At 37.1% G+C, this 121,896-nt stretch overlaps 10 protein-coding genes, 1 long non-coding RNA gene and 1 pseudogene across 18 annotated transcripts; 10 read left to right on the plus strand and 2 right to left on the minus strand.

Moving 5' to 3' along the window:
* Positions 1-132: 132 nt before the first annotated feature.
* On the minus strand, positions 133-2,394 carry LOC141658662 (uncharacterized). The gene is made up of 3 exons (XR_012549339.1): positions 2,230-2,394; positions 2,046-2,118; positions 133-317 (listed from the first exon to the last, which is right to left on the minus strand). It is a non-coding gene; the product is annotated as an uncharacterized LOC141658662 (long non-coding RNA).
* A 17,684-nt stretch (positions 2,395-20,078) lies between these two features.
* On the plus strand, positions 20,079-21,251 carry LOC141587818 (putative F-box protein At3g51171). The gene has a single exon (XM_074409286.1). The coding sequence runs from the start codon at positions 20,079-20,081 to the stop codon at positions 21,249-21,251; it is 1,173 nt and encodes a 390-aa protein (XP_074265387.1).
* Positions 21,252-27,565: 6,314 nt separating this feature from the next.
* On the minus strand, positions 27,566-28,808 carry LOC141586544 (putative carboxylesterase 18). The gene has a single exon (XM_074407803.1). The coding sequence runs from the start codon at positions 28,592-28,594 to the stop codon at positions 27,584-27,586; it is 1,011 nt and encodes a 336-aa protein (XP_074263904.1). The 5' UTR covers positions 28,595-28,808; the 3' UTR covers positions 27,566-27,583.
* Positions 28,809-47,663: 18,855 nt separating this feature from the next.
* Positions 47,664-48,881, plus strand: LOC141587819 (F-box/kelch-repeat protein At3g23880-like). Its single transcript, XM_074409287.1, has one exon. The coding sequence runs from the start codon at positions 47,664-47,666 to the stop codon at positions 48,879-48,881; it is 1,218 nt and encodes a 405-aa protein (XP_074265388.1).
* A 4,874-nt stretch (positions 48,882-53,755) lies between these two features.
* On the plus strand, positions 53,756-54,991 carry LOC141587820 (putative F-box protein At4g09190). Its single transcript, XM_074409288.1, has one exon. The coding sequence runs from the start codon at positions 53,756-53,758 to the stop codon at positions 54,989-54,991; it is 1,236 nt and encodes a 411-aa protein (XP_074265389.1).
* An 11,284-nt stretch (positions 54,992-66,275) lies between these two features.
* Positions 66,276-72,252, plus strand: LOC141586545 (F-box/kelch-repeat protein At3g23880-like). Of its 2 annotated transcripts, none has more exons than XM_074407805.1 (2): positions 66,276-67,771; positions 70,378-72,252. In XM_074407805.1, the coding sequence occupies exon 1, from the start codon at positions 66,454-66,456 to the stop codon at positions 67,684-67,686; it is 1,233 nt and encodes a 410-aa protein (XP_074263906.1). In that variant the 5' UTR covers positions 66,276-66,453; the 3' UTR covers positions 67,687-67,771; positions 70,378-72,252. The 2 variants fall into 2 exon arrangements, with proteins under 2 accessions (XP_074263906.1, XP_074263905.1); XM_074407804.1 differs by having other exon boundaries at positions 70,385-72,252.
* Positions 72,253-86,396: 14,144 nt separating this feature from the next.
* Positions 86,397-87,626, plus strand: LOC141587821 (F-box/kelch-repeat protein At3g06240-like). The gene has a single exon (XM_074409289.1). It carries the CDS (start codon positions 86,397-86,399, stop codon positions 87,624-87,626), a length of 1,230 nt encoding a protein of 409 aa, XP_074265390.1.
* A 3,846-nt stretch (positions 87,627-91,472) lies between these two features.
* LOC141587822 (protein FAR1-RELATED SEQUENCE 11-like) lies at positions 91,473-92,663 on the plus strand (annotated as a pseudogene).
* A 1,351-nt stretch (positions 92,664-94,014) lies between these two features.
* On the plus strand, positions 94,015-95,277 carry LOC141587823 (F-box/kelch-repeat protein At3g23880-like). The gene has a single exon (XM_074409290.1). The coding sequence runs from the start codon at positions 94,015-94,017 to the stop codon at positions 95,275-95,277; it is 1,263 nt and encodes a 420-aa protein (XP_074265391.1).
* A 3,722-nt stretch (positions 95,278-98,999) lies between these two features.
* On the plus strand, positions 99,000-108,012 carry LOC141586546 (putative F-box protein At5g50220). Of its 7 annotated transcripts, XM_074407812.1 has the most exons (4): positions 99,000-100,987; positions 103,291-103,518; positions 104,432-104,490; positions 107,182-108,012. In XM_074407812.1, the coding sequence occupies exon 1, from the start codon at positions 99,108-99,110 to the stop codon at positions 100,356-100,358; it is 1,251 nt and encodes a 416-aa protein (XP_074263913.1). In that variant the 5' UTR covers positions 99,000-99,107; the 3' UTR covers positions 100,359-100,987; positions 103,291-103,518; positions 104,432-104,490; positions 107,182-108,012. The 7 variants fall into 7 exon arrangements, with proteins under 7 accessions (XP_074263913.1, XP_074263909.1, XP_074263912.1 ...); XM_074407808.1 differs by having other exon boundaries at positions 99,000-103,518; positions 104,432-107,308; positions 107,348-108,012; XM_074407811.1 differs by having other exon boundaries at positions 99,000-103,518; positions 107,132-108,012.
* On the plus strand, positions 103,728-107,720 carry LOC141587824 (F-box/kelch-repeat protein At3g06240-like). Its single transcript, XM_074409291.1, has 3 exons — positions 103,728-104,118; positions 106,966-107,044; positions 107,132-107,720. Exons 1-3 carry the CDS (start codon positions 103,728-103,730, stop codon positions 107,718-107,720), a joined length of 1,059 nt encoding a protein of 352 aa, XP_074265392.1.
* An 11,196-nt stretch (positions 108,013-119,208) lies between the features above and the next one.
* On the plus strand, positions 119,209-119,958 carry LOC141587825 (uncharacterized). The gene has a single exon (XM_074409292.1). It carries the CDS (start codon positions 119,209-119,211, stop codon positions 119,956-119,958), a length of 750 nt encoding a protein of 249 aa, XP_074265393.1.
* Positions 119,959-121,896: the final 1,938 nt, after the last annotated feature.

Below are 121,896 nucleotides of genomic sequence, written 5' to 3' on the forward strand. Positions count from 1 at the left end.
TGTGTGCGTCGGGAGCAACACATGCTCTGATACCAACTGTGACACCCCTCGATAGGGCATCAAAATAAAAGCGGAAAATACGAGGTTTTTAAAACCTTTTTAAAAGCTTAAAGTGCGAAATCCACCATAAGCGATCAAACAAAAATGAAAAGAAAGATAATTAAGTTTTACAATTTAAAACAAGTGCGTTGGGGAAAAGATATCCCACGAATAAACACAAGTCTAACGATAGGTGAGTCTAAACAACCTATAACTAAGGTCCAAGGGTCAACGTTCTCGCTAGCTCACACGTCTTCCCCATAATCTGCATCACAAACCTGTCATTCATGTAAACATGAACGCCACAATCAGTGGGGAGTAACTCAGGGTTCTCCCAGCCACAATATGTCAAAATGCACATAAGCAAGAACTTAATTACACATATTGATCATGCATTATACTTGAATAATATGGACAAGGGAATGTAACGATAATCATAACGAGATAGGCATATTGCATTCTTAATGAGATAGGCATGGTACATTATATTAAACATGCATTCAAGGTAACCAAAACATGGATATGAGATTAGGCATCGAATCATATGAAGAAGGTAAACAACGGATCATTTGAATAGAAAATACATGGATGGAAACCAATAGCCATTCCTTTGAAAACCTCTTAACAACCATAGCACGGGACGTGGCTACTAATGTCACATTCATACTTATGGCTTACATCTCACCATAAGAACGGATGGGAACATCAATCCCGGCAATCATATCGCAACTAGGGGCTTGCATCTCACCACTAGTATCCGATAGGACCAAGACTCTCACAAACAATCATAGAAGACGTGCACTCTCGTATATAAGAACACACCAATGACCGTAACAAGCAAGACATTTACAAAGGATTGACTCAAAACAAGACAAACCCCTAGACTCCAACCTCCTGGTAGGACGACGATCATAATACGGTCCTAGTCTAAATCGCGAGACTCTCGGGATGGACGACACCCGGTCGACATACAATACCAAATCGTATCCAAGACTCGATCCATGACACCTAGCCGTGCCCCAAGGTCGAGTAACCCCAAATCGGAACCATGGTACCTATCCGTACCCCAAGGTCCGAAGAGGCGGAAGGAAGACAGCCCAACTCGGAAACAATGGCACATAATCGTGACCCAATGGCCGAGGGCAAATAAATAAGGAATGTCGAGTAGTCACACAATGTAAACCGTCACACTCCGGTCACAAATACGAGTAGCAATAGTTGCATGAACATCATGTCAATAAGCATAACCCAAATCCGAAAACATGGCACGCACTCGTACCAAAGGTCCGAAAGGGGTAAATAAGAGATGTCAACAAGCCTTAAATTAACCAATTACCAATAAGGAAGAAGATACATGCATAAATCAATGATTAATATAAGCTATAAAGCGAGGAAAGACACTCGAGGGTCTCGGTCCGGGGGCGGCGGTCCACCGGTGGGACTCTAACAAACATTAGAACTTACGGGGGTTCCCGGTCGGGGGGCCGGCGTCGCAGTCAACCGGCTGAGACCCATAGTTCATCTTTGAACAATTGTAAAAAGCCAAAAGTTACAGAGGGTTCCCAGCCGGTCAGGGGACCGGCGGCCGGTCAACCGGCTGAGACCCACGACACACTTAAAAAGCGAAACAACTTACAGAGGGTTCCCCCCGGTGGGGACCGGCGGCAGTCCACCGGTGAGACCCACTGTACGCGTGAATCGCCAAAATCGTCTCTCAAATCATTTGCAAACAACCACAAATCGTTCCACAACAATTATTTACCTGTCCTAACATGATTCTTAACCAAGAAAACAACATATTTGAGAAGGAACTCCAACAATTACGGATTTAAAGCAATAAAGAATGAAACTTTCAATCAAACATGTGAGGAATTCATATGGGGATACCAACTAACCAAAATTCAAGTAGAACACAACAAAAATCAGATTTCAACATTTGAAAGGTTAAATTAACCAACAAAGCACACAAACTTTAACATAAAAGTCGAGTAACCCAACATCGTTACCTTTTTGCACTTAAATCCACAAAAGACTCGTCTATCATTCAAGAATCCACTTCCGGGTCAACTAACCTTTCTCCTAAACATAAGAAAACACAAAATAAGACTAAAAATCGAAACTAGAAAAAGGGTACCATGGGAAATTGGCTCGACAGCCCCATATAAGGAGGAAAGTCGGATCTTTTCTTACCTAGAAAGAAGGAGGGCGATGAGAGGAAGAGATAGACGCGAAAATCACTTAGTTTGGATAAGAATTGAGCAAGATATGGAGTTTTTAGGGTTGAGAGTAAAGGGTTAACAATGGTGGAGAGGTTGTTGGGGGAAATTTCAGAAATTAGAATGAGGGAGATGAAGTTGTGAGGTGTTAGGTGAGGGTTTTATGAAAATAAGAGAGAAGGAGAAAAGGCCCATAAGTTATAACAAGCCCAACAACTCAAATTGAGTCGGTTTCTACTAGAAATGACGTCTCAAGCCCACTACAACTCAAGACGGGAAATATTATTATTATTATCATTATCATCCGACCAAAATATTTATTTCACATAACTTAAGCTTTAAAAATATAATATTTATAAAAATTATGTTTAATAATGAAATTAATCAAATTAAATAATTTAAAAATATAAATAAGACAATAGAACGGTTAATTAAATTATAATTGTCAAAATGGAAAATTCGCGGGTGTTACATTAGAGGTTGGGTTGGAACTTCGGGGACGAAGTTCTTTTTAAGAGGGGAAGACTGTAATACTACGGATTTTATAGGCTGGTACTCGACCTAGTATGGCCTACTCGGTCGAGTAAAGTGTGTTGGGTATTACGTTTGGCTCTCGCCGGGAATACTCGGCCGAGTATGGGTAATACTCGACCGAGTAGAGGATACTCGGCCGAGTATACTCTATACTCGACCGAGTATCCGGTCTGACGGGTAATATTTTCTGCGGTTGATTTAGAAAAGATTAGAGTTATATTGAGACGCATTTTACAGTTTCTAAACATTTTACAAAACCTAAACTATACAACGTAACTCTAATCCTCTCCAAATCTCCCTCTCATTTGCGTGGATTGTTCGTGAGTCTAATGAATCTTGCCTTGCGTTGATTATGTCGGTAAGTCTCTGATTTCATGAGTCTCATTAAGTTATCTTTTAGGGTTTTGCCCTAATTATTTTTTTGGGTTAGTTTGGGGGTTTAGGGTTTGGTCATTATATGTGTGTTGATTGTTGATTATAATTGTTGTAGGTGAGGATGTGGTAATTGCTATGCATATTGTATGATTGATTAGAGCATATCGGATTGCGAAAAGGTAGGGTTTCCCTACTCAGTTACTGTTAATTGATTTAAGACTGTGCTTGTGTTGTAATTGTTGTTATCTGTTGATCATCGGAGTATGGGTGTTGTGATGACGGTGGTGATGTGGTTGTGTTGTGACAGCTGTGATGTTGTGGTGTTGTGTGATTGTGGTGGAGTCACTTGCGCGAGTGGTTTCACACCCTAGTTCGCCCTCCGTGGAACCCGTCACGGGAGGAGATGTGCACATTAAGGGACAGGGATTGTTAGTCGCTCGTTGATGAGCTGGACTTGGTGGGGATGGGCTGCGGTCACCCACTGGCGGAGTGGATTACCTGTTGCGATGGGTAATCTGGCAGGGCTACACACTTTGGTGTGTAGTCGGTTACTATGGAGGATGATCAGTCGGTTACATTGTTTGTTTGTCTTACATTGATTGAATGGTACTGACCCCGTTGTTGTTGTTTTGTAAAACCTGCGGTGATCCATTCGGGGATGGTGAGCAGACTTGACAGGTATTGCATTTGGTGAGCTTGGGCGGTCATGAGGAAGTCGTCATCACCAGTTGTAGTGTCACAGTCACGAGTCTTAGCTATGATTTTGTAGCTGTCCTCAGTTGTATTCACTTTACTGGTTTTGGTTTGGATTTGGATTGTTGTAAACATTAATACTTTACAGTACTTCTAATAAATGTGTTTAGGACGGACGCTTTTGATATATACTAACCTCGGGCAACCGAGATGGTAACAGCCTTTCATGCTTGGGTAGTCCTGGTAAGGTACCTTGGTATGAGGGGGTGTTACAGAGTAAACCGGTTCAGCGAGTTAGACGGTTTATTTTATGTTTTGACCAAAGGGTTTTTGTTTGTAACAGTTAAGCCTTTTCTAAAATCATTTTAACATCTCTAAAACTATTTCTAAACCTAGAGAGAGGGATAGGAAGAGGAATTATCGAGCCTTTTTATTTGATTGAAGATTTCTCACCGATTTCAACCTAATTCGATTTCCCTGTTTGTAAGTCGATCTCATTCAATTGGTTAAACTGTTTTAACGTCGTCTTCTTCGAAAAGTTTGAGAAGAGAGTCCTGTTTATTTGAAGTCTGGTTTATGCATATCAAATCTCGTAGTCAAATTCCTTATGGTTTGTCCTAGGTGATTTATTTATGAACATGTCGCTGAAAGTATGCGAATCTATTTTAGTTGTGGAAAATGCTTTGAAACCCTAATTTATATGTCGATTCAGTTTTGGGGCTTTTTCATACATCATCTTTGTAGAGTCTAGATGACAATAGGATTTCGAATTTCTGAAAAATAATGATTTAAACTCGTTTTATGAATCAATACTTTTTATGCGATGGATTCTGTCAGCTTTTGGAAATCAGTCTCAAAACCCTTGATAAATTTGGAATTTGAGAAAACTTCGTTAGATATAATTTGTAGCTAAGACTCATGGGGTTCCAATACAATTGGCCTTGCATCAATTAGATTTTTCTGGAATTAGTTATGCATTTTATACCGAGTCTGTCATGTGCTGGAAAATCAGGAAAAGTCGTGTGCTTGGATATATGAAGGATCATGATTGATTGCTTGTGTGTGCTTGGATTGCAAAAAGGTAGGGTTTCTCCTACTCAGTACTGTTAATTGATTGAGATTGCTTATGTTTCATAATTGTTGTTATCTGCTGATCATCGGAGGATGGGTGTTGTGGTGACGGTGTTGGTGTGGTTGTGTTGTGACGGTTGTGGTGTTTGTGGACAAATTTGTGATCTTTGTGTGTGATTGTCTTTGGAGTCACTTGCGGGAGTGGCTTCACACCCTAATTCGCCCTCCGTGGAACCCGTCACGGGAGGGGATAGGCACATTAAGGAACAGGGATTGTTAGTCGCTCGTTGATGAGTTGGACTAGGTGGGGATGGGCTGCGGTCACCCATCTTTGGCGCGAGGATTACTGTTGCGATGGGTAATCTGGCAGGGCTACACATTTCGGTGTGTAGTCGGTTACTGTGTGAGATCGGGAGACCGGGGATGGAGGATGATCAGCCGGTTACATTGTTTGTTTGTCTTACATTGATTGAATGGTACTGACCCCGTTGTTGTTTTGTAAAACCTGCGGTGATCCATTCGGGGATGGTGAGCAGATTGTGACAGGTAATGCAGATGTTTAGCTATGAGACAGTCATGGGGAGTCATCACTCGAGTTTAGCTTTCCGTCGTCAAGAGACTTAGCTTGCATTCTTTGTAGTTGTTAGACCTTTCATAGTTATACTTTGGTTTGGTTTTGGGAACATGTAATCACTATCTCTTTATAGTTTAATAAAGGTTGTTTGGAATTGGTAACTTTGATATACTAACCTCGGGAAACCGAGATGATAACAGTCTTTCATACTAGAGTAGTCCTTCGTAAGGTACCTTGGTATAAGGGGGTGTTACACGCAAGACTTATTTGGGTTAAATGAAAGGGGTATAATAGGAAGAACCTACGAAATGGACAAGCTACCACGCATAAGAAATCGACTTATACTGAAAAAATGGATAAGCTACCACATATAAGACCGAAAATTAAAAAAAGGTATATCGAATAGAACCTCTGTGAAATCAACGGTCTAAATTTTGATGACTTTACAAAAGTACTTTTATAAGTACAATACTAGAACCTTTTCTAAGACATATACCTATATTAAATAGGACCAAATATTTTGGTGTGGTGCATTGGTGAAATGCAAGTCATCTTTTAACATACACAAATTTTAGTTTAAGACAAGTATATTTAACTAAAAACGGATCTAAATAGATAGCACCTCTGTCTGGCCAACTCCTTAAGGATTTTAAGACTTTACCTCAATTATTATTAGGATTTTTCTAATGTGTGCCCTTAGGACACACATTAATAAATCAAATAACGTGTGCCCTTAAGCGAACAAGTGGAAGTATTTAGATTCGTTTACGGTAAATGGAACGTTCATTGGTTAACATAAAGATAGAATTTGATCTTCACTTATACAATTATTAAGATGAATAAGATTACTCATTGGTATCTAATTAGAGATCGCCCAAAACAAAATATTCTGCATTATTATAGAAATAGAAAGGAAAAAAAAAAGTTAAAAAGTCGGATTAGTTTGTTGCCTAAAAATTAGGTTGTAAACTTGTGAATGATATAAAAAAAAGGTATATTAAAGGCATTTGGGACTTCAAAACCTCTTTATAATTTCTACCATTGAAATTGCGATAGCTTTACGAAAGGAAATGGCCCACCTTAAGGCAAACTATTTCCATCTGAAATTATAAAAGGGGTTTTGAGATAATTTATAGCCAAATGTAACCACTTAAAAAAAAAAAAAAAAAAAAAATAAAGTAGTCCAATACGCCGTAATACTAGTTATGGTTAGTTGGGTACATTTGACCTGATGATCACAAATCCTTGTCTTATTTATCTTATTGTTTCAGATGAAAATAACCCGTGCGAAACAAGATTATCAAATTTGTTGATGTGGCATTGTAGTTTTTCATCTAGAGTTGATGTGGCGGTTAAATAAAACACCACTAAATAAGGAAAAAACAAAGACTAATTAAACCTGTCTTTAATAAAAAAAATTAATTATTACTAAATATTATATTCAATGATCTTTAGTGCGTTATAAATGTCTCATTTTATGATATATTAAAATCTATTTTGAAATACAGTTTAGCTGAATTTATAAGTCTTATAAATTACGACTACAATTACAATTAAAAGAGGATTAACATGTGATTTTTAAAATATCTTTTACGAATTATTATTTTCTTTTTTCGAAAATTAGCCAAAATTATTTTGAAAAATAATAAGTAGTTTTTTTTTTTAATAGACGAAATTTTAGCTAGACGTAGCCTAATTCGAAAAAAATTCAACTACATTAAAATGTTACAGTATAAGATATAATTAATTTATGATCCCTATACCATTACTCAAAGTATATTATTGGACACAAATAAACGAAAAACTGTAACGCATATAAATTACATCTGACGAAACGCTTTATATTAAAAGAAACATAAATACCTTATTGGGTTCTTATATATTTGTGACAAATAAAGTTAATATAATAGAATATTTATAAATAAATCTTTAATGCAATAGCCAAATGTGTTGTTGTGGCATCATAGTTTTTCATCTAGAGTTGATGTGGCGGTTAAATAAAGCACAACTAAATAAGGAAAAAACAAAGACTAATTGAAACCCGGCTTTAATAAAAAATAATTACTAAATATTATATTCAATGATCTTTAATGCGTTATAAATGTCTCATTTTATGATATATTAAAATATATTTTGAAATACATTTTAGCTGAATTTATAAGTCTTATAAATTACGACTACAATTATTTATTTATTTTTTGAAAAATCCTATGGTAGGATTATAATCTCAATGATAAATCGGTTTTAGCAACTTCAACGATGTGACGAGGAATAGACGCACCATCGAGGAAATTACTTTCACCCACAGTACAAGAATGAGCTAGCATATGAGCTACTCGGTTAGATGTTCTACGAATAAAGACCAAGCAACAGAATTAAAACCTACACACAAATTTAAAATATTACTAATAACCATATGAAAATCACTACGCCCAGAATGACGACACTGAGGGGCTTCAATAACAGTTCTGCAATCACTCTCCACACGGACGCTTATATGCTTCATCCTTTGAGCTTGTCGGAGCGCATTTAGAACTGCCTCTGCTTCCGCCACTCTTACCTCATACTCTTCTCTACGGCGTCCCTCCCATCTCCATAACAAATTCCCATTCTCATCTCAACATATCGCACCCAAACTCATTCCTTCACCCTCCTTAACACCCGCATCCACACTAATAATAACCTCCCCTGGCACCACCCTTTCATCCCGCGCTCCAACCTCCCTTCCCCTGAACCTCTCTGGTTCCCCCATATCCCGCTGCTCCCCTCCCTTCTCCACGCTTTTCAGTTCATCTATAAGCCCCTTCACCCTCAACACCACGTCCTCCACCCGTGCCACCCTATTCTTGAATACAACCTTAATTGCGCATCTCCCAAATCGCCCATACACCCGTAATAAACACCTCAACTTCCTCCCCATCGAGCTCCCCCCAACACGTCCTCCACCTACCCCTTCACTCTCTCATATCCCAATATCGGTCTCAAGTCCACTCCTAACCCCTCCCAAACCCATAGTTAAAAGAGGATTAACATGTGATTTTTAAAATATCTTTTACGGATGATTATTTTCTTTTTCGAAAATTAGCCAAAATTATTTTGCAATACTAAGTAATTTTTTTTAAATAGACGAAATTTTAGCTAGACTAGCCTATTTCGAAAAGATTTCAACTATATTAAAATATTACAATATAAGATATAATTATTTTATGATCCCTATACCATTACTCAAAGTATAGTATTGGACACAGATAAAGGAAAAACTTTAACGCATATAAATTACATGCGACGAAGCACTTTATATTAAAAAAAACGTAAATATCTTATTGGGTTCTTATATATTTGAGACAGATAAAGTTAATATAATAGAATATTTATACATAGATAAAGTAAACAATCGGTAAGTTGGGATAAAAGAAATAAATTGGTGAATTTTGTAAGCATTCACAATAAAAGAAAAATTCTTAGGTGTACCCGGGATATGAAATTATCATGCACTTAAACCAATAAGAATATTATAATTATAAACATCCATTGTCTTAATAAATGAGCGGTCTCATTGTTTAGGGCGTACAAAAACATATTAGACTTCTACACATAAGAAACTTTGTGAGTAAAAAATCGAGAATATACATAATTGACAAACTTTCTTGATGCCATGATCACTTCACTTATACCAGTTAATCTATAAATATTATTAAAAGGTTAGACATTAAACGCCACGTAGACAAATGTGACATGGCAACAATTAATTGTGATGTGGCAAAATATAGTTACTCTCATAATTAATGGTAAAAAACTAAATTTAGATAATTTTAATTTTATAGGATAATTTTTAAATCACTCTCATGCAAAATGGATTTAATAATAATAATAATAATCTATAAATATAATTAAAAAGTAAGCTAAACTATCAACCATCAATTATATGTCTTATTTTAATTTCATAAGATAATTTTTAAACCACTCTCATGCAAACCTTTTATATTACATTTCTCCTTGCTCCATATTTATGTATGTAAAATCAATAACTCTATAATCTAAATACAAAATCTATATATCTAACTTAAAGGCATGCTAAATTACCTATCATAATCTACATGTCATATCTATACAATAATATAAATAGGCTACCTTGAGCATATGTATAAGACATGCAGCAGTGTAGAATCACTAAGAAAATTTCATTTGATAATGTGTGACTAATTAATAATATTCATTCATAGAATTAAGATAGAATACTTATTATCACGTTTATGACCCCTTATTCATTTCTAACTCTTCATTTTCTCTTTAGCTCTTCCTTTTCCTTTTTGATGATTCATTTCTCCCCCTAAAATTTAACTCCTTATTTGATGCTAAGTTAATATAAGTAAAGTCTTTAAAATAAGCACTTTTATTTTTTACCCACTTTTTCTAACCTTTTGGCATATTCATATGTTATTGAAACTTTCCATTGCATATAATTTTTATTAATCATTTGCATTTGTGAAAAAAATAAAGTTATATCATACATAAGATTTGTGTTTTATTTGGTATTGTTTAAATAACTTTTATTGATGTCAATTTGTATTTCTCACCTTGATTTATTTTAGCAGATGGAATGGTACAATTTTCTTAGGGTTTTTCTATATAGTACCCTCCAATTTATACAAATTCTATATGGCACCCTTCGATTTTTAAAGTTCTACATGATACCCCCTAAATTCAACATGCAAATCCAACCGTGACCTTGAACTTTGAAAACCGTTAAGTTATTTGTTAAATTTTCTAATTAGGTAGATGAATGACTCTTATACCCTTATTTAACGTTTAATCCACCTTCTTCCTCAATCACCTCACCATAACTAATATTCTTAATCCTTCTTCTACCTCCCACCATTTTCACCATTAACACCATTAAATCAATAATACCCATATTTATTCTTTACGTAATCAAAATAACCACACACTGATATGCTCGTTTTTTTGCACCAATACCACTACCTTCAATTCTCTTCTAAACTACCAAAAATATTGTTAAAATAAGAAAATAAAAGTTGCAGAAAAGTGAGTAGCAAAAGGAGAAAGAAAATCATGAGCAGATGATGGGATGGTGGTGAAAAAGATAGTGGGTGAAGAGAAAACGGATCATTAATTAGGCTAATAAATATGTGTATTGATGAACATAGCGCTAATTGTGGATTAAGCAAACAAGTTTGACGGCAAAATGACTAATTGACAGAAAAGTTAACGGAAATTATGATTAAGGGCACCATGTGGAATTTTAAATAACACGGGGGTACCTTATAGATTTTGAAAAAATAGACGGTACTATGTAGAAACTAAAATAATACGAGGGTACCGTACAGAAAATCCCATTTTCTTATTATTGTAAAACTGGATTGTGCAGTTAATTACGTTATAGATAAGGTATGTTCTACGAGTTTTGTTTGTGTAATTTATATAAGCTTATTGTAAAATGCACAGTTTTTTGTAATTTATTCCACTAATATCGCTTTGTGGTAGATTTATTTTATACTATCTTTATGTAAACCCTCTTACAAGATTAATTGAATTATCGTTAAATGTATTCTTGTTTCTTATTCCATTTTTGTAGGTGATGCTTCCTTTGTCTTCTCATAATATTAACATAGTGTGTTAAAAAAAAACTACATGGGAAATGTGTAGGTAACAGAAGGATTTAGTTGAACAAAAACTTGATATCCGTTCTTAAACCATGTTCTAATGATATTAAAACTTATTTGGTACATAATTGTCTCACTTGATATAAAAACCAAACATTTTTAGTTTTTAATTCGAATTTAGAGGATCTTAGTAAATTGTTTTTTTTATAACTCTGTTTTTGTAAAAAAAAAAAAATACAATATATTTAAAAGGCTACTTAAAACATCCAATTTTAATTCACATGTCATTTTTATAGTATTGGTTAATATTAAGGCTACATCAGACTCATTTATTAAAATTCTTCATAAAATTTACTAATATTTTTTGATGGAAATCATAATACCGATCATGATTTAAATTATAAAAATGAATTAACAATTTACTCCCATCATTTAAATCGTACAATTTATCCATCTAACTCTTCATTAACCATAGAGATAGTAGTTAAAAGGTCTTATATGTAGTAAATAAAAAGTCTAATAATTTGGATTATAAAGTTACTAATAATATTTTTTAGTGGAAACCATAAGATCATGTACTAAATTACAAAAATAAATTAAGAATTTACTCTCATTATTAAATTTAAATCGTAAAATTTATCCATATAATCTATAAATATTATTAAAAGGTTAGCTTAAAAATGTCACGTAGACAATGACACATGGAATGAAAAAAAGCCACATACAACAATGTGACTTGGCAAATGAATATGATATGGATTATTAATTTATTATTATATTACATTAATTTAATTCACTTATTTCCTTTAAAAATTCATCCATATTCCATTAGCTTTAAACTTAATTAACTAAAAAAAGCTACAATAAAAAAATACGCATTAACTATAAGTTAATAATTTTAAGATATCTATATAATAACGTAAAATCCTAGATTGAGTAGTTAGTAAAATGACACGTGGCACGCAACATTTACATGTTAGATCAATTTTTTATTTTTTATATAAAAAAAAAGTAAAAATATAAAATGAAAAGGCAAAGTAGTAATCAATAGACTAATTATTCATCTTATTTAAACACTTTCATTTACCATGCATTATTCCACTTAATAATCATAATTTAGTTTTAATCTTTTTATATTCTACCGTTATGAAAACATTTCACCTGTAAAAGAAAATAAATTGATAAAAATTCTAGCACATTCCTAGCAAAAACAAATTAATGAAAAAGTTTGTTTATTTTCACCAAATTGTTTTATTTGATTTATTTTTTCAACAATTCTCATATCTTTACTTTGTGGTGTGTGGGAATCAAATGGACAAGAAATGAAGAGATAAAAGGGAAGTAGAAGAAAAGTGGAGAATTCGACAAGCATTGATATTATATAGTTTGTTTTAGGCATTGTCGATTGTATATAAAGACACTTGATATCGTCGACGATTGGATATAATCATCAGCGAATGGTGGTCAAACTTTGGTGAAGGAAATCATCAGCGAATTACTGACGGAAAAAGGCTGTTACTGATGGATTTTGCCCGCCAGTAACCCGCATTTTCGTAGTAATATAACTTGACTAAATTGTAACTTTAGTTTTTTTTAATCTCTTTTCAATAGTGATAGATTGTTTTGCGGATGTTTTTAATATATTCATCATTGTTAATGTGTAATAAATTTATTAAAATTGATATTAACAACAAATTACAAATATGACTAGGGCAAGTTGGTGTAAATATAGTATTCTCTATATATTTCAGGTAATTAAGTTGGTTAGATGGGCAAATCTATATTTTTCTTACGATTTCAATACTAATAAGATGAGATAGGATACATACATTTGATTTTGTTGTCTTATTGTTGCTTTGATGATAAGATGTCAAAAGTACATCGTATGTATCAATTTGCGATAATCTGTTTATATTAATTTTCTTAGTATAATTACTTACATTTTATCGCAAAACAACATAATACTAATGAGTAGAATATCTTTTTCACTTATAATTTTCAATGTGAAAATGAATGTTTTATCTATTTACCCACCTTATTTAAATTATTTTTATTTGATTAAACGTTACAATAGTTAAGAGAAAATGAGTGAAGAATATTTTAAGTCTTAAATATCATCATTATTTCCAAACTAAAAAAAGAGTTATATAAATTATGTTTAATACTACTTATTATTTTTTTAATTAATACGGAGTATCATCATTTAAATAAAGTTGACTAACAAAAATATCAAATTTGACGTTGAACAAAAATGATATCATTTGGTTACAAAAGTAATGAGAATGAGAATAACAAAATAATAGGTTACTGTAAAAAAATACTAAAGAATGACGTAAAATCGTAAACAACTGAATATCAAGCTACTACAAAAAGTAGAAAAAAAATTTACGCCATCAAATTAATGAAAAGTTAGAGGTTAACTCTTACACTTTAACAATAGATTATCTCCTATTGAATAAACCACACCCCATCCTTTCAATTTCCCTATCATAATATTGCAATAGTTAGAACCTTACACAAATGTTTTGTGTGTCTTTTCATCTTTTCTAACTTTTAATTCTTTCATTAATTTCCCATAAATTCAAATTCATCATCCTCTTTAAAAGCCCAATTTTTTACGTTTAAAAAATATGAGTATATTAGTATGAGATATCGTGGAGGGTTTCATGTGTGAACTTTATTTTTGCTATCTATTCATAGAAACGACTCATTTTCTAACTCAGTAAAACATACCTAAAATATGAACGGCTAAAATAATTATAGAGATAGACCACGAATGAAAAATGGGAAAAATGCATGAACGATCCTTAAACCGAACCCGTGAATTTTACGGGTCACAAAACTAGTTCCTCATTAGTAATAAAGATAGTAGCTAAAAGGTCTTATATGTGGTAAACGAAAAATCCAATATATCTTGGATTATAAAGCTTCACAATTTCTCATATTGTTACTTTTGATTTATTTCAAAACCATCTTAAATATTGTAATTAGCACACTTACGAAAAAAGTGAAAAATAAGGTGTATATGTGCATGTGATTCAAACGTTCATAGTCTTCTTAAAAGTACTCCATATTTCTATCTTTTAAGATTTTAAAATTTTAAACGTTAAATAAGTTGTATAGTTAGTTTTGTAATTAAGATGATGCTTATTTAATTTTAATTTTAATTTTAATTTTAATTTTAATTTTAATTTTAATTTTAACTATCTCAATTTGCAGATTACATGTTTGGATCTAAATGTGAAAAACGAAAACATATTTTTTACTCTTTTAGTTGGCTTACAAAGTATCACCATTCATCATCGGCGAGATTCTCTATTTTACATGTATATTTTTGATAAAAAGTATAGATTTTGAGGAAAAGTTAAATTAATAGTATCCATTTAACTTTCTTAAAAAAAACTTATCAGATATATAACCGCGATCTTGGAGTGCTTTGTTTATCGACCTAACGACGCAGCCGTTTTTACCTTAATTATTTATGACATACATCATAAATATATAAAAATAACAAATTTATAAAAAATTCAAACAAACATTTATAGTTATAAAATTAGCTACATTAAATTGTTGACTACAAAATATTCATGAATAATATTAACATGTATTAAAATATAGGCGAATTTAACAAAAATAACCCAACCTTTGATAAGTCTTCCAAAAATAACCCGACCTTTTAACGTAAACAATAATAATCCAACCTTTGTATTTTTGTCACATAAATATCCCGAAATCTTAACTAAACAAATTTCTACCAAATATTGATAAATGATATTTGTAAAATAGTTTCATAAATTTTTAAAGTCTATTTTGTGATATCATATATAAAAAAAACTCATAACCAAAAAACTTGAAAAATTATAATTTCTTTAGTTTGTCAATGGAAAATTAATTATAAAACAAATATATAATTTTTTTTGAAAAGAAATAACAAATAAGAAAGATTTTAAATTTGTGGAAATAGTTATGAGAGAAATACTTTTGATTTTTTAAACCGTGGATTTGAGAAAACAAACAATTTTTTAACATATCACTTATGCATTTTGGGATTTTGAACGGCAGTATAATATTTTTTCAATTTTTTCCATGCTTCAAATTGTTCTTAAATAATTTTTTCGTAATTTTATATAATTACTTATGCAAATATATGGTCAATAAGTTAATGGATTGATTAATATATGATTAAATTATTATTTTTCGAAATATAAGTAAAATGCTGGGACATTTCTGTAACACAAAAGCAAACGTTGGATTATTCTTGTTAAAATCAAAAGGTTGGGTTATTTTCGGAATACTTAATAAACGTTGGGTTATTTTTGTTAAATTTGTCTATGGAAATAAAATTCAAATTAAAACTTCTATCTATATTACTATGATCATGAAAAATAATGTAAAAGATAAATATTTACAAATGTTTGGTTTATAGCTTATTCGCGATTAAAAAAATATTTTATATTTTAGTTAGAGATGGACGTCAACAAAAGAAAATAAATGGAACAAATAGAACAAGTCCGCGATTTTCGCGGATACAAAACTAGTATAATATAAAAAGGCAAGCCTAAATATTAGCTTTCAACATTCATCTTTAAGACTATTAGAGCATGACACATCGTCATTATTATTTAAAAAAAATTGAAAAAATCATAATATTAAACACTAATTAAATCACAATAAATATTAGTATTTGTTTTTTATTTGTTAAGAAAAAATAAAGTTAAAATTAAAGACAATATATCTCATATTAAACACAAATATAATTCTCACCATAATCTTTCAAAATAATGCTAACCATTCAATCTACCTTGAATTATTGTTCACAAATAAAAATATAAAAAAATCTATTTTGAATTTTTTTTAGGTTGAATTAATTACATAGCTAAACAAAATTGAAGACAATAACAATAATCATGAGAAAACACTAATAAACGTAACAATATTCGTGGCAAAATATTAATAATCCACGGCAAACGTTTAGTAATTGTAGAAAATATATATTGATAATATATTGACAATATATTATGGTAGTATAAGTATAGATTGATAAAAAAAATTCTTACGAGTACTTTTTGTAAATAGGGCTCAGTGCGACCGCAAATCCGGGATTGTATAACACCACCAACGTGACAATACAGCTAACCCCGTGAATTTATCACGGGTAATAGAACTAGTTTTTTGTTTATATGTCAATAAGAGCAAATAAGGAATCATAATAAATGTGTATAAGGTGGTCGAGTACATTAAAACAATAAAAAAATATTTGAAGCCTGACATATTGTGAGGATCACGAACACACTGAAAAAATAATTTCAATCTCAAAATATTAGTTTTTATGAATATTAATAATGTAATAACAATCTTTTATATTAAATATTTTAAAGCATGCCCGTAAATTTTCACGGGTTTAAACCTATGTGTTATGAAAGTGATTCATAGAATCATTGGTAGATGAATCATTGCTGAACGGAACCTAATGGTCTGGTTATAAATAAAAGTTAGTTGCGTAAAAATCAGGTTATCCCTAATGGTCTGGTTATAAATAAAACTTCTGATCATATACCTTCAATCGAAAGTCGAATCCCTCATTTCTCGAAAAATCAAGCTATTAATAATGACGAACCCCCAAATTTCATCAAGTAGTAACAATCAATTCACCCAAATTTCAGAATTCAAGTTCTTGCCACCCGAAATTTGGTTTCAGATTCTCGCAAAATTGCCAGCAAAAACCCTATTAATATTAAGGTGCGTATATAAATCTTGGTGCTCTATTATCGATAACCCTGATTTTATTCACATTCATCTTCAAATTTCCCAAACTAATTTTGAGTTTAACAATAGATCGTTAGTAGCCCTGGACAGTTTGGGTCACCGTTTAAATGGTGAGATAGGGTATTCGTTGACACTTCATCATCTCGAAACGCTCCGAGAAACCGATCTGATTTTCAGAATATCTGATTCGTATAGATATCATATTATAGGTAGTTGTAATGGGTTGATTCTTGTGAGTAGAAATCAGGATCCTCCTTTTCACAAGAACAAGGAATTGAGATTGTGGAACCCTTGTATTCGTAAATCATTGGTAATTCCCGCTTGCCCATTTCACCGGTCTTTGCTCTTTGTATGTGTTTTTTTCTGTTTGGGTACGCTGCTGTTAGTAAGGATTATAAAATTGTTGCGATTGCATCGGAAAAGAGTGTGGGTGAAGAGCTTAGAAAAATGTATGTTGCAGTTTATACACTCCGTGATCAACAATGGACTGTTAGAAATGATGGGTTGAATATCAGTTTTCCGAATACTATTTGTATGCTTCGGCCATTTCGTTATTTACAGGCTTCTGTTTTCTTAAAAGGGGTGGCATATTGGCTTGGGAATATTGATGAAAATCGGAACCATATATTTCATCTTTGTTCGTTTGACTTTGATAAGGAAGAAATCGCCTTTTTGGAACTGCCATCTAGTTGGGACGAAAGTGACTCAGTGAGGCATCTGTTTCTTCTTGGGGATTCACTTGCGATTTTCAGAATTTCTGAAGTAGCTTCCAGCATATGGGTCCTAGATCAGGAGAACAAAGAGGGGTCATGGACTCGAAGGTTCTTGGGGAAATCAAGTCGGAATGGTTATGAAATATTCAGATTGTTTTTATTTAACCAACAGATTTTCTTTTGTGAAAGTGATGGTGGCTTTTTTATTTGTATGAATAAGCATTCTCAAATTTATTAGTAAAAATAATTGTTTCGAATAAAAACACTCAAGTAAGCGTTCCTCGAATCCGGGTCGGGTCAACGCGCTCCTCTCAGACGATGGCACCTCGAACCTATGTTTGCTCTCTCCGCAAAGATTTTTCATGCGTAACAAATAGGGTCTCGGAGGGTTCGCAATAGCTCCTTCTCTGATGCCTTATGGTCAATGTTGTCAAGATCGGGATTCTACTTTGAATCGATGGGGAGGGTAGGATCTAATCGGTAGGATCGGATCGTAGAATCGTAAGATTCTACAAATTCACTAAATATAGTTATTTATTTGGTAAAAATATATAATTGAAGATCAAAACACTTATTTATACCCAAAATATTAATAAGTACTGAGTTTAGTATCATTTCATGAACATGTTTCTATAAATGACATGAAATTTGGATTTTACGATGTCGTTATATAAAAATTTATTTTAATATGTTTACTATGGAGTCGGATCGTAGGATCGTAAGATCGTAGAATCGTATTATGATTGTACCTCTAGAAAATTTCAAATAAATAGGATCGTAAGATTCTACAAACTTGATAGAATCGTAGGATCCGGGATCGGACAAGCATTTTTGGATCGTAAAATCGTAGAATCATAGGATCGAATCGGCATTCTGACAACAATGCTTACGGTACTGATGGATAGTTGGGACCTTGCTTGAAGCTAAGGTGTCTGTGCCCTCTCATAATAGCTCGAGTAGTCTTACTTCTAGAGAGAGGAAGTTGTTGGTGAGAAGTATTTTACCATTGATTGGTGAATAATGAGATATTTATAGGTTTCTATGTGCATCTCAAATGATGGCTTGGCAAGCATGGTTACCATATTCGCTATGAATACGCCTTACCAATTCGCGATTCGCTTATAGAAAATGTGTTATATGTAGTTTCAGTAATCAATTTGATAGAATTCGCTTTTAACGATTCGTGATTCGTAGGGTACCAAGCGAATCCGTAACCATGTTGGCAAGCGTGTTGACTTGTATGACCCCGTATTTGCTAGTGGGTCAAGTCGGTTGGGCGTGCCCGTTCAATAATATTAATAATAAATGTTATTAATTTTAATAATCATACCAATAATAATTATAACGACGACGACAACAACAACAACAACAACAACAACAACAACAACAACAACAACAACAACAACAACAACAACAACAACAACAACAACAACAATAATAATAATAATAATAACAACATTAATAACATTATTATTGATTTTAACAACACCAACAACAACAACAACAACAACAACAATAATATTATTCATTTTAATAATAATATTCATAATAATAGTAATAGTAATTATAATAAATAAATTATTATTAAATTATTATTAACAATATAATAATAATAATAATAATAATAATAATAAAGAATAATAATATTAAAAAATAGTATTATTATAACAAAATTAATAATAACTATTAAATTTAAGAATTTAATGAAGCTGAAATGAGCTGAACTTAATTGGTGATTGGAAAAATGAATGAATCGAATGAAGTTTAAATTTGAAGTGAATCGAATCAACGAATAAGTAGAATCGAATCGAATGAATGGATGAAATCGAATCGAGTGAAATTTGAATAGAATAAGTGAAATTTGAATTAAAGTGGGTTGAAAATAAGCCAGAAAGAACAGGGCCTTAGATTATTTTTAAAAAAGAAAATTGTCAGCTATTAGCGGGTTGGATCGAGTTTGACCCGTATTAAAATAGGTTGGGGTGGAGTTATAGTTCGGTTCAGGTCAGGTTGAGTTTATGTTGTATAGACTTTTGGTCGGTTAAGGTCAAGTCACAAGTCGACTCGGGTTCTATCGGTTTATCGGTTAACCTTCAGGTTGGTTGAGGTCGGTTTTCGGGTTCCATCAGGTCGATTTTCAGATAAGTGGGTTGATTTTTCGGGTCCACTTGTAACTAATAAAACTGTATTTTGATGTGTATAACATTAATATGATTTTGTACTCGTTGTTCCGGGTCACTTTGGATCACTTTAAGTCATTTTGGTTCGGGTCAATTATGGGCCACTTTAAGTCATTTTGAATCCGGACGGGTCAATTTGAATTTCAGATTAAATTCGGGTAGTTCGGATCTTCTCTGTATCTCGGGTCAACCTTATGGTATTCCCGATTTCAAATCCATAGTCGGAAACACACCGAATCAATTGAAGAAACCCCCTTTCCAGTCCGAAAAAAACGAAGAACAGAAGATAGAAGATGAAATCATCCAATTACTTACCACCTGAAGTTTGGACTCAGATTTTGATAACATTGCCTGCTAAAACCCTAGTAAGATTCAGGTGCGTTTGTAAATCTTGGTGCTCCATTATCGATAATCCTGATTTCATTCATACACATTTTCAACTTTGTAAAATCAATTCTGGGAATAACAATAAATTATTGGTAGCTCTTGAGTTCTTGGGACGTAATGGAGATGAAGATTATGAGTATTTGTTGACAGTGCGTCAGGCTGAAACTCTTCGAAATCTCGGTCGCATTTTTAGTAAATCTGATTCCTACAGCTATAAAATTATGGGTAGCTGTAACGGGTTGCTTTTAGTAGCACGATATGGTCCTCGTGGTTACCGCGAAGAATTGAGATTGTGGAACCCTTGTATTCGCAAGTCATTGGTAATTCCCACTTATTCGCTTCCCCCTTTTTTGTGCGACCCTGAAATGTATGTGTTTGGGTTTGCCCCTGATTCCCGCGATTATAAAGTGGTTAAGCTTGCATTTGGCTCTAGTCAAGATGAAGAGTCTGGAGATATGTATTTTGCAGTTTATACACTCAGTAATCAACAATGGACTGTCAGAAATGATCCCGTCAATGTCAGTATTCTAAACATTTATAATAGGCGTGAGCTATTTAATTTTGTATCAACAGCTGTTTTCTTTCAAGGGTCCGCATACTGGCTTGGAGAAAAAGATAATAACATGAGTGGATTATTTACTCATCTTGGTTGCTTTGACTTCGATAGGGAAAGTATAACCTTTTTAGAACTGCCAATTAGTCTAGAGAAATCATACTGTTTGAGTTTTCTGTTTCTTCTTGGGGGGTCGCTAGCTGTTTTTAGGATGTCTTCTGCAACTTCCAGCATATGGGTGCTAGATCAGAACAACCAAAAGGATCCGTGGACTCTATGGTTTTCGGGAAAATCAAGTTTTGAAGGTTTTCTATTGTTAAAGCGCCATGGTTCTAGGAAAAAGATTTTTTATTGTGAAAAGGATGGTGGCTATTTTGTTTATGGGAAGAAGACTTATAATATAGTCAGTTGCCAAGTGGATGAGTTGAATAATTCTATGAGCTCCTATTTGGATTTGGAAATGTATTCGGAGACCTTGATGTTGTCCACAGGATATGGAGCCCGCGATTTGAGGTTTTTCCCATGAATTAGGAGAATACTACACTGTTTGTCTTGGCAATGATGTGGGGAAGAGCCTCCGGCTGTTATTCAACCAACCATGGCAATTGCTACTCTTTCCTTTTGACTTTTGCTTGGCATGAATTCGTAATATTCCTAGCATATTGCCATAGTTTTTTTTTCCTTGGCAGTCCTTGCCGTTGTAGTTTGTGTGCCTAGACTTCTGAAAATATGAGTTTAAGTTATTTGGTACAACTATTATAACATGCTGCACCTCTGCAATAAATTTGATAATCTAATATGAATGAGTGGGCTGCCATGGCACGCTGAGTAGTATAATATTGGTACGAGGGATCTGACTACACATTTTGACACGTTAGCAGGAAACTCATTGAGAATCCATTAATATGTGATTGTTGTTTTTGAATTTGAGCTGCTGGTCTGTTGTTTGTAGCTTATGGTTAAGTTTAATCAAATCTTTACACATTTACACCTTTGAGCCGATTTGAGAATATGAAACCCTAGTATTAGAAAATCATGGCTGCTTCTCCCTTGCCCATTTCCGTTCCCTTTGAGTCGCGACCCTGTATGTGTCTGGGTTTGGCCCTCATAGTAGGACTATAAAGTCCTTACGATCACACCTGAAACAAATGAGGATCTAGACTCTAGAAGCTACCCATAGTAGTGTTGCAGGTTATACACTCAGTGATCGACTATTGAGTGTCTGATATAATGGCCTCAGTTTCAACAGTGCTACTTTAAATGTATGCTCAAGTCTTGGGGTTTTCAGAAATCTGGTTATTACTTTCAAGGGGCAGCACACTGTTTGGATATGATGCATGTGTGGTTGGTAATTATAGGGAAAAAACTACTACATTTGTTTACTTGACTTTAGTTTAGAGAAATTCATCTATTTGGAACTGCCATATACTTCGGGTAATAGAGAAACTTCCCTGTTTACAATTGGAAACGTATTCTGAGACCTTGGTGCAGTTCAAAGGATACGGAGGCCGTGATTTGAGGGATTTCCCATGAATAAGAGAATACAACTCTGTTTGTATGTCTTTCCAATGGTTACTCATCCCTCTTGTTGTTTGATTAGTGAGGTTAAATATTATTCAAAGCATTTAGTCCGGACGAATCATACTCCTGGAGGTTTCTGTTTCGTCTTTAGGGGTCGCTACTCGCTAGCTTATAATTTAGTTAGTTGCCCAGTGCAAGAGTTGAATAAATCTATGAGCTCTTATTTACAATTAGTTTTAAACCCGTGCATTTTTATTTACAACTAGTTTTAAACCCGTGCAAAAAATGCACGGGTCGTAATAATAGATATCACGACAATATAAATAAGTTTATAATTAGAGTTTCGACATACATATATACATTGATACATATCATTAAAGTGTTAATAACACCAAATTTCCAGATCTACTACATTGGTTATGTTCACTCTAACTGATTTTTTTTGTATTAACAATAGAAAGAAAGATTCTACTCGAATTTTAGGCAATTCTTAACCATCTCATTAAGTGACTTTTGTATAAATAATTTTGTATAAAATACAAAAAATGACCCAATTAAATTACTTGAGGTAATTAGTTAATTGACTCAAATTAAGAAAAAATAAGTCCATTGGAGTAGTTCTTACTCCACAAATACGCCTACTAAAATTTACAAACCATATCAACGGGTCCATATGGCCATATCCAACAATATGAGCTCATAAGTAGACTTATTTCATCAATCTAGCACCAATAAACTCTAACAACTAGTCTTGATATAGACGGATATATTCGTTTATAACTAAAGACGCGTCAAATAGCTTGAAAGTGGTGACATTTTTGGCCCCCACCACCCACTTGTTGCTTATCCTATTAGGAATGTGGTATTGTATTTGACCCGTGTTTAGTTATAGACGGATATGTGCCGTCTATAATGAGATTTTGTGAAACTCTAAACATCCCAGGTTTTCTCAAACTACTATCACCTGTCGCAAAAAAAATTCCCTGTAATCTCTATTCTCAACTCACCCTTACTAAACTTAATTAACTCATCTCGCCTCACTCATTTTTACTCTTGCGCCTCTCATGTTCACCCTCTCATCCTCATTCCACTATAAATTTTCCCTCGTATCCAAAAATTAATCCGTCATCTACAAATTTATACTGCATGCAAATTTAATGGATTGACTTCAATATTGAAGTTATTTAAAGAAAATAAATAATTATAAGAACTTCATGTAAGCTAAGTTTAATTCAGTTTATGTTTGGGGTCTTTTATTTGCTTGGATTTATTTTAAAGTTGTTTTTTTTTTCAAATTTAAATTATCTCATAGCAATTTTTTTGATATTTTTTCGATTTTAAATAATCTCATATCAATTTTTTTTCCCGGAAATTTTCAGATCTATTACATTGGTTACATTACTCTCATCAAACTGTTTTTTTTATAAACTACAAAAATTACAAATAATACTCGTTTTTCGATTTAAAATTATCTCATATAAATTGTTATCCAAAAAATATAAATCTTTTTTTGAGAAAAATGATGTTTTAACCCGAAAAAAGAATCTTTTGAATAAACTGATGTTACCCGGGAAAAAAATCTTCAGCCAAGGTATAAGTCAAGAGGATGATTTTTTGAAGTTTTTGTTAATTTCTTGTAATTGTAATTTTTTAATCTATATATATATATAAAAGAGAGTTTTTTCGAGCGATTTGAGAGCGTCCACATCATCAAAAATCAATTTAGGAAAGTATAATTTTTTATGTAAAAAATAAAATGGAAAATCTTTTAATTATTATAATATGTATATTTCCTAAATTATATTCAAGTGATATTTCCAATTTTTATATCAAACTTTTACATTTCATTTGGCAAAAAAATATCGTTAAAAAAATTATGAAAATAATATAATTAGCTTTGTGTTAAAAAATGCTATCATTAGAGTATAAATTTCATATTATTTGCACATGTTAAAGATGGTGTACTTCTTAATACGTAAAATAGTATAATTTTTAGAATGTTTTGTCCCACATTGGAAAATAAGTAGGTGTGGTGAATATACTACATATAAATAGTAGAATTGTCCCACATCGAAAGATTAGTATAAGGTGATGTGATCCTATGATTATAAATAGGATGCATATTTGGAACTTATGTATCCACCAAAATTTGTTGAGTCTCATAAATATTGTTTTAAAGAGCTCTTAAGATTTTCTATCGTTATCTACGATATGATATAAAAATAAAGTGGAAGTCGTTGGGAATTACTCGGGAAAGAGTTAAGAATATAAAGTTTTTATATCAAAATAATCAAAAAATAACTAAAGGTTGAACAAGAAAATCAAAAAATAAAAGATTTTACTAATGGTAGTCTCCTGACACAATACAAAACTAAAGATTTTACTAATGGTTGTCTTCTGAATGCAGTAATAGAGCTTTAATGAGTCGTTATATGTACGATGTAGAGATCCATATCTAATGATCGAGACTAAGTGGTTTTTACCTTCAAAGAAAAATAATATGTATACAATAGTGGTTTTTTAAGAAGAGACATGTATTTCTTGGTATGTTATATCTTTCACATTGAAAAATAATGTAGGCATTATGAACATACTACGTCTAAATAATTAAATTATGTATCTCACATTGAAATAATAGTATACTATAGGGTGATTCTATAAATATAAATAGGAGACATCCTTGAAACTTAGGTATTAATCCAAAAAAAATTTGATATAAAAGATATAGACTTTTTTAGTATGTTATATGTCTCACATTGAAAAATAATGTAGGTGTTGTGAATATATTATGTATAAATAATAGAAATGTCCCATATATATACATTTTCTATATTATATTGTGATGTTTATTATTTTGATATAAAAACTTTATATTTCATTTGAAAAAAAATATCGTATGAAAATTATATAATTAGATTGTGACAAAAAAAATGCTATCATTAGAGTGTATATTGTATTGTATTGTATTTTCTCATTATTAAATCGGGTTGATCTCGAAGTAGGTACAAAAAAAATGGTGTACTTAGTAGTTAGTATGTTATTTGTCCTACATTGAAAAGTAACGTAAGTGTGGTGAATATACTATGATTTCTAACCTAAGTTAATGTTTGGAAAATCTTTTAGTTATTATAATATATACTATGTATTTCTTATTTTATATTCAAGTGATGTTTCTAATTTTCATATAAAAACTTTTAAATTTCATTTGACAAAATAATGTCGGTAAAAAAATTATGAAAATAATATTATTAGATTCATGGTAAGAAATGCTATCAGTAGAGTATATATAGATTTCATATAATTTGCACATATTAAAGATAGTGTATTTCATAGTATGTTATATCTCCCACATTGAAAAATAATATAGGTGTGATAAATATACTACATATAAAAAATAGAATTTTCCCACATCAAAATATAGCATAAGGTGGGTGATTCTATGAGCATCCTTGGAACTTAGGCATCAACCCAAAATCTTTTGAGTCGCTTAAGTATTGTCTTGGAGAGCTCTTAAAAGTTTATATCATTATATTTTCTACCTATAGAATTTATATGTCCCATATTGAAAAATAGAAAACAAACGTCAATGGTAGCATGTGTAATCTATCAAAGTTCAAGGTTACCATGAGAAATTTCCAATATTATAATGATATAGTTAATTAAATTTGCATTTAAAAGAGAGATATCCGTACCAATAAAACAATAAAGGGGGTATTATTTTTTAATTGTTATTTTATTGCCACGCCATCAAACTTAACGTCCATTTAACAGCCTTTACATTAGAGGGTACCATGGGCAAAAAAAAGGAACCTCAAGGGTACCATGGGCAGATTTTTAAAAGTAGGGGTAACATGGAAAATCTAACAAAACTAAGGGGTACTACGGGAAATTTCCGTATCTCAATTATTTTAATTTTTTTTTTTTTGAAGAAAAACAACGTACAAATATTAATGGAGAGTTCTTGATCATATTATTAAATTTAAATATAACTATTAGATATAATGAGTAGCAATTGTCTGTATTCGGTATTCGAGATCTGGTTGGATGTCGAACTAAGTGCAAAAAAGATGGTGTAATTCTGAGTATGTTATTTGTCCCACATTGAAAAATAATGCAGGTTTGATAAATATATATTACGTATAAATATTAGAATTGTCCCACATCAGAAAAAAAATCCAATTTTTGTGAATATGTTACTTATAAATAGTAGAATTATCCCACATCAAAAGATTAATATAAGGTAGGGTGATTATATAATTATAAATAAGAGTTAACCCACGTATATATTAATCTTTTTTTTTTTAAAGAGATATTTTAATAATATGTAAACAAATCATTAGACATATAATGTAAACATTTAACGCTTATAACATTTTTTTTTGCATTATAAATAAGTTAATTACCCCGTTGCAACGCACGGGCAATCAAACTAGTTTATAATATTGTATAATGTATAATTTGTAGTTGTATAATGTATATTTTGGTGTGAATGTGATAAGAGATGCAAGTAAATTGGAGGAAATAGGAGAGAGGGAAATTAATTAGCTCAAATAATGGTGGGGCTAAATTTTTTTCTCATTCCCTAAATTTAAGGAACCAATCAGGAGAGTCTAAAAAACTCAACTTTTATACTATTTAGATGCCTAACATCCTTAATATTGAGTGTATCATGACAAACTAATTCCATCAATTCATCAATTATTGCTACTATTATTACTCATCTGTTCCAAATCTAGTGAATAGTTTACACTTGCATTATTTTGTGAGGAAGAAATAAAACAATATAAAATTAACATTAACAATCAGAAGTCAAGTACAACTGTCCATTATTTCTCTAAGTGGCTGTCTACATTTAAATTAGTTAAAAACTCGGTAATCACAATTTTTTTATAAAACTATATCCTCTTGGCTTAAGTGATTATCCTAATCAACACTCCACCAGTCCCCCCTCATAATAATGAAAAAGGTTGCTCCAATTATCGGTATCACACCCAAAAAAAGGGTAGCCATAAATCCACGGATGGAATGTATTGCCCCACTGGATTTATAAGCATTCTGTCTAAAATATCTTTTTTTTCTATGCAATAAGTTCAGTTGGTGGGCCATATGTAAGGACAAACCATGGAAATGCATTTATAAATCCCGTGCTTCAGTACTTTTCACCCGCGAATACATAGCTACCCCAAAAAAATAACGAGGGAAAAAGCCAGGGCATGCTCGACATTTACTAAAGCATCATCAAAAGTCAAAACCATGATTAATGATAATGATAATGATACGAATAATTAGATCTACAAATGCACACATAAACAAGATTATGATCAAGTAGTAATAAAATTACAATTTAGAAAGTCGGTTGTGAATAAAGTGTTGAACCTCAGCAAACAACAAGGTAGCTTGAGGCAACTCAGGGAAAACATAAAAAGCATGAATAGCCGTAGTATACTCAACTAACTTAACCACCTTCCCACTCTTCCTCAACCATTCATAATACCTCATTTGCCAATCCTTCAACGGATCAAATCCGCCTATAAACAACAGCGTCTCCGGAAAATCCAACCCTGTTATATCCACCGCATTCGGTCCACTTACATTTACGGCCCAATGATCCGTGTCTAGCCCATCTGGCAAGAACGCGTTCCACATCCACCTTGTCCGGGCAACAGATACAATGGGGGCCCCCTCCAGCTCTGTTTCGGACGCAACCCTATCCCTCCCTCCGAAAAACGGCTGTATGTTAATCAACCCGATGACTCTGAGTTCCGAGAATTGCGTAGTACATGCTGTGACAGTGACATTATGTGAGATATTCCCTCCCGCGCTGTCTCCTGCGATAAAACAGCGCGACACGGAGGCGTTTTGGGGCCACAAGGGGATTTCGTGGCGGCGGGTGTCGAGGAATTGGAGGACGGAAATGCCGTCTTCGTACTGACAAGGGAACTTGTTCTCCGGAGCAAGACGATACTCGACGGAGCAGACGACGGCGTTGAGTCTCCGTGCAAGGCGGCGACAGACAGCGTCGTAAGCAAAGGAGGAAGCGGAGAGGAAAGAGAAGCCGCCGCCGTGGAAGAAAACAATGACGGGGATGGGTGACGTGGTGGTTGGGTGGTGTGGGAGGAAGAGGCGGAAGGAGAGGTTGGTGGTGGGGTCAACGGTGATGTCGTGAGTGGAGACGGAGTTGATAGGGGTGGGGTTGGCGGAAACGCGGCGATCAAGGAGGTTGAAGACGCGGCGATTGACGGTACCGTTGTCGCGGCGGACGGTGTCGGTGACGAGGTTGAGGAATTTGAGGAGGATGCGGGTTTTCAAGGGTAAAGAGAGGGATTGTAGGTTATTTGATGCTGCCATTGATTGAAAGTTTTGTTGAGAGATTTGACAGAATGTTTGGTTTGTGTAGTGATACTGTGATAGTGTGAAATACTGAAATGTGTGATAGTGCTTGATACTATTGTCTGTTTGATTGGGTTGGATTTTGGAGCGTTGAGTAGTTAGTAATCCGTATTTATTATACAAAAAATCATGTGATCCTTCGAGACTTACTCCGTACTAGTTTTATGTCCGTACAAAAAATATACGGTATATTTTACAATATTTTGTTATTCATAAATATGTTTGACTAATTAATGCAAATATAATTCAACATAAAAATTAAATGTGAAATATATCATTGTACTCCCTCCGCTTTTTTATATATGACGTTTTGCATTTATGAGGTAAGTCTTTGACTTTAATATTTACAAAAATATATTTGTTCAAAAAATATAAAAATGGTACCATTAAATTTCTTACGAAAAACTCTTTCATATGAGTATACATAACATAATATTTAGTCTTATATTTTAAGAGATATTGAAGAGAGAAGAGAGTGTTACGAAATGTGAGAAAGTCATATATAAAAAAATAGAGGGAGTATGTTTTACAAACTATTTTTGATTTTTTGTTATTTAACTTTGTAGATCTATGGTTCGTAATTACTAACTTATACATCAATTATTTTACGACAAATTTTTTTTCTCTTTGAGTAATTACTAAACTTATACATCAGTATTTTTTATTTTTATGTATTATGTTTTTTTTATTATTATTATTTGACTCGTTAATTTTACTGACAATTATATTTTTTTTCCAAAATATTCACCGAATATAGTTTTCGGTATTCGTTTTTCAAATTTATGTTTAAAAATTTTTAATGGTCTCTCTATTATTCACAAATCCTTTATCTATAAAAGCTGAAGCCAATAAAGCTTTCCAATTGGTCCATGGTTTTAAGGATTAAAAAGCAAAAAAAATTAAGGTAGGACCTCCCATGTTCATCCTACACATTTAATTACCCTCTCTCCTATATTTTAATTTTAGTTTACGATATTTTAATTTTAGTTTTAACTTTTTTTATAATTACATATTATACATATATATTTTCCTAAAATGTTAGGAATACATCTGAATGAAAACAATTAAAAAAAATTACAAAATGAATAAAATTACAAATTATTTGTACTGGTTTTCTTATTGATAGGTACCCAAATAACATTCCTATACAAAAAAAATGCAAGTCTCGATAAGAATTAAAACACATTCATATAATTATAATTCATAATGTTAAGAAATATACAAAATTTAGCAAAATTTGAAAAAGATTCATATAATTATAATGTTAAAAAAAATACATATGGTAAAGATTTTAATGATTATAAAAAAGTACCAGCACTAATTTTCTTTATCTTAAAAAAAAACCAGAAGTCTTACAAAGCATTATTATGAGACAAAAACATTTATTTAGTAATCAGGCATCAACAATATCATATTTACAACCCAAGATGTGTGAGTCTAGTGGAATTCCAGGGTAACCTCAAAGCCTCCTAAGGAGGAATTGCGAGGTCCTGGGTTCGATTCCCTAGATGAACACTTTCTGGGACTGACGCCGGAGAGGAATAATCCCCCCGGGAAAGAACTCACATGGTACAGGCGCCTAGCAGGGTGGGGTCCTGTATCCGGGGAGGATCCAACCTCCTCGTCATCAAAAAAAAAAAAAAAAAAATATCATATTTACAATTTCAATACCGTCATTTGAATTTAACATTTGAATAAAGAAGCTTAATTCATTATATGTGGTTACAATAATAAATAAGAGGCCCGATTAAATTCAATACAGTCTCTATGGACAATTTATATTATTACAATATTGAACGATTAACATCTGTTGTTACGACTCATGCATTTTTTTTGCACGGGTGTAAAACTAGTTATGGTAGTAAATAAATGTATATTATACTCCCCCCATTATTTTATATATGACGTTTTCGTTTTACGAGGTAAGCCTTTGACTTTGATTTTTATGAAAAAATATTCTAGAAAAAATTATAAAAATCATATCGTTAGATTTGTCATGAAATTTGCTTTCATAAGAGTATACATTTCATATTATTAGCTCATATATTTTGAGAGATATTGAAGAGGGAAGTGACTGTCTCGAAATCTGAGAATGACATATACTTCCTCCATTCAACTCCACTCTACCACTTTGCTTTTTCACGTTTGTCAACGCATATTTTACGCGCTAAATATCGTTAGCTATGTATTTGCAAAAATTATAAAAATTAGATATTTTTAATATACTCGTAAAGACGAATCAAACAAAACCCCACATGAATATATTTTCACTTATGTATTGAGAGAAAATTGAAATTGAATGCTTACATGTGAATAGTGTGCAAAAATAAAAGTGGTAGAATGGAGTTGAATGAAGGAAGTATAAAATAATGGAGGGAGTATGGTTTAGCATATTTGTTTTATTGGAATCATCGAAATTATAAGGAAATTAAATATCATCAAAGAACATTGTGGTTCCTACACAAACAATATGTTTTTTAATCCCTAAAAAATGGGAACAAAAAAAAAGCATGAATAAGAGATTACGACTATGTTTGTCTTACCAATGGTGGAAAAACATCCGGCTGTTATTCAATCAACCATAGATATGGCAATGGCTACTCAGAAAAATTCTTGTGTACTCCAGGAGTACGGTACTCCTTACACTCAAGCTATTAAAATATTCTATTTTGTGAATTGCTTTTGAGTGGAAGGAGTACCATCCTCCCGGAGTACACAAGTATTTTCCGGCTACTCATCCATCTTCTTGTTTGATCCGTGGGGATATGTATTATCCGTACTAACTAGTTAAACCCCCATATTATTCTACCCCAGTCGTATTTATAGCTTGCGCAATCCCTCTTTAGTTTTCTCATTTTTTTTAGATTTCTCATGTTAATAAGACTCTGTTCTTTTGGACTTCTATTTGCTGAACTGAACTTATAAGAGCTGAACTTATAGGAACTGAACTGAACTTATATGAGCTGAACTTATAGAAGTCGAGCTGAACTTATAAAAATTTTATGCTTTATATATACTCCCTCCTATTCACTATATTCTTCCCCTTTCCTTTTTGCACAAGAAATAAGCAAGTGAATTTGGACCACACAAAACACACTACCCACATGCAATTGAATTTGGACCACACAAATCAACCCAAAAAAGGAAATAGGGAAGAAAACCCAAATAATCCGAATAAGGAAATAGGGAAGAATATAGTGAATAGGAGGGAGTATATTTTTTTTACAACTACTACAATACATTACAATAAAAAATAAATTACATATTACATTTTTTTTTTCTAACCATTTATTCCATATTATCATCATACTCGTCACTTTCATCTTCATTTTCATTGACATCATCAAATCCATCTATTTTTTTTTCTAACCATCTATTTCTTTTTAAGAATAATGTATATAGGATAATTTTAATATTGGATTTTTTTTGCATTGATTTTAATGAAAATGGTATTATTTTTTTCAATTCGTCAAAATTAAAAAAAGGGTATGAATTTATAGTTAAGGCCCTGTTCTTTTAGATTTAGTTTCAGTTCAGTTTAGTTCAGCTCTGTTAAGTTCAGTTCAGTTCATTTCAGCTCCATTCAGTTCAGTTCAGTTAAGATCAGTTCATTTCAGTTTAACAGTAATAATACTATTCTTATTTTATATTCTTACTGTTATCATTATCATTATTATTATTATAATAATTTATTTAATATTTTTATTATTATATTAATATATATTTGTTATATTACTATTGTTTTTATTATTGTTTTTATTATTTTATTTAATATATTTATTTATTATATTATTATTATGATTAATGACAATATTAGTAGTATAAAGTATTAATATTTATTATTATTATAGTATTATTATTATTTTTACTTTTGATGGGGCATATTCTGCACCGCTGACCAAGTCAACATATTGAACGAGGTCAAAGATATCCACAGCAAGCCAATGACTTAGACATCCCAGCCGATGCAGCCTTTCGGCCTGTCAGCCTGGGTCTCGGCATGGCAACCTACCAGCCGGGGCCCATACCCGCGTACTCATATCCAAGAACCCTCGGCATGGAGTCAACCAGGCTCGCCGGCCTGCTATAGGTCCCTCGGCCGAGGGTAGATCAGTCTTTCCACCTGCTATGCCACTTGGCCCACTTGGCCACTACATGACAAAAGGTGAAAGTCTATAAATACTCCTCAATCCTCATTGAGGAAGGGATCCAGAATCTAACCTAAAGACCACTTAAATTGGTATCATCTCTCTCATCTCTCTACAATACACGTCCGCGAGCTACATACTACTTAATCACAATAAGTTCACTGACTTGAGCGTCGGAGTGAGTACGCTTGGCACAAAGCCAAGCCCTCAGTTTGCTCGTTGTTGCAGGAGAGGCCGAGGAGAGCAGTCAAGGCTAGACGAGGCATTATTCGACAAAGCTAGCGTGGTAAACAAACCTGCTTCGGAATTCATACCCGGAACAATTGGCGCCGTCTGTGGGGAAAAAACAGATACTAGAAGCTAGTCATTCCCAAACAAAAAAAAAAAAAAAAAAAAAAAAAACCCACCCAAAAAGCTAAGAAGATGTCAAAAGAACAAGAGGTGTTCGTAACCGAAGAGCCCCTTCACCCAGGTGATACCGTCCACATTGAGTTGTGCGGCCCTCCACCAAATGGATAATTCAACCGGAGTTCGGGATGCCAATAATGCCAGATACGCCGCTGCCCGCCGACCAGGTCACCATCATGGGACGTGTGGTTGATGCAGCAAAACTGAAACAGCTCCTGGACCTGATTGTCAGCGCGCCGGCTCACACTGTCACACCGGCAAGAGCGGCGGGACCCGTCCAGGAAGCTAGGGCCCAAAAGATGACTCCGAGAAACCTGAACGAAGCACTAAGAGAGGCTGAGACTACCAAGACGCCGGGGGAGCCCAGGGTGTCAGTGGTAGAACTAAGCCCTTCCCGCACTCGCGGAAGGACGATGTCGCCGCGACACCCACGAGGCATGCCCCAGACGAGCGAAAGGAGTTCGACTCACCGTAGTCGGAGAAGGAGTCCGACTCACCAGAGTCAAAGAAGGAGTCCGACTCACCAGAGTCGGAGAAGAAGCCCTTCCCGCCACGGGGAGAGGGGTCGGACTAGGGATGCGAGGAGCCGATCGCCGCGTGTCATTAGACACGTGGTCAGACAGCCCCTCAGTGCCTACGTCCTAGAGACCCCGGTGCCGCCAAAGCTAAAGCTACCGTCTATATCATACAAAGGAGAGGGCGACCCAACCGACCATGCCGAGGCTTTCGAGTCTCACATGTCGGTGTGGGAGCAACCTGACGAGGTCTGGTGCCGAGTTTTCCCAACGACCTTGGTTGGAATGGCGCAAAGCTGGTACAAGGGGCTACCCGATGGGTCGGTATACTCCTATTCCGACCTAAGAGACGCGTTTTTGGCCCAGTACTCTACCAATAAAAGGAGAGCCGTCGAGACGTCGGATCTCCTGACCATCAGGCAGGAGGGAGGCGAGTCACTTCGAAGCTATGTGAAAAGGTTCGATGCCAGGGTTCAGCAGATTAGGGAGCTGAACAGCGAACTAGCGGCCTTCGCACTGATGAAAGGCCTCCCCAGAGGGGACTTGAAAAACGAGCTCATCAAGTGCGGTGGCCTGAGCCTTGAGTCCGCCAGGAAATTGGCCGACCAGGCCATTAAGGTCGAAGACTATCACAAAATATGGGTAGGCCACGGCGAAGCCGGGCACTCAGAAAGAAAGAGCCACCGGGAGGACAAGCCGGATGAAGGGCGCCGTGACAATAATAGGTCGCGGACCGACAGGCCCGCCAGGAAGCAGAACCTAGCGGACGCCGGGGGGAGTTCAGGTCCGTACTACCATAAGAAGTACAAAGATCACACCCCCCTGGTCGTATCGGCCGCCGAGGTCTTCTCCCGAGCGAAACGAGGGGCGAAGTGGGAAAGGCCCCCAAACCTAGGGGGGACGGTGACACGAGCCTGCATCTTGTGAGTACCACGGCCACACCGGTCACTTAACCAACGACTGCCGGCATTTGAAGAATGCCATTGAAGAACTGATCCGAAAAGGGAGCCTCGGCAAATATGTTGCCGGAGGCCAAAAGAATAGCACCGGCGGCTCAGATAAAAAATCCGTCTTTCAACGAATAGGAACAATTCATGTTGTCATCGGGGGAAACGAGAACGGCGGATCCGCTCACGGGCACAAGCGACACCTGAACGAACTGTATCAGGCCGTCAACTTCGTGCCCACTACAGCGGCCCGCCCTTCCAACATCCCGAACATAACCATTGGGAAGAAGGACTACGAAGGAATCATCGCCCCACATAGCGACCCACTCGTAGTCCACTTAGACATAGCCAACCACCTGGTCATGAGATGCCTGATTGACACGGGTGCTTACACGAACATCATGTTCGGGGAGTGCTTTACGGGGCTCGGCACTGAAAATTGCGGACCTTAGCCCATGCACCAACCCATTGTACGGCTTCTCGGGGCAGGCTTGGTCCCCCCGGGGTCTATCAAGTTACCGGTGATGTTCGGCCGGTCCGACGCGGCCAAGAATGTGATGTCCGAGTTCGTGGTCATCGACGGCTCATCCGCATACAATGTTCTCATCGGTCGTGTCACCCTGAGTGAGGTCGATCTTTGTGATGTCCATCGGGCCCGACACGATGTATGTCTCGGACCGCGGGGAGGTTCATAAACTCGTCTCAAAGAACGAAAAAGACGAGGTGGTCAACGTCCAAATATCGGCCAGAGGATGCAACATGCAATCCTTCAAAGTGGCAAAGAAAGAGGAGAAAGGGAAGAACCCATCCTTAAGACAGGAGGACGAACCGATGAGCACCAACCACGTCGCCATGGTCGAAGGGGCTGAGACCGAACAGATAGAGATTGATCCAGGACGCACCGTGACTGTCGGTGTCGGCCTGGAACCAAAATTCAGGGCCGATCTCCTAGACTGGCCGAGAAGGAACAAAGACGTCTTTGCGTACTCGGCCGCCGAGATGCCAGTGTAAGCCGAGAAGTCATCGTTCACAAGTGAACGTACTCCCGGCGCTCGCCCTGTGAAGCAGAGGGTGAGAAACTCCTCGGCCGAAAAGGAAGATGCCATCAAGGCCGAGGTTGATAAGTTGTTAGATGCAGGCTTTATCATCCCTTGTACGTACCCTGAATGGCTAGCTAATGTTGTAATGGTTAAAAAGTCATCAGGGGGGTGGAGGATGTGTGTTGATTTTACGCAACTTAATAAAGCGTGCCCGAAAGATTGCTACCCCTTGCCTCGGATAGATAGCCTAATAGACGCGACGGCGAGCTACACAATGCTGAGCCTGCTCGACGCCTTTTCAGGATACCATCAGGTATTCATGGCAGAGGAAGACATGCCTAAATGCGCATTCATCACCATACACGGCACCTACATGTACAAAATGATGCCGTTTGGTTTGAAAAATGCCGGCGCGACTTACACAAGACTGGTGGACAAAATATTCCAAAATCAAAAAGGGCGAAACATTGAGGCCTACGTCGACGATGCTATTGTCAAGAGCAAGTCTGACGGCGAGCACTTAGCCGATTTACACGAGACATTTTGTTCACTAAGGAAATACAAGATGAAGCTTAACCCGACAAAGTGCAACCGGTGTCGGGCGGGTAAGTTCCTCGGTGTGCTTGTCGGCGCCGGGGGAATTGATGCCAATCCGAGAAAGTCCAAGCAATTCTCGACTGCCGGAGCCGAGGGATCGAAAGGAGGTTATGATGCGACCAGGAAGGATGGCGGCCCTTGCCGTTTTATCTCTCGGTCACCGACAAGAGCACCCCTTTCTTCAAAGTGTTGAAGGGGAATAAAGACTTTCTTTGGGGGAAGAACAAAGCACGACTTTCAAACAAGCGAAAGCCCATCGCAAACTCTCCCGACCCCGTCCGGCACCGACGCCGGGGAAACGCTATATCTATACTTAGCGATTACCTCGGCCACGGTCGGTGCCGTGATCGTCGAGAAGAGAACAAGCAAGAAGACCCAATCTACTTTATCACCCACACATCGTTGTTGCCCGAGAGAAACTACCCGCCGATTGAAAAAAGCGGCCTTTGCCGTGGTTGTTGCCGCAAGGAAGTTGAAACCCTACTTCGACGCACATCCCATGACGGTCTTAACCGACCAGCCGTTGGAGAAAACACTGGAAAAATTCGAACAATCAGGCAGACTTATCAAATGGGCAGTGGAGCTATCTGGCTTCGGCATTCAATACAAACCAAGGCCTTCGATAAAGGGGCAGGCGCTGGCAGACTTCTTGGCCGAGTGCACGTATCAGGAAGAATCGTGCCCAGGCATGTGGGAGGTATATACCGATGGATCCTCCACACGAACGGCTCAGAGCCGCATCCTTATCATCGGCCCAAACGGGACGAGTTCGAGTACGCTTTGAAGTTTACCTTCTCGACCTCAAACAACGAATCCGAATATGAGGCGGTGATAACCGGAGTTGAGTTAGCCAGAGCCGCCGAGGCAGAACACATCATTTTGAAAACAGACTCTCTCTTGGTGACTAACCAATACGAAGGAGAGTACGAAGCTCGGGACGATGGGATGGTAAGATACCTGGAAAAGGTAAGAGCCGAGACCTCAAAATTGAAGTCATTCAAAATGCGACACATCCCAGTGTCCGAGAACAACCGGCCGACGCTCTCTCTCGCCGCGATTCGACCATAAAGAATATCACCGCCGTGCCGTCTTTGGTGGACATCGAGAACGCTAAAAGCATTGACGAAACCATCGGCATGGTGTGCGACGTGGAAGCCGAGACGACATGGATGACTCCGATAAAGAGGTTTAAACCGACAAATGAGTTCTGGGAGGACCGCAATCTCTCACAAAAGATAAAGAGGATCGCACAGAAGGTACTTGGTATTTGAAGGAGAGTTATACAGAGGTCCGTGACAAGGCCACTCTGAAGTGTGTCGGTCCAACCGATGCAGAGCTAATCTTGCGACGAAATACACGAAGGCATCTCGTGGTCATCACATGGGGGCAAGAACACTAGCCCACAAAGCTCTCCGAGCCGGCTACTTCGGGCCCACCATGCTTGAGGATTCCGTAAACAAAACCGAAAATGCAACGGTATCGGATGCACGCTCCGGTGATACACGCACCTTCCCGAGACTCGCAACGGTGCTTAATCCCCTTCCCTTTGCACGGTGGGGGATGGATCTACTAGGGCCATTCCCAACGGCATCCGGAGGAAGAAAGTTCCTAATAGTCGCCGTCGACTACTTCACCAAATGGGTTGAGGCGTGGCGGCTGCAAAAGCTGCGGCGGCGTAAGAAAGGTGATGCGGGAAAATGTCATAACTCGTTTTGGGTTACCCCAAGTCATGGTGTTCGACCATGGCCGAGAATTTTGGAGTGACACAATAATGAGCTGGTTGGAAGAACTCGGCGTCAAATTTGCGTACTCCTCGTCGCCACCCCCGCAGCAACGGACGGACGGCGGAGCGGCCAATAAAACGATCCTCAACGGCTTGAAGAAGACAGTTGAAGACCTCAAGGGAAGATGGGCCGATGAGCTACCCGGCGTACTATGGTCCCTCCGGACCACGGAGAAAGAAGCAACGGGGTACAGTCCTTTTCACCTAGTCTACGGGTCCGAAGCAGTCCTGCCGATTGAAGCAACGGTGCCAACATTCAGAACGGCCACTTTTAACCCAGATGAAAACGAGGAAGGCCTAAGAACCTCCCTGGACCTGGTCGAAGAAAGCCGAGATACGGCACGCCTCAACTTAGCAGTATATCAGAGCCGAATGAAAAGGGCCTACAACCGAAGAGTCCACAAAAGGGACTTAAAAGTAGGAGATCTGGTCCTAAGGAAGTCAGCTGCCACCAACAAAGGAAACATCCATGGCAAGTTGACGGCCAACTGGGAGGGTCCCTACAAGGTAGTTGAAGAAATGAGGCCGGGTACATACCGGCTGACGGACATGGGAGATATACCTTTGATGAGCCATTGGAACACCGACAATCTCAGAAAATACTTTGTATAACAGCAGAGTTGCCCAAAACAATTGTTGGCACCCCAATGCATATTCATATCTAATGAGGAATCATCCAAGTTTTTCATCAAAGTGTTAATCCACCCCAATCAGAAGGCATACCAAACATATGTACACAGCAGACAGCGCCAAAACCTCGATCACCGATCATCCCGGCCTTTAACGGGAGTGACGGGGGGACGAGCCGATATGCTAACATATGTTCAACGGCGGTCAAAACGTAAACTCCGTTGCCCCGGTAATTGGCCGGGAAGAGACGAGTGAAACGCGACTGCCCTCGGCAAATTAAGACCGAGTTTAAAGACGTTAAACACAGTTGAGATACGCATTCTAACTGCCTCGGCCAAGCCGAAGGTAAAAACGAAAAAGCGCTCAATTAATTAACGCAACTGCCCTCGGCAAATTAAGACCGAGTTTAAAGACGTTAAACACAGTTGAGACACGCATTCTAAACTGCCTCGGCTAAAAGCCAAAGGTAAAAACGAAAAGCGCTCAATTAATTAACGCAAGAAGACAAGTGAAGGAATAAATCAAAAGGCCTCGGCCAAGCCAGAGGCAAAGCAAGCAAAATCTCATTAAGAAAAAATAACGAAGTCACAAGAAGGAGAAGTACGGACGCAGTAGTCCCCTTTGGGATAAGCCAAGATTCTACCTACCAAGGTCTTACAAAAATACAAGGAAAAGTAAAGCAAAAGGTTTTGATTTGGTTCTTTGAAGCGCCAAAAGGATGGCGGGGAGAAAAGGCTTAATAGTTGGCCCCGAATAGTGAAGCTATCCGAGACGCCAGTGAGTGGTGACGACCGCCCGTCTCCCTATGCACATTCTTGCTTGCCCTTACCGCCATCGCCAGCGTTACCCTCGGTGAGCGACTTAGATGCAATCTGGGCAGCCCTGGCATCCTCAGCTTTCTTGGCAGCCTTAGCATCCTCAGCTGCCTTATCCGCCGCAGCTTTCTTAGCAGCCTTAGCATCCTCACCGCCTTGATCGGCGGACTCCTCCCGGCCGCCCTCGTCTTTCTCTCGCAAGGGCCGCCGTTGCGGCCGCCTCCTCCTCCTTCTTGGCCCTGGCATCCTCGGCAGCCTTATCCGCCGCAGCCTTCTCTTTAGCTTCGAGCCTATCATCGAACAGCTCGTCAAATTTTGTCCACAGAAAGGAGCCATCCGGATAGACCTCATCTACCACCTCCCTGAAAGCTTCTTCGGTCAGGTCCCTATACTGAGCACACATGCGTGGGAGAAGCGTGTTTTGAAGTGTCTCAATATCCTTCTCCCTTTGGGCAAGGATAGCACTAGTCTCCCTATGCGACTACGCTTGAGCCGATACGCCCTTTTCGACTCCTCCTTTGGGCGACAACAACGTCGTAGCCGCCCTTGTACCGGTCCCGTTCCTCCTTGACTGGCGGCGGCGGCAGAGTCGCCACCTCTACCTTGGCCTTCTCGGCCGACAAAGCAGACTTCTCAATTTCCTCGACCGCGCTTGTGCGGCAAGGAGGTCATGCTTAGCCTTTCCGGCCACCCCCTTTGCGGCAACAACATCGAGCCTCAGCTGCTCTATCAACGGCCCCGTCTCGGCCAAAGCCTTTTCTTGCTCCCTAATACGAGAGCCGACCAGTTCAGACCAAATCCCAACCTTCTTGCTCAGCTTTGTACCCTCCGCTATGAGCCGGTCGTTGGATATCGACGCGAGTACGGAGTCGACATTTTTCCCGCCGTCCGCATAGGCCTCTTCTCAACTCGCCGCTCGATGGTGGGATGACTGCGCCGGTTGATCTACAAAAATTCAACCAAAGAGTCCACGTCAACGTTCATGGACATACCAGAGAGCCGGTCATCGGGTATATCTAATGAGCCGGCTAACCGAGCCGCAAGTTAGACTGTACCGGAGGGCTTGCTCTTCTTGGCCGGTTGACCCGTTTCCTCGGCGCTGGCATTAACATGAGCGTCGGAAGCAGAAGCATCGGTGGCATGGGTAGATCTTTTCCTCTTACGCCTAAGCGGAGATCCCTCAGCATCGGAATCCTCTCCATCGACAATGTCAACGACCTCCACCTCTGGTTGAGGCGGAACCGAGGTTGACACCGTCGCCGCCGTAGACTTGGCTTTTCGGATCCGGCGAGGCACGACAGCAGCTACCTTGGCCTGAGCCGCCGTCTCATCCAAGCCCTTCAAGAGGTCAGTAGGCGACGGACGGCGGTCATGCACATCGACCTTCGGATTCTTCTCCTTAACGTTTCCGTCTTTGTCCAGCCCCATCTTCTCGAGGAGTTGCTCAGACAGTTCGGGACCAAAGTGCTCTGTGAAAGAAACAAAGTAAAACTTAGACAAAGGGACATGTCAAGAAACAAACAACGAGAAACATTAAAGCAGAAATGGGCCTCACACCGACCCCACTCACCCTGTGCTAGGGCCGGTATGAGGCCGACATAGCAAAGCGGCTCGTCCATCAAGATGACTTGCGTCGGGGGCAACCAAACCTTCGGCGCCCCATCATCATCGACCTCGAAAAGCTTCAGTGCCTGCTTCTCGTCCTCGTTAAGATAGACACTCCCAGCGTCCATCTTATTCTTGCCCTTGGGGATCATCTTCTCACGCTCCCCTTTGCTCTCGCACCGCAAGTTAACGTGGTGCTCAAAAGACCGAGGCAACGGATAATCATCTGGGACCTCGACATACACCCACCGTTCCTTCCAGCCCTTGCAAGAGGTGAGCTTAGGCACGGTGAGATAGCCTGGCTCGATCGGGACGCTATACCACCCCGGCCACCTTGAACATTCATTCGAAGAAAATGAATTCGGCGGAATAAGTTTACCGTTGGGATCACCCCCTGAGCGACACGACCACACGAAGCCGACTATAGTCCTAACGGCCAAAGGGTGAAGCTGCGCCGCTGCAACGTTCATCGCTTTGAATTATGGAAGAGACGTACATATTGAGAGGAAACGGAGACCATACTCCAAGTGCCTCATATATACGCCGATGTGACTCGGGGGAGGGCAACAGACGGCCTGGCCCTCTCCGGGGATGACAATGTTGTACCCCTTGCCAAAAAAGAAGTGCTCTTCGAAAAATTCGAGCGAGCAGCGGGGCGAGCTCATCGGTCCAAGCACGATTGGGGCCGATGGTACGTGACATCGTAATGATGCAAGGCTGTCGCCCTCTCCGCACGGAAGGATTCCTTTCCTCATCATCAACATCATCTTCCCACTTGCTCCGAACTCTATGGTCAACTTCGGGAGAAGGAGACCTAGGGCCCCTCGACCTTAACGGAATTGCGGCTACCGCCTCCTCCTCATCAAAACGCGACGGGGAACCCCGGCGCACGGCATCTTGGGACCGCATCGTAGAAGACATGGTTCACAACAATTACTTAAACAAAACAAAAAGTTGAAAAGGTTTTCTTTAAGTTTACCTTGAAGAAAAATGCTACGCCGACGTAAAAATTCTGAAGATCGGAAGAGAGGGAAAGACTTGGAATTTTGGAAAGAAGAAATTTTTTTAGAATGAATGAAATTATTAACCAATTTCATTCATTGATCTGGTATTTATAGGCAAAGGCCCATAAAGGAGGACCAATCAAAACGCAGCCCATGAAGCATCAGCCAATCAACGAAGGGACACATGTCAGGCATGCGTACACGGAATGTCAATCGACGCAACAGTTGAATGTCAATCAGAGCAACAGTAACCAAGCGTCTTCAACACGCCCCTTCATATCCCTTTGCCTATTCATCTTCCTCAGCAAAACTCCTAAAGTATCTATTCTCCGCCGGCAACACGACTAACCAAGCTAGGCAGCACCGGCCGGGGCAATCAAAAATACACCGGCACTCTCAACCTTGGCTCCGCCGGCCAGAAGCACCTTCTCTTCCACATTTTGATGTCCATTACACATCCATGTGGAGGGGGGATACGGTACGGCCTGTACAGAAGTAAGCCGAGGGAGAAAAAGCCGGGGCAGAAAATTTTCACTTGCACAGAATATGCACTCAGCATACATCTCAGCATACATCGGAGCCCATACCACGGCATAGACTACGCTGGGGGCAAATTGATGGGGCATATTCTGCACCGCTGACCAAGTCAACATATTGAACGAGGTCAAAGATATCCACAGCAAGCCAATGACTTAGACATCCCAGCCGATGCAGCCTTTCGGCCTGTCAGCCTGGGTCTCGGCATGGCAACCTACCAGCCGGGGCCCATACCCGCGTACTCATATCCAAGAACCCTCGGCATGGAGTCAACCAGGCTCGCCGGCCTGCTATAGGTCCCTCGGCCGAGGGTAGATCAGTCTTTCCACCTGCTATGCCACTTGGCCCACTTGACCACTACATGACAAAAGGTGAAAGTCTATAAATACTCCTCAATCCTCATTGAGGAAGGGATCCAGAATCTAACCTAAAGACCACTTAAATTGGTATCATCTCTCTCATCTCTCTACAATACACGTCCGCGAGCTACATACTACTTAATCACAATAAGTTCACTGACTTGAGCGTCGGAGTGAGTACGCTTGGCACAAAGCCAAGCCCTCGATTGCTTTGCTCGTTGTTGCAGGAGAGGCCGAGGAGAGCAGTCAAGGCTAGACGAGGCATTATTCGACAAAGCTAGCGTGGTAAACAAACCTGCTTCGGAATTCATACCCGGAACAACTTTTATTATTATTATTATTATTATTATTATTATTATTATTGTTGTTGTTGTTGTTGTTATATTATACTATATTTATTATTTATTATAATATATTCATTTTGATTAATATTATTAATAACATATTTATTGTTATTATTATTATTATTTTTAATTTTATTATTATATTACATATATTATTATTATTTATATTAATTGTTACAATTATTTATAATATTTATATTATATTATACTTATCGTATTTATTTTTTACTTATTATAATTAATATATTGTATTATTTAGTATTATATTATTATTAATAATTTATCATTTATATTACTAATATATTATTATTATTATTATTACTATATTTATTATTATATTACTATTTTTTTATATATATTATTATATTATATTAATATATTAATAATAATAATAATGAACAATATTGTTATAATATTTACTATTATTATTGGTATTAATTTTATTATTATTATAATCTTTTATTTTTATTTCAGTTTAGATCAGATCAGTTCAGCTCTATTAAATTCGGTTCAGTTCAGTTCAGCTCCATTAAGTTCAGTTCAGTTCAGTTCAGACAATTTCAGTCCAAAAGAACATGGCCTAATATAAGTTGTATGAACTTGTCTAAACTGAACTTATAGGAGCTGAACTTAACTTATAGGAACTGAACTGAACTTATAAGAGCTGAACTGAAATTATAGGAACTGAACTGAACTTATAAGAGCTGAACTGAACTTATAGGAACTGAACTGAACTTATAAGAACTAAACTGAACTTATAGAAACTGAACTTAAAAAGGCAAATAGAAGTCCAAAAGACCAGGTCCTAACTACAGTTATATGCTTCTTATTACTACAGTTGTTTGATTGGTAATTTAGATTATACTCATATTTTCGCATACGCCCAATCATCCGTGACGATTGACGATTGTGATAATGTATCTAACTTTTAGGTCACTTAGGACTTGTTTGGTTGACATAAGGGAACTAAAGTTCCCGGGAACTTCAAGTTCACATGAATTTCCAATTCATGTGAATTCCCAAAAAGTGTTTGGTTTGCATGTGGGAAGTTAATTCATGTGGGAAGTTCCAATGACCAAAGGGGGGCTTGGTGAGTGACTTCCCACATAATGGAGGAAGTAGATTCATGTGAGAAGTTCTACTTCCCATGATTTTGGCAACCAAACAACATCATGGTTTTACACTTCCTAGGAAGTTTAAAATCCCATGATTTTAATGTGCAACCAAACAAGCCCTTAGTAATAGGTACCAAATACTCCCTCCACTTTTTTATATATGACGTTTTGCATTTACGAGGTAAGCCTTTGACTTTAATATTTACAAAAATATATTTGTTCAAAAAATATAAAAATGGTACTATTAAATTCCGTACGAAAAACTCTTTCATATGAGTATACATATCATAATATTTAGTCTATATTTTAAGAGACATTGAAGAGAGAAGGGAGTATCTCGAAATGTGAGAAAGTCATATATAAAAAAATTGAGGGAGTATTATTTTTTGGGATATTTTACGTGGTAACCCCATGTATTTTTATTTTCTACATGGTAACCTCATTTTCAACAAAAAACGTATTTGACTAGCCATAACTCACAACCATGCGTTTTGAAAGCGGCGATTTTTTTAAAAAAATCAAGGATATCATAAACGCGGTCAATTTGGAAAAAAAAAAGCGCGTTCGGAACTCGCTAGAAAGAGGTACGGTCAGTCAAAGTTTAAAGTTTGATTAGCCGTACTTCTTGCCACGAGTTCAGAAACTGAAACCTTTTTTTTCCAGATCAAAAATCTCGTAAATTCGGTCAATTTGAAAAAAAAATCGCCGCTTTCAGAAGTTTTGATTGTGAATTATGGCCAGTTAAAGCCAACTTTGTTAAAAATGAGGTTACCATATAGAAAAAAAAAACATAAGTACTAATTAACATTTTCTGTCAAAAAAAGTTAATTTTGGGTTTGACTTGACAGGAAAATGTGATTTATTTAACTCTTTCCTTAATCATGTTCTTAAAGATTGATTAATCACATAATTTAACTTTTTTTTCCACCTCTCCATCTATAATACTTTATACAGGTAGGCGAAAGTGGTAATTAGGCCCTCTAATTTTGTTCAATTGTGAAATTAGGCCCCATAAGTTTTATTTGGAGCAATCAAGCCCCTTAAGTTTTACCAAAAGTGAAATTTAACCTCATTTTCTTAATTTTCATCAAATTCTTATATTAAAATCATTTTTAATACAATTTATCAAATATAAAATATTTTTTTTTATAATTTAAGAACTTTTATATTTATATTAAATATTGAAAGTTGTTTTATTTTGAATTTTATAATATATAGACAATTTATTATATATGTATGAATATTATATAAATTATAAAATAATTTACTATATATGTATATAAAAGTGTTATTCAATGATTAATAAATTAAGTAGAAATTCATATAGTTGCAATTAGTAATTTTTAGTTATTTAATAAATTGTTTAATACAATATAAAATGTTTTAAATTAAATTTTTTGTGAAAATTTTAAAAATGGGGTTGAATTTCACTATTGGTGAAACTTAAAGGGCTTGATTACTCCGAATAAAACTTATGGGGCCTAATTTCACAATTAAACAAAGTTAAGGGATTTAATTACCACTTTCGCGCCTTATATAGTGATAAGAGTCCCCCGCATCTCCACTCTTATCACTAGATTGACGGGATTCAATTTAACTAAAGTCATCACTTTTTAACATAAGATTTATGATACAAAAAATATTTATATTTTATCATAAAATGATCTCAATTTTTATTCGTATTATTTCAGATAAAAAAGGCCGGTCTGAACTCGACTTGTGAAATAGATTGGGTCAAAATACGGGTCGGGTTAAATTAGAATACATGTCAAGAAATAATTTCTAACACATTTTAAAACTTACATATCCAATGTTTACATTAATTATATTGACATAATTATTAAAATATTTTTTATAATAATTTTTTATTATTAAATATTATAAAAGTTAACTATTTAATTGACTTTTAATTTGTGTTTGTAATTTTAAGTAATAAAAAAAAATTAACTATTTTTTAAATATAATATTTAAATATTAATATTTTCATAAAATTCTTGATTTGTACTTCCTCCATTCAACTCCACTCTACCATATTTCTTTTTTCATCCATTCAACTCCACTCTACGTCTCTACCTATTTCCTAAATAAAAATGTCAAATAATTATTTTATCCTCATACCTAGACCTGTCAAACGGGTCGGGCGGGTCGGGTCCCGGGTCGGGTCATACGGGTCGGGTCAGAATACGGGTCGGGTCGAATACGGGTCGGGTTATACGGGTCACGGGTCGGGTTAGGGTCAGAATACGGGTCAAGAAATAATTTCTAACGTCTTTTTTAAACGATTTTTTTAATTAAAAAAATATTTTTTTAAAATGTAAATCATATTTAAAATTAATATTTTAATGATATTCAACGTTTACATTAATTATATTGACATAATTATTAAAATAAAGTTTTTTTAATAATTATTTTATTATTAAATATTATAAAAGTTATATAAAATTAACTTTTTAGTTATTTTTGTAATTTTAAGTAATAAAAAAAATATTTTTTTAACTATTTTTTCAAATATAATATATAAATATTAATATTTTAATAAAATTCTTGATTTACCTTTGACCCAACGGGTCGGGTCTCGACCCTAAAATAACGGGTCATTTCGGGTTCGGGTCAAACGGGTCGCGGGTCGAAAAAACCGGGTTTGTAACCCTGAAAAAACGGGTCGGGTCGGGTCGGGTTTCCGGGTCGGGTCAAATTTTGACAGGTCTACTCATACCCCATTACTTATTTACAATATTTGTCACTCATACGCCACTACTTCTACATCAAACTCCACCATTTTCCACTCATACCCCCACTTATTTACATCATACCCCATTACTTATTACAATATTTCCACCAAACCATACCTTTCTTAATATTTGTGCAAAACACAAATAGGTAGAATGGAGTTTAATGGAGTAGTATTTGAAAATAACCCGTTATTTTCAATTTGGATCAAACGGATCGCCGGGCTGAAATGTTTGGATCTTGATCCTAAAAAACGGGTCAGATAAAGGTTGTGTTTTCGGATAGTGTCAGAATTTGACCGGTCTAGTATGAAGTATGAAGTATGAACTCAAACAAGAATTTGCCTAGAAAAATTAGGTTGTAAAATTATGATTATCACTTCAATCGAAAATCGAAAATCGAAAATCGAAAATCGAAAATCCTCATTCCCTAAAATTTAGGCTGTAAACAATGAAGAGGAGGAGGAGGAAGCCCCAAAATTCATCGAGCAGAAACAATCATTTGACCCAGATTTCTGAATTCAAGTACTTGCCTTCCGAAATTTGGACTCAGATCTTGGAAAAATTGCCGGCGAAAACCCTATTAAAATTCAGGTGCGTATGTAAATCTTGGTGCTCTTTTATTGATAACCCTGATTTTATTCAAACTCATCTTCAGTTTTCCCAAATCCCCAATTCTGGAAATAATAGGACATCATTATTAATCCTTGGGCCGTTGGAATACCGTGATAATGGGTGGTCTGGGTGTTTGTTGACAGTTCTTCATGCTAAAACGCTTCGAGAAACCGGTATCATATTCGGGAAATCTGGTTTGTACGTGTACCGTATTGTCGGTAGTTGTAATGGGTTGATCCTTGTTAGTAGAACTGATGGTTCTCCTTTCCGGAAAGAATTGAGATTGTGGAACCCTTGTATTTGTAAATCATTGGTAATTCCAGCTTGCCCATTTTCCTCGTCATCGGATTGTTATTATGTGTTTGGATACGCTCCTGTTAGTAAGCATTATAAAGTTATTGCGATTCCTAAAAATAGTGCACTTGAAAAGCCAGGGAAGATATCTTGGGCTGTTTATATACTCGGTGATCAACAATGGGCTGTTAGAAATGATATGTTGAATATCAGTTTCCCAAATACTTTTGGGCTGTTTCGGCCATTTTTTTGTTTACCAGCTAATGTTTTCATGAAAGGAGTGGCATATTGGCTTGGGAATATTGATGAAGATAGGAATGGATTAACTCATCTTGGTTCCTTTGACTTTGATAAGGAAGAAATTGCCTTTCTGGAACTGCCATCTAGTTGGAATGAAGGAGTCTCATTTATGTTTCTATTTCTTCTTCAAGAATCACTAGCGATTTTCAGAATTTCCGAGGTTGCTTCCAGCATATGGGTGTTAGAACAGGACAATGAAAAGGAGACATGGACTCAAAGGTTCTCAGGGAAACCAAGTCCGGATGGTTATCAACTGTTCAGGTATATGATTGGTGAAAAGGTTTTCTTTTGTGAGAGTGATGGTGGCTATCTTATTTGTGAGAATAAGTCGTATAATATAGCTAGTTGTGAAGTCCGAGAGTTCAAAGAATCTAAAGCCTATTTACAACCGCAATTGTATTCAGAGAGCTTAGTGTTGTCCAGAGGATACGGGGCACGTGATTTGAGGTTTTTCCCATGAATACTTTTCTGTTTGAATTACCAATGGTTTTTGGAGGAACGTTTGGCTATTAGTCTATCAGCTATATATATGGCAATTGATACTCATTCCACTTGTGGTTTGATTAGTGAGAATTTGTACTATTCCTAGCATATTGTCATAGTTTTTTTTTTTTTTCCTTTCGCAGTCCATCGGCTTTGTATGCTTAGAATTCTGCAGGTTCAAATTTGAATTTATCTGGTATACGTATATGTGTTTTTTAAATATGCTGCAGTGTCGCTGCACCCTTGCAATAAATATGATATTTCTTATTCTTGAATCTTGAGAGTTACCCTAAAGTCTGATAACTTGCTGTACATCTGTGAAATTTCTCTTACATGATCAGCTAATGAGCTTGCAATGTTGACTTGCTGAGTGGCATAACATTCATACAAGTGATCTGAATTGGTTATTTGATAGTATGTTCTGGCAACTCATTTTGACATGCTATTAAATCTTGAATCATTTATTCCAAATTTACGTCCTTTTTAGCACCGTTAAAAATTCGTCCAAAATTGATGATATTTTTTTTAGATGATTCCTAATAATTACAAAAAAAGCATAATGAATAACAAAAGTGAGAAATTATTGTTTTTCAAAAATAATACGGAATATATCTGTAAAATCCGCATGCTATCAAGATTCAAGTCTTTAAATCTAAAACGTCCTAGCAATGATGAACGGCTTGTGTCCTACCTGGTTCACCACCCTTGCGTCCTACTCAGTGACCGACAGTGGACTGTAAGTCTGTAAGGAATAATTGCATCAATATGAGTAACTGGTACTTTGAGAGTATGTTTCAGTCCTATTATGATGGATCAAGCACGCTTTTCTCTCTAGGAGCAGCATATTGGTTTGGAAAAGATCCACATGGGGGTGGTACTTATTCCCGTTATTGGTATGAATCAATTCATCTTGTTTCTTTTGACTTTGATATGGAGACGTTCACCTATTTGGAACTGCCAAAGGAGTCGGATAAAGAAAGAGCCTCGAGGTTTTTGTTCCTTCTTGGGAAGTCACTAGCGATTTTCAGTATTTCTTCTGAAAGTGCTAGAATATGGGTACTGGAATATGACTGCAAAAAGAGGGCGTGGACTTCATGGTTTTCTGGACATTCAAATTTTGATGATTTAATAATTTTTTGATCCTGGAGGTATGCATCAATATTCTATTATGAGAATGATAATGATAGATCGTTTGTACGTGGGACAAAGTCCTATAATATCTCTACTTGCCAAATACGGGAGCCTGAAAAATCTCTGAGCCATAATGTAAGTTTTGAAAGGTATTTAGAGAGCTTGTAGTTGTCCATTGCTACTCATTCTTCCAGCATATTGTTGTTGCTATTCATCTTTGATGTTTTCAATTTGTTGCTATTGATTGTAATTGCCTAAAACCTTGCCATGTGGCTACAAAGAGAAGGAATTAGAGTTTGAAGCCACGGCTACCGAAATTGACTGAACATTGTTAGTTAGATGTTATGTGGCTCTTTTTACGACTGGTGTTTTCGGTTTCCATTGGTAGCTGAGGAGAGCTGGATATGGGGTTGATCTGTTTCTAAGAGGTATTGCTTATGCAAATCCTGCTTTTATGTGCATTTTGAGGTGGTATGTGAAAGTAAATCATGTACTTGGCGAGCTGGATATGTCTTTACTGTCATGTTTAATAATATGCCTACCTGTTGAAAGCTGGCAGTATTTGATTATTAACATATGCCGGTCCTGACAGGAGAACCATGTCTTGACTTATCAGGTATTTGTTTCCGTGTAAACCATTCGGTTTATAGTCGGGATATGACTGGCTAGGACACGTTTGCATTTGTAAGGTCTTGACTGTGTGATGTCTAGTTACACTAGATAAACCCTTAACACTTGGTATTTATTATGTTGATGACATTTTATTGTCTTTTTTTTTTTTTCATACGTGCCCAAGATAAATAAAAAAACGAGAGTAAGAGAATTCAAACATGTTATTTGTTTCCTTTTAGCCACTGGATAACACTTCTTTGGTATTCCTTACTATTTTATTATGTCTTGCTCGGTAGTAAAGTTATACGGAGAATAAGATGTTTATTGTATAAGTTCGCGAGGTCGTAAGGTTCATAATTTTTAAAGCATATTATGGTTATGGGGATGAGAAACTGGAATGGGTCTATGAAAGCCAAATATTATTTTACTTTTTATATTTGAATTTTAAAAACAATAATAGTTTATGTTTTCAGACACCCAAAGCTTAAGAAAAATATTTTGAGAACTGGTCCTGCCGTGGCCAGCAGCTGAATCAAGGCCTCGAATGAAAATGGTGAGCGGGGAGATGGAAATTCTAATCCGAAGCAGCAACATATACTTGCCTCAGGAGCTGTGGTCTAAGTATATTCTCCCAAGAGTGTCCTTCAATACTCTGCTGAGATTCAGGTGCGTTTGTAAATACCGGTGCTCTCTAGTTGATGACCACAATTTCATTTATATTCATTTGAAACTATACAAGAACAATTGCGAGAAGGACAGAATTTTCGTCATGGAAGTAGGTTTACAATTTGTGAAACTCTCATATTCCTTGGCTGTGTCCATCGGCTTTGTATGCCTAAAAGTGTAGAACTCTGCAGTACGGGGTTGGAAGTTCACGGTATACTCTATATGTATGTTTATGTTACATATGATACGCGCTGTCCTTGAGAATTAATCTAAAGTCCGATATCTTGCTGTACACCTGATTTGAAGCTTCACATCTTGTGTATGAGTGATCAATATAAAACTGACCAAGTATTTGCATTCTCCTATGCGCAATAGTTTTGACTTTTAATGTATTTTTATTTTGCCATTTTAAAACGGGGCTGTTGATTGCAACTGGGAAGTGACTCTGCAAATGCCATTTTTCTAATTTCTCAAGAGCAGGATTTCAAAAGCTACTTCTAAATCTTTGGCAAAGCCTTTCTTTTCAGCACGGTTTTTGTAGCTGTTGCATTGACCATTTGGATCCTTTTCCGGGCTGCCATGTTCTCCTTCATGTCGTGGGAAGTAAAGGCTTTCTGGGAGTTTCATGAATCATCAGTTGCATCTAGTTCACTGAGTCTTTGTTCATAAGCCATGCACACATAACTACACAAGTCATTAAAAGTCAAAACTGACAAATGGCTCATCAAACGCTTTTTTGCTTCCTGTATTATGACGTAGCCAAATTTTGATGCTTTGTACAATCCTATTTTCTTTATGGATTGCAGGGAAGTTGGATGTATGTCTAACACAGGGTAAAGTTGTGAAATACAAGATTGCAAACCCATATGTTGTTATTACCATTTCCACTCTATCTTGGCCTTCAAAACTGAGATTGTGAATTCTCCATTCCCTCCGATGCTAGAAGTTTATGTCCTGTAATTGCAGCATCCTTTGCTGTGAAATTTACACGAAACCTGCAACATCCTCATTTGTTATCAGTTGTCTTATTCAGATACTTCCTGCATAGTGCATACATGAAGTAACACATAGTCGCAATAGTCGGAAATACAGAGAAAATTAGTTTTGCTGCTCTCAATTTCTGCTCCACCTTACCCTGCCAAAATTTTAATGTTACTAGAATTCAATATCTACCTTTATCTACTTTGAATTGCATGCAAGCTTCAGAGTTAAAGGACTTCTCATCATCAATATCAGACATTATATAAATGTCAGGAGGCAAGCTCTCTGAATTCTCAGGACACTTGGATGCTAGGCTGCTAGAGATAGGATGAGATTTCAGAAGCATCGTCTTGGACTGGATCTCTGCAATAATTTCGTAACCATACTCATATTTAGACCTGTCAAATGGGTTGGGTCATACGGGTCTCGGGTTGAGTCGGGGTCAAAATACGGGTCAAAAGAAAGTTTATAACGTCTTTTATTTTACCATTTTTCAGTCGAAAAACATATTTGGGATATTCTACGTGGTAACCCCGTATTTTTTTTATTTCTACATGGTAATCTCGTTTTTAACAAAAATGTCTTTGACCGGCCATAACTCACGATCAAAAGTTCTGAAACCAGTCATTTTTTTTTTCAAATCAAAGATATCATAAACGCGGTCAATTTGAAAAAAAAAATGTCGCATTCAGAACTAATGCGATGTTACCACTTATAATTATATTGATCGTGTATCATACTAAGTAAGAGATTTATAAAATTAAAAGTTACAAGTACTTTAATATATTATTATTAAATAATAGGAGTATAAAAGTGATATAAAATGGATTTTTAAATTAATTTTGTATTTAAAATATTAAAATAACATTTTATTACTATTTTTTATTTATGTTTGACCCATTGGGTCAAGCGGGTCGCGTCGGGTTTTGACCATAAAATGGCTTGAAGATTTATAGGTCCTTGAACCGAATAAACCGGGTTGAGGTTGGATCAAGTTTTGACAGCTCTACTCATAATAGAGTTTTCTCTTTTTTCGTTTGGAAAAATATTCGTAGATATATTTGGGCTCCTTCTACCGATTCCTGATTTCGGATCAATAATTATCCATGGCCTATTCGTGTAGGAAAAGAGTCTACACGTGGCAAAACAGGCTGTCAGACCCAACCCCAATGAGTCGGGCCGAATAGCCCGACCCATGCCCCATTTGAGGACCAAAATCTGACCCGGAACATTATTCAACCCGACCTGAATATTTAATATTGTATATGTAACTCCCGAAAATTTAATAATGATCCACCTGAAATGTAGAATCCGGGAATAGTTATCTATTTCTATTTTGGTAAGGATTGACCGTTTGACCGTTTATTATTAGCATTTCCACCTAAACCCTAGACATTAGCTGCATTTTCAAAAATTCCTCTTTCAATTTGTTGCCATTTGACATCTAAGAAAAGGAAGAGGATGAAGAAGGCGAAATCATCATCACCAATCAGTAAACATATGATCCATGTACCCGAATTCAAGTACATCCCACCCGAAATCTGGACTCGCATTCTCGCTAATTTACCGGTGAAAACTCTTTTAACATTCAGGTGCGTATGTAAATCTTGGCGCTCCACCATTGATCATCCTGATTTTATTTCCATGCATCTTAAACATTCCTGCATTAATTCCGGCAATCCTAAATTATTATTAGCTCTAGAGGGGTTGGGATGCTATGGTGAATATGGAGGATATTCGTTGACAGTTCGTCAGGCAAACACCCTTCAAAAAACCGCTCGCATTTTCAAGATGGAGGATTTATTCAAGTTCTATATTTTAGGGAGTTGTAATGGATTGCTTTTAGTGCGACAATCTGGTTTTCGTTTTTACTCGGAGGAATTGAGAGTGTCGAATCCTTGTATTCGCAAATCATTACGAGTTCCCAAGTGCCCGCTGCCCTTGTCCTTGATGGACGATGTTGTATATGTGTTCGGGTATGCCCCTGTTTGCCAGGACTATAAAGTAATTGATATTGCATCTGATCATAAAGCTCAAAAGAATATTTATGTTGCGGTTTATACACTCGGAAATCAACAATGGATTGTCAGAAATAATGGCCAAAGTTTTGACAATTCGGAGTTTAGGTCTATGTCTTATGAAATATCCGAGTATAAAGTAATATCAATTTCTGTATTTTTTCAAGGGGCAATATACTGGATTGGAAATGCCCCATCTGAGGGTATTAACCGTGAGGAGGAACCGACTCATCTCGTTTCCTTTGACTTTGATTCTGAAAAATTCACCTATTTGGAACTGCCAAAACCTGTGTTAAAAAGACGATCATTGAAGTTTGTGTTTATTCTTAGGGAGTCGGTGGCAATTTTCAGTATTTCAAATGTCAGTATCAGCATATGGGTGGTGGAAAATGGGGCATGGGCTCAGAGGTTTAAGGGAGAATCGAGTTGGGATGGATATGATGTATTCTTCGACTGCAAGCTTGCAAAGTGTAAGATATTCTATTGCGAGAGTGATGGTGGGTGTTTTATTTGCGGAAAGTATACTTATAATATTGCGTCTAGGCAAGTGGAGGAAGTCGGAAAATCTATGAGCAAATATCTATACCTCGAAACGTATTTGGATAGCTTGGTTTGCTCTAAAGAGTACGGACAATGGCTTAACTCCCTTGTGGGAGGTGGAGTCTGGATGTTTTCGTAGTCGTACCAAATAGAATGCGATTACGTATACAATTCTATTTCTACCGATAGATTTCCCTGTTCCACCACTGCGTACAGAGGCTAGGATCTGACTTTATTCCCTGGAATAAGACAGAGTATTACTCTGTATGTCTTAGTGTTGGTATATTTTCGTGTCTTGCCAAGTGAAGGAGCTTGCAAAATCTATGAGATTCTATCTAGAACTCGAAAATTATGCTGGGAGCTACGCGTTGTGGAAAGGGTACGAATCCCAGGATTCTGACTTTTTCTCATGAATGACAGAGAATAGTAGTCCACATGTGTTAGTGTCGGTATACAGTAGATATGTCTACTGCTAAACTTTCCTGGTATTGTTTAATCGCCAGTTTTATGAGTAACTCTTGGCATATTTTTTTAGCATTGTTTTCCTCTATTGGGTGAGTAATTCTGTTGAACTAGTAAAGGTTGAAGGTTTTAGCCTTTTACGTAGAATATGATTCAATTGAATATATTAACACAGCTATGATGCGTCAATTTGGTATGAGTACATGGGATTCATATGTTATAAACAACTGCACCCTCGGAGGCTGGGATCTGATGTTACTCCCATGAATAAGAGAGTACTACTCTGTGTATCTTAGGTTTGGTATAATTCAGCGACTCAGCGTCTTGCCAAGTGAAGGAGCTTGCAAAATCTCCGAGCTTCTATAGATCTAGAACTCGAAAAGTATGCTGAGAGCTCAATATTGTGCAAAGGGCCCGGAGCCCAGAATTCGACGCTTTTACATGACCATATGTCTTAGGGTTGGTATACAAACTTCTGTTGTTTTCTGATTAGCCACTTTTACTAGTAAAATTCTTAGCACATGAACACTGTTAATTAGCTACTTTTTTTAATGGTAATTGGTGAGTTATTCTTTTATGAACTAAAGATTGAAGGTTTTAGGTATAATGTGAATCTGTCAAGGATATTATCGCAGCCTACGATAGCCAGGATGCTAACCAGGAAGCTGCAGCAGTGGAAGAGGGGCCCATAGCAGGAGCCATAATTAAACAGGTTTGAATGAATGGCTGCTCCCTCTCCCGCCGCTTTAGCTTCCTCGCTAGCATCCAGGCCATCATTGGGTTTATCAGGGATCTTATCCACTACGGCATTCCTAAGTATAGCTACTATTTTAAATCGTAGCTTGTCCGTTCACTACTGTAAAAAGGTGTGATGATTCCATTGGTACAACCGCGTTAGTCAGCCAACCTTGAGAATTCGGACATGTAATCTATTCTTTAGTACTTTGTATTACGTTGTATTTTAATATGTCTTGCTGAGCAGCTAAGTATTGTACGGTGATGGGGAGCTGTGGGCTCAGGATATTCTCCATAGGCTGCCCGTCAAAATTCTGCTGAGTTTCAGGTGCGTTTGTAAATACTGGTGCTCTATTGATGACCCTTATTTCATTTATATTCATTTACAACTGTACAAGAGCAATCGCGAGAAAAATCGAATTCTCGTCCAGCAATGCTTGGAGTATTTTGATAACAAAGGAAGTTGGTTTACAATCCACAAAACTCTCACATTAAAGAAAACTACCTTTCTCTTTAAAACTTCAGCATTATACGGGTTGTTAGGGAATTGTAATGGGTTGCTTTTGCTGAGATTTTGTCTGTCTTATCAATGGTTTTGAGAAGAATCTCTGGCAGTTGATCAGCCAACGTTGAATATGTCATGTTATATTGTTATTATTCCTCTAACTCTTTGAGAAGTAAGAATTCGTGTTATTCCTAGCATATTGCCGTAGCTTTTTTTCTCTTAAGATTCCCTTGGCTGTGTATGCCTCGAATTCTGCAAATACAAGTTTATACAGAGTAGTATGGTATCCGTACTTTGCATAGGTACTCTTATCTTTCTTTCTCCAATTATTTCTACACCCTCCCTGATTATTGATATCTAATAGATATATATACCCATTTTCAAAATTAAACAACTACCGATGTTAAAACCATTACTGAATATTTGCTGCACATGCTGCAGCTATGCGATATATACATGAAACTCTCTGTCAGATAAATTGCTTTACCTCTGTGAAACTTTTCGTATATGAATGAAAAAAAATTATGAGTCTTCTTTTCAACTCTTAGTTGCAAATGAATTTTTGAAGTTTCACATCTTGTATATGAATGATTCGTCTGCAACGGGCTTTTTGTCGTTTGAAGTTTGTTCATTGTAAGAGAGTTGTCCTTACAAGGGGAAAAAAATCAATATGAAGCGAGAGTTTGAGTACTACTCTGGTAAGCAATGATTTTACTTTGAATGTAAAGAGTTAAGATGGCGGTATTGTCATCTTAGAATTCATTGGACCGTGGTCACCCCGTTGACAGTATTGTTCTATTAGGTAGCAATCTAGACCTTCTTTTTTCAGATTACACACTATCGGTGTTATAACCATTACTGAACAATTGCTACATACCGCAATTTTTGAGAGTTAAAATCAGATAAATTGCTGTACATCTGTGAAATTTTTGTTACTTGAATGATTGAGTTTACATACTGATTGCTGAGTACTAAGGGAGTATAGATATTGGTACTCATTTTGACATGCTAGCAGCAGAAATCATTGGGAATCCATGAAATTGTGATTGTTCATTAAAATCTAAGTTGGAAATGATGGTTTGAAGTATTGCATCTTGTATATGAGTGAATCTTCTGCTAGGGGCTATTGACAGTATTGAGATGTTCTGGCTTTTGGAGTTCGTTCATATAGTGAGTCTGTGTTATCCTTACAAGGGGAAAAGTTCAATATGAAGCGGGATTTACGAGAGTTTGGAACTTTGGATACACAGCCTTGGGTAAGCAATGTTTTTTTTGGATGTAAACAGCTGATCTGATAGATTTTGCATATCGATTGTTACGACCTTCTTGTTGTTTGGCTTTAATCTTCTTCGCTTTATTGCTGTTGGTCCTAAACCACCCCCCTTGAATTTTAACACCACTTCTTGACCGTGAGATATTTGGTTAACTAGACGAACCTCCATTACTTAGTTTCTATGTTGACGATATTTATTCTCTTTTTCATTTTTCAAAGAGGGCCAATATTAGTACTCCGTAAAAGCAAGAGTAAGAGAATTCGAACGTGTAATCTATTATTTAGTACTTTGTATTACGTGGTATTTTTATATGTCTTGCTGAGCAGTTAAGTATTGTATGGTGATGGGCGAGCTGTGGGCTCAGGATATTCTCCCTAGGCTGCCCGTCAAATCTGCTGAGTTTCAGGTGCGTTTATAAATACCGGTGCTCTATTGATGACCCTGATTTCATTTATATTCACTTACACTCGCAAGAACAATTGCGAGAAGAATCGAATGCTCGTCATGGAATGCTTGGGGTATAATGGTAACAATGGAAGTTGGTTTACAATCCGTCAAAATCTCACATTAAAGAAAACTTACTTTTTTTTTTCAACTTCAGCTTTATACAGGTTGTTAGGGAGTTGAGGTGGCTTGGGTTTGGTCACCAGTTGAAACTTTGGAACCCCTCTGTTAGAAAAATGTGTCTCCCCCTCCCTTATCCTTTCCATGGTACTAAAGTAATTCTAGGATATGCGCCTTGCAGTGATGACTATAAGGTGATTCAATTACCAGAGAGGTCCAGGGAGGTGTCATTCGGAATTGGAAGACCAAAATCTGTAGAGGGATGGGTTTTCCCAAAAATTATTTACTTTCAAGATGCTGCATATTGTTGTGATCATGATCTATATTGGTCATTCACATTATGCAACTCAGTGGAGACCCACCTTTCTTTCTTTGAGCTTGATACCGAGGAGCTGAGTTATGTTGTCCAGTTTTATGCATGGAACATGACTCGATGTCATTTTCTTTTTGGGGAGTAGTTAACGATTTAGTATTTCCTCTAGCAGTGATCATGGAGATTATGGTTTTCAGAGGACTCTATCAGAGATTATTATCATTCCTTCAAAGACCAAGGTGAATTCCAATAGTGGCACATTGTTTTTGTGTGGGGAGAAATCTTCTTTGATTACCAATCAGCGTTTCTAGCCGTTGGGAAAAACTGAGAATCGTTATGTAGCTTTGGAACCTTATATTGAAAGCTTGGTGTTATGCAGAAGAACTATGAGTCGTTTGCTAAGCTTGATAATAGGCGTGGGCTATTTTATTCTATAACAACTGCTGTTTTTTTTCGAGGGTACGCATACTGGCTTGGAGAAATTGATAAACAGAGTGAATGATTTACTCATCTGGGTTCCCTCGACTTTGATGAGGTTACAACTGCCATTTAGTCTGGACGAATCATATTCCTTGAGGTGTTTATTTCTTCTTGGGGGTCGCTAGCGGTTTTCAGTATTTCTTTCGGAACTTCCAGCATATGGATGCTAGATCAGGACAACAAAAAGGAGCCATAGACTCCATGGTTTCGGGAAAATCAAGTTGGGAAGGTTATGTATTGTTGAAGATCCACCATTTTTCAGTGAAAAAGCCTTTCAATTGTTAAAAGGATAGTGGCTAGTAGTTAGTTGCCAGGTGCAGGAGTTGAATAAATCTATGAGCTCCTATTTACAATTGGAAACGTATTCTGAGACCTTGGTCTTGTCCAAAGGACATGGAGCCCGTGATTTGAGGGATTTCCCATGAATAAGAGAGACGATTCCGTCTTCACCAATGGTTTTGGGAAGAACCTCTGGGTGTTATTCAATCAACCATAGACATGTCAATGGCTACTCTTGCCGCTTGTTGTTTGATCAGTGAGGATATGTATTATTCGTAGCTTATCGTCGTAGATAATTTTTCAATTTCCTGGCAGTCCCTTGGCTTTAGTGAGGCTACATATATTATTTCCTGAAAGTCTCTAGCATCTTGTCGCAGCTGATATATTATGATATATTATTTCCTGACAGTCCCTAGCTTTCTGCAGATATGAGTTCAAGTTGTGGTATACATAGGTACTCTCTCTTTCTTTTTCATGATTGTTAATTGCTAACATATTTTTTATTTCCACTTTCACGATGAAACCATTTGAGTGTCTGCTACATATGCTGGTTCTGACAGGTATTTTTTTTCGTTTGAACCATTCGATTTATAGTCTGGATTTGACCGGGTAGAAGTTAGAACATAATTTTGTTTGAACCATCTCCCTCAAATTTTAACACCTTTGCATTTGTAAAGTCTCGATTGTGAGATGTCATTCTCAATTTATTCACTCAAGGATCATTTGTTGGTGAGCAAAGTTTGTAGAGTGACGGGTCTACTGAGACACAGTTTCTTAGAGGGAGTTCCGTTTATTTACTTTCACGGGGCTGCATATTGGATTGATCATCAAAGACCTAAACTTGCTTTTATGGTTTTCAGGGGACTCTAGCACAGATTACCATCGTTCCTTCAAAGACCACGGTGAATTTCAGGACGTTTTGCATTCAAAGATATTCTTCGTAGAGAATAGTCGCACATCTTTTCTTTATGGGAAGTCACCATTTGAAGTATTTGGGCAAAGCTATGAGTATCATGTAATGTTGGAACCTATATAGAAAGCTTGGTGTTAAGCCAAGGATGTACAAACCGGACTATGACGCCCTTCCCGGGATCTGCACAAGATATGTAGTTGATGCCTGATTTCTTAAGTTGAGATGTTTTTGAAGCCTTTGGAGTGACCAGTAGTTTCCTAAACTGTTTGGCTTGACATGTCAAATGCCTTTGCTGGTAATGTAACTTGATTACATCATTATTCTCGTTTTGGTTCTTGGGCAACATAAAATGTCTGGTAGACAACTGTTTGTACGGTTTTTATAGGGCACACGTTAGAAAAACCGTTTGTATACACACTCAGTCATCAATCCAATTATTTAAGTCTAGAAAGTGATTGTCAAGTCTCTGAGTGATAATTGATGCTGTGAGACAACGTTAGAAATTCATTGGTTAGATGATATTCCAGGCCATAATATATCCTACATTATTCTTTCTGATTTTAATTGAAAATTAAACTCACTTGGTCTTTTTTTTTTCTAAGGAAAAAAGTCATTAGTCCAGTTATTGACCGGTGAAGACTGAAGACCCTCTGCTTTGTTTTCTTCATCGTTTGAAATAATTTTTCGAAATCTCACATAATTTGAAATATGTAATAGAGGAACTAGTAACAATATGAGAAAATACATTTGATTATGGACCAAATAAGTTAATCAAAATAAAATTGAAAAGAGTGGTTGAAAAGGCAAAGAAAAACAAATTGATCGGATGACTCAGAGCTATTGAATTGTGTAAAAAAGGGTCATAGATTCGTGTTTGTCGGGCCATTATTAGGTGATTGGATAGTTCAGATCATCTCAATATCCTCTAAATTTATAAATATATATTTAAATTTGTGTGTTTATTTTTGCAGTATGCACGTTTCTCTATGTGTGTGGAAGTGCTAGGGCGACACCGGGTGTTACCGAGTTTCGGTAACACCCTAATAAAAAAATAGAAAAAACTAAAAAGTGATTTTCGTTTTTGCGCCAATATCGTAGGGATAAAACCGTAATTCGCAATCTATTTCTATTATATTTACTAAAATAAAATATAAAAGATACTAATTAAAACTAAATTATATCCAATATTCCTAAAAATGTGAAAACTAATCTATCTCTTCCATCTACCCAGTTTGATTTCCATGGTCGCTAAGACACGTCACACGTGAAGAAGAACACCATTGTCGATGTACAATATTACTGTTATTCTCCACGTCATAGCTCTCACCAATCAATTTCATGAAGTTTTGTTTGAAGATCTTCATTGAATATTGGGGTACTCATCAGTGCCAAGTTCTAATGATAATGGAGTTTAATTGTTTACGAATTGGCGTGATAACACATAGATTTTTTAATTGTTTCTCAAATCTTTAATTATTGGGTAACTAATAATACTAGCCAAAGTCCCTAAGTTTCCCTTTATTAGTATTTTGTTTGAAATTCAAAATAGTTAATCAAATTACAATTTTATCCCGGGTGTTACTGAATTTGAGTAACACCCGGTGTCGCTATCTCATTTTCCCCGTCAAATTAATCTCCTTTCTTTCACCTTCCATCTCTCCCAACTCCCTTTTCTTCTCTCTCCAACCACCACCCACCACTTCCCCCTACAGCAGTAGCCTCCGCCAATTAGCCGCAGCCCGGTGCATTAAAAATATAGGGGAAAAAGGAACTAATACCTTTTTCTTGAGATAAGTTCAAATATAAATACATCGATATCTTCAGAGGCAAATAATTGTTAAATTTGTATTATACAACCAAAAAACACACTACAAATAAATAAAAATTGTTATATTGAGAAAAAAAATGGAGGAAAACAAAATGTTCAAATGTTATATGACGACTCATAGCTTTGCCCAAATACTTCAAATGGTACTGCCTTACAAAAATGTACTCCCTCCTATTCACTATTTTTTTCCCTATTTCCTTAAGGGTGTGTTTGGATAGGAAAAATGAAGGGAAAGAGAGGGGAGGGGGAAGGAGGGAAGAGAAAGAGAGGGAAGGGAAGGGGAGGGGAAATGGGATGTGGGTGTTTGGATACATTTCCTTCTAAATCTTGCCTGTTGTGGAGAAATTTTAATTTGCCTTGAAGGAGGGAAAATGGATCCCTCCAAATCGTTTCCCCTTCATTTCCCTCCACCCTCATTTGCTATCCAAATAAGGGATCTTAAATCTCCTACTCTCCCTCCCTTTCCTTTCTCTCCAAATCCTTCAATCCAAACTCACCCAAAATTGATTATTCAGGTTTTCTTCCCCTTTCTTATTTTGGAAACTTTTATTCTTATTTTATTCATTCCCCTCTCCTATCACCCCAAATTCTAAGAGTTTCCTCCAACCAACTCTTTTACTCATATTTTATTACTTTTCTTAATGTTTTGGCTCCACAATTTCTTATTTAACTCCTAATTATTCATCTTTCTCTCCTATCACCAAACCCCACACAACCCTTTTTACTCTTATTTTATTCTTTTCCTTAATCCTTGTGCTCTTAACAAAAGGGAACAATATGGAGAATAGGAGGGAGTATAAAGATAAGCTAAAACACGAGTGGAGATCCTCTGTCCCATTTGGTGTCTCAATGTGTGTGTCACTCCAATCACCTTCTAACACATCAACAAATTAATATAATTATTGCAATATTTTATTTTGCAACAAGTAATGTGTTGAAAGGTGAGTAGAGTGACACACACAATGGGACACAAAAGTGGGACAAGGGATCCTTACTGCTAAAACACCAAAATGTTGAGTTTTTTCACAAAAACGGCTATATAAAAGGTACTGGTTTACAAAAGTCCCAAGTTAAAGTATTAAAGACTAATTTCAAATGGGTCTTAATTATTGGATCATCATTAAGCTAACTCGACACCAGGTCATTCATTAAGTTCAAATGTTCAATCAATATTTGAACGAGTTATCCCGAGTGGAGTTCAAGTTAGGACATATAAGATTGTTTTAGGTTTTCATCTTATCCTTGGGTCGAAATGGTTTTGGTATACCTGATTTTCGATTTTAGTAAGGTCGGTTTTCGGATGGATCTCGCGTCAGCTATAGAGTGTCATTGAGGTGAGCGCGGGTACATGTAGGCCCTTGTACTATATCAACCAAGCACTAACCATATTCATATTCCGAAGTCCCAACCATCCATATTGAGTAACAGAGTACAAATTTTCAAAACCATAGCGACTCCTAATGCATGTAAATCCAAATTATCCAACACAATTTAAAAAAATCAGACAATACATTGATTTTTTTTTTTCTTATTTAGAATCTCGGAAAACTTTAATTTGAATAATCTTTAATACAATTATAATTTTTTTTGGTGCTATAATACAGTTACTAGTTTTATACCCGTGCAAAAAATGTACGAGTCGTAATAACAGACGCAGTCATTAGATACATGACCTTATTATTGAGCGTGATTAGTGTTCAATACCGTGACAATATAAATAATCCATATTTGGAGTTTCGAATATTTGATAAATATTAGATTTGAATATTAGATAATATACAACCGTATTTTATTAAAATTATATTAAATATATTTGACAGGTTAGATCCGTTGAATGTATGTAAATTGCAATATTTTATGTAAATTGTGGTATTTTAACTTATGTTTTAACATAAATAATTGATTAAAATATGAATGAGAGATAGATATAAGAATTTGGTTGAGGAAAAAGAGTAATTAAATTGAATAAGAAACATGAAGGCCCTTATGTAGAAACTCATCTCCCAACCAGCCAAAAAAATACTTGGCTTTTATATGGTGTATATTTTAATACAACTATTTTTATAGGATTTTAAGTTGTAACTAGTACTTCGTCACAAAATTTAATCCCATCCTTCCATTTCGGAAACGGAGAGGATTCTTCCCACAAAACTTATGCCGGAGGAGTTGAATGTAGAAGAATTAGGGGGTGTTTGGTTCACGCGTGGGTATGTGTTTGGAATTGAGAATCATACCTAGTTGGTATCGGGTTGGAACTTGATACCTCATACAACCTTGTGTTTGGTTCAATTTTCGGGGGTATGGGGTTAGAAATTAATCAAAACTAAAAAATCTTCAAAATAAAATATTTTTAATAATATTTTTTCATGTAGAGAAAATTTAATCAAATAAATATATAAAAAAGATTTTTTTACAATTGTTATTATCACTTTTTAATATTTCTAACTAGTGTAGATCCCCGTTCTACAGCACGGTATTTTTTAGTTTTGTTTTATAAAGAGACATTCTCATTAAATTAATAGCATAAATTAACTGTACCTTTAATGTTATAATGTACTAATATAATCTTAGTAAGAGGTAGAAAATGAAAGTTTGTTTATTTTTGTCTTTAACCATTTTTATATTACTTTATTATAAAAAATAACTCTATAATGCTATATCATTGCATAAAACTAATTTATGACATTAAATTACAATTAAGTGATGTAAAAATATAATTTAATTAAAACGCATATAAACCTTATAAAAATATAGGTAAAAACAGTATACCACGCACTTAAAAAGACGATTTACGAATAAGTAGACTAACATATTTTTTTTAATTAAAAAAATACATTAGAATTGTTACGTCCTTTAAAATGTACACCATATTTAGAGTGTAACTGATGAAGGATAATATAAGAAACATATTTACGTAATTTTAAGGTGCAAGTGATGACAATAATTATGTTAAAGACTGCATAAGAAGTAAGTTTGCGTAATTGTAGAGTGTAACTGATAAAGAATAATATTTAGGTGCTGTTTGGCCAAGTTTTAAAAGTGTTTTTGTAACTGAAAAAGTAGTAGTTAGGCCAAACACCCTAAATTATGGAGTTTTAAAACAGCTTTTAAAAAGTCAAAAACTGTTAACTTACCCCCAAAAGTAGAAGTAGGTATTTTCTACTTCTACTTCTACTTCTACTTTTCACATAAAGTGCTAAAAATTCATTACTAATGTGCTTTTTTTTTTCTCCGGAAGACCATTACTTTTTTATATCAGTTGGTCTTGCTTCAAACGGGTTATTTTGGTTTAAAATAATAGATGAGATTTTGTAACCATTTTACAATCAAATCTGACCACTATTGAAAAACACGTTATCATAAGCTGTAACACTGGTTGTATCATTGTGGTTACATTTCACCATAAGTGTCACACATGCCCTTCTGAAGCTTCAGACGAAAAGTGACCGTCTGAAACAAGAATTTGTGTCTTTACAATTCTTGTTGTAACTCCACTTTTTCTCTTCTCTGCTTGGCCAAACTTATACTCCGTTGAAGTCTTACATCGTGAGATCGTCTTATAATTTGTGCTATAATTTGTGAGACCGTTTTACATATAAGTAATATAATTAACAAAAAACAAAGTAAAAAAATAAGATAAAAGTAAGTAGACCAAACTTATAATTTTTTTAAGAAACTACTTTTACAAATGTTAGGCCAAATAACTTCAACTTTTTCAAGAAAACTTTTTCAAGAAGTAGTTTCTTAAAAAACTCATTCTAAGAAGTAAAAACACTTTCATATAAACTTGGCCAAATAACACCTTATGGAAATGGAAATAATTGCATCATAAATTATGGATTTTAATGAAAAAGTCATAAATATGAATTTTAATTAAAAGATTAGAGTTTAATTATAAGAATATATTAATTGAAAAGATAATAATGTAATGAAAAAAAATTTACTTGTTAGCTTATTTAGTTATATGCTTTTTGGAGGGAAAACTAAGAGAATTTTTATTCTCTTAGTAGTAGGGGATGATGATTTGATATCATGATATCAATCTCATACCACCCCTCTTTGGATATTGGGTTTGAGGTATGCTATGAAACCTTTATTTTTGTCAAACATATGGTATGAGTATAGGTTTGGCTCATTTCAAACCCATATCTCATACCTATATTGGATGGATGAACCAAACACCCCCTTAGGTTTTGAAGTTATAATCATCAATTCATCATCCATTCAATCGAAATTAGGCTTTAATCAATGGAGAGAAGAAAGAATCCTCAAAATTCATCGAGCAATAACAATCATTTGATCCAGATTTCAGAATTCAACTATTTACCACCCGAAATTTGGACTCAGATTTTGGAAAATTTGCCGGCGAAAACTCTATTAAAATTCAGGTGCGTATGTAAATCTTGGTGCTCTATTATTGATAATCCCGATTTTATTCACATTCATCTTCAAATTTCCCAAATTTCTAATTTTGGGGTTAACAATAGATCGTTAGTAGCCCTCAACAGTTTGGGTTACCTTGGAAATCGTGAGATAGGGTATTTGTTGACACATCGTCATCCCGAAACGCTTCGAAAAACTGGTCTCATTTTCAGGAATTCTGATTTGTATTCGTACCGTATGATCGGTAGTTGTAATGGGTTGATCCTTGTTAGTAGAATTGAAAGCCCTCGTTCTATGCAGAAAAAGTTGAGATTGTGGAACCCTTGTATTCGTAAATCATTGGTAATTCCTGATTCCCCATTTTCCCCGTCTTTGCACGCGAATGCTGTTTATCTGTTTGGTTATGCTTCTGTTAGTAAGGATTATAAAGTCGTTGCGCTTGCAAAGGAAAAGGGTGTGGGTCAACGGACTCGGAAGATGTATGTTACAGTTTATACCCTTCGTGATCAACGATGGACTGCTAGACATGATTGGTTGAATGTCGGTATTCCAAATGCAATTGAGATGTCACGGCCATCTTATTGTTTATCGGCTGCTGTTTCCTTGAAAGGAGTGGCATATTGGCTTGGGAAGGTTGATAAAAATAGGAATGAATTATCTCATATTTGTTCCTTTGACTTTAATAAGGAAGAAATATCCTTTGTGGAACTGCCATCTAGTTGGGACAAAAGAGGCTCATGTAGGTTTCTGTTTCTTCTTGGGAAATCACTAGCAATTTTCAGAATTTCTAAGGTTGCTTCCAGCATATGGGTGCTAGATCAAGACAACAAAAACGGACCATGGACTCAAAGGTTCTCGGGGAAATCAAGTCAGGATGGTTATGAACTATTCAGATTTTTTTATTTAAACCAAAAGCTTTTCTTCTGTGAGAGTGATGGTGGCTATTTTATTCGTGGAAATAAGTCGTATAATATTGCCAGTTGTGAAGTGCAGGAGTACAAAGGTTTTAAGGGCTTCAGTTTGCAACTAGAATTGTATTCTGAGAGCTTGGTGTTGTCTAAAGGATACGGAGCATGCGATTTGAGGGTTTTCCCATGAAGGGGATGTATTAGCCTGAGAATATTTTCAAAGCTTTTTTTTTTCTTTGGCAGTCCATCAGCCTTTTATGCCTAGAATTCTGCAGGTACGAGCTTTTGAGTGTTATGATTACCTTATATGTATGTGTCTGTTACATATATATGCTGCACTTCTGCAGTATATATGAAACTCGCAGTCATTTATTGGGAATTAACATAGTCAAATAACTTGCTGTACATCTGACTATCTGTTAAATTACTTTTATATGAATGAATGTGCTTGAATGCTTTGGAACTGCAAATGATGATTTGAAGGATACGAGTTTTCATTTTCTAATCAGAGCTGCAAATGATGATTTGAGACCAGCACCTTGTATATGAATAATATGACTGATTCATTTGCAAGGCGCTTTTGCTATGTTCTGGCTTTAGGGTGAGTATGCATGTTCGTAACAAGGGGCAAATATCAGTATAAAACGAGACTTATAATTTGGATTCATAACCTCTCGTGCGCAATGGTTTTGATGTACTGTTTGCAGAGTTGTGGCTATTTAACCAAAAACTGAGCAGTCATGCAAAACATTTTATGCAGGTGTGTTTGTAGCTTACGGTTCAATTCAAAACCTGATTTGCCTACCTAATTTATCTGCGTGAATGAATATTACTTGGTTCATTTTCTTTCTTATGCCTTACTACCTGCAACAAAATTATTAGATGATATAGCCGTATAATATGGAATATAGGTTGAAGTGTTGAACTATCTAATATAAGCCTCACACAAGTCTCCTAGATGACCGATGTGAGACATTTTGCAATGGATCATACCAATCCACCACGCTTTGCACCCTAACGCCCTCACATGTTGACTTTCCGCTAAAACCTTCTACCCCGGACAGACATTGCAATACCGGCATCACCCACACAAGTCTCCCATGAGTCCATGACCGGTGTGGGACATTTTGCAATGGATCGTACTCGTATCATATTGCAATAATGGAGTTACGTTAGGGCTGGACTACGCCCTGGTTTGGGTCGCTTTAGCAGGTCATGTTTTCTTGGTTTTCTATTATAAATACCAACTTGTTATAATCCTAAATTAATCGCAACTTTGAATCATTTATTCCAAATTTGCGTCCTTTTTAACAGTGTCAAGATTACATAAAAAATTAATAATATTTTTTGGGTTGATTCCTAACACTTGCATAAAAAGCATGAAAAAAATTGTGAGAAATGATTGTTTCTCAAAAATAATACTCTTATATATGTGTAAAATTTACATGCTATTAAATCTTTAAATCTAAAACATCTTAACAATGATGAATGCCTTGTGTCCTATCCAGTTCACCAGTAACCAGTCTGTAAGGAATAATAACATTAATATGTGTTATTGGTACTTTGAGAGTGTGTTTCAGTCCTATTATGTCCGATCAAGCTTGCTTTTCTGTCAAGGGCAGAACATTGGTTTGGAAAAGATCCACATGGGGGTGGTACTTATTCCCGTTATTGGTATGAATCAACTCATCTTGTTTCTTTTGACTTTGATACGGAGATGTTCACCTATTTGGAACTGCCAAAGGAGTCGGATAAAGTAAGAGCCTTGAGATTTTTGTTCCTTCTTGGGAAGTCACATGCGATTTTCAGTATTTCTGAAAGTGCTAGAATATGGGTGCTGGAACATGACTGCAAAAAGAGGGTGTAGGCTTCATGGTTTTCTGGACATTCAAATTTTGATGGTTTAATAATTTTCGGATCCTGGAGGTATGCATCAATATTCTATTATGAGAATGACAATGATAGATGGTTTATAGTTTATACGTGGGACGAAGTCCTATAATATCTCTACTTGCCAAATACGGGAGCCTGAAAAATCTATGAGCCATAATGTAAGTTTTGAAAGATATTTAGAGAGCTTGCTGTTGTCCATTGCTACTCATTCTTCCAGCATATTGTTGTTGCTATTCATCTTTGATGTTTTCAATTTGTTGCTATTGATTGTTATTGCCAAAAACCTTGCCATGTGGCTACAAAGAGAAGGAATTCGAGTTTGAAGCCACGTCTACAGAAATTTTAGTGTCAAAGTATGCAAATCTTTCTATGCATTGACTGAACATTGTTAGTTAGATGTTGTGTGACCCTTTTTACGACTGGTGTTTTCGGTTTCCATTGGTAGCTCAGAAGAGCTGGGTATGGGGTTGATCTGTTTCTAAGAGGTTTTGCTTATTCAAATCCTGTTTTTATGTGCATTTTGAGGTGGTATGTGAAAGTAAATCATGTACTTGGCGAGCTGGATATGTCTTTACTGTCATGTTTAATAATATGCCTACCTGTTGAAAGCTGGCAGTATTTGATTATTAACAGATGCTGATCCTGACAGGAGAACCATGTCTTGACTTATCACTATTTATTTTCGTGTAAACCATCCGATTTATACTCAGGATATGACCAGGTAGGACAATAGGGTGGTGAATCATCCCATTCGAATTTTAACACCTCTGCATTTGTAAGGTCTCTACTATGAGATGTCTGGTTAACCTAGATGAACCCTTACGTATTTTCAAGATAAATAAAAAACAAGAATGAACTCAAACATGTAGTTATTAGTTTCCTCTTAGCCACTGGGTTAACACTTATTTGCTATTCCATGCCGACAATTTTTTTACTGTCTTGCTGGGTAGTAAAGTTATACGGAGAATTTAATGTTAATTGTTTTAAGTTCGCAGAAAGATCATAGGACGCGAAAGTCAACAGCTGAATCTAGGCCACAATTGGAAATGGATAGCGTGGAGACGGAAATTCTAATCCGAAGCAACGACATATACTTGTCTCAGAAGCTGTGGTCTCAGGCTCTCAGCATATTCGCCCAAGAGCGTCCGTCAAAACTCTGCTGAGATTCAGGTGCGTTTGTAAATACTGGTGCTCTTTAATCGATGACCCTGATTTCAGTAATACTCATTTAAAACTGTAGAAGAATAATAGCGAGAAGAATCGGATTCTCGTCAGTCGTCATGCAACGCTTGGGTATAATGGATTCAGAGGAAGTAGGTTTTACAATTTTTGAAACTCTCAGATTAAGGAAAACTACCCATCTCTTTAAAACTCACACTAATGGTTATCTTTCCATATCTTTCCAATTCAAAGTAGCAACGTATACTTCTCGCAAGAGCTGTGGGTTCAGCATGCTCTCCCAAGAGTGGCCGTCAAAACTCTGGTGAGATTCAGATGCGTTTGTAAATATTGGTGCTGTTTAATTGATGACCTCGAGTTCATTTATATTCATTTGAAACTATACAAGAACAGTTGCGAGAAGAAACGAATTCTCGCCATCAAGTGCTTAGGGTATAATGGTTTCAGAGGAAGCAGGTTTACAATTCGTGAAATTATGCCATTAAGGAAAATTATCCATCCCTGTAATACCTCAGAATTATACAGATTGTTATGGAGTTGTAATGTATTGTTTTTGCTGGGATTTGGTAAGCAGTTGAAGCTTTGGAACCCCTCTGTTAGAAAATGTGTGAGTCTCCCCCTCCCTTGTCCTTTTCGCGGCACTAAAGTAATTCTAGGATATGCGCCTCTCAGTGATGATTATAAGGTGATAATACTCGATATAACTTAAGTATAATAGAGATGTCATTGGCAATCTATTCGCTCAACGATCATTTGTGTAGGACAAAAGTTGTAGACAATGTCCGTTGAGTTACTTTCAAGGCTGCATATGGGATTGATCCATGCCTGTCATACCGACATTGGGAACCATCAGAGACCAAACTTTCTTTCTTTGACTCTAAGACCGAGGAGCTGAGCTATGTTCACCTACCGGCTGTGGCTAATAATTGGCGTGAACAAGCATATGAATGGGCAAGACTCAATGTCTTTTTCTTCTTAGGGAGTCGTTAGCCATTTTTAGTATCTCACTTATATGGTGCTCTGTATTGCTGATGGAAAAGGATCGCGAAAACTCGAAAAGCGATCATAGAGTTTATGGTTTTCGGGAGACTCTAGCGGAGATTACCATCGTTTCTTCCAAGACCACGGTGAATTTCAGGTCTTTTCGCATTCAAAGATTTCTTGTAGAGGATAGTGGCACATCTATTCTTTGTGGAAAGAATTCTTGTATACTCTGTAGCAAGTTTGGTATCAGTGGATATTAAGCTTGGTATTAAGCAGTGGATAACTGACCGGACTATGTTGCCCTTCTCGTGAACTGCACAAGATAAGTAGATAATGGCTGATTTCGTAAGTCAAGTTGCTTTTGAAGTCTCGCAGTGAGCCAGTGACCAGTAGTTACCTAAACTGTTTGGCTTGGCACAGCATTGCTACCACTTCATCTATCGTTTACTGCTCAGTACTGTTAAGAAAAATGACGGTATTCAGATTCATTGCTTCTAATAACAAGAGCAGATATCGGCTGCCTTTACAGGTAAGGTAACATGAGAGTTCCTGGATATAACTTTGAAACTTGTTTGTGCAACAGAAAGTCTGAGGAGCCAGAACATTTGTTACACAGGATTACGAGTCAACTGTTGTATGTAATCAGTCATTAATTCAATTATAATGAATACTGAATTATTTATAGAAGATGATCCTTACAGTTTTGGTGTTGCATTTTCCTATTCTTTAAGGATACTGTCTGAATAGTAGTAATAGTTAATACGGAGTAGTTAACAAGTGCCCCTGAGGGTGTTCGCTATCACCTACCATAAACCCGCTTTTGATAAACTACTCCCTTAAGACACCCTCTCCGTCTTAGGGTCAAATAATAGGCAGATGGGACAAAAGTTTGCGGTCCCTTAGGCAATCTACATTTTGTCTAATCAATTTGATTGACCCGTTTTATTACTCAAGATGAATATGTCCGTTTTCGTCACGAAAATGTGTATAACAAAATAGAAAAATGGAGGAAAAGATGCCAACTTAAAAAGCTGGTTATATCATCATCAAACTATATATTTACACGATTTTATATTTTCAAAATATTGCTTTAGATTCACGTATATCTTATAACAACTCAACAAAAAAAAAAAAAAAAAAAACTAAAAACTAAAAACTTATAAAAATCTTGAGCTAAAGGAGTTGGTCTTGCTTAAAACCGTCTCAAATTTAGAAAGGAGGGATGTTAATCCTCCTCAAAGTTTGAGGACTTCCAAAAAAGCCCACCAAATCTTGCTTGTATGGTAAATAAGACTTCCTTCGAGGAGATGACGGCGGCCTCGACGACGACGATGACGATGCGGATGATTTATCCTTGACATTCTTGACTAACATCAACCCTTCTTTACCATCACTCTTACTTCGTCTCAACAAATTCCTCAATCTCCACGTCTTGGACACCGTTGGCGAAGGCCCTGACCCCGTTGAGCTACTCTTCATACACCTCCCTGGCGACGGCGACGGTGACAGTGACGGTGATTTTGGGGCCCACAAACAGTACGTGTCCGGCGACACTCCCTCAAGATCTGCCGACAAAGTTGAATCGTCTTCGTCAAATAGTTCCCTTAATTGGATTGCTTTTGTTGTTTGATCCGACGACCCGAGATCTCGCAGTAAATCCCGGTTGAAAACCGGATAAACCGGAAATGAATCCTGAGACGTATTTCCTGCTAAACCGAACTCAAATTCATCATCGTTACCGCCATCATCATTGTTACCGTTGTTGTTTAAAGTAACGGCAACGACGCGAGAAGCGATTTGAGCGATATCGGTGTTAGTTGAGTAAGTGTTAAAACTAGGACTATCATCATCGTCGTATTCTTGTAGGTAAGGGTTCATGTTGATTTCAGGTAGGTCTAATTTGGAAGGTAAGGGTTAAAATGAATACGAATACTAATAAGTCGGTTTTACACAAATTTATCGATAATTTTTGTGTTTGTTAGTTGAGGGGTTATATGGGAGGAAGGATATTGATGGGAGGAAGGGGGAAAGTGTGAGTAGGTGCGGGAGGAAAGCGGTGTGAATGTGATATTTTATTTGCTTAATTAATTAAGATATAGGAGTACTAGTAGTCTACTTGTTACAACTTAGAGGGCATTTCATGTGGTATTAATTACTCTTAGTATACGGACGGCTTTAAGGATGTTAGGGTTAGTTTTAAGAAAAGGAAACACACTTTTTAAGCAAAACCGTAGAAAAGGATTGCTTACTTTTTTCCTCTTTTATTTAGACTTTTTAAACAAGTGGTTCACGTCAAGTATAAATGGTCATTTATTCTCCACCCCAACCAAAAATTTCCTAAATGATCCGTATTATTGGATAATTTGTTTGTTTTTTTCCAATACGTTTTTTTCTTTTTTCGTCTTAAACACAATTAGTTGGTCACTAAGAAAAGATTACAACTAAAGATTATATGAATTCTCTACGTCTTTCATTATTGTAAACAATGTTATTAGAATCGAGATTCTACATTGTATCAATCGACTAGGTAAAATCAAATAGATAAAATCGAATCGTAGGATTGTAAGATCCTACAAACTAATTAAACATAGTTTTTATGTGGTAAAAACATATACAGTATTGATGGGACATATTCTGCACCGCTGACCAAGTCAACATGATTGAGCAAGGTCAAAGATATCCACAGCAAGTCAACGACTTGGACAATCTAGCCCGTCTGACCCATCGGCGGTCGTCACTGGTCTCGGCATGGTAACTGCCACAAATAGGGACACATATCCGCGCACTCATATCCAAGACCCCTCGGCGGCGAGTCAACGGGATCCGCCGGCCACCGGCCCATAGGCCCCTCGGCCGAGGGGTAGATCGATCTTTCCACCTCGCTAGCCACTTGGCCACTTGGCACCACGTGACAAAAGATGAAAGCTATAAATACTCCTCAACCTTCATTGAGGAAAGGATCCCAACTAATCCACAATTAAACCTAAATACACTATTCATCTGGTAATATCTTCCTTATCTCTCTACAATACACATTCAGCCAAGTAACAACTTATCTCTTAAGTTTACTGACTTGAGCGTCGGAGTGAGTACGCTTGGCACAAAGCCAAGCCCTCGCCTCGTTCATTGTTGCGGGAGAGGCCGTGAGGAACGATTGAGACCAAAGGAGAATCCAACTCAAGACATCATTCAACAAGCCACGGGTGGTAACTATACTTGATCCGGAATTACACAGGAACAATTGGCGCGTCGTGGGAAAAGACACTAGAAGCTAGTCACATTCATTCCCAAACAAAAAAAAAAAAAAAACAACAAAAACCCACCCAAAAAGCTAAGAAGATGTCAAAACAACAAGACGCGGTCGTGACCGACGAAACCGCATTTTACCACGATGACACTTTCAACAATTACCGTGAGTCGTGCGGCCCTCCACCGGCGGAGTAATCCAACCGGATTTTGGGATGCCGATAATGCCGGACACGTCGCCGCCAGCCAACCAGGTCACCATTATGGGACACGTGGTTGACATAGCAAAACTAAAGATGGTCCTGGACCTAATTGGTATACGCCTTTGCTCACACCGTCACGCCGACAAGAGCGGCGGAAAACGCCAGAGACCGGGGCCCAAACGTAACTCCGAGAAATTTGAACGAGCACTGGGAGAAGCGACCCGGCCAAGTCGCGGGGAACCCAAAGTGGGCGTGGTAGACCTAAGTCCTTCCCGCACTCATGGGAGGACAGCGTCCCCGCAACACGAACGAGGCTTACCCGGAGGAACTGGAGGAGTCCGACTCGGCGAGAGTTGGAGAAGAAGTCCGAGTCGAAGAAGAAGTCCTTCCCGCTACGAGGAGAGGAGCCGGATTAGGAATGCGAGGAGCCGATCGCGCGCGCGTTCGATACGCGGTCGACGGCCCCCTCAACGCCTACGTCCTAGACGTCCGGGTGCCAACTAAGCTCAAGTTACCACCTCTATCATACAAGGGAGACGGTGATCCGGCCGACCACGCTGAGGCTTTCGAGTCTTACATGTCGGTATGGGAACAGCCCGATGAGGTCTGGTGCCGAGTCTTCCCGACAACTTTGCATGGGATGGCTCAAAGTTGGTACAAGGGGCTTCCCGACGGCTCGGTATACTATTACGCCGACCTAAGAGACGCCTTTCTAGCCCAAAGACTCTTGCAACAAGAGAAGGGCCGTGGAGACATCGGACCTCCTAACTATCAAACAGGAGGGGGGCGAGTCTCTACGAAGCTATGTGAAGAGGTTCGACGGAAAGGTCCAGCAGATTCGAGAAATTAATCCCGAATTGGCGGCCTTCGCGTTGATGAAGGGCCTCCCAAGGGGAGACTTAAAAAATGAGCTCATCAAGTGCGGAGGGTCGAACTTGGACGCCGCTAGAAAAATGGCCGACCAGGCCATCAAGGTAGAGGACTATCACAAGACATGGGTAGGCCCCAGCGAGGCCGAGCACTCAGAAAAGAAGAGTCACGGGAGGACAACCGGATGAGAGACGCCGTGACAACAACGGGTCACGGTCCGATGAAAGACGCCGTGAGAATAATAGGTCACGGTCGGACAAACTGCGCCAGAGACAGGACTCGACGGGCGCGGGTGGAGTTCGGGAACGTACCACCGAGAGGCGGTATAGTGATAAGACCCCTCTCGTCGTATCAGCCGCCGAGGTCTTTGCCCTGAGCAAAAGCGAGGGCCGAAGTGGGAAAGACCCCCAAGCCAAAAAGTGACGGTGACACGAGCCGATCTTGTGAGTACCACGGCCACACCGGCCATTTAACCAACGATTGCCGGCATCTAAAGAATGCCATTGAAGAGCTGATCCGGAAGGGGAGCCTCGGCAAGTACGTTGCCTAAGGCCAAAAGACGGCCGACGCCGGCTCGGGTAAGAAATCCGTCTTGAACGGATAGGAGTGATCCATGTTGTCATCGGGGCAACGAGAACGGAGGGTCCGCCCATGGGCACAAACGGCACCTGAACGAGCTATATCAGGCCATCAACTTTGTGCCCAACACGGCGATCCCCGCTTCCAACATCCCCGATGTAACCATCGGAAGGAAGGACTACGAAGGAGTCATCGCTCCTCACGACGACCACTTGTAGTCAATTTGGACATATCCAACCACCTGGTCAAGAGGTGCACGATTGACACACGGCGCGTATACGAACATCATGTTCGGGGAGTGCTTCCTCGGCCTCTACCGAAAGTCAAGGACTTGAGCCCCCGCACCAACCCACTATACGGCTTCTCGGGGGCCGGCTTGGTACCACTGGGATCAATCGGACTCCGGTGACGTTCGGCGAAAAGAATGCGGCTAAAAATGTCCTAGCCGAGTTCGTGGTCATCGACGGCTCGTCCGCCTACAACGTTCTCATAGGCCGAGTCACCCTGAGCGAGGCCGACGCGGTGATGTCCATCGGGCCCTAACACGATGTATGTCTCGGACCGGGGGGAAGCGCATAAGCTCGTCTCCAAAGACGAGAATGACGAGGTGGTCAACGTCCAGATAGCCGCCAGAGGATGCAACATGCAATCCCTCAAAGTGGCCAAGAAATCAGAGAAAGGGAAAGGTCTATCCTTACAACAGGAGGGCGACCTCATGGATGTAACTAGCGGCTGACTAGGACGTTGTGCCTTCGACAGGCCATTAGGACGCTGGTAATCTCGGGAATAACCTATGTAGCGGCGGAGGTGTCCAAAACAGCTGTGGGCACCCCGACGCATGTTTTTACCTAAATGAAAAATCATCCAAGTCTTCCATCAAAATGTTCGCTCTTCCCATAGTCGCTAGAAAGCAGCAGACGCCGACTCACACTGTCATACCGACAAGAGCGGCAGTCTTTATCAGTAAGCAGATGTCGGCTCACACTGTCATACCGACAAGAGCGGCAGTCTCATGAAGAAATAGGCGCCGTCGCAGTCACCCCAAGTAGTAGACGCCACGGCAGTCACCCCAAGAGGTTGGACGCCGTCGCAGTCACTCCAAGTGGTAGACGCCACGGCAGTCTCATGAAGAAATAGGCGCCGTCGCAGTCACCCCAAGTAGTAGACGCCACGGCAGTCACCCCAAGAGGTTGGACGCCGTCGCAGTCCTCAAGTGGTAGACGCCACAGCGATCTCATGAAGAAACAGCGCCGTCGCAGTCACCCCAAGTAGTAGACGCCACGGCAGTCACCCCAAGAGGTTGGACGCCGTCGCAGTCACTCCAAGTGGTAGACGCCACGGCAGTCTCATGAAGAAATAGGCGTCGTCGCAGTCACCCCAAGTAGTAGACGCCACGGCAGTCACCCCAAGAGGTTGGACGCCGTCGCAGTCACTCCAAGTGGTAGACGCCACGACAGTCTCATGAAGAAACAGGCGCCGTCGCAGTCACCCCAAGTAGTAGACGCCACGGCAGATTCATGAAGAAGTAGATGCCGGCTCACACTGTCACACCGACAAGAGCGGCAATCACGACCATCGCAGTAGATACTCGCAAAGCAATCAAAATGCCTTAGAAGCGTTAACACGATTGAGATACGCGCTCTAGACTGCCTCGGCCAAGCCGAGGCGGAAACAAAAGAGACACTCAATTAATAACGTAAGAAGACAACCCAGACGAAGACAGAGGCGCTAAAAGTACAGTTGAGGCTCAAACACTAGCGCAAGAAAAAGAGGTAAGGTAAAAACCTCGGCCAGGCCGGAGGCAGAAGAAACGAGCTCTTATTAAAAAAATGTTCAACGAATTACAAGAAATTACAAGGACAAACCAAAAGACAAAAGGCTACGGATTTCATCTCCCTATGTCTGCCGTTGCTCGCCATCAGCAGCGGTAGTAGCACCTTCTTCAAGGGGCAACCCAGTAGCTCCCTCAGCAGCCTCAGCTTCAGCAGCCCCAGCCTTAGCCTCGGCAGCCCCAACTGCCCTTGCCCAATCGGCTTCCGCCTTGGCCGCCTTAGCTTTCTCAGCGATAGCTGCCGCCTCCTCGGCCGCTTTTTGCTCTATCTTCACTCTCGCCGCCTCCTTGACCCTCTCCTCCACGGCTTTCTCCTTAGCTTCGAGCTTATCGTCAAACAGCTTGTCGTATTTGTCCCACGGAAAGGAACCTTCAAGAGGAAAAAGCTCCTCAATTACTTCCCTGGCAGCTGCTTCGGCCAGATCCCGGAATTCGGAACACAGGTCGGGGAGCATTTTGGTTTGGAGCATCTCAATGTCGTCCTCCTTTTGCCTGATGATGGCCTCCTTGCTCCGGATCACCTTCCCCTGGATCTGAAATTTGCTCCTAAATTCATTCCTCTGCTGGAGATAAAGGTCGGCATGCCTCTGAACAAGGTCACACTTCTCCAGCAACTTTGCAACTTCGGCCGCAGCAGCCTCGGCCTTGGCTCTCTCAGCAAGGACCTCCTTTTCAGCGTCCTCCCTAAGCTTTCTCTCAGCCAAGAGCGCTTTCTCGACATCTCCCCTAAGCCTTCGCTCATTAAGGAGATCCAGCCTCGCCTTCGCGGCCACCTTCTTAGTGACATCAAGCTCAAGAGCGGACTGAGCCACGGCCTTCTCTTGCTCTATAATGCGAGCACCGGCCAGCTCGTTCCACCTCGCCAGCTCCTCGACCAACCTCGCACCTCGCGCCACGAGCCGGGAGGGGGAAACCTTCTGGGATGAAGGGTCAACAGTGACATTTCGATCACTAGTCTGCGGTCGGGAAAGGGAAACCTTCTGGGATGAAGACCCAATGGCGACGTCATGATCATCAGCCTGCGCGGGTTTCTCTTCCACTTGCTGCTCAACAGGAGCGGCGACTGACAGCGGCTGATCTACAAAATTTAAAGAAAGCATCAGTATCAACATACATCGACATGCCGAAGAGCCTGTCATCGGCAGCGCCTGATGAACCGGCTAAATCTGAGCCACCGGATAGATCAGTACCGTGCTTGGCCTTCTTGGCCGAAGGGCACATCTCCTCGTCAGCAGCAGAAGCAACGGCAGCGGTAAAGGTCGTCTGCTTTCTCTTACGGACAAGGGGAGACCCCTCCTCCTCGTCAGAATCATCCCCATTAGAGATGTAAACGATCTCCACCGTCTCCTTCTGAACAGGGGGGATGGGGGTGGAACCGATGTCGGCGCCACCACCGCCGAAGACTTTGTTCTTCGCGTACGGCGCAAGACTTGACTAACGACCCTCGCACAGGCTTCCACCGCATTCAAGCGTCTGTTTTGCTGGTCCATAAGCTCATTCGGCGACGTCCTGCGGTCATGGGTAAGAGCCTTGGGATGCAATTTAGCAACGGTCTTATCTTTGTGCAGCCCCATTCTCCGGAGGATATTCTCGAACAGTCCGCCCAAAGCGGTGCAAAGGAAACAAAGCGGGAGTTAGGTGGAAGAAATAAATCAAAGTTCGAAGAACAAGAACATTGAGAGCGATGATGGGCCTTGCACCGACCCCACTCACCCGCGCTAGGCGGGTATGAGACCGAGCATAGCAAAGCGGCTCATCCCGAAGAATGATCTGCGTCGGGGGAATCCATCTTCTCGGCACCCCACTCTCATCCGTCTCAAAGAGCCTCATCGCCAACTTCTCATCCGCGTTAAGGTAGACACACGGTGGCATCCATCTTGAGCTTCTTGTATGAAACCCACTTGTCACGCTCCGCCTTAGTCTCGCACCGCAAATTAACCGGGTCTTGGAAGGAGCGAGGCAATGGATAATCATCCAAGCACTTTAACGTACACCCACCGATCCCTCCGGTCCTTGCGGGAGGTAAGTTTGTCAACGAAGCATAACCATGCTCCGTTTGCACTGCTTGTACCATCCGACACGGTTGAAATCGATGGCGGGAGATAATGAAGCCGCGGAATAAATTCTTTTGTCGGGGCCTCTCCTTGAAGAGACACACCAAACAAAACCGACTATGGTCCTCATGGCCAACGGGTGTAGTTGGGCAACGGCAACGTTCATGGCTCTAATGATAGCCATAACGTACTCATTTAGCGGAAACCGGAGCCCGTACTCCAAATGCCGCATGTATACACCAGTATGACCCGGTGGAGGACAACAGACCGCCTGACCCTCCCTAGGAATAACGATCTCGTACCCCTCGCCAAAGGAGAAATGGTCCTCGAAAAATCTCTCACCGGAACAACGGGCAAGCTTATGGGTCCAAGCACAGTCAAGGCGGACCTTACAAGCGTCGCCGTGATCCATAACACGCTGCCTCTCCTCATTAGGGCGAGCCTTTTCAGCATCATCACCAAAATCGTCATCAACCTCATCGGAGTCATCCCATTCCTCCAAAACTCGAGGATCAACTTCAGGAGAAGGAGACCTAGGACCCCCCGGTGCAGAAGTACTAGCCCCGGCGTCGACGAGTAAGACATGATAGCAATAGTTACTTAACAAAATAAGAAGGAAGTTTGTTTGTTTACCTGAAAAAACGCTCACGGAGTAACAACTCGAAGATTAGAAGACAAAGAAAACCCTTGAAAGTTTAGAGGAAAATTTTAGAGAATGAAATTGGTGGCCAATTTCACGGGATAACTGCCCTATTTATAGGGAAAAGCCCATGAAGAAGGACCAATCAGAGAACAGCCCATGAAGCGTCAACCAATCAGCGTGCAGACACGTGTCGGACATGCAACCACGGGATGTCAATCGTTGCAACAGTTAGACGTCAATCAATGCAACAGTGACCAAGCGTCTTCAACACGCCTATTCATATCTCCTTACCTATTCACCTTCCTCAACAAATTCCCAAGCATCTGCTCTCCGCCGGCCACATAATCAACCAAGCTAGAAAGCGCCGGCAGGGGGCAATCAAAAACAACCGGCACTCCCAACCCTGGTCTCGGCAAGCGTCACTTTCTTTTCCACATCGGATGCCCTTTACGCATCCATGCGGAGGGGGGATATGGTACGGCCTAAGAAAGACCAGGCCGAGGCAAAAGAAGCCGCCGCAGAAGAAGCCGATGCAGGAAATTTTTTACAAATTACTTGCGCAGAATATACGCTCAAACATACATCGGAGCCCATACCACGGCATAGACTACGCTGGGGGCAAATTGATGGGGCATATTCTGCACCGCTGACCAAGTCAACATGATTGAGCAAGGTCAAAGATATCCACAGCAAGTCAACGACTTGGACAATCTAGCCGATGCAGCCCATCGGCCCGTCGGCCACCGGGTCTCGGCATGGTAACCTGCCGGTAGGGACACATATCCGCGTACTCATATCCAAGACCCCTCGGCGGCGAGTCAACAGGATCCGCCGGCCAGCCATAGGCCCCTCGGCCGAGGGGTAGATCAGTCTTTCCACCTGCTAGCCACTTGGCCACTTGGCCACTACGTGACAAAAGATGAAAGCCTATAAATACTCCTCAACCTTCATTGAGGAAAGGATCCCAACTAATCCACAATTAAACCTAAATACACTATTCATCTGGTAATATCTTCCTTATCTCTCTACAATACACATTCAGCCAAGTAACAACTTATCTCTTAAGTTTACTGACTTGAGCGTCGGAGTGAGTACGCTTGGCACAAAGCCAAGCCCTCAGTTCGTTCATTGTTGCAGGAGAGGCCGTGAGGAACGATTGAGACCAAAGGAGAATCCAACTCAAGACATCATTCAACAAGCCACGGGTGGTAACTATACTTGATCTGGAATTACACCCGGAACAAGTATAATTGAAGATCAAATCACTTAGGCTCTGTTTGGTAAAACGAACTGAAAAGGTAGTTGAAACCTGAAAAAGTAGCTGAAAATTAAAAAGCTAACTGAAACCTTGAAAATTTACTGATAAAGTAACTGAAAATTAGTAGCTGATAAGGTGACTGATTATATAAAAAATTGTGCGGCAAACTAATCGAAAATGTAGCTTATTTTGGTAAAATGATATAATAATTATTTAATATATTATAAATTGAAAGGGTAAAAAGGTAATATTACCAAGAATCAGATACCTAAAATGTGAAATGTTATTCTAGGTAGCATTTTATTTCAGGTAGCTTATTTGGGCAAATAAACTACTTGCTAAACACTTCTAGAAAAAAAAGCTACCTGAAATTTTTATCAAAAAAGCTACTTCAGTCATAACAGGTACCTGAAATGCCAAACGAAGCCTTAGTTTTTAATATTTATCCATAGAGTATTGATACCTAAGGATTTTAATTTCAAATATGTTTTTACAACACACACGAAATTTCCGTCTTACAATGTCACTATATAAAAAATTATATTTATACTTTTACTATAGAACGGAATCGTAAGATCGAAAGATCGTGTTATGATCTTATTTCTAAAATTTTCAAATGAATATGATCCTAAGTGTTCCGGGTGTAATTCCAGAGCAGTGTTGTTTACCACGCAAGCTTGGTGAATGGATGTCCTTCCTTGCCTTGACTCTTCCTCTCGGTCTCTCCTGAAACGATGAACAAACTGAGGGCTCGGCTTTGCACCGAGCGTACTCACTCCGACGCTCAAGTCAGTGAACTTAAAGGGATTAAGTTGTATGTTACTTGACAAAGTATATTGTAGAGAGATAAGGGAGTTTATACCAGATGAATAGTGAGTTTTAGGTTAGATTGTGGATCCTTTCCTCAATGAGGGTTGAGGAGTATTTATAGACTTTCACCTTTTGTCACGTAGTGGCCAAGTGGGCCAAGTGGCGTAGCAGGTGGAAAGTCTGTTCTACCCTCGGCCGAGGGACCCATGGCAGGCCGGCGGGCCCTGTTGACTCCATGCCGAGGGGTCTTGGATATGAGTACGCGGATATGTGTCCCGGCTGGCTGATGGCTCAGCCGGGACCCAGGTGACCGGCCGACAGGCTGCGTCGGTTAGGCGGTCTAACATGTTGACTTGCTGTCTCTTGATCTTTGACCTTGCTCAATATGTTGACTCGGTCAGCGGGTGCAGAATATGCCCCATCACTAAGATTCTACAACCATGATAAAATCGCAGGGATCGGGACAAGTATTTTTGTATCGTAAAGTCGTAGAATCGTAGGATTGAATCGGGATTTGATAACAATGATTGTACAATGTACCAATGTACTTGTTGTACCGCCATTTAGACCAGAATGTTCTGTTCCGTTTATTTAACATGGCCCATTTAGCATGCAAAACAAACGGATATAGACAAGATATTTTAAGAACATAACAAAGGCCGAACTACTAAACCAACCCACCTCGCTAATCGCTTATCCATGGGTAAGAAATTTAACGTGACCTCAACCCATATTCGACATGGTCCGCACTTAATCATCTCTAAATTGGACCAAAAAGTTGCATAAATATGAATGGTGAACAAAAATGTAAGCAAACCAGTGGGCCAAACCGTAATAGAGTAGGAGCTACTCAATCCGTATGATAAAAAGTACTTCGTAGTTTGTAAATGTCATTGAGCCCAATCATAAAGCCCACGGCTAATATCAGCCATTCAGCCTCTAATGTCAGAACTCTCACTAACACTCAATCCGTTCTAGTTAGTACTCTTTATATTTTGCTATTTAAATTTTAAAGTGTATTAGTTAATAGTTACACTTTTATTTTCTGATAAATAAATTGATTTATGTGGGTCTACATTTCCTTTTCATTTAAGTTGCTTTTAATTTTTAAATAATTATAATCTTATTTCACTCACATTGCCTTAATAATCGTGTATAAGACATAATGTAGAAACTATCGAGGCGAAGGGAGTATTAGAAAAACTCCCTTTGTACCAGACCAATGACAACACTTACCTAATACGGCTGTACCATACCAATGGTAACATTCCTTATTTGGCCCACAACATTACCAAATTATCCTTATATTCATTCGATATTTACATAAAATGCTATTACATACCCCACCTACCAACTCACAATTAAACCCACAATTACATACTCCACCTAGTTTCTTTTCTCTTTACCCCTTCTTTTACTCTCTTTTCTTAAAAATCTCATTTTTTATCACGTTACCATTTGTATGGTATGGACTATGGAGGGAGTATGAAATTTTGTAATTAACCATAATATGGGAGTATTAGTATACGAGTATATGATTTGAATTTACGGTTTTCTTGTTCATGTAAGGAGTATTTTCTTTGTCTAACTTATTTGTTAACTTTTTATATTTTTTATGAGTGATATTTATTAAAAAAAATAAATAATTAGAATGGACAAAATCGTTTTTAAGTCTTACTAAAAATACAGCCGTTTGGGGCGGGGTGGGTGGGAGGAAGGGTATCACTCATCCGCATTCATGAACTATAATGCGTATCCACATTCCGGATTCCTCCCACAACCTATCCCGGTGGAACTTTTTAAACCCACACCTATCTCACGGATATCCATTATTCCGCCAAATCGCCTTTCTTCTCTTGAAAAAATTTCTAAAAATATATAAATGACTATGATAAACACTACCATGTATGGAGAGGTAAGGACAAAGAATTAGTCTTACAGTAAAAACGGTTTTTACAATATCTTATTCGAAAATCATATAAAAAAATAAATTGAATACCCTTGTTATGAAAAATGGTAATTGGTGGAAGTCATATTAGTATATTTTGTAGATTTTAATTAGAGGTGTTCAAATGCGGGTTTAGGCCGACCATGGGCCGGGCTCACGTTTAATTTTTGGCCCACAGACAAGCGGGTTGGGTCTTTGTATTTTTTCTAAAATACCTTGTCCAGACCCGTTTTTTTAGCGGGCGGGATGGGTCGGATTCAATGGACGGGACGACCCATGAACAACTCTAATTTAAATACCTTTACATATTGTATAAAGGTTTTAATTTGTTGGCTTGTAGGTAGGGAGGACAATGGGTAAGGTTTGGGTCAGGTCCACCCAGACCCGGACCCGGATCCGAGATTTTCCCTTTGGACCCGTACCTGACCCAGATTCGCAAGGGTCTAAAATTTGAGGACCCATACCCGGACCCTATGAATAAGGGTCGGGTCTGGGTCTACCCGCGGGTCCGAGTTTCAGCCACTTTAATAACAAGATTAACAGTTATGGAGTCTATAATATTAAAAAAAAAATCATACTACTTTAACATTATGAGTTTATGAAAATCTATTGTACACTACCAAATCCAATATACATACCAAAGAGATTAAAAAAGACACAGAAGATCTAAATTAGTTTTACCTCAAAATACATGTGAAAGAATCAAACTCGGAACCCTAAAATCAATATCGTATTTGATAGTCGTCTCCATCTGACCGTTGCTGGCCGCCATCAATGGTGGTTGTCGGTCGCCGCCTATTAGAGAGGTGGTTGCAGTCGCGTATCAATGTTGTGATGGTGGTTTCCTTGTGTAAATGGTGGAGTGATGGTATTGTCAGAAGAGTTTGATTGGGTTTTATCACTTTATGGGATGAGAGAAGAGGAAGAAACTTTAATTGCTTTAATTTCTACGGTTTGGCAATATGGATTCAGAAAAGTTGTAATTTTGATTTTTTTTTTAAAGGGTTTAAGGGTCGGGTATGGGCCTCATAATTTAGACCCGAACCCGAAATATTTTCTTAAAACTCATACCTAACCCATACCCATTGTGTCTGAAAAAATAAGACTCATACCCAACCCATTAAGGTCCGACCCTCAGGATCTGGGTCCGACCCGACTGCCATCCCTACTTGTAGGCGTTGTAGCTGAGACAAATATGACAGCTCCAAATTTCTACCAACTCCCACACTATCTATCAGGTGGAAGTGGCTTTCATAGCTGGACTTCCATTATGAACACTATTATTATTTCCATGATTTCTTATGATCCTACACCTGAAAATTAGATTATATACGGAGTACTTGTGATCATCCCTTCAATCCAAAATCGAATTCCCCATTTCCCAAAAATTAGGTTATAAATAATGACTAACCCCCAAAATTCATCCAGTAGTAACAATCAATTCACCCTTATTTCAGTATTCAACTTCTTCCCACCCGAAATTTGGACTCAGATATTGGCTAAATTACCGGCGAAAAGCCTATTAAAATTCAGGTGCGTATGTAAATCTTGGTGCGCTATTATTGACGATCCTTATTTTATTCATTTTGTAATTCAACTTTCCCAAAACCCCAATTTTGGAAATAATAATAAATCATTATTAGTCCTCGATTGTTTGGTATACCGTGAATATCGAGGAACAGGGTGTTTGTTGATAGTTCGTCATGCCGAAACGTTTGAAGAAACCGCTCGTATTTTCAAGAAAGCTGATTTGTATTCGTACCGTAGAATCGGTAGTTGTAATGGGTTGTTCCTTGTTAGTAGAAACGATGGTTATCTTTTGTACCATAAAGAATTGAGATTGTGGAACCCTAGTATTCGTAAATCATTGGTAATTCCCGCTTGCCCATTTCCCTCGTCTTTGCTTAATGATTGTGTATATGTGTTTGGATATGCTCCTGTTATTAAGGATTATAAAGTCGTTGCGATTGCATTGGAAAAGAATGTGGGTGAAAAGCCTAGAATAATGTATGTTGCAGTGTATACACTCCGTGATCAACAATGGACTGTTAGAAATGATGGGTTGAATATCAGTTTTCCGAATACTATTGATATGTTTCAGCCATTTTATTCTGTATCGGCTGCTGTTTTCTTGAATGGAATGGCATATTGGCTTGGGAATATTAATAAAGATAGGTTTCAATTTACTCATCTTGGTTCCTTTGACTTTGATACCGAAGAAATTGCCTTTTCGGAACTGCCATCTAGTTGGGAGGAAGAAAGAGGCTCATGTAGGCTTTTGTTTCTTTTTGGGGAATCACTAGCGATTTTTAGAATTTCTGACGTAGTTTCCAGTATATGGGTGCTGGAACAGGACAAGAAAAGGAAGACATGGACTCTATGGTTCTCCGGGCAATCAAGTTTGGATGGTTATAATTTGTTCAAGAAGTACGATGGTTCAAAAGAAAAGGTTTTCTTTTGTGAGAGTGATGGTGGCTATTTTATTTGTCGGAATGAGTCATATAATATAGCTAGTTGTGAAGTGCAGGAGTTTGAAGGTTTTATAAGCCGCTATTTACAACTAGAAATGTATGCGGAGAGTTTGGTGTTGTCCAAAGGATATGGAGCTCGCGATTTGAGGTTTTTCCCTTGAATTAGCGGATGTCCGTCTTACCACTGATATTTGGGAAGAACCTCTGGCTGTTACCTGTTACTCTGTTAGTCAACCTACCATAAATATTTCAATTGCTACTTGTTCCTAATTTGTACTATTCATAGCTAGCGTATTGTTCTAGGCTTGTAGCTTTTTTTTCGTCTATGGCAGTTCATCGGCTTTGTACGCTTAGAATTCTGCAGTATGGGGTTGTAACTTGTAAGTTCTGTGGTGTGACTGGTGTCCTAAATATGTATATCAGTATATGTATGTCTGTTACATATGCTGCATATGAAACTCGTTGTCCTTCTTCAGAGTTAATCTAAGGTTGGATAACTTGTGCGTCTGTAAAATTACTCGTGTGAATGAATGTGCTTGCATGCTGAGCAGTGTAACATTGGTACAACTGATCTGACTTTGTTACTTAATTTTTTCTGGCTACTAATTGTGTCATGCTAGCAGAAATCTCGTGAGAAACCATAAATATTTGAGACTTGTTTTCGAATCTGAGCTACAAATGGCGATTTGAAGTTTCACATCTTGTATGAGTGATTCATTTGTTATGTTTTGGCTTTTGCTATGTGCTGGCTTTTGGGTACATAGCACCCGAAATTTTGGGATCACCTGTCAACAAATGAAATTGCTTCAATTTCATTGCCCTGAAGTAGAACACTTAAAAAGGGCCAAGTCGGACGAATGAGGAGTGTTGTTAGTCGAAAATCGAAACACTACTCATCTTAAGGTTGAATTGTTTCTGCAGAGTTGTATAAAGGCAGATTTATCATACTGAATCACTGAACATCACTAAAATCAGTAAAAATCGCACTTCAGTACATTCAGGTCTGGTGAACCCATGTCATAGAATTGCAGGTACCAAAATCAATCACTCTTTTTACGCAGTGTCCTGATCATTTGTTTACCGTTTTTATTATTTGCGGTAACCAAAATGATTGAGAAAGGGACTAACAAGAAAAGCATGCTTGAATAATACTGCACCAAAAATAATCATATCACTAACTTGGAAGCTGCAGCAGTGGGAGAGGGAGCCATATATCGCAGCAGCCACAATTAATCAGGTTTGAATGTACGCTGCTGCTGCTATGGCTCCCCCTCACTACTGTAGCTTCCTGGCTGTGAAGAAACTAAGGTGTCGTTGAGTGACAGAAGCAAGCTTATCAGCAGGATTGGAACCTTATTGGGCGACAGTCCGAAGTGCTTCCATTGCTTCAGAAACTTTGGTCTTCAAAGCATCTAAGGATTCGAGCAAGTGCAAAACTTCTGGCTAGTCCATCTCAAGAGACATACCTGTCACCTTTGCTGCATTCTCATGCTCTATGGCGTCCAATAGTGGGTACAAGCTTTCTCCTAGCATCGTCCGCTGCTGTTCTGGAGATGAGTTAGCCAATGTAATTGCTAAAGCAGTAATCGGGACAGGCTGCGCCATTTCAGTATCATGTGAAGGCATGACACCCATGTCATATGTTGGAAGCATAGCTTCAGGAATTGGGACCTCGGACATGTTATAGCCAGGTGGGTATCTGTAAACACTCCCTCTTGGAAGCATCTGTTGCTGCATCATAGGCAAACATGTCAAATTTCCACTCTTTAAAATGAAATATTTTAGAAATACTCTAAATTCTTTTCTCATTTTCCGAGATAAAATAAAAAACCCAAAAATAGTACTTCGTATATAATTAAATGCAAAAAAGTAAAAAGTAAAAATACTTTCTCCATCCCGATTGCTATTTTTATCTGTTTTATTTTGGATTAAGATTGTGGAATCCTTCTATTTACAAATCGTTGGTTCTTCTCGCGAGTCCACTTCCCCCTTGTTATTTCGGTCCTAGGTATTTGTTTGGGTTCGCCCCTAAGAGTCGAGATTATAAAGTGGTTGAGATTGCATTTGACTTTTGTCAGGGTAAAGAGCCTAGAAATATGTATTATGCAGTTTATGCACTTCGTGATCAACAATGGACCGTTAGAAAAGATCCCCTCAATGTCGCTAATTTGTACAACACTTGCCATACGATTGTGCCGTTTTATTCTCTACGAACTGCTGTTTTCTTTCGAGGGGCAGCATACTGGCTGGGACAAAATCATAACCACATGCGTGCAATAACTCATCTTGGTTCCTTTGACTTTGATACGGAAAATGTTACCTTTTTGGAACTGCCATTTAGATTGGACGAAAGAGGCTACCTGAGGTTCCTTTTTTTTCTTGGGGGGTCGTTAGCGGTTTTCAGTATTTCTGAGGTAACTTCCAGCATATGGGTGCTAGAACAGGACAACGAAAAGGGGCCATGGACTCACTCTATGGTTCTCTGGGCAATCAAGTCGGGATGGTTGTCAGTTGTTTGATGTCGTGTCTTTAGTAAGAAGGATTTTCTATTGTGAAAGGGATGGTGGCTATTTTATTTATAAGAACAAGGCTTATAATATAACTACTTGCCAAGTCCATGAGCTCAATAAATCTATGAGCTCCCATTTAGATTTGGAAAAGTATTTCGAAAGCTTGGTGTTTTGTCCAAAGGATATTGAGCCCATGATTTGAGGGATATCCGATGAAGAACCTCCGGCTGTTACCTAACCAACAAAAGATATGTCAATGGGCTACTCACCCCTCTTGTTGCTCGATTAGCCGGGATACATATTATTCCTAGCATATCCCCTCTTGTTGTTCGATTAGTTCTTTGGCTTCAGTGAGGATACGTATTGTTCCTAGTATATTGTCGTAGCTGATTTATATTTGTCCCGACAGTCGCTAGATTTCGGCAGATATAAGTTTAAGTTGTGGTATACATAAGTACTTTATATTTCTTTTTCGCGTTTTCTTAGATTCTTCATGATTGTTATTGCTAATATATTTCTTATTCCCACTTTCACGATGAAACAACGATACATGTCAAAAACCATTCGAGTTTCTGCTACATATGCTGCAGCTTTGGCGAAGAACCTGCGGCTGTTATTCAACCAACCGCAGTTACAACAATTGCTACTCTGATCTTTCCTTTTGATGTTTGCTTAGCGATATTCTGCAAAGATGAGTTTAGGTTATATGATACTCATTTGTCTATGTGGATAATGATAGGCGCCACCTGGAGCTTATTGTTAAGTTTAATCTAAGGTTTGCACACATTAACCTTTGAGCCGATTCGAGAATATGAAACCCTGGTGTTGTTTGCTAAGCTTTCCTCCTGTTGTTTGACTAGCCAGTACGTTTTGTGATTAATTATGATTGAAGGGTGGAATGCGACTGGTCCGATTCGAGCATATTTTTATGTGCTTATCTACTTTTGTTATTGTGGTGCAGTAGGTGCAACTACATTTCCTATTCTTTTACTTCTAATCGTCACAAACAGGGGATGTCTAAGGCCACGGGTAACCACGGGCGTGGGAACCGGGCCTCCGTTTTTCGTCACCGTATCATAAGCTTTTATTAATGAAATTCAATACAAATCTCGAAGTATAATATACTTAAGCATTCATTTCGGGGCCTCATTTTTCCGTGTCACACCAGACCTCCATTTGTTTTAAGACGCCCTAAATTCACAAAGGGAATGTTAATTCTTTACGAGCAAGTAGAATTGGATGTAGTAGAAGGAAACGTTAATTCTTGTTGCCTGGAATCTGGAGGTTGTTGATAGTAATGTCGGATAATGTTTTAGGATCAAGACTCTACATTGCATCGATGTAGTGGGTGAGATGAACTTGGATGACGGAAGCGATTAAGTTGGAAATGAAGTATACAAAACATGCTTTTTGTATATGGCATATCACATCTAAATTTTCCGGTTGGTTTACTGCACTTCTTAGAGCCCAATATTCACATTGGTGTGCGGAGTTTTATCGAATTTATAAATTGGACAACATCGATGATTTTGAAAGAGAATGGTCTCTTGCGGTTTCGAAGTTTAACTTACAAGAAAATAAGCATGTACTTGGTTTATATGAAATCAAAGAAAGTTGGGTGCCTGCTTATCTTCGTGGCTATTTTTTTGGTGGAATGACGACAACGGGAAGATGTGAAAGTATCAATGGTTTTGTAAAACGTTTTACGTCGTCACGTTCACGCTTGACAGAACTTATCAAACAGGTAATTACTCCCTTACAATACTACGTTTTGACAGTAGCATGCATACATCATTATATATTATTTTTGCTAGTAGCATTCTCATGTAAAATATAGAATTCATGTCCTATGTTCATGATTATGCTGATAGTGGGTTAACTTATTTTGATCTTTTCATGTTTGTGTGTCTATACTCACAGATATATGGTGATTTAGTATTTAGATGTCTTACGTTTTATTGTCAAATGGACAGGTTGATCTTGCTGTTGAGGATATTGGTCAAACCCAACTTCGTTATACCATGTTAGATACATATAGGGGATCTTCTTTGCGTACGTTATCCCCTTTAGAAGAGCAGGTATACAAATCATTCACTGCATTTTCTTTCAAAAAGTTTCAAGAGGAGTTTGAAAGAGCTACTCAATACACGGTAAGCAAAGATCACAATTCAGTTTTTTGGGTGCAACATTACAAGGAGTCACGTACACAAAAGCACGGTGTGATATGGAATGGCGACAATATTAATTGCAGTTGCAAACTTTTTGAATTTTGGGGCATTCTTTGCCGCCATATATTATCTGTGTGTATACACAAAGATTGTTTCGAAATCCCGTGATGAGTTCCATGTAGGCCGAGTTGGTGTTTCAATCGTTAATCCAATGGAGGTAAATTGCGAGGACATAAGTGATCCTACTATTGATCTTGGAATGGATGATTTTATTGCTACTCCGCCAATTTCAAAGACTAAAGGTCGTCCTAAATTTAGACGAGAAATAGGGGGAAAGGAAGCTGCTCAAAAGAAGACGAGAAGTTGTACTTGGTGCAAGAAGTCGGGACACAACATCAGTACTTGTCCCGATAAGGAGAATGTCGATGCGAACATTGGCTCACCAATCGTTGCAAAGAAAAGAAAGAAAAGTGTTGAAGCGCGTGATGGATTAAATCCTGTTTTCTGCTTGAAACAATAGACTGGTTTTTGTTTTTTTTTTTTTTTTTTTTTTTTTTCATATCAGCATTAACAACTTTTAAAAATTTTTACATTATTATTTGTTTGGAACAAATTTTATTATTTTGTATTGCAATTACAGTTGAATTCAACGTTTTAATTAAACAATGTCTTCTACTAGACTACCAATTACTCAGTATGATATATTAAAGTGTTAAAAAAACGTCTAACATGAACAAATGGAAGTGACAGTATAAAAAAAATGAGGGAGTATTATGATGTTCATAGGAAATTTGACAGGTGAGAAAAAAAATAGTAGAAGCATAGAAAAGGAAAGAATAAAAGAGGAGAGAGAAAAATATACTAATTAAATTATCTTGATATCTTAATAAATAATTAATTGTAGATAATTAGAAAGATTCCTCTTATCATGTGCATTATTAGTTATTAAAATGTGCCCTTAGGGCACATTTTAGAAAAACCGAAAAGCGAATTAATTTCAAAATGAGTTCAATAATAAGAGGCTCTAAATAGTTATCTAAGCTATTTTAAAGAGGTTAGTTATTATCTAGTCAATCCATCCCAATATTAATTCAAATAAGTATATTACTCATGTTGATGGTTCGTGTCGAGACTCGAAAGACCTATATCTTTCTCGACGTCTCGGCTAGGTTTTCTGTTACGTTAGTATCAACTATCAACCTAATTACATAAGTGGGTCATAATAATGTGTGCTCTTTTTTTTTTTTTTTTTGTGACAAATGTCTTAATCTTAATTCATTAGTTTTGTATCGGGTCGTGTCGTTCTCTAAGTAGATTCATTTATTGCCACAACCTAATTGCATAATTGCGTCATGATCATATAGTCATATATGGAACCGAAACGATTAAATAGAATGGGGCTGAACTCAATATTACTATATTAGTAGCTGATCAATTGAACCGTGTGAAACCGAAGTGAGTTGGAGCCCATGGCGGTAGTATACCTCACAAAATTGACACAACCCAAATAATTCAGCCCGAATAACCCCTCTTGATACCCGAGCTAAAGACCCAAACCCGAATTAACCGACCCTATCTATATGAAATAACTCGATCATATGTTGTTGAAAACTGATTATTATCTTATAAATAACTTGATAATAACGGACTCGAAAATAACTCTAATCCGAAATAATCCAATCCAACCCGAATTCGTGCTAACCCGACCTAGCCCGGCTTGAACTAACCCAATTGAAATCCGACCTAATAACCCTTTTAGGGGAGTTGTAGGTGAGCTGAAATTAACCCTAAAAGTTCTTGACCTAATACCATAACAATATGTGATTGAATAACGAGAGAGATAAAGAGGAACAGTAGATTTTAGCTCTCCAATGAGAGCAAGTGTAAATGGAGAGCAAAATAGGTGCTCTCCATTTTTTCGTATTGTACATGCTCTTAGAGAAATCCTCTTTCGAGTCGACGGATTCTGCCTAAGAAAGAAGAAATCATCAAAGTACTTACCACCCGAAATTTGGACTCAGATTTTCACAAAATTTCCAGCCAAAAGCTTAGTAAGAATCAGGTGCGTATGTAAATATTGGTGCTCTATTATTGATGACCCTGATTTCGTTCACTTGCATCTTCAACTTTTCCAAATCAATCATGGGAATAATCAGTTATTCGTAGCCTTCGAGGGTAATGAGCTTAATATCCGTGGAGATAGACAGTGGTCGTTGACTCTTCGTGACTCTCAAAATCTTCGAAATACCTATAGTCTTTTTTGGAAATCTTATGACTACTTTTGCATTATAGGTAGCTGTAATGGGTTGCTTTTAGTGGCAAAATGTAGTTCTATTTACTTTGACAGTTTAATATTGTGGAACCCTTGTATTCGCAAATCGTTGCTACTTCCTCATTGCCCAATTCCCTGCTATCTATTACGTACCAAGTATTTGTTAGGGTACTCCCCTGATAGTAAGGATTATAAGGTAGTCGCGTTCACATATGAATTTGATGATACTTGGGGTATAGAGGACAGAAAGATACATTTTGCAGTTTATACACTCCGTGATCAACTATGGACTGTCAGAAATCTCGACATTACTAATACTAGTATGTTTGATCTTTATTCTTTGTCAACTGCTGTTTTCTTTCGAGGGGCGGCATACTGGCTTGTTAATAATGATAAAAAAAGTAGCGGATTATTAACTCATCTTGGTTCCTTTGACTTCGATAATGAAAGAATCACCTTTTTGGAACTGCCAATTAGTTTGGACAAAACAAGCTTCTTGTGGTTTTTGTTTCTTCTTGGGGACTCGCTAGCGATTTTCAGTATTTCTAAGGTAACTTCTAGTATATGGGTGCTAAAAAGGGACAACATAAAGCTTTCCTGGACTCTATGGTTTTCGGGGAAATCAAGTCCGGAAGGTTATGAAGTATTCGAGTCGTGTTATGGTAAATTTGGAAAGGTGTTCTATTGCAACGGCGGCTATTTTGTCTGTGGGAAGCTCATTTATAATATAGCTAGTTGTCAAGTGCAAGAGTTCTATAAATCTATGAGCTCCACTTCACAACTGGAAAGGTATTCAGAGAGCTTGGTGTTATCCAATGCATACGGAGCCTGCGATTTGAGGGTTATGTTTCCGTTATTGTAATGATCTTGGGAAGAACCTCTAGCTGTCATTTGACCAACCGCAGTTACAACAATTGCTACTCTTTCTTGTTGATGTTCGCTAAGGGAGAATTCGTACTATTCCTAGCATATTGCCATAGTTTTTTGTTTTTTTTTTTTGTTTGGCAGTCCTTGCCTTTTTAATTTGTGTGCCTTGAATTTTGCAGATATAATTATGGAGTATAAGATATATGGTATTCATTTTTTTTTTATTTACATATGCTGCACCTCTGCAATAATAATGATAATCACCCTAATTCTCAAGAGTTAGACTAATGTCAGATAATTTGCTGTACATCTGTGAAATTTCTCTATTATATGAATGAATTAGGTGACGTGCAGGAAACTAACTAAGAATCCATAAACATGTGATTGTTATTTTCCAATTTGAGCTGCTGGTTAAGTTTAATCTAATCTTTACACATTACACATTTACACCTTTGAGCCGATTTGAGAATATGAAACCCTTGTGTTAGAAAATCACGGCTGCTTCTCCCTTACTCGTTTCCGTTCCCTTTTGAGTCGTGACACTATGTATGTGCGTCTGGATTTCCTTGACTTTTAATTTGGAGACACTTATATTTTTGCCTTTTATACTTGGGTTGATAGAGAAACTTCCTCGATTTTTGTTGCTTCTTAAGCAATTCCTACTGTTTTGTCTATTTTTACAAGATCCATACTTCCAGCATAAGGTGCTCGAACAGGACAGCAGAAAGGGGTTTGGAATCTACGGTTTTCAGGACGTTCAAGTAACTTGCGATTCATCTCTGAATTTTATCTTATATTCTGTATCAATGAATGAGCTTGCATGCTGAGTAGTATGAATGAACGAGCTTGCATTCCGAGTCTAATCTGTGATTGTTTTTTCGACTTTAAGTTCGCTAATGACGATTAAAAGTTTCACATCTTGTACATGATTGATTCATATGCAAGGGGCATTTGCTATGTTCAGGCTTTTGGCTGAGTGTGCGTTTTAGAACAGAGGCAAAGGGTAATAGAAAATGAGAGTTTGGAGAATTTGGAGCCATAAGCTTTCGTCCAAGTTTTCAAAACTATATTGAAACATCCACAAGAATTAAAAAATGCTTGGAATAATATGGATACGGAAAAACATGGTTTTTTAACAATTTATTGAAAGATGGTCTCTTCAAAGTCCTAAGTACTCCCTCCTATTCTAAATAACTCTCCCTATTTCCTTTTTCGTCTATTCACAATACTATTCCTATTTCCTTATTTGGCAAACTTTTATACTTATTTTAACCCCCCCACCCCACAACAATACCCCACAATACTCATACTTTATCTTATTATAATCACCTTACCCCACAACAATACTTATTTTAATCACACAATACCTTCCTTCTCTCCAATCTCCTACCCCACTACAATATTTTACCATATAATACTCCCCTCCCTTCAATCCCGTGCCCTCCATGAAAGGGGATGATTATTAAGAATAGGAGGGAGTATTATTTTTGGCTTATTTTTATTTTGGGTATGTTTCATTAGTAAAATCACCCTACTCTATTTGTGAAGCACAAATTCTTATTTCAGACCGTAAGATTCGTCTGAAATAATAAGACTAGCCGTTTCCTCTCACAAAATACCCATTTAGGAAGTGAGTGGGAAAGCACATGGGGTGTCCCACCACCCATGTGATTTACACACTTGTGAGAGGTTTTATTGTTTCAGACGTATCTTGCGGTATGAAGCAAGACGGACTGAAGTCATTTTGTAAAATGACTTATACGCGAATATTACCCAACAACTCAACATCCAAAACTAATCCGAATCCCAAAATAATACTCCGTACACTAATTGTTAGATAAGACTCTCTTTTACCATAAGACCAACCCAACAACTAAAAGCCCAACAAAAAAAAGAAAATTCATGTAAAACAAAGATTTGAAAGAAACCAACTACGAGTATACTCCCTCCCAGTCACTATAATGTTCCCACTTTCCCGAAACGGATTATTCAACTAATGTTCCCATTTCCTTTTTTGGTAACTTTTACTCTTATTTTATTCATTCCTCTCTCCTATCACCAAACCCCACACAACTCTTTTACTCCTATTTTATTACTTTCCTTTATGTTTTGGCCCCACAATTCTTTATTTAACTAATAATAATTCATCCCTCTCTCCTATCACCAACCCCACACAACTCTTTTACTCCTATTTTATTACTTTCCTTTATGTTTTGGCCCCACAATTCTTTATTTAACTAATAATAATTCATCCCTCTCTCCTATCACCAACCCCACACAACTCTTTTACTCCTATTTTAATACTTTTCCTTAAGTATTGTGCCCATATCAAATGGGAACAATATAGTGACTGGGAGGGAGTATCATACTACCACTAACTGTACTACATTCTACTCTTTTCTTCTTTCAATCCCTCAACTTGTTTTCCCTTCTACTGCATCCTTACTCTGGCCTCGTACACTCATAGATCGACTATAGTATTCCTCCACAACCAGCAGCCTACAAAAATATCTGTTTGAAGGCCATGAATTTGTTAGTTAAAACACTTGGTTTTCAAAATAAAATTCGTAGCCATTACTCTAAAAACCTTACTTGACAAAATTGAAGAAATTTTCTAATTTTATAACAAAAAGAAGCACTATAGGTAGGAACTTGATTTTTCATCATAGTTATATGGAGGTTTTCAAGTAAAATTGGGAGTATTAAAGTTAAAAGTTTTAGATGTTCAATTATGTACCTGGGTCAGTTAAAATAGTGAGCTGACTATGTTCTATGTAAAGGTTTTAAGTTAACTTGAAAACTCATAATTTTCAACTTAAAATTCAAAGTTTTCAATATAAAAACTTAAGTATTTAAGTTTAAACAATTAGTCAAAATTTACAAGCATTGAATTTTAGTTTACAAACTAAAATTATGTACCTGGGTAGTTGACTAGTTGGTGTTGGCTGTTGGCAGTAAGTATCAACACCATTTCTTTAGTTTTAATTGATTGGAAAATGGTGAGAAAGAGTTGCACACTGGTGATGAGAACTACGGCAATTTCGAAGGTTGTGAGGACGTGGACGGTAGAAGTGGCGGTGTAGGTGGCAAGCGTGAGGACGTGCATTGTAGAAGCGGTGGAGTAGTTCGCCGTGATTACGACATGGACAAAAATTATGGTGGAGATGGTGTGGCCGTGTGGGATGGTGGACGAAGGAGTTTATAAATTTGTTTTTATATATATAACCTCTTTTTTGTTTGTGGGGTATTACGTGGTTTTCACTATTATTGGGCTAATTCTCCTATTGGGGTCCGTTCTATGCTATAGGACGGTCTTATAGGAGAGTTGTTGTACTCCGTATGACAACTTAACATCCAAAAGTGATCCAACGCCCAAAATAACCCAACTCAAATAAAAGTACGAAATACAAAATACTCCCTCCTATTCTATATATTCTTCCCTATTTCCTAAAACGGATTATTCAGGTTTTCTTCCCCTTTCTTATTTTGGAAACTTTTACTCTTATTTTATTCATTTCTCTTTCCTATCACCAAACCCCACCCAACACTTTTACTCATATTTTATTACTTTTCTTAAAGTTTTGGTCCCATCATTCCTTATTTAACTCATAATTATTCACCCCTCTCTCCAATCACCAAACCCACCCAACTTTTTACTCTTATTTTTTTACTCTCCTTAATTCCCGTGCCCATAAACAAGGGGAAGAATACATAGAATTGGAGGGAGTAGATTGAAAATGACCCGGCCGAATTAACACGACCCAAACCAGACTCGATTAACCCCAATTGCCATCTCTAAATTGTGTTGTAATTTAGGGGAAAAAAATGAAGAGAGGAAGAAAGAAGATGAAATCATCATCGTCTCCGAACAGTAACAAACATTCAGAATCCAAGTACTTACCACCCGAAGTTTGGACTCAGATTTTGTTATCATTGCCGGCCAAAACCCTATTACGATTCAGGTGCGTATGTAAATCTTGGTGCTCTATTATTGATAACCCCGATTTCATTCGCATTCATTTTCGAACTTCCCAATTCCCCAATTCTAGGAATAATAATAAATTATTGGTAGCCCTCGAGCCGCATTTGGGACGCCGTGTAAACGAAGGGTCGTGCTTGTTAACAATTCGTGATGCTGAAACTCTTGAAGAAACCGATCGCGTATTTAGCAAATCTGATTCGTATAGGTACTTTATTATAGGTAGCTGTAATGGGTTGCTTTTAGTTAAACAGCGTGGTCATCCTATGCACACAGAATTGAGATTGTGGAACCCTTGTATTCGCAAATCATTGGTAATTCCTGCTCGCCTGGTATGCCCACATCTAGAAGAGACTTGGTTCGACCATGGTTACTCTTTGTTTGGGTTCGCCCTTGATACTCAGGATTATAAAGTGGTTAAGTTCACCTATGGCAGAAGGCCGGAGGAAAGGTTTGGGAAGATGTATGTTTCAGTTTATACACTCAGTAATCAACGATGGACCAACAGAATTGATCCCGTCAATGTCAGTTTTTTGCCCACTTATAATTGGTACGGGCTATTCTTTTGGCTGTCAACTGCAGTTTACTTTCAAGGGGCAGCATACTGGCTTGGACGAAATGATAAACAAAGTAGTGGATTATTAACTCATCTTGGTTCCTTTGACTTTGATAACGAAAATATCACTTTCTCGGAACTGCAATTTAGCCTTGACGAAACAGACTCCTTTAGGTTTCTGTTTCTTCTTGGGGAGTCGCTAGCAATTTTTAGTATTTCTAAGGCAACTTCCAGTATATGGGTACTGGAACAGGACAACAGAAAGGGGCCATGGACTCTATGGTTCTCCGGGGAATCAAGTTGTGATGGTTATAATTTGTTCAATGAATTCAATCGGTACGACGGTGTAACAAAAAGGATTTTCTATTGTGAAAGGGATGGTGGCTATTTTGTTTATGGGAAGAAGGCTTATAATATAGTCAGTTGCCAAGTGCATGAGTTGAATAATTCTATGAGATCCCCTGTTAAATTGGAAGAGTATTCGGAGAGCTTGGTGTTGTCCAAAGGATATAAAGCACGTGATTTGAGGAATTACCCATGAATAAGAGAGTACGACTGTGTTCTGTCTTACGAATGGTTTTGGAAGAACCTGCGGCTGTTATTCAGCTAATCTTGAATATGTTAGTTACTATCATTTCTCTTGCTCTGTGTGAAGCGATAATTCTTGTTATTCCTTGCATATTGCCATAGCTTTGTTTTTCTTGGCATTCCGTTGGCCATGTATGCTTTGAATTCTTCAGGTATGCTTAGGTAATTTTATATTTCTTTCTCCCAACTATTTCTGGATTTTTCATGATTGAATAATTACCGTTGTTGAAATCAATATTGAATATTTGCTAGCAAGCAGCAGCTCTGCAATACATACAGTCAGATAAATTGCTATACAATTGCGAATTTTCTTATCTAAATGAGTGAGCTTACATGCTGAGTAGTAGGAGTATAAATATCGGTACATGTGATCTGAATTGGTTACTTGAGATGTTTTTTTCAAATCTAAGTTGCAAATGATGTTTTGAAGCTTCACATCTTGTACATGAGTGATTCGCCAGCAAGGGGCTTATGCAATGTTCTGGCTTTTGGAGTTTGTTCATTGTGAGTGTGCGTTTTCTTTACAAGGAAAAAAGATCAATATGAAACGAGAGTTGCGATAATTTGGATACACAACCTCTGGTAAGCAATTTGTTTTTGGATGTGAACAGTTAAGTTGGTCTGTTGGTGATATTGTCATCTTAGTATTAAGTAGTCACCTCATTGACATTTTGGGGGATTATATGCAGAAAAAATGATTATACATCAATATTGGGTGGCAATGTAGCATGCCAGCTCATAAGGTTGGTTAGAGTTTACCCATGTCTCGAGTTCAATACGTGCGCATCAAACTAGTCATTGTGGCTATTCAACCAAGAAATATCCAGTTATACAAAAAAATTTCTTCAAGTTTGTTTTTAACCCGTGGTTGAATTTAAAACCTGCTTTGCTGTAACACTCTTTTGTCCACGGAATGCAATGAAATTGGTATAACTAGAAAAAGTATTTTTTTTCTTGGGTATGGCAAGCAACTCATAAATTAGATACATCCTAAATTGGTATAACACGAAAAAGAATAAAAAAATTATTATTAAGATGAATATCGGTCTTAGTCTCTTAGAAGTGTAGAATTATAGAATCGTGGTATTTCCTTAAAAATGTACGAGGGAACATGATCCATAACGCCATCTTGCATTTTTCATTTTTGTGTTTTTCTTAAGAGAAATGAGAATTTTGAACCCTTGTATTGTACTGTATTAGAAAATCATTGCTACTTCCCCCTTGCCCATTTCTTCTCTTAGTTGTCAATTTCCTTGTTAGTTTGGATTTGCTTTTCAAAGAAAGGATTAAGTTGTTGCGATCGCTGCTATTGGAAACTGTCAGAGATAATGGCCTCAATATCGACAGTTCGGAATTTAAGCATATGTTTGAGTTTTGTGCTTTTCGTAATCATTATCACTTTTAAGGGGTAGCACAGTGGTTTGGATATGATCCATATTATGGGGATGCTAATCATAGGGAAAAACCAACTCATTTGGTTTCCCTTGACTAATGTCGGAAAATTCACCTTTTTGGAACTGCCATATACTTCACGGTTTTTGTTTCTTCTTAGATAATCATTAGCTATTTTCTGTGTTTCTTGTGTAAGATCTAGCATGAGTGCTGGAACAGGACACAGGAAAGGGGGTGTGGACTGTAAGGTTTTCAGAATTTCAGGACGTTCAACTTATTGTGGATTTAATTTATTCAAGTCGTACTCAAAACGGTTTTTCAAAGGTAATTTTTATTATGATACTGTTGAGTGTTGAATTGTTGATGGTACCTATCCTAAGTGCGGGAAGAAGTCCTATATAATCTTGCTAGTTGCCAAGTGCGTGAGCATGACAAAACAATAAGCGTTGCTCACAGAAGATGGAACCGAGAATCTGCTGCCTTTTCCATGAGACCATTCTGTTGTGAAACAATGGATTTTGCAGTCAATACTCTTCTTGCTGTTTCATTAGCTTGAATTACTGTTAGTTCTATACTTCTGTCAGACTGTTGTAACTTGTAAGTTTGTTACTGCTTTGCTTTATTCAATATGAGGTTTTTCAACAATAGCCTTGATGTGCTCGCAGCACATAGGTAAAACCGTAAAAGGCTATACATATCCTCCCCCCTAGTCCACCATAGTCATGAGTCTGACCTAGTTACTACTGCAATATGGTAGATCACTTATTCAGTCCTTTTTAGGAAATCATGTTTTGGTTTCTGAGGTTGACAGCGATTTTCTCGGTCTTATACAAGTCAATGTTACCTTTCTTAATTGTGTGCTGATATGATCTATTTTCCATATCTGTTGGTACTGCCGTCTTCTTGTTTAGCTATAATGTTTTTCGTTTTATTGTTTTTATGATTGATTAATGTCGGTCCTTGCTAGAAAATCGTGTTTTGGTTTCTATGTTGATGACATTTTGTTTATAGCATTTATGCTGTATTAATTAATTTTAGTTCATTTCCTGGTTAAATTGAGTCTTTTGAGCTTAAAAGATACATTTTGCATATGTTACAATCTTCTTGTTAGGCTTTAATAATGTCTTTCGTTTTATTGTTGTTTATCATAATTGCCCGGGAACATAAGATCTGGCAAACAAAATTGTTTACTAACCTAATGTAATTACACTTATCCATGTTTTCTCAGTAATTCTTGGTTTTAACTTTTAACATTGTTACTGCATATATGGATGTTTTGATTAACTATGCTTTAATGGTATATTTCTAGTGCTTTTGTCTCAATCATTTGTTTATCTTTGATTATAATACTTCTTACAAAGAATACAAAAGGTAAACAAATGAAAGAGAGAGAATATTATACTATTTACATGTTATCTATGTTGTAAATTGGCATAACAAGAAAATATTAATTCTATCACTGTGATAAGTATGTGGAGTCAAACACCCAGCAGGTGCCAGATGGTCGAAAGAAAGAGCGTTCCGGCCATAACCTCAACAAGGTGTCTACAGTACTTATTTCTCCATCCTCTCTCTGTGGAACGGAAGACGCGTTCTTTCTTTTGGGAAGAGGCTTGACCTTCATTCGCCAAGGACAACCGACGAAGAGTTGACTTATGGACTTCACTCATAAAAAAGGGCAAATGGCCAAAAGCCGGGTTGACCTTCATTCGCCAAGTAATGTAAGCAATGCTACTAGTGATTAAAATATTACTCGTATTATTAATATGATTTTAAGTTTAACAGGTCTAGTTTCAACTTTCGGCCAACTCCTTTTATCAGTATTTTTTTCCTGAAACTTTGATATCAAAATAATCTTCTTACTCCTCAAAGTCGTCCCAAAAAACTCTTGATCTGCAATCCCCCAAATTGTCAATCCCTTGTGGAAACAATGTCGTGGAGTTCACAATTTACCTACCTGCCAACCGAAGTTTGGACACAGATTTTTGCAACATTGCCTGCTAAGAGCCTATTAAGATTCAGGCGTGTATGTAAATCTCGGTGCTCCATAATTGATAACCCTGATTTGATTGGCATGCATTTTAAACTTTGTGAAATCAATTCTGGGAATAATCAGTTATTGCTAGCCCTTGAGGGTGTGGGTAACATTGGAGATGAAGATTGGTTGTTGACTCTTCGTGAGTCTCAAACTCTTCAAACTATCAGTCGTATTTTTTGGATATCTGATATCTACTCGTACCAAATTAAAAGTAGCTGTAATGGATTGCTTTTAGTGCTACAACATGGTCCTCATGGTTCCCAATTGAGGTTGTGGAACCCTTGTATTCGCAAATCGTTGCTACTTCCTACTTGACCTTCATTCTCTGTCAACCGCGGGTTTCTTTCGAGGGGCAGCATACTGGCTTGGAAATAATGATAAAGTAAGGAGTGGAATAACTCATCTTAGTTCCTCTGACTACGATAAGGAAATAATCACCTTTTTGGATCTGCCAATTAGTTTGGACAAAGGCTCCGTAAGGTTTTTGTTTCTTCTTGGGGGGTCGCTAGCGATTTTTAGTATTTCTTTGGCAATGTCCAATATCTGGATGCTAGAACTAGACAATGAAAAGGGCTCATGGACTCTATGGTTTTCAGGGAAATCAAGTCCGGATGGTTATGAAGTATTCAAGTCGTGCTATGGTTATCTAGAAAAGGTATTCGTCTGTTTATTACATATATGCTGCTGCCTGCACCTCTGCAATAACTATGATAATGTCATTCTTGAGATTTTAAGTCAGACAACTTGCGATACATCTGTGAAACCTATCTTATACGAATGAATCAGCTTGCATTCTGAGTCTAATCTGTCTTGGTACGAGTGATCTGATTTTGTCCATTGGTATGTTCTGGCTACTCATTTGACATGCTAGAAGGAAACTCACTGAAATTCCAGAAATTCGTGATTGTTGTTTTCGAATTTAAGCTGGTTTATGATGTTATGAGTATAACATCTTGTACCTGAGTGATTCATATGCAAGAGGCTTTTGCTTTGTTCTGGCTTTTGGGTGATTGTGCGTTTTTATAACTTGGAGCGAGGAGTAATAGAAAATGAGAGTTTGGAGAATTTGCATCCATAACCTTACCCACCCACCCATGGCGGGTAGGAACCTATACCGGCCATACCATCCATAAATGCTGTATCCGTACCCGTTTTAACTAGGGAGAGTGAAGTATGGTATCCATTTGATTTAGTGCCAACTATTGATAAGGTTGTTTGGAGTCTTTAACCACATCTAAAGTTCCGAAGCAATCTGTCAAAAAAAAAAAGTTCCGAAGCATGTTCATCAAACTAGCTGTGTAACATTTTCTGCAGGTTTGTTGTCTGTTGCTTAATGCTTAAGCTTAATTTAATCTTTGCACACATTACACAGTTACGCCGTTGAGCCGATTTGAGAATTGAGAGTGTGAAACATTGTTTGCTAAACTTTCCTGTTGTTTAATTAGCCAGTTTTACTATTTATCTTTAGCATCTTTTGTGTACTATACCTCTAATTGTATTAAGCATTATACAATCACTATACATTTATCCGAGCTTATTTGTACTTTTTCTGAATTTGTTAAAAATTTATCGTTTTTTATGTTTTAAGTGTGAGTTTAAAAACTTTACAATATAACTCAAATTCATTACAATAAAACTTGAAAACTTTAGTTCAGAGCTCGGATTTTAAACCACCAGTAACGGACATTGGTATAGCCTATTAATTTGTACCTCCGCCTATTCTTCTTTTTTCATCCCCTTTGCTTTTGGGCAGTCCCCATTCCCCAATGCATCATTTTGACCGTATTTTTCAGTCTTTCAAGTTGTATACACCGTTTGTTTTTATCGAAAATTATATTTTGTGAAATATATTTTTATAATAAATATAAATATTTTAATTTTATGTATTAATATTAATTAATTATTTTTTTATTTCCGGTCAACTTTGACTCATAAAAGTGAAAGGGGAAGAAAAGAAGAATAAATGTTGTTTAAAATGAGTTAAATACTACTCTCTCTGTTTTTTTATATATGACTTTCTCACATTTCGAGATACTCACTCCTCTCTTCAATATCTCTTAAAATATAAGACTAAATATTATGATATGTACTCCCTCCATTCAACTCCACTTTACATGTATTCCATTTCCGTCCATTCAACTCCACTTTACAAGTTATCTTATTTGGCTAAAAAAATTACAATTCTATCTTATTGAAAATCTTTATTTACAAAAAATGTCACCCAAACCCCACACCAACCCACCATAAAACCCCACCTTTATGTTTTTTTAATATTTTTAACCCCTTCTTTCTCTTTCCCATGTACTTTTAATACTTTTTTTAATCCGCTCCTTAATATCCGTGTAAAAACCAAAGTTGCAAAGTGGAGTTGAATGGAGGGAGTATACTCATATGAAAGAGTTTTTCGTAAGAAATTTAATGGTACCATTTTTATATTTTTTGAACAAATATATTTTTATAAATATTAAAGTCAAAGGCTTACCTCGTAAATGCAAAACGTCATATATAAAAAAATGGAGGGATAATGTCCGTCTTAATTGTGATTAAATATGTATTTGACTCGTCCTAAATCAAAGACGGATAACGTCCGTCTTAATTGTGATTAATTAATGTTGAAGAGGTGAGAAGCCAAAAGGACGTGGCTTCACAATTACCACCAAGTCACACACTCACACCAACCACCTACCCCTATATTCACAGTTTACACTTTACACCACACAATTACCATTTACCTTCGGCATCTCAAGCTATTCCTCAAAATCTCTAGATCTGAGAGTTTACCACCATCCTCAATTTTTTTGACGTTTACCGAGTAACATTAGTGCGGTAAAAACAATGAGGAGCAGCAAGAATCCCACAACATTATCAAAGTTACCGTATATCCCACCTGAAATTTTGAAGGGTGTGTGTTGACAGTTTGTGATGCTCAAACTCTTGCTAAAATCGATCGCATTGTTAGAATACATACGTTTACCGAGTAACATTAGTGGTTTGCTTTTAGTTGAACGAGCTGGTTATACTTGTGACCACGAATTGAGATTGTAGAACCCTTGTATTCGCAAATCTTTGATACTTCCTACTTGCCCACTTCGCTCCTATTTGAACGATGACACTACTTGGTATGTATTAGGGTTCGCCCCTCATACTCAGGATTATAAAGTTGTTAAGTTCGCATTTGACTATAGTCAGTATGCCGATTCTGGAAATGTGTATATTGCAGTTTATACACTCAGTAATCAATAGTGGACCGTCAGAAATGATCCCCTTACTGTCCCTATTCTCAATGATTATTATAGGTGTAGGCTATTTGACTCTGTACCAACAGCTGTTTTCTTTCGAGGTGCAGTACACTGGCTTGGAATAATTGATAACCAAAGGCATGCATTTACTCATCTTGCTTCCTTTGACTTTGATCACAAAAAATTAACCTTTTTGGAACTGCCGTTTACTTGCGAAGAGAGTGGCACCTTGAGGTTTCTGTTTTTTCTTTGGGGGTCGCTAGCCGTTTTCAGTATTTCTGAAGTAACTTCCAGCATATGGATGCTAGACCTTGACAACCAAAAGAGGCCGTGGACTCTATGGTTTTCAGGGAAATCAACTCAGGATGGTTATGAAGCATTCGAGTTGTGCTCTGCTAATCTTGAAAAGGCCAGGATCGTTAGCCTTTCCCCGGAAAAAGAAGCAAAAGAGCGAATGACCAAGGTGTACTATTGTGAGAATGGTGGTGGCTATTTAGTTTGCGGGAACAAGGCTTATAATATAGCTAGTGGCCAAGTACAACCGTTCAAAAGATATATGAGCTCTCATTTAGAACTGGAAACATATTCGGAGAGCTTGGTCTTGTCCAAAGCATACGGAGCCCGCGATTTGAGGTCCTTCCCATGAATAAGAGATTATGGCATTCCTTGGCTGTATATGTCTCGAGTATTTCAGATACATATTTACATTATGGTATGCATAGGTACTTTTTATTATGATACTGTTGATGGTAGCTAGCTTATGTGTGGTATGCATAGGTACTTTTACATTATGGTATGCATAGTTTCTTGTGTAAGTTCCCGCATATGGGCGCTGAAACAGGACAGCGGAAAGGGGGTGTAGAGTGTAAGGTTTTCAGGATGTTTGACTTATTGTCGATTTAATTTATTCAAGTCCTACTCAAAAAGGGTTTCTCAAAGGTATTTTTTATTATGATAGTGTTGATGGTAGCTAGCTTAAGTGTGGTAAGAAGTCGTATAATTTTGCTAGTTGCCAAGTGCTTGAGCATGACTAATCTATAATAAGTCGTCAGATAGAATTAGAAATCTATGCAGAGTTTGGAGTTGCTCAAAGGATATGAAGCCGAGGATCTATCTACCGCCTTTCCATGAATAAGAGCATACCAACTCTTATGATGATTTTGAGAAGGCCCTCTGTTGTAAAACAATGTATGTTGCAGTCGCTACTGTACTTGATGTTCCGTTAGCTTGAATTACTGTTGGTTCTATCATATTGCTGTAAGTTTGTTACTGCTTTTCTTTATTGAATATGAGGTTTTTGGACAATAGTCTATGTGTTCGCAGCACAAAGGTAAAGGCTATACATATTCTCATAATCCACCATAGACATGAGTCTGAATAAGGTAGTGCAATATAGTAATTTTCTCGGTCTTATATTTTTTTAAGGGGTAATGGTAATTTACCACTTTTTCTTAAATCCTCCAAAAATAGAAAGGGGAGCGATAAAAATGGAAGGGAGAGAGTATGATTTATAAGAGGGGTGACGAGAACTATCTTTGCTGTGGAATGAAGTCTTAACTCAAGCGGGTATTCAAACTAAGGCCATGTTCTTTGGAACGTAAAATCACCCCTTATGTTCAGTTCAGATCAAGTTCGGCAAAAATTAAGTTTAGTTCAGTTTAGATCTTATAAATTTAGTTCAGAAAAGTTTAGCAAAATTAAATACAAAGAACATGAGCTAAAATAAATGAATAATGAGATGGCACCACCCGGTGACGCTCAATTTGAGCGCCACGGAGGGTATTATCGTAAATTTGTTACTTATTTGGTTTTCCCTCCATCTAAATTTGAAATTTAATTAAATAATGTTAAAGGGTAATATAGGAAGTTAACATTATTAATTAGTTGTAACAACTAACCATAAAAACAATTATAAATATTTAAAAAAAAATATCCAAAAGTGCCGTTTTTTGTGGGATCTGTTGAGTAGCATTTGTACCATGAGGCAAGGCTATTACAAGTTATAAATATTACTCAATCCTCAATAGAAACTATTAACAGACTTTGGCACAATGGTTTCTTAGTGCAACAGGGCGTAAGTTCTACACGGGTTTGAGACTCATAACCAACATTTTTGTTATTTTTATATTTGTTTTAGTTAGAATTTGAATATTAAATATGCCATTTTGCGAATTAAGCTTGTTGAAATAGACATTTCTATTGGACCGTCATGTTATATTATAAAATTAAGACGATAAAAATGGTAAAGTATACTCTTGTCTTGTTTCTTGTGCTCCCTTTTTATATAGGTGATTTGTTTACGTTTTTCTAATTATTTGTGAGCGGTATTTAAATCGAAGGTAAACAACTTACTGAAGGAGGGATTATATAATATGTTAAAATTGTATCGCGACAATTTAATATTTTAAAATTTTTATTGATGACAAAATTATATGTTGGAATATATTTATAGAATATTATATTGTCAAAATAAAGTTATATTCAAAATATACAAGTGTTAATGAATTGAATTGAACTTAGCCAGATAAAACGGTATTGAACTGAGTTGAGCTAAGTAAAGCAAAATAGAATGATTTCGAAGGATAGTGAACTAAGTTAAGCTTAACTAAATTGAATAACCGAGCTAAATTGAGCATAATTAAATTAAGCTAAGTTGCACATAACTGGAGTATGTAAAGCTTTGTTCGAAACCCATCTAGTCATTATGATTTTTTTTTTTTTTTTTTACTATTGGTCCAATACTTTATTGTTTACATTTTATTTATTCCTTAGTTTGAATATTATTAGTTACTTGTCACCAAAGTTACAATCTTTAGGCTTGACTTCATTTTTGCTTACATCTTTGTTAATTTTTTTTATTTTTTTTTTGTATTTGTTTTAGTTAGAATTTGAATATGAAACATGTCATTTTGTGAATTAAAGTGGTTGAAACAAACATTTCTATTGGACCGTCATGTTATATTATAAATTAAGACGATAAAAATGGTAAAGTATACTCTTATGTTGTTTTCTTGTGCTCTATTTATGTACGTGATTTGTTTACGTTTTTTTATTACTCGTGAGAAGTATTTAAATCAAAGGTAACCAAATTACTGACGGAGGGATTATATAATAGATTAAAATTTTATTGCGACAATTTAATATTTTATAATTTTTATCGATGACAAAATTATATGTTGGGAATATATTTATAAAGTAAAGTTATACTTAAAATACACAAGTGTTAATGAATTGAATTGAAGACGGTACTGAATTGAAATAAGCTAAATTAAGCTAAACAGAATGATTTCGAAGGATGGTGAATTAAGTTAAGCCTAACTAAATTGAATAACCGAGATTAAATTGAGTATATCGGTAACATATTTTCTTAGTGGAATACCTATAAATTGACTATATCGGTAACATATTTTCTTAGTTAAATTGATTTTTTTTTTATGATGGAGATAATTTGATTTGGTTAAGAGTTTTGATTTTAGTTGAATACCTATAAGATAAGGTAAAATTACGTATTTATCCTTCAACATTTGGCGCAAAGACGAAAGTCAATAATTTTTTTTATATATTTTTTTTATTTAATTAAGGTGGCGCCGAGATTTAGCGCTAACGGGTGGCGCCCTATCGCCATCCAAAAAATACTCCATGTTAATTAGAAAATAACAAACTTAATTTTTTTTTGAATTGAATTCTTAAAATAAAAAAAATAATAAGAAATACTATTATACCTCAAGTTGTATAATAAAAGCAACCTGACCCGATTGACCCGATCCGAAAAGACAGACCCGAGACTCGAAGTAATCCGAACTACATCACCCGAATGTGACCCGAAAATTATGCGTCAAATCATTAATAACAACATCGAATGAGAGAGATTTAACAATTTATAATTTATGAATTTATACCAAATATATTTATTAATTAAAATATTGAGTTTAGAGTTTAATAAAAGAAAATTATAGATTAATAAAAATAATATATATTAATGAAAGAAAATCTAATCACATTGCATTATATCCTTATTTAAAAGGAAAAATAAATTACATACTTATCCTCTTTGTATATAACTAGTATAGATCCCGTGCAATATATGCACGTTATCTATAGAGTTTTACTTTCAGTGTACTTCCTCCATTTCATTCAATTCCATACACTTGCTTTATACACGTATATTAATACTCGTTTTCTTTTGTTTATATTTTTAGTTACATATTAGTAAAAATTATAAAAATTTGTTATTTTGTCTTCCCTTTTATTTATAAGTCATATTTATAGATTTACATATGTATTCAATTTAATGAAATTGAGCAAGTTTATTGCAATAATATTTAAGAAGAAGTTGCACATATAAATAATTTAAAATTAGATTGATGTAATTTTTTATTTTTCGTTTAACCAATTGTACTTTTAAAAATTAAATTGTCAATGCTTAATATTGAGTATGTTATTATTTCCCCTTAATATTTACAAATTCTTTATTATTTCATAAATGGCGTAACATTAGAATTATGTGATATATATTTGTTACTTAAAATATTCTAAGAATAAACGTAGAAATTTAAAATTTAGTATGAATTTTAATTTTAATTGTTTTTAAATTTATCTATAAGTTAAAAGGCCAAATTTAATGTTTTTTATGATAATTTGTTTTTTATGTAAATATTTTTTTAATTTGTGTATCGTTTTAAATGATTCATTATACGAACATGAATTACCTACTTAATTAAACATGTCATATTACATGGAGGATTGGTGACGTGGAATTTTGGTAATGCAAGGTTACATTGTCTACGTGGCTTTTAGGTTTACCCTTTTAATAATATTTATAGATATGGAGGATAAAACAACAATAATAACAAAAATCGTGGCAAAAGAGTAATAACCGTAACAATATTCATAACAAAATATTAATAATCTACATAGAATAAAAGCCAAGTTTTTTGGTGAATTATGATTGGTTACTAATTTTAGGGGTAAAAAAGGAATTTTTTAATGTGGGGCCTACCCATGATCTTAACAACAACTAATTAAAATTTCTAACAAACTCTTCAATTCATATTTTTCTTATTTAATTGTTGATAAGATAATATTATATCTAATTATATTCATACAACTATACAAGGTCAGTATATAATAAGTTAAAACCGACCCGTGCATTTTTTTTGCACGGGAGTAAAACTAGTTTGTGATAAAGTTTAGTAAATTGTGATCATAAACATAACATATGTTTGACGATATATTATGGCAATATACCTATTGATTAATAAAAGTTTTTTTTTTTCTTACGAGACTTTTTTTATTTCCTCAAGGCCAATGCGAACGCGAATCCGAGTTTACAAAACACCATCAACGTAAAAACATAGCTAGTCCCGTAATAATAGAACTAGTGCTTTAAAGAAAATTATCATATATTGTATTTTTTTAAAGGGGCGTTAATCTACACTTTTGCCTAGGGCCCCAAAAACCTCAGGACCCAGCCTGATCTTGAACAGACTCAATTTCCTTAATTGTTCTGATCCTCACGATCCACACACACTTAATAAGAAAATCGAACAAGTTTTCTCCAGTTCCATCCTGAACCCACACCGAAAATAACAACAAAATCGACATATACCATGAATACCGAATAAATAACAACAACAAAATCAAAATCGACACATCCATGAAGAATAATAGCAAAACTAACATGAAATAGGATGATGTATTACCTGATTTTGGCATGTAGCATCAACATCCATGGTGGTGTAATGAAGTAATCGGAGTCTGTTCACTACTACAAATCCAGGCAAATACAACGCCCCTTTAACAACGATTATTCACGAAAATCACAATAGACGTTGTAGAATGTATGGCGCGAATTTTACTAAAATCAATTACAACGGGTATGGTTATAAAAACCGTTGTTATTAGTTTTAACAACGGGTCACACATGCACAACCGTTGTTAATAATTTGGCGCAAAATTGGCGCAAAGTTAGTGAAAAGTGATCACAACGGTTATTTTTGAAACCCGTTGTTAAAACTTATTTAACAACGGGTGTTTTTTATAACCGTTGTTAAAACATATTTCACAACGGTTGTTGTTTAATAACCGTTGTCAATACCTTCCATACTATAAACCACACAAATGTAAGTCCTGTGACCCACAAAACACAACCCTTGATACACAAACACAGCAGACAAACAAACACAAAACACATACACACTCTCTTTCTCTCTTTCTCTATTTCTCTCTTTCTCATCGTCGCTTTATCTTCTCGCCGTCACTGTGATTTCATCGTCTATTACGTTCTGTATTTATCAGGTAAATCTCGCCGTCACTGTTAGTTTCATCGTCATTATTTTCTTTTTATATTTATTTCTTTTGCATGTATGTGTTTTTATCGACCATTATGTTATTTGTTTAAGTATTGTTCGCATAATTAGTTACTAAAACAATGAAGAAGCAAGATGAAAAAGATAAACATAATTAATATATATATATATATTTATACAACAACAACAACAACAACATCAGAGCCTTAATCCCAAAATGATTTGGGGTCGGCTGACATGAATCATCCTTTCGAACTGTCCATGGGTGAACGCACGCCTCAAAATGCGAATAAAAAGGGAAGATGAAAAACAAAAAGGGAGGATCTTATTGTGCTCTATCGTATCCGTCCTCTCCTCCTTGGCTATTTGGAGGTTCCGTTCAGCAGTTGCTATATCGTCATATAGCCGCAATCGCCGCCTCCGTCAAGCCATTTTCTTTGGCGTGCTTCGGTGCGGATCGAGCTTCCGCAAGGTAGCTCTGAAACTTTCCTCAATATGGAGGAACCGGCGGATGAAGTTGTTGTTGTTCTCGATCATGGTAAGAGTCTTTAGGATGAAATCATTCATTTTGTTAGAGTTTTTTGAGTTTGATTTGAAAGATTAAGTAGAGTTTGTTTTAACAGTTAGAGTTTGGAGATGAATATATGAGATAATGGAAATGTTAGTTGAGATATGCAATGTATTTATACTAAGCAATGTGTGGGTTGAGTTAATTGCTTTTTAATTAATATATATGTTAGGAAGTTGTGCCATAATAATCATCATCATATCTCTCAATAATGCTGCTTCAAATCCTATTACTAACCCTTCTCATTCCATATTATCCGTTCATATGTACAGTGATGTCAGTAATAATGCATGCATCGGAATTCTAACAGGCCGTAATTATGCATGCATCTAGTAATATTTAATTTAATTTTTTTTTATTTTTTAAGAACAAACAACAACGGTTATTTAAAAAAACCGTTGTCTTTAGTTATAACAACGGTTTTGTATATTACAACCCGTTGTTATAACTTTCCCCCCAAAATTGAGTCACACTTTTCACAACGGGTTTTTATACATAAAACCGTTGTTAATAGTTTTAACAACGGTTTCGTTAAGTAAACCAACCGTTGTTAAAACCTTCTACAACGGACGCTTTAACAACGTCCGCTTTTTTATATAACAACGGTTTTTGACCGTTGTTATAGCCTGTATCTGTAGTAGTGGTTGTGAGTAGTGACTTGTTGCGGTTGTTGCGGTTTGAGTGTGAGTATCGTATGTTGCGGTAAGAACTAACCCAAATTAGCTTAGTATGTTAAGGAAACTAGTTTTAAACCCGTGTAAAATTGCACGGGTATGTATTTGGCCAGTATTAATGTTTTTGGATGTATTTTATTTATTTATTTGCATTTCTATTCGATGTTTTATGTTATTTACGTCACCGTATGTAAACAAATCCCGAACAAACATTTCAGGCCACACGATATCAGCCCTTAGCCCTTAGTAATTGGGCTCATTTGACGTCCAACCCAATTTCGAATAAAACCCTACTTATAACTCATCCTATATATACATATCCCCACCCCTGAAACCTTAGATTTCCCGTCTCAAAATCCATTACATCGCCTCCGTTTTTCTCTCCCCCTCTCTCTCTGCTTCACTCTCTGACTAAAACTCTGTTTTGCTTATTAAAAATCGCACACTCCCATCTCCTCCCTCGTCATCCCTGATTCATATTTGCAACCATGGCTTCTCCTACCTTTTTTTCCCGCATGCAGATGGTCATCCATGAAGATAGTGAAGCTTTTCCAACACTGGTTGTTAGATGCGTTGATTGAAGATCTTCTATTAATGGTAATTTCAATTTTCATCACTTGTTTTATGTTATTTACGCCGCCTAATTTCACGATCTGAAATTATTTTCGGTGTATTCTAAAATGCTTGTTTATAATCAACATGGAAAGAATGATCTATGTGCTGAATGTTTTATTAGATCTATGAAATTCTATACCGTGTCCAATTTTTTTTATTTTATTTTTATTTTTATTTCTCATAAATCCCTAAAATTTTAACTTTATTTCTTCAAAGTTCATATATTTTCCAGAAATCTGGAATTTTGATGGTTAATTATTGGGCGTTTTTCTAGGGTTCTTTAATGATTAATATTCCTGATTTGTAGGTAATTTATCGCATTTTTTTTCCGAATTAAGGTTTATTGCGTGGTTCTGCTTAATTTCAGTCAATTTTGATTAATAGTAATGATTCGACTGTACATTTTGGGAATTGATGGTGTTTATGATGTTACTTGAATTCGGTAATGTAGATTTATTTGATTTGGAATTGTTTGATTTTTGTGGTTTTTGAGTTGAATTAGTGTAATGAATCGTTCAAGTCAGAAGTAGTATTCGTGTCGAAAATCGAGTTTTGGGGGTTTGATTAAGACAAATGGGTTTTACCTAATTGAACTATAATTGAATCAACCCCAGCCAACATAAGTTCACCTGACCCAACCCAACCCAACCTGTCTTGACATGACCATCCCTAATCAGTTCAACCTGATTATTCAAACCTGACTTGACACAACCCATCACGGGTTTACCCTGACAACCCAACCCAAGTTGACCTAGCATAACCCAACTCAATGGTTGACCTAACCCAACCTAACACAACATGGGTTGACCTAACCCAATCCAACGGGTTGACCTCACCCAACCCAACCCAAGTTGACCTAGCCCAACCCCAACCCAAAGTGGGTTGACCTAACCCAACACGGGTTGACCTAACCCAACCTAACCCAACTGGGGTTACCTAACCCAACCCTACCAAACAATGTTGACCCAACCCAACCTGTTGCCACCTGATCCAACCCAATATGTTGCTACCTGACCCAACCAAACCTGGTCTAACCTGACCCAAATCAAGCTGGTCCCACTTCACTTTTGATCTGCATTCTTTGCATGAGTAGTAATACCAACTATTACCAGATGTATCTAACTCAAGAATCTTTGCCATTCTGACATATACCCCTCCTTTGATTAAATTTGTTATCTCATTTAACGTTTTGATGTTTTCACTTGCGAAGATGGGAGGATGGTATGCAGCAGTTCCTGGAGCCCCAAAGACGGTGATGAACGGCTTTCTGTACAAATCTGAGAGGATTATTTAAAAAAAAAACATATTTTAAAGTTTTACAATTGTTTACTTATCGTGTTATTTTAAAAAAAAATATTTATTAAAACAATTGTGAATTATTTGTGTTATAATTTTTAAAAATTTGTAAATTTAAATATTTTAAAAAATTTAAAAATTTATTTGTTTTTTTTAGAGAAAAAAAATTAAATTTTGCTTTAAACGTTTGTTGAAGTGCAAATTAACTCGGTAGTCTATCATTGTCACCTATCATTTTCGGTGTGCACGGCTGATAGTTAAGTTTCCGAATTTTATACTGTAAGTAAATACTCCATCATGATTTTTTTAAAAAAAAAATATATCGTACTATCTAGTTTTTAAAAATTATGTATGTAATTTATTTGCATTATATGTAATTCAATCCCGTAATTAAATGTAATTCCTTCTTGTAATTATGTAATTTTATTTTTATTATTTTTTTTAATTATGTAATTAATTTATTTGTAATTAGTTTCATTTATTCCGATTTGTAATTCATTCCGCTTATATGCCATTAATTTTAATTATTTGGAATGTATAAAATTATTTCATAGTACTATTTCATAGTATTTGTTCTAAGACGGAATTTGTCGCATGTTTGTATAGCCGGAATTCTGAAGAAATAAATACATTGCACATAATGGGTCACACCATAACATGAATTTCCAAAAATAAAATAAAAAAATAGGCTGAATTAATGACGTGGCACGCCCTGGATTGAGTATTGTCTTATGAATTAATAAAGATAAGATAATGTATTTCATTATATAATTCTTTTCATTAAAATTAATCTTTTCATCAAATTATATAATTTCCATACACACTAAACTATAATATTTTAATTAACATATAAATAATATAAAATTATAAAATATTAAATCTTTTATTGGTTTTATTATTTAAAAATGAGTTGAATCATAATATGTATAAACAAAACTAGAAATCGTTTTGACTACTTTCGTGACAAAAAAATTGAGAGAATTTATAAATTGGAATCATTAGTTTTGTGGTATAAAAAAATCTTTTAAAAAAAAATACATTTCAACACATTTCTCAATTCTCTTGGATTAGTTTTCAGTTTTTTTTTTTTTTTTTCTCGAAATAAAATACAATAACGAGAAAAATGAACAATTACGTTAATGAGATACCACCATTATTTTTACTGTTCAATTTTACTCAGTTTTCTTGAATAATTTTACAGTTCAATTTTTTTTCTCATATCAAAATATAATGACGTGAAATATGAAAATTTAATGAGGTGTTAATTTAGCATGATTAAGTAATATAAAAATAAAATCATTATGAATACCGCGCATTCATTGCGCGGTATCTAAACTAGTTTAATAATAATAAGGTTTAATCACCAACATATTGGATATTTTGTGTTTTATGTATATATTTTAATATTTTATTCTATGAAAAGACAACCGTATCGGATACCGTATATCCGATTTCATATTTTGCCGATCCTTATCCGATACGGTTTTTAAAGAACCGTATCGTATATTCGTAAATTCGTATCGGATATCCGGAAATCCGTATAAATAAATCCGTACAGCGTATCAGATACATATAATAAAACCGTATCATATAATTTTGCTCAGTCCTACAGAAAATAACCCAACTCAAAATTATTTATACGTGAATATAACATGAAAACTTAACATTCAAAACTAATCAGAATCCCAAAATAATACAAGTCAACACTCGACAACTTAACATCCAAAACTGACCCCAACACCCAAAATAAACCCAACTCAAATAGAAATACAAGAATTTGAGCTCCTCGGCAAAATTTTTCCTTTTAGTACCCCCTACATTCCAAAAGGCAATATTCATTTGGATTGGAAAAAAAAGTGAAACGAAATAGCTTCACCAGCGTGACAAATAGGCAAACAAATCTAGCGTGTTTGAAGGCGGTCGAAACAAAAGGCAAAGCTTTCGATTTATAGAGACGACTTAATTCAGAGCAAAAGTAGTCGACTGTAGAAAACGAAAAGACACAACAGAGACCAAGGAACTTGCTAACTAAAAAAGTTTGACCATCGCCTTTAGCCAAAAACAGGTTAAGACCCATCCGAGGCCAGAATAACCAGTAAGAATGAAAAATAGCATAACCAGAAATCTGGGAAAAACACTCTACCAGTTCTAGACAAACAGAGTTTGCGAAAAAAATCGAAAACAAGGAGCAAAACCCCCATGAATAAACATATGACAAAAGGTGATACAAAGGAAGGCAGGAAGACTCTTTACAAAGACTCTTCTCCAAAAACATTTGCTCAAACATAAAACTAGTACATAAAAGAAAATCTCCCATCAAGAAATTCACAGGCACTCCCCAAAACAAAAGACAAAAAGTCCAAGAAAAGTAGGGGGCAAACAAAACAAGTCCTTCAGTACACGTTGCTCTGAAAAATTCATTAAGACCGAGCAGCTGCAAAAAGATTAGGACGATCATAAAAAGCTAATAGAGTAATATAGTGTCGTACCTATGTATGGCCGAGCCCACGGCCCGTATTGAGTTGTATTGAGTCGAAACCCTAAACGATATGTACTATATATTGATATGTCGTATAATGGAAGAGGCAAGCTATGATTTACCTATCGTAACATGGTATCAGAGCCTTCAACAATTACAAAATTAAAATCATAAAAACTCCAACCCTAGCCGTCATGACTAACGGCGAAGGTAGTTCGAAAATTGACGCCTCTTCTCCTTACTTTCTCGGTCCTCAAGATCGTCCGAGAGATTTTATCACTTCGACTCGCCTTACCCTTACTAATTTCGATGATTGGGCACACGATGTTAGCGTTGCCTTGAAGTCTCGGCGGAAATTTGTGTTTGTTAATGGCACTATAAACGAACCCAAGCCTCCATGTACCACGGATGATTGGGAAACTATTCAATCCATGCTTGTATCGTGGTTGACCCACACGATTTCCTCTGAAGTGCGTGCCCTACTTCCGAAATATAAGAACGCTAAACGGTTGTGGGACGATCTCCATGATCGTTTTGGGGTCGTTGACGGTTCTCGTATCCAACAGATCAAATCTTCCCTCCGTGACTGCCGTCAGACCGAGGACATATCGGTTGCCGTTTATTATGGTAAGCTCTGTCAACTTTGGGACGATTTAGATTCTCATGAACCCATTATTTCGTGCAATTGCTGTGATAAATGTACGAGTGGGACACAATACGCGGCTCGCCGCGATTCTGATCGATTGCATCAATTTTTACTTGGTCTTTTGCCAAGTCCGTTTTCCTCTCTTCGTTCTGTCATTTTAGCTCAGGTACCTTTGCCTTCTGTTGCTCGGGCTTTCAACATGATCTCTCAAGAAGAACGAGTACGAGGGCTTGATCGAGCCAATGACTCGGCTGCCGAAGTCTCCACCTTCAATGTTAAAGCACCTTTTACGACGTAGAGCCATCAAGCCCTTGGGCGTTTCGATGTAGTTGAAGCCGAGTCAACTTCATCCCCATCATCCACCTTTCTTTTCGACGACCCCGAATGGTATAAAATCTTAGCTATTTGTGATACAAAATCATCCTCTAAACCCGAACCTTTTACGATAGCTAGTTTTGGGTTTAATAATTGCGACTTTATTCCCAGTTTTGGATTATCTGGTGGTATCTGGTTATTTTGAAAAGAGTCTATTTCCATGACCTTTTCGCTAAATGTCATTTTTAAAACGAGTAGATTCATTGCTTGTGAAGTGTGTGACTTAAAGAATAATATGGTTTTTTGCCTTATTTTCGTTTATGCTCCACCTCAACCGACTGAAAAGGCGGACTTTTGGAGTGAGTTGGAGAATTTTGTCCTAAACCTCGATTTGCCTTTCTTATTACTAGGAGATCTCAACGAGATTAAAAGCCCTAGTGAAAAAGAGGGTGGTGCAAAAGTTACCAACGCCCGTTGTATGAGACTAAATAATTTCTTAAACAATACAAATTGTGTAGATCTCCCTTTCTCCGGGAACTTTTTTACTTGGAGAAAAAAAAGAAAAATGGCTCTGAAAATGTGTTTGAAATTCTAGATAGAGCCATAGCTTCTCCTAATTGGATTAATAGTTATCCAAACTTTCAATTTGTGCACCATGCTTTCACTAGCTCCGACCATTGTCCTATCTCCGTAAAGCTACATGAGCAAGTTTATAGGAAAGCCCCTCCTTTTCGATTTAAACTCATGTGGACCCTTCGGAATGATTTTACTAAGATGGTTAAAAGCTGTTGGCAATACCAGTTTCGTGGATCTTATATGTTCCGCCTCTCCCAAAAATGCAAACTACTAAAGCAAAAAGCTAAAAAATGGAATCAGTCTACCTTTGGAAATATTTTTAGACAACTTGTTATTGCTGAAAAAAAGTTAGAGAGTATTCAAAACCAGCTTGGTTCATCCCATATTACGGTTTTAGAAGTAGCGCAGTTGAAATGGCTGAAAAAACGTGATGCCCTACTTGACTATAAACGCATTTATTGGCAACACAAAACTCGTATAGATAAAGCTAAGTTTGGAGATAATAATACCAAGTATTTTCAAAACCATGCCATTATTAGACGTAGTAGGAATGGAATTAAGCAGTTCATAAATAGAAACGGTGCTTGTATTATCGATCGAGAACTCATTAAACAAGAAATATCCATTTAATTTAAAATTAGATTCACCAAAAATCAACTTTGTCATTTCGACAAAAATGAAGACTTTAAGTCGATTAGTGGATTAATTAAGGCATTTAAGATAACAATTTTCTTACAAGTAATGTTAGTATGGAAGAGGTTAAACAAACTGTATTTAATTTAGCCGCAAATAAATGTCCAGGTCCTGATGGTTTTCCTATAGAGTTCTTTCAAAAATATTGGGATATTGTAGGAAATTCTGTAACTAAAGCAGTTCTAGCTTTTTTCCATTCGAGTAAATTATTAAAAGAAATAAATCATACTTTCATAGCATTAATTCCTAAAATTGATAATCCTCAAACAGCAAATCATTTCCGCCCTATTAGTCTTTGCTCACCAATCTATAAAATTATTTCGAAAATTTTGGCCACTCGTCTTCGTAGTGTCTTGCATAAGATTATCCACCCTTTTCAAGGTGCTTTTACACCTAATCGCTTTATTCAAGATAATATCCTTCTTGCCCACGAAATTTTCAACTCTTTTAAGCGTAAAAAAGGTAAAGGTGGCTGGATTGCTATTAAACTTGATATGGAGAAAGCCTATGACCGACTAGAATGGAACTTTATTGAGGAAACTTTTAGACAAATGGGTTTCAATGATATTTGGATTTCATGGATCATGGAATGTATAAAAACTGTCTCGTTCTCGATGTTAGTAAATGGAACACCGGGTGACGTTTTTACACC

This window comes from Silene latifolia, chromosome 6 (genome assembly GCF_048544455.1).
Source record: "Silene latifolia isolate original U9 population chromosome 6, ASM4854445v1, whole genome shotgun sequence".
Classification (NCBI taxonomy): Eukaryota; Viridiplantae; Streptophyta; class Magnoliopsida; order Caryophyllales; family Caryophyllaceae; genus Silene; species Silene latifolia.

Excerpts from the sequence above, each read along its gene's own strand:
- LOC141587818 (XM_074409286.1), top strand. The coding sequence starts at position 20,079 with ATGAAATCATCCAATTACTTACCACCTGAAGTTTGGACTCAGATTTTG.
- LOC141586544 (XM_074407803.1), bottom strand. The coding sequence starts at position 28,594 with ATGGCAGCATCAAATAACCTACAATCCCTCTCTTTACCCTTGAAAACC.
- LOC141587819 (XM_074409287.1), top strand. The coding sequence starts at position 47,664 with ATGAAGAGGAGGAGGAGGAAGCCCCAAAATTCATCGAGCAGAAACAAT.
- LOC141587820 (XM_074409288.1), top strand. The coding sequence starts at position 53,756 with ATGAAGAAGGCGAAATCATCATCACCAATCAGTAAACATATGATCCAT.
- LOC141586545 (XM_074407805.1), top strand. The coding sequence starts at position 66,454 with ATGGAGAGAAGAAAGAATCCTCAAAATTCATCGAGCAATAACAATCAT.
- LOC141587821 (XM_074409289.1), top strand. The coding sequence starts at position 86,397 with ATGACTAACCCCCAAAATTCATCCAGTAGTAACAATCAATTCACCCTT.
- LOC141587823 (XM_074409290.1), top strand. The coding sequence starts at position 94,015 with ATGAGAGCAAGTGTAAATGGAGAGCAAAATAGGTGCTCTCCATTTTTT.
- LOC141586546 (XM_074407806.1), top strand. The coding sequence starts at position 99,108 with ATGAAGAGAGGAAGAAAGAAGATGAAATCATCATCGTCTCCGAACAGT.
- LOC141587824 (XM_074409291.1), top strand. The coding sequence starts at position 103,728 with ATGTCGTGGAGTTCACAATTTACCTACCTGCCAACCGAAGTTTGGACA. Across the intron at positions 104,119-106,965 it reads ATTGAGGTTGTGGAACCCTT|GGTTCGCCCCTCATACTCAG; the intron begins GTATTCGCAAAT and ends GGTATGTATTAG. Across the intron at positions 107,045-107,131 it reads TATGCCGATTCTGGAAATGT|GTGTAGGCTATTTGACTCTG; the intron begins GTATATTGCAGT and ends TGATTATTATAG.
- LOC141587825 (XM_074409292.1), top strand. The coding sequence starts at position 119,209 with ATGACTAACGGCGAAGGTAGTTCGAAAATTGACGCCTCTTCTCCTTAC.